Source organism: Mixophyes fleayi, chromosome 9 (assembly GCF_038048845.1).
Source record: "Mixophyes fleayi isolate aMixFle1 chromosome 9, aMixFle1.hap1, whole genome shotgun sequence".
Lineage (NCBI taxonomy): Eukaryota > Metazoa > Chordata > Amphibia > Anura > Limnodynastidae > Mixophyes > Mixophyes fleayi.
In genome coordinates this window covers 21,123,808-21,238,824 of record NC_134410.1, presented here as the reverse complement: position 1 = coordinate 21,238,824, position 115,017 = coordinate 21,123,808, and the positions used below count along the sequence as shown (strand labels likewise).

General features: G+C 42.4%; 3 protein-coding genes across 9 annotated transcripts; all 3 read left to right on the top strand.

The window, feature by feature from the left end:
* Positions 1-4,623: 4,623 nt before the first annotated feature.
* On the top strand, positions 4,624-64,375 carry CLIP3 (CAP-Gly domain containing linker protein 3). Of its 2 annotated transcripts, none has more exons than XR_012679222.1 (14): positions 4,624-4,867; positions 42,872-43,011; positions 43,150-43,289; positions 44,543-44,636; positions 46,435-46,596; positions 47,041-47,159; positions 47,457-47,693; positions 47,869-48,004; positions 51,182-51,310; positions 52,709-52,843; positions 54,173-54,296; positions 54,431-54,499; positions 55,275-55,347; positions 59,006-64,375. XR_012679222.1 is itself a non-coding variant. In XM_075186845.1 (14 exons), exons 2-14 carry the CDS (start codon positions 42,876-42,878, stop codon positions 59,058-59,060), a joined length of 1,605 nt encoding a protein of 534 aa, XP_075042946.1. In that variant the 5' UTR covers positions 4,624-4,867; positions 42,872-42,875; the 3' UTR covers positions 59,061-64,375. The 2 variants fall into 2 exon arrangements, 1 of the variants encoding a protein (XP_075042946.1); XM_075186845.1 differs by having other exon boundaries at positions 54,431-54,495.
* Positions 64,376-69,812: 5,437 nt separating this feature from the next.
* On the top strand, positions 69,813-79,187 carry ALKBH6 (alkB homolog 6). 3 transcript variants are annotated; one of them, XM_075186842.1, is made up of 7 exons: positions 69,813-69,863; positions 72,227-72,333; positions 75,018-75,086; positions 76,506-76,566; positions 77,132-77,283; positions 77,419-77,535; positions 78,506-79,187. In XM_075186842.1, the coding sequence occupies exons 2-7, from the start codon at positions 72,283-72,285 to the stop codon at positions 78,770-78,772; spliced, it is 717 nt and encodes a 238-aa protein (XP_075042943.1). In that variant the 5' UTR covers positions 69,813-69,863; positions 72,227-72,282; the 3' UTR covers positions 78,773-79,187. The 3 variants fall into 3 exon arrangements, with proteins under 3 accessions (XP_075042943.1, XP_075042945.1, XP_075042944.1); XM_075186844.1 differs by having other exon boundaries at positions 69,841-69,863; positions 72,211-72,333; XM_075186843.1 differs by lacking the exon at positions 69,813-69,863 and having other exon boundaries at positions 72,050-72,333.
* A 956-nt stretch (positions 79,188-80,143) lies between these two features.
* LOC142102168 (uncharacterized) lies at positions 80,144-114,125 on the top strand. Of its 4 annotated transcripts, none has more exons than XM_075186837.1 (12): positions 80,144-80,201; positions 102,489-104,288; positions 105,538-105,688; positions 105,779-105,964; positions 106,052-106,189; positions 106,608-106,802; positions 107,106-107,328; positions 107,474-107,679; positions 109,756-109,801; positions 110,315-110,511; positions 111,409-111,467; positions 111,940-114,125. In XM_075186837.1, exons 2-12 carry the CDS (start codon positions 102,628-102,630, stop codon positions 112,145-112,147), a joined length of 3,270 nt encoding a protein of 1,089 aa, XP_075042938.1. In that variant the 5' UTR covers positions 80,144-80,201; positions 102,489-102,627; the 3' UTR covers positions 112,148-114,125. The 4 variants fall into 4 exon arrangements, with proteins under 4 accessions (XP_075042938.1, XP_075042940.1, XP_075042939.1 ...); XM_075186839.1 differs by lacking the exon at positions 80,144-80,201 and adding an exon at positions 98,362-98,463 and having other exon boundaries at positions 102,493-104,288; XM_075186838.1 differs by lacking the exon at positions 80,144-80,201 and adding an exon at positions 98,377-98,463.
* The last annotated feature ends 892 nt before the right edge of the window (positions 114,126-115,017 follow it).

Below are 115,017 nucleotides of genomic sequence, written 5' to 3'. Positions count from 1 at the left end.
CAAAAAACAATGGCTCTCTTGCCAAGCTAAATCCTGCAGGTATATTTATAAAATTTAGAACAATTCCTGCAGCATAGATATTGTAATTTCTTCTATTAGTGTTTGCATTTTACAAACACAAAGTCAATATAACTACGGAATATGTTGGCGCTATATAAATAAATGATGATAATAACGAAATTGATTTGGCGTGTATTCAAAGTGTTTATCTGTTCTATTTAGTTTGACCAGAAAGATATTGTTGAGATGCAACAAGAAAATACATTGTATATATGTATTTTCAGAGCATACTGAGCATTTGTACATTGATGTTACTGTCTGAGCAGAACTTTCTGTACAGCAAATGCAATCGCATCACAGACAAAGTGAAGATTAAAAGGGCAACATGCCCAATCTAATCCTAGTATGTTGTTTTGGTTCTGTAAATGTTGAGTAGATTCCATATTGTATGGTGAATATACAGTAAAATTATCTATTACTCCTCTTCGTGAATGTATTAATCTGCGAGTTCTGCAACTCGATGATATTCGGGGACTTTGACATCTAAATATAAAGCGACACAGGGCGATGTTTCTCCCGCCAAACTCGGATGGCGAAACATCATTTCCGGCATCTTTTGATTATATAGTCCTACCTTGTTCTCTCAAGTGCCATTTTAGAACATACAGAATGTAGGGAGGAGGTTAGCTGCGGTGCTCTGCTCATAGAATAGGGTACTCTCTATACTAGTACTAGACAGTATATACAGACTGAGTTAAATATCATTCTAACTATTATATATATTTCTTAAAGAAATACAGTGTGCTTTTGCTGTCTGCCTATTCGCAGCAGAATCCAAAAAACAAACGGATTTCTTTTAAACTTGAGTTTTTCTTGTGAAAGTGATCTTGTGTGGGGCAGAGACAACTGAAATAATTTTGAAAAACGACTGAGTGTTTGCGTGTAAAATTCAACAGTCACACACACCCAAAAACGCTTTATAATATATTCTAATCTTTTCTATTTTTCAATACTTGTCTATTTTGGAAAGGTCATTCAGTGAAATCTATATGTAAAAAACAGTGTTTGTGTGTGTGTTTTTTCTGGGCATTTTCGACATTCAGTGACCGCATGTAGAACATTGCAGCGGCTGCCAAAAAAAATCGGCCATTCCACCAACTGAAGCAGACCCATTGGATAACTTAAACAACAAAAAATTAGTCTAAGGTGTAAGAGATAGAAATGTTGAAACGCTATGCACACACTAAATTTGAAACTATACAGCAGGCAATATGAAGAGTGAAGAGAGGCAGTAACTTTTCTATGTGATTAGATGGATAGAGGCATCAGATATTTAGACAAGTAGATACCCAATTATAGAGAGCTACCTAATTTGCTGTTATATAAATAAATAAGGATGCTTAGAAATAAAGGTGGCCTACACCCATACTACAAAAATTCAAAGATTAGGCATATAATACGTTGTCAGTGTTTGCCAAGAGCACTGTTTTCATTACCTTGTTTTACTTATATGCTCTGTGCCATAATGTTGTCCTTCTGAATCAAACTAGGGAACTTGTATATATTTAAGGGGAGGGAGGCTGAAAGATCATTCCCCCCTGGAGGAAACTTCATCCTACCCTGAGGTAAAGGGGACTGCCGAGACCCATGTTTTTAAATATGTAATGTATGTAAATAATATTTATATATTCTATTCGTGCAATGTAAGAAATATGCAAAAGAGATAGTTCAGATGGGACCATAGTTGTCCTTCCCACACATGTAAGTGTGTATAATACTTAAAGTGATGCAGATTTGGTTGACCAAAACATGACAATGCAATTGAAGTCTACATTCTGAGAAAAGAACAGCACAGTTTTTGTACCTGGCAAAGAATACAGGTGTAGATGGAGATATGATGGATGATGATTTATGCTATGTGATGAAGTTAGAGAACCGTAAAGTATGGTTAATTATTTTTGGATTGTGTTGGAGAAAGCAAATGTTCCTGTGGCAGATTTACAAAATCGTTCATTAAGACAACAGTGAACAACTACAGACAGCGGCATTAGTAAACATTTAAACAACGATGAGAGGGCACAATATTAAATGGCTTAATTTAAGATGGCAGTGTCTTTGGAGATAGTTAGTTCTGTGCCCTTATCCTGCACTTCTGAATCAAACCAGGGGACTTGTAAATATGTAGGAGGGAGAAAGAAAAAAAATCATTGCAGTTAAATAGAGGTCATTGGATGGACAGTGGTATGAATGAATAGAGTTACACATTTTGGAAAGTAAACAGAAGAAGGTGGCCTGCACCCATACTGCATAAATTAAAAGATTAGGCACACAATACATTTGTAATGTGACAGCATCCATCATTGACAGTGAAGCTGCAGTAGCATGCAGAGGTCATTGGATGGACAGTGGTAAGAATGAGTAGTTACACATTTTGGAAAGTAAATAGACAAAAGTGGCCTGCACCCACACTTCAAAAATGTAAAGATTAGGCCCACAAGAGCAGGACTTTCCTACCTTGTTTTCCTTGTATGCTGTGTGCGGTAATGCTGCACTTCTGAATCAAATCAGGGGACTCCTAAATATTTGTGTGGGAGAGAGGAAGGAAAAATCATTTGCCCCAGGATAATCTTCGTCCAACCGCGGGAAAACAGGGATTGCCCAAGACTTGCACCAGAAGTGGTCCCTAAGAAGGGTCCTAGCACTCTGATGCTAGGACAACCAGGATGTCTCACACTACTGCATCTTGGCTAGTGACAGGCAGCCAGGGTGTGAGGAGGAAGCAATAATTTAATTACAGCCTAAGTGCCCTGTGGGGTTGGGCTCTTGGCCCCGCTAGCAGTTTCTGCTCATAAGCTTTTACTTCTTTGAGTTAAGTGCTGGGGGCATCCGAGTACCTGTGAGTATGTATAAGAGAGGCGGCTGCTATAGGTGAAGACCTCTCCTGCTGGTTCTAAAAGCTTATGACATTTACGAGGAAGCCGTAACATTGTAAAGGATTATATCCTGGGACCAGTGGTGTAATAGCAATCTGACCTTCTTCCACTGTTTGGTTTTGCTATTAATTGTTAGAAAGTCGGGAGTCTCCCGAACACTCCGGTAGAGTAGGCAACTATGTTCTTGCCAAACTAGAAGTGTGTAACGTTGCATGGAACTCCACCCTCCTACCACTGTAGCTCCACCCCTGTCACTAAATAAAACCTTAGTTTCTCTCCTAAGATGCTGCATTTATGGCTTAATCATGAGAATGCAGGGCATTGGGACTGCAAATGTCACTTTTGTGTGTTTGAAGTTTTGTGTTACCATGGACAAAATGCATAAGAATGTGTTTCTCCACCACAGCGGAAATGAAAGGTACAAAATGCTGTCCGTTAAAAATGTAGAATGAGTCCTAATCCTCCCCCCCCCATCTGTTCAGAGTAGGTGCAAAAGTCCTTTCGTGGAGTAAAAATGGTCACATGATCAGGGAACTCCCCTAAAAATGCACATTCTCTACCCCTAAATTAAACCTCCTTACTGCCCTGCTTGTCAAAGCTAGACCTACTACTGAGTCTATTCTGTATTATTTTGGAATGCCCTAATCCGCCCATCCTGTCCCATCGGCCAATGCAAACTTCTGCACCTCTGCCAGCCTTGCCATTTTGCTTCACAAACCTAAGTGCTTTGATGGGCACAGATCTATACACGCCACCACTATAGAAGATTCTACACTGCTTCTTGGGCTTGTGTTGAAAACAATCTCATGTCAAGAGACTGCAAATACATTTTTTTGGTAACAATTATTTACATTATCATCATCATCAACATTTATTTATATAGCGCCAGCAAATTCCGTAGAGCTTAGATTAACCCTCTATAGACATATAGGTTTAGGTCATTTATAACATGCAAAATTACTACAGGGTATTGTAAAATCCTCTTTGTCACCACATGCCCAGATTAGCACTTCTGCACCTAGCTGTCCGCCTGTGGGCAGGGCATGGGATGATTTTGGTGGAGTGAAATAACGAGAAGGAGGATTTTTCTTTTTTTTTTTAGGAGTGCCAATTGCTTGAGGAAAATTGCAGGGCCAACTCCACTCTGCAAACCTGGTCACACCAATTAGAACAAGTTTAAATTGTAAAGCGCTACGGAATATGTTGACGCTATATAAATAAATATAAATAAATGATGATGATGATGTGTCCTAATCCGTGCAATTATTTTTCAGCAATTTGGTTGTAGATTTGCTGTGTGCTGAGGATCGCTGCCCTGTTGCATGATATAATATCTACAGAAAAAATAATGACAAAGTCAAATCTGTTATGTGTTATATGTCACGTGATGAATTAATTGTTAATTATGTCTTGATATGTACAAACACAGATGTGAGTGCTTTTTTTTTCCCACTCAGTATTTATGTCTATTGCTGGCTCTTATATCCCACGGTCTCTTTTGTCCTCTATTTTTATATGAAGTTTTATTGACCTCTCTCTTCATGTAAGAATATATTGCTTGGTATCTTATTCACACCTCTCTTTATGTAGGTCTTTGTAGTGCTTGCTGTCTCCTAGCTGTACACTCTCCTCTCTCTCTCCTCCTCCAATGTCTGCCTCCCTCCCTCCTTTCCATGGGTCTCTCCTCCTCCCTTCTCTCCTCCCTCTCATTATCTAGACAGTTCCTCAGCATCCCAGTGACGCAGGAATGAAAGGAAAAAACATCACATTAGCAGGACCAGCATCAGGACCGTAATCCGGCCACAAAGACCCAGAGAATTGAGGACACAGCATCAGGACAAGAATCCTATCTCATAAAGCAGATTCTAGGGATCGGACTCGGCATCAGGTGAATCAGGACCAAGGACAGCATCTTTTATCAGAACAAGGCCTGGGTGAGTCTGCCAGTACCTGCTGGAGTCTGTCCAGGATGTGACTAGGGTGCATGTAGACAGGTCTATAATGTTTAGTCACAGCTCTTTATTAGTAAGATCTATCCATGTATCCATGTATCCATCTCATTTCTATCTACCCATCTCATATCTATCTATCCATCTCATTCCTATCTATCTCATATCTCTATCCATCTATCTATCTATCTATCTATCTATCTATCTATCTATCTATCTATATATCTCATATCTCTATCCATTAATCCATATCATATCTATCTATCTACCCATCTCATATCTATCTATTCATCTCATTCCTATCTATCTCATATCTCTATCTATCTATCTATCTATCTATCTATCTATCTATCTATCTATCTATCTATCTATCTATATATCTATCTATATATCTCATATCTATCTATGTATCCATCTCATATCTATCTATCTATCTACCTATCTATCTCATATCTTTCTATCTCATATCTATCTATCTATCCATCTATCTACCTATCTATCTCATATCTTTCTATTGCATATCTTTCTATCTCATATCTATCTATCTATCTATCTATCTATCTATCTATCTATCTATCTCAAAGAGCTGAGTATGTTTATATACATATAGATGTATATACAAATATGCCCAAATATCCATATATCCAGGAAAAGGTGCAGGTAGTTATAAAAATTGACAATATGTACAGAGATGTCTAACCTTGTATCTATCTATCTACCTATCTCAAAGAGGTGGGTATGTTTATATACAGATAGATGTATATATGAATATGCCCAAATATCCATATATACAGGAAAGGGTGCAGGTAGTTATAAAGATAGACAATATGTACAGAGATGTATAGACCTGAATGTCTACAGAAAGAAATGCAGACAGGTATAGAGTAAGGTATACAGAGATCATGTATTGTAGTAACACAGATAGGAAGAAATACCCTGGGGTAGCTATGTATGCTGAGGGAAACATTTGTAGGTAGCTATACAGTGGGGATTACATACAGATTAATGCAGAGAAGTAGACTGAGAGATGGAAATACATATAGGTAAAGGGTGGGTAATACAGAGAGGTAGATATGCAGGGGGTAGTATATAGAGGGATATACAGATAGGTAGATGTGCAGGGGGTAGTATATAGAGGGATATACAGATAGGTGGACGTGCAGAGGGTAGTATATAGAGGGTTATACAGATAGGTGGACATGCAGGGGGTAGTATATAGAGGGATATACAGATAGGTAGATGTGCAGGGGGTAGTATGTGGAGGGATATACAGATAGGTAGATATGCAGAGGGTAGTATATAGAGGGATATGCAGGGGGTAGTATATAGAGGGATATACAGATAGGTAGATGTGCAGGGGATAGTATATAGAGGGATATACAGATAGGTATATGTGTAGGGGGTAGTATGTAGAGGGATATACAGATAGATAAATATGCAGGGGGTAGTATATAGAGGGATATACAGATAGGTAGATATGCAGGGGGTAGTATATAGAGGGTAATACAGATAGGTAGATATGCAGGGGGTAGTATATAGAGGGTAATACAGATAGGTAGATGTGCAGTGGTAGTATATAGAGGGATATACAGATAGGTAGATATGCAGGGGGTAATATATAGAGGGTAATATAGGTAGATATACAGGGGTGGCATATAGAGGGATATGCAGATAGGTAGATGTGCAGGGGGTAGTATATAGAGGGATATACAGATAGGTAGATGTGCAGGGGGTAGTATATAGAGGGATATACAGATAGGTAGATGTGCAGGGGGTAGTATATAGAGGGATATACAGATAGGTAGATATGCAGGCGGTAGTATATAGAGGGATATACAGATAGGTAGATGTGCAGGGGGTAGTATATCCAGATAGGTAGATGTGCAGGGGGTAGTATATAGAGGGATATACAGATAGGTAGATGTGCAGGGGGTAGTATATAGAGGGATATACAGATAGGTATATGTGTAGGGGGTTGTATATAGAGGGATATACAGATAGATAGATAGATAGATATGCAGGGGGTAGTATATAGAGGGATATACAGATAGGTAGATGTGCAGGGGATAGTATATAGAGGGATAAACAGATAGGTATATGTGTAGGGGGTAGTATATAGAGGGATATACAGATAGATAGATAGATATGCAGGGGATAGTATATAGAGGGATAAACAGATAGGTATATGTGTAGGTGGTAGTATGTAGAGGGATATACAGATAGATAAATATGCAGGGGGTAGTATATAGAGGGATATACAGATAGGCAGATGTGCAGGGGGTAGTATATAGAGGGTTATACAGATAGGTAGATATGCAGGGGGTAGTATATAGAGGGATATACAGCGGGGTAGTATAAAGAGGGTTATACAGATAGGTATGGAGACAAGTAGTATACAGAGTGAAGTAGACAGGTCTATGGATTAGTTAATATGTTGGTCTGATTTACAGACCACAAAATACGCCTTGATTTATTAACATGCACTTTCTAAATCACTTCCACTACAAACGGCCCCATCCATAATTCATATACAAAAGTTGTATTCATCCCTCCCTCTCCTGTGCATCTCCTTGAGACTCCTCTCTAATTCTCTCGTTCTCTCTCGTTCTCTCTCGTTCTCTCTCGTTCTCTCCCTTTCTCTCTAAACCTCACACTCCATCTCTCATTTGCTCTCTCTAATTCTTTCCCTCCCTCTCTCTCATTCTCTCTTGCTTGTAATGTAGTTCTCTCTCTCTGTCTCTCTCTAATTTTCACAATGCATTTCTCTCATTCTCTCTCTCTATAATTTTTACCCTCCCTTTCTGTCATTCTCTTTCTCTCTCTCCCTCTCTCTCATGCTTGTAATCTCCCTAATTCTCTCTCTCTCTCTGTAATTTTCACCCTGCATCTCTCTAATTTCCTCTCCCTCTTTCTTTCTCTCTCTAATTCTTTCCTTCCCTCTCTTTCATTCTCTTTTGCTCCTAATCTATCTAATTCTCTCTCAATCTTTTCTCTCTTACTATCTCCTCCTCCTCTCTCTGACATTACATCTCACCTTCTCCTTCATTCCCTATTGTCCGCGTATCTCTCTCTCTCTCTCTCTCCCCCATGAATCTCTTTCTGTCTCTCTCTCTGTCTCTCTTTCACTCGCTCTAATTCTCTCCCTCCCTCTCTCTCATTCTCTCTTGCTTGTAATCTCTCTTATTCTCTCTCTCTCTCTCTCTCCCCTCTCTCATTCTCTAGTTTACTCCTTCTCTTTATCCTTGTATTTCGCTTTCGACCTATTTCTGCCCCCTCTATACCTCCCCTATGGTTCCTACTATTACTGCTGTACAGATGACCCCTCTCTGCTTCTCTCTCCACATACCCCTCTCCATCTTCCACTCTCAGCTCTATCCTCTTTCCTCTGTGTACATCTCTGCCGTCTCTCTGTTGGCCTCTGTGTCTCTTGTCCTTCTTCTAATTCCCTCATTCTTATATCTCACAATGTTCCTCTTCTCTCTTATTCTGTATTCCCTCTTCCCTGAGTTTTATTTGTTTGTCTCAGTGTCTGCTCTAAGCTCTTCTATCCATTACCAAAGTGCCTGACTGCACTCGCACCTCACATCCCATACACCCATCCTGATCTTTCTATCTACAGAGCCCTTTCTGAGTCCCTGGCTTCCCCTACCAGCGCTGGCCGGCTGCCTGTGGACATTTCCAGACATGGCTCTCCCTGGAACAATCTAGCATTCTGAGAACAGAATAGAACGGCCCTGGCTGGTAGCCCAGCTCGGTCCCACCTCTCTCACTCTAGAGTACAGCTTTGTGTGGCTGATAAAATTAGCATTTTGAATTCACATTGATTGTGTTACCAGCTGCAGCCTGTATGTGGGTGAGAATGGATTCTTGTAATCATACTGGTCTACAGTAGGATGGTATTATAGGGTGTTTGTTTCTTGTCATAACGATATGAGCAGGACCATAGACTGTCATATTGTACTTATACTGGTCTGTACTGGGATCGTATGACTGACCCACAAAGTGCCTTATTGTATGATACTGGTCTGTACTGGGATCATATGTCTGACCCACAGAGTGCCTTATTGTATGATACTGGTCTGTACTGGGATCGTATGACTGACCCACAGAGTTACCTTATTGTATGATACTGGTCTGTACTGGGATCATATGACTGATCCACAGAGTTACCTTATTGTATGATACTGGTCTGTACTGGGATCTTATGTCTGACCCACAGAGTGCCTTATTGTATGATACTGGTCTGTACTGGGATCGTATGACTGACCCACAGAGTGCCTTATTGTATGATACTGGTCTGTACTGGGATCATATGACTGATCCACAGAGTGCCTTATTGTATGATACTGGTCTGTACTGGGATCATATGACTGATCCACAGAGTGCCTTATTGTATGATACTGGTCTGTACTGGGATCGTATGACTGACCCACAGAGTGCCTTATTGTATGATACTGGTCTGTACTGGGATCATATGACTGATCCACAGAGTGCCTTATTGTATGATACTGGTCTGTACTGGGATCATATGACTGATCCACAGAGTGCCTTATTGTATGATACTGGTCTGTACTGGGATCATATGACTGATCCACAGAGTGCCTTATTGTATGATACTGGTCTGTACTGGGATCATATGACTGATCCACAGAGTTACCTTATTGTATGATACTGGTCTGTACTGGGATCTTATGTCTGACCCACAGAGTGCCTTATTGTATGATACTGGTCTGTACTGGGATCATATGACTGATCCACAGAGTGCCTTATTGTATGATACTGGTCTGTACTAGGATCTTATGACTGACCCACAGAGTGCCTTATTGTATGATACTGGTCTGTACTGGGATCATATGACTGACCCACAGAGTGCCTTATTGTATGATACTGGTCTGTACTGGGATCATATGACTGATCCACAGAGTGCTTTATTGTACTATACTGGTCTGTACTGGGATCATATGACTGATCCACAGAGTTACCTTATTGTATGATACTGGTCTGTACTGGGATCGTATGACTGATCCACAGAGTGCCTTATTGTATGATACTGGTCTGTACTGGGATCGTATGACTGATCCACAGAGTTACCTTATTGTATGATACTGGTCTGTACTGGGATCTTATGTCTGACCCACAGAGTGCCTTATTGTATGATACTGGTCTGTACTGGGATCATATGACAGATCCACAGAGTGCCTTATTGTATGATACTGGTCTGTACTAGGATCTTATGACTGACCCACAGAGTGCCTTATTGTATGATACTGGTCTGAACTGGGAGCGTATGACTGATCCACAGAGTGCCTTATTGTATGATACTGGTCTGGACTGGGATCATATGACTGATCCACAGAGTTACCTTATTGTATGATACTGGTCTGTACTGGGATCGTATGACTGACCCACAGAGTGCCTTATTGTATGATACTGGTCTGTACTGGGATCGTATGACTGACCCACAGAGTGTCTTATTGTATGATACTGGTCTGTACTGGGATCGTATGACTGACCCACAGAGTGTCTTATTGTAATGATACTGGTCTGTACTGGGATCGTATGACTGACCCACAGAGTGCCTTATTGTATGATACTGGTCTGTACTGGGATCGTATGACTGACCCAAAGAGTACCTTATTGTAATGATACTGGTCTGTACTGGGATCGTATGACTGACCCACAGAGTGCCTTATTGTAATGATACTGGTCTGTACTGGGATCGTATGACTGATCCACAGAGTTACCTTATTGTATGATACTGGTCTGTACTGGGATCGTATGTCTGACCCACAGAGTGCCTTATTGTATGATACTGGTCTGTACTGGGATCATATGACTGATCCACAGAGTGCCTTATTGTATGATACTGGTCTGAACTGGGAGCGTATGACTGATCCACAGAGTGCCTTATTGTATGATACTGGTCTGGACTGGGATCATATGACTGATCCACAGAGTTACCTTATTGAATGATACTGGTCTGTACTGGGATCGTATGACTGACCCACAGAGTGCCTTATTGTATGATACTGGTCTGTACTAGGATCGTATGACTGACCCACAGAGTGTCTTATTGTATGATACTGGTCTGTACTGGGATCGTATGACTGACCCACAGAGTGCCTTATTGTAATGATACTGGTCTGTACTGGGATCGTATGACTGACCCACAGAGTGCCTTATTGTATGATACTGGTCTGTACTAGGATCGTATGACTGACCCACAGAGTGTCTTATTGTATGATACTGGTCTGTACTGGGATCGTATGACTGACCCACAGAGTGCCTTATTGTAATGATACTGGTCTGTACTGGGATCGTATGACTGACCCACAGAGTGCCTTATTGTATGATACTGGTCTGTACTGGGATCGTATGACTGACCCAAAGAGTACCTTATTGTATGATACTGGTATGTACTGGGATTGTATGACTGACCCACAAAGTGCCTTATTGTAATGATACTGGTCTATACTGGGATCGTATGACTGACCCACAGAGTGCCTTATTGTAATGATACTGGTCTATACTGGGATCGTATGACTGACCCACAGAGTGCCTAATTGTAATGATACTGGTCTGCACTGGTATCGTATGACTGACCCACAGAGTGCCTTATTGTATGATACTGGTATCTACTGGGATCGTATGACTGACCCACAGAGTGCCTAATTGTATGATACTGGTCTGTACTGGGATCGTATAACTGATCCACAGAGTGCCTTATTGTAATGATACTGGTCTGGACTGGGATCGTATGACTGACCCACAGAGTGCCTTATTGTATGATACTGGTCTGGACTGGGATCGTATGACTGACCCACAGAGTGCCTTATTCTACTTATACTGGTCTATACTGGGATCGTATGACTGACCAACAGAGTGCCTTATTGTAATGATACTGGTCTGTACTGGTATTGTATGTCTGACCCACAGAGTGCCTAATTGTATGATACTGGTCTGTACTGGGATCGTATGACTGACCCACAGAGTGCCTTATTGTATGATACTGGTCTGTACTGGGATCGTATGACTGACCCACAGAGTGCCTAATTGTATGATACTGGTCTGTACTGGGATTGTATGACTGACCAAGGGAGTGCCTTATTGTATGATACTGGTCTGTACTGGGAGCGTATGACTGACCCACAGAGTGCCTTATTGTATGATACTGGTCTGTACTGGGATTGTATGACTGACCTACAGAGTGCCTTATTGTATGATACTGGTCTGTACTGGGATCGTATGACTGACCCACAGAGTGCCTTATTGTAATAATACTAGTCTGTACTGGGATCGTATGTCTGACCCACAGAGTGCTTTATTGTATGATACTGGTCTGTACTGGGATTGTATGACTGACCTACAGAGTGCCTTATTGTATGATACTGGTCTGTACTGGGATCGTATGACTGACCCACAGAGTGCCTTATTGTAATAATACTGGTTTGTACTGGGATCGTATGTCTGACCCACAGAGTGCCTTATTGTATGATACTGGTATCTACTGGGATCGTATGACTGACCCACAGAGTGCCTTATTGTATGATACTGGTCTGTACTGGGATCGTATGACTGACCCACAGAGTGCCTAATTGTGCGATACTGGTCTGTACTGGGATCGTATGACTGACCCACAGAGTGCCTTATTGTATGATACTGGTCTGTACTGGGATCGTATGACTGACCCACAGAGTGCCTAATTGTATGATACTGGTCTGTACTGGGATTGTATGACTGACCTACAGAGTGCCATATTGTATGATACTGGTCTGTACTGGGATCGTATGTCTGACCCACAGAGTGCCTTATTGTATGATACTGGTCTGTACTGGGATCGTATGTCTGACCCACAGAGTGCCTTATTGTATGGTACTGGTCTGTACTGGGATCGTATGACTGACCCACAGAGTGCCTTATTGTATGATACTGGTCTGTACTGGGATCATATGACTGATCCAGGGAGTGCCTTATTGTATGATACTGGTCTGTACTGGGATCGTATGACTGACCCACAGAGTGCCTTATTGTAATAATACTGGTCTGTACTGGGATTGTATGACTGACCTACAGAGTGCCTTATTTTATGATACTGGTCTGTACTGGGATCACATGAATGACCCACAGAGTGCCTTATTGTAATAATACTGGCCTGTATTGGGATCGTATGTCTGACCCACAGAGTGCCTTATTGTATGGTACTGGTCTGTACTGGGATTGTAAGACTGACCTACAGAGTGCCTTATTTTATGATACTGGTCTGTACTGGGATCGTATTACTGACCCACAGAGTGCGCTATTGTATGATACTGGTCTGTTCTGGGATCGTATCACTGACCCACAGAGTGCCTTATTGTATGATACTGGTATCTACTGGGATCGTATGACTGACCCACAGAGTGCCTTATTGTATGATACTGGTCTGTACTGGGATCGTATGACTGACCCACAGAGTGCCTAATTGTGCGATACTGGTCTGTACTGGGATCGTATGACTGACCCACAGAGTGCCTTATTGTATGATACTGGTCTGTACTGGGATCGTATGACTGACCCACAGAGTGCCTAATTGTATGATACTGGTCTGTACTGGGATTGTATGACTGACCTACAGAGTGCCATATTGTATGATACTGGTCTGTACTGGGATCGTATGTCTGACCCACAGAGTGCCTTATTGTATGATACTGGTCTGTACTGGGATCGTATGTCTGACCCACAGAGTGCCTTATTGTATGGTACTGGTCTGTACTGGGATCGTATGACTGACCCACAGAGTGCCTTATTGTATGATACTGGTCTGTACTGGGATCATATGACTGACCCAGGGAGTGCCTTATTGTATGATACTGGTCTGTACTGGGATCGTATGACTGACCCACAGAGTGCCTTATTGTAATAATACTGGTCTGTATTGGGATTGTATGACTGACCTACAGAGTGCCTTATTTTATGATACTGGTCTGTACTGGGATCACATGACTGACCCACAGAGTGCCTTATTGTAATAATACTGGCCTGTATTGGGATCGTATGTCTGACCCACAGAGTGCCTTATTGTATGGTACTGGTCTGTACTGGGATTGTAAGACTGACCTACAGAGTGCCTTATTTTATGATACTGGTCTGTACTGGGATCGTATTACTGACCCACAGAGTGCGCTATTGTATGATACTGGTCTGTTCTGGGATCGTGTCACTGACCCACAGAGTGTCTTATTGTATGGTACTGGTCTGTACTGGGATCGTATGACTGACCCACAGAGTGCCTAATTGTATGATACTGGTCTGAACTGGGATCGTATCACTGACCCACAGAGTGCCTTATTGTATGATACTGGTCTGTACTGGGAGCGTATGACTGATCCACAGAGTTACCTTATTGTATGATACTGGTCTGTACTGGGATCGTATAACTGTCCCACAGAGTGCCTTATTCTACTTATACTGGTCTGTACTGGGATTGTATGACTGACCTACAGAGTGCCTTATTGTATGATACTGGTCTGTGCTGGGAACGTATGACTGACCCACAGAGTGCCTTATTGTAATGATATTGGTCTGTACTGGGATCGTATGTCTGACCCACAGAGTGCGCTATTGTATGATACTGGTCGGTTCTGGGATCGTATCACTGACCCACAGAGTGTCTTATTGTATGACACTGGTCTGTACTGGGAGCGTATAACTATCCCACAGAGTGCCTTTTTCTACTTATACTGGTCTGTACTGGGATTGTATGACTGACCCACAGAGTACCTTATTGTAATGATATTGGTCTGTACTGGGATCGTATCACTGACCCACAGAGTGCCTTATTCTACTTATACTGGTCTGTACTGGGATCGTATGACTGACCCACAGAGTGCCTTATTGTATGATACTGGTCTGTACTGGGATCGTATGCCTGACCCACAGAGTTCCTTATTGTATGATACTGGTCTGTACTGGGATCGTATGACTGACCCACAGAGTGCCTTATTGTAATGATACTGGTCTGTACTGGGATCGTATGTCTGACCCACAGAGTGCCTTATTGTATGATACTGGTCTGTACTGGGATCGTATGCCTGACCCACAGAGTTCCTTATTGTATGATAGTGGTCTGTACTGGGATCGTATGTCTGACCCACAGAGTGCCTTATTGTATGATACTGGTCTGTACTGGGATTGTATGACTGATCTACAGAGTGCCTTATTGTATAATACTGGTCTGTACTGGGATCGTATGACTGACCCACAGAGTGCCTTATTGTATGATACTGGTCTGTACTGGGATCGTATGACTGACCCACAGAGTGCCTAATTGTGCGATACTGGTCTGTACTGGGATCGTATGACTGACCCACAGAGTGCCTTATTGTATGATACTGGTCTGTACTGGGATCGTATGACTGACCCACAGAGTGCCTAATTGTATGATACTGGTCTGTACTGGGATTGTATGACTGACCTACAGAGTGCCATATTGTATGATACTGGTCTGTACTGGGATCGTATGTCTGACCCACAGAGTGCCTTATTGTATGATACTGGTCTGTACTGGGATCGTATGTCTGACCCACAGAGTGCCTTATTGTATGGTACTGGTCTGTACTGGGATCGTATGACTGACCCACAGAGTGCCTTATTGTATGATACTGGTCTGTACTGGGATCATATGACTGATCCAGGGAGTGCCTTATTGTATGATACTGGTCTGTACTGGGATCGTATGACTGACCCACAGAGTGCCTTATTGTAATAATACTGGTCTGTACTGGGATTGTATGACTGACCTACAGAGTGCCTTATTTTATGATACTGGTCTGTACTGGGATCACATGAATGACCCACAGAGTGCCTTATTGTAATAATACTGGCCTGTATTGGGATCGTATGTCTGACCCACAGAGTGCCTTATTGTATGGTACTGGTCTGTACTGGGATTGTAAGACTGACCTACAGAGTGCCTTATTTTATGATACTGGTCTGTACTGGGATCGTATTACTGACCCACAGAGTGCGCTATTGTATGATACTGGTCTGTTCTGGGATCGTATCACTGACCCACAGAGTGCCTTATTGTATGATACTGGTATCTACTGGGATCGTATGACTGACCCACAGAGTGCCTTATTGTATGATACTGGTCTGTACTGGGATCGTATGACTGACCCACAGAGTGCCTAATTGTGCGATACTGGTCTGTACTGGGATCGTATGACTGACCCACAGAGTGCCTTATTGTATGATACTGGTCTGTACTGGGATCGTATGACTGACCCACAGAGTGCCTAATTGTATGATACTGGTCTGTACTGGGATTGTATGACTGACCTACAGAGTGCCATATTGTATGATACTGGTCTGTACTGGGATCGTATGTCTGACCCACAGAGTGCCTTATTGTATGATACTGGTCTGTACTGGGATCGTATGTCTGACCCACAGAGTGCCTTATTGTATGGTACTGGTCTGTACTGGGATCGTGTGACTGACCCACAGAGTGCCTTATTGTATGATACTGGTCTGTACTGGGATCATATGACTGACCCAGGGAGTGCCTTATTGTATGATACTGGTCTGTACTGGGATCGTATGACTGACCCACAGAGTGCCTTATTGTAATAATACTGGTCTGTATTGGGATTGTATGACTGACCTACAGAGTGCCTTATTTTATGATACTGGTCTGTACTGGGATCACATGACTGACCCACAGAGTGCCTTATTGTAATAATACTGGCCTGTATTGGGATCGTATGTCTGACCCACAGAGTGCCTTATTGTATGGTACTGGTCTGTACTGGGATTGTAAGACTGACCTACAGAGTGCCTTATTTTATGATACTGGTCTGTACTGGGATCGTATTACTGACCCACAGAGTGCGCTATTGTATGATACTGGTCTGTTCTGGGATCGTGTCACTGACCCACAGAGTGTCTTATTGTATGGTACTGGTCTGTACTGGGATCGTATGACTGACCCACAGAGTGCCTAATTGTATGATACTGGTCTGAACTGGGATCGTATCACTGACCCACAGAGTGCCTTATTGTATGATACTGGTCTGTACTGGGAGCGTATGACTGATCCACAGAGTTACCTTATTGTATGATACTGGTCTGTACTGGGATCGTATAACTGTCCCACAGAGTGCCTTATTCTACTTATACTGGTCTGTACTGGGATTGTATGACTGACCTACAGAGTGCCTTATTGTATGATACTGGTCTGTGCTGGGAACGTATGACTGACCCACAGAGTGCCTTATTGTAATGATACTGGTCTGTACTGGGATCGTATGTCTGACCCACAGAGTGCGCTATTGTATGATACTGGTCGGTTCTGGGATCGTATCACTGACCCACAGAGTGTCTTATTGTATGACACTGGTCTGTACTGGGAGCGTATAACTATCCCACAGAGTGCCTTTTTCTACTTATACTGGTCTGTACTGGGATTGTATGACTGACCCACAGAGTACCTTATTGTAATGATATTGGTCTGTACTGGGATCGTATCACTGACCCACAGAGTGCCTTATTCTACTTATACTGGTCTGTACTGGGATCGTATGACTGACCCACAGAGTGCCTTATTGTATGATACTGGTCTGTACTGGGATCGTATGCCTGACCCACAGAGTTCCTTATTGTATGATACTGGTCTGTACTGGGATCGTATGACTGACCCACAGAGTGCCTTATTGTAATGATACTGGTCTGTACTGGGATCGTATGTCTGACCCACAGAGTGCCTTATTGTATGATACTGGTCTGTACTGGGATCGTATGCCTGACCCACAGAGTTCCTTATTGTATGATAGTGGTCTGTACTGGGATCGTATGTCTGACCCACAGAGTGCCTTATTGTATGATACTGGTCTGTACTGGGATTGTATGACTGATCTACAGAGTGCCTTATTGTATAATACTGGTCTGTACTGGGATCGTATGACTGACCCACAGAGTGCCTTATTGTAATGATACTGGTCTGTAGTGGGATCGTATGTCTGACCCACAGAGTGCCTTATTGTATGATACTGGTCTGTACTGGGATTGTATGACTGACCTACAGAGTGCCTTATTGTATGATACTGGTCTGTACTGGGATCGTATGACTGACCCACAGAGTGCCTTATTGTAATGATACTGGTCTGTACTGGGAGCGTATGTCTGACCCACAGAGTGCCTTATTGTATGATACTGGTCTGTACTGGGATCGTGTGACTGACCCACAGAGTGCCTAATTGTATGACACTGGTCTGTACTGGGAGCGTATAACTATCCCACAGAGTGCCTTTTTCTACTTATACTGGTCTGTACTGGGATTGTATGACTGACCCACAGAGTACCTTATTGTAATGATATTGGTCTGTACTGGGATCATATCACTGACCCACAGAGTGCCTTATTCTACTTATACTGGTCTGTACTGGGATCGTATGACTGACCCACAGAGTGCCTTATTGTATGATACTGGTCCATACTGGGATCGTATGCCTGACCCACACAGTTCCTTATTGTATGATACTGGTCTGTACTGGAATCGTATGACTGACCCACAGAGTGCCTTATTGTAATGATACTGGTCTGTACTGGGATCGTATGTCTGACCCACAGAGTGCCTTATTGTATGATACTGGTCTGTACTGGGATTGAATGCCTTACCCACAGAGTTCCTTATTGTATGATACTGGTCTGTACTGGGATCGTATGTCTGACCCACAGAGTGCCTTATTGTATCATACTGGTCTGTACTGGGATTGTATGACTGACCCACAGAGTGCCTTATTGTAATGATACTGGTCTGTACTGGGATCGTATGTCTGACCCACAGAGTGCCCGTTTGTATGATACTGGTCTGTACTGGGATCGTATGACTGACCCACAGAGTGCCTTATTGTAATGATACTGGTCTGTACTGGGATCGTATGTCTGACCCACAGAGTGCCTTATTGTATGATACTGGTCTGTACTGGGATTGTATGACTGACCTACAGAGTGCCTTATTTTATGATACTGGTCTGTACTGGGATCGTATGACTGACCCACAGAGTGCCTTATTGTAATGATACTGGTCTGTACTGCGATCGTATGTCTGACCCACAGAGTGCCTTATTGTATGATACTGGTCTGTAATGGGATCGTGTGACTGACCCACAGAGTGCCTAATTGTATGATACTGGTCTGTACTGGGATCGTATGACTGACCCAGGGAGTGCCTTATTGTATGATACTGGTCTGTACTGGGATCGTATGTCTGACCCACAAAGTGCCTTATTGTATGCTACTGGTCTGTACTGGGATCGTATGACTGAACCACAGAGTGCCTAATTGTATGATACTGGTCTGTACTGGGATCGTATGACTGAACCACAGAGTGCCTTATTGTATGATACTGGTCTGTACTGGGATCGTATGACTGACCCACAGAGTTACTTATTGTATGATACTGGTCTGTACTGGGATCGTATGTCTGACCCACAGAGTGCTTTATTGTATGATACTGGTCTGTACTGGGATTGTAAGACTGACCTACAGAGTGCCTTATTGTATGATACTGGTCTGTACTGGGATCGTATGACTGACCCACAGAGTTACATTATTTTAATGATACTGGTCTGTACTGGGATCGTGTGACTGACCCACAGAGTGCATAATTGTATGATACTGGTCTGTACTGGGATCGTATGACTGACCCACAGAGTGCCTTATTGTTTGATACTGGTCTGTACTGGGATCGTATGACTGACCCACAGAGTGCCTTATTGTTTGATACTGGTCTGTACTTGGATCGTATGACTGACCCACAGAGTGCATAATTGTATGATACTGGTCTGTACTGGGATCGTATGACTGACCCACAGAGTGCCTTATTGTTTGATACTGGTCTGTACTATGATCGTATGACTGACCCACAGAGTGCCTTATTGTTTGATACTGGTCTGTACTTGGAACGTATGACTGACCCACAGAGTGCATAATTGTATGATACTGGTCTGTACTGGGATCGTATGACTGACCACAGAGTGCCTTATTGTAATGATACTGGTCTGTACTGGGATCGTAAGTCTGACCCACAGAGTGCCTTATTGTATGATACTGGTCTGTACTGGGATCGTAGGACTGACCCACAGAGTTCCTTATTGTATGATACTGCTCTGTACTGGGATCGTATGTCTGACCCACAGAGTGCCTTATTGTATGATAGTGGTCTGTACTGGGATCGAATGACTGACCCACAGAGTGCATAATTGTATGATACTGGTCTGTACTGGGATCATATGACAAACCCACAGAGTGCCTTATTGTATGATACTGGTCTGTACTGGGATCATACGACTGACCCACAGAGTGCCTAATTGTACTTATAGTGGTCTGTACTGGTATTGTATGACTGACCACAGAGTGCCTAATTGTATGATACTGGTCTGTACTGGGATCATATGACTGACCCACAGAGTGCCTTATTGTATGATACTGGTCTGTACTGGGATCGTATGACTGACCCACAGAGTGCCTTATTGTAATGATACTGGTCTGTACTGGGATCGTATGTCTGACCCACAGAGTGCGCTATTGTATGATACTGGTCTGTTCTGGGATCGTATCACTGACCCACAGAGTGTCTTATTGTATGGTAGTGGTCTGTACTGGGATTGTATAACTGACCCACAGTGTACCTTATTGTATGATACTGGTCTGTACTGGGATCGTATGTCTGACCCACAGAGTGCCTTATTGTATGATACTGGTCTGTACTGGGATCGTATGACTGACCCACAGAGTGCCTTATTGTATGATACTGGTCTGTACTGGGATTGTATGACTGACCTACAGAGTGCCTTATTGTATGATACTGGTCTGTACTGGGATCGTATGACTGACCCACAGAGTGCCTTATTGTAATGATACTGGTCTGTACTGGGATCATATGTCTGACCCACAGAGTGCCTTATTGTATGATACTGGTCTGTACTGGGATCGTATGACTGACCCACAGAGTGCCTTATTGTATGATACTGGTCTGTACTGGGATTGTATGACTGACCTACAGAGTGCCTTATTGTATGATACTGGTCTGTACTGGGATCGTATGACTGACCCACAGAGTGCCTTATTGTAATGATACTGGTCTGTACTGGGATCATATGTCTGACCCACAGAGTGCCTTATTGTAATGATACTGGTCTGTACTGGGATCGTATGTCTGACCCACAGAGTGCCTTATTGTATGATACTGGTCTGTACTGGGATCGTATGACTGACCCACAGAGTTACCTTATTTTAATGATACTGGTCTGTACTGGGATCGTATGACTGACCCACAGAGTGCCTAACTGTATGATACTGGTCTGTACTGGGATCATATGACTGACCCACAGAGTGCCTTATTGTATGATACTGGTCTGTACTGGGATCATACGACTGACCCACAGAGTGCCTAATTGTACTTATAGTGGTCTGTACTGGGATCGTATGTCTGACCCACAGAGTGCCTTATTGTATGATACTGGTCTGTACTGGGATCGTATGACTGACCCACAGAGTGCCTTATTGTATGATACTGGTCTGTACTGGGATTGTATGACTGACCTACAGAGTGCCTTATTGTATGATACTGGTCTGTACTGGGATCGTATGACTGACCCACAGAGTGCCTTATTGTAATGATACTGGTCTGTACTGGGATCATATGTCTGACCCACAGAGTGCCTTATTGTATGATACTGGTCTGTACTGGGATCGTATGTCTGACCCACAGAGTGCCTTATTGTAATGATACTGGTCTGTACTGGGATCGTATGTCTGACCCACAGAGTGCCTTATTGTATGATACTGGTCTGTACTGGGATCGTATGACTGACCCACAGAGTTACCTTATTTTAATGATACTGGTCTGTACTGGGATCGTATGACTGACCCACAGAGTGCCTAACTGTATGATACTGCTCTGTACTGGGATCATATGACTGACCCACAGAGTGCCTTATTGTATGATACTGGTCTGTACTGGGATCATACGACTGACCCACAGAGTGCCTAATTGTACTTATAGTGGTCTGTACTGGTATTGTATGACTGACCACAGAGTGCCTAATTGTATTATACTGGTCTGTACTGGGATCATATGACTGACCCACAGAGTGCCTTATTGTATGATACTGGTCTGTACTGGGATTGTATGACTGACCCACAGAGTGCCTTATTGTATGATACTGGTCTGTACTGGGATCATATGACTGACCCACAGAGTGCCTTATTTTATGATACTGGTCTGTACTGGGATCGTATTACTGACCCACAGAGTGCGCTATTGTATGATACTGGTCTGTTCTGGGATCGTATCACTGACCCACAGAGTGTCTTATTGTACGGTACTGGTCTGTACTGGGATCGTATGACTGACCCACAGGGTGCCTAATTGTATGATACTGGTCTGAACTGGGATCGTATCACTGACCCACAGAGTGCCTTATTGTATGATACTGGTGTGTACTGGGAGCGTATGACTGATCCACAGAGTTACCTTATTGTATGATACTGGTCTGTACTGGGATCGTATAACTGTCCCACAGAGTGCCTTATTCTACTTATACTGGTCTGTACTGGGATTGTATGACTGACCTACAGAGTGCCTTATTGTATGATACTGGTCTGTGCTGGGAACGTATGACTGACCCACAGAGTGCCTTATTGTAATGATACTGGTCTGTACTGGGATCGTATGTATGACCCACAGAGTGCCTTATTGTATGATACTGGTCTGTACTGGGATCGTATGACTGACCCACAGAGTGCCTTATTGTATGATACTGGTCTGTACTGGGATCGTATGACTGACCCACAGAGTGCCTTATTGTAATGATACTGGTCTGTACTGGGATCGTATGTCTGACCCACAGAGTGCCTTATTGTATGATACTGGTCTGTACTGGGATCGTATGACTGACCCACAGAGTGCGCTATTGTATGATACTGGTCGGTTCTGGGATCGTATCACTGACCCACAGAGTGTCTTATTGTATGACACTGGTCTGTACTGGGAGCGTATAACTATCCCACAGAGTGCCTTTTTCTACTTATACTGGTCTGTACTGGGATTGTATGACTGACCCACAGAGTACCTTATTGTAATGATATTGGTCTGTACTGGGATCGTATCACTGACCCACAGAGTGCCTTATTCTACTTATACTGGTCTGTACTGGGATCGTATGACTGACCCACAGAGTGCCTTATTGTATGATACTGGTCTGTACTGGGATCGTATGCCTGACCCACAGAGTTCTTTATTGTATGATACTGGTCTGTACTGGGATCGTATGACTGACCCACAGAGTGCCTTATTGTAATGATACTGGTCTGTACTGGGATCGTATGTCTGACCCACAGAGTGCCTTATTGTATGATACTGGTCTGTACTGGGATCGTATGCCTGACCCACAGAGTTCCTTATTGTATGATAGTGGTCTGTACTGGGATCGTATGTCTGACCCACAGAGTGCCTTATTGTATGATACTGGTCTGTACTGGTATTGTATGACTGATCTACAGAGTGCCTTATTGTATAATACTGGTCTGTACTGGGATCGTATGACTGACCCACAGAGTGCCTTATTGTAATGATACTGGTCTGTAGTGGGATCGTATGTCTGACCCACAGAGTGCCTTATTGTATGATACTGGTCTGTACTGGGATTGTATGACTGACCTACAGAGTGCCTTATTGTATGATACTGGTCTGTACTGGGACCGTATGACTGACCCACAGAGTGCCTTATTGTAATGATACTGGTCTGTACTGGGATCGTATGTCTGACCCACAGAGTGCCTTATTGTATGATACTGGTCTGTACTGGGATCGTATGACTGACCCACAGAGTGCCTTATTGTATGATACTGGTCTGTACTGGGATCGTATGACTGACCCACAGAGTGCCTTATTGTAATGATACTGGTCTGTACTTGGACTGTATGTCTGACCCACAGAGTGCCTTATTGTATGATACTGGTCTGTACTGGGATCGTATGACTGACCCACAGAGTGTGCTATTGTATGATACTGGTCTGTTCTGGGATCGTATCACTGACCCCCAGAGTGTCTTATTGTATGACACTGGTCTGTAATGGGAGCGTATAACTATCCCACAGAGTGCCTTTTTCTACTTATACTGGTCTGTACTGGGATTGTATGACTGACCCACAGAGTACCTTATTGTAATGATATTGGTCTGTACTGGGATCGTATCACTGACCCACAGAGTGCCTTATTCTACTTATACTGGTCTGTACTGGGATCGTATGACTGACCCACAGAGTGCCTTATTGTATGATACTGGTCTATACTGGGATCGTATGCCTGACCCACACAGTTCCTTATTGTATGATACTGGTCTGTACTGGGATCGTATGACTGACCCACAGAGTGCCTTATTGTAATGATACTGGTCTGTTCTGGGATCGTATGTCTGACCCACAGAGTGCCTTATTGTATGATACTGGTCTGTACTGGGATCGAATGCCTGACCCACAGAGTTCCTTATTGTATGATACTGGTCTGTACTGGGATCGTATGTCTGACCCACAGAGTGCCTTATTGTATCATACTGGTCTGTACTGGAATTGTATGACTGACCCACAGAGTGCCTTATTGTATGATACTGGTCTGTACTGGGATCGTATGTCTGACCCACAGAGTGCCTTATTGTATGATACTGGTCTGTACTGGGATCGTATGACTGACCCACAGAGTGCCTTATTGTAATGATACTGGTCTGTACTGGGATCGTATGTCTGACTCACAGAGTGCCTTATTGTATGATACTGGTCTGTACTGGGATTGTATGACTGACCTACAGAGTGCCTTATTGTATGATACTGGTCTGTACTGGGATCGTATGACTGACCCACAGAGTGCCTTATTGTAATGATACTGGTCTGTACTGGGATCGTATGTCTGACCCACAGAGTGCCTTATTGTATGATACTGGTCTGTACTGGGATCGTGTGACTGACCCACAGAGTGCCTAATTGTATGATACTGGTCTGTACTGGGATCGTATGACTGACCCAGGGAGTGCCTTATTGTATGATACTGGTCTGTACTGGGATCGTATGACTGACCCACAGAGTGCCTTATTGTTTGATACTGGTCTGTACTGGGATCATACGACTGACCCACAGAGTGCCTAATTGTACTTATAGTGGTCTGTACTGGGATCATATGACTGACCCACAGAGTGCCTTATTGTATGATACTGGTCTGTACTGGGATCGTATGACTGACCCACAGAGTGCCTTATTGTAATGATACTGGTCTGTACTGGGATCGTATGTCTGACCCACAGAGTGCGCTATTGTATGATACTGGTCTGTTCTGGGATCGTATCACTGACCCACAGAGTGTCTTATTGTATGGTAGTGGTCTGTACTGGGATTGTATAACTGACCCACAGTGTACCTTATTGTATGATACTGGTCTGTACTGGGATCGTATGTCTGACCCACAGAGTGCCTTATTGTATGATACTGGTCTGTACTGGGATTGTATGACTGACCTACAGAGTGCCTAATTGTATGATACTGGTCTGTACTGGGATCGTATGACTGACCCAGGGAGTGCCTTATTGTATGATACTGGTCTGTACTGGGATCGTATGTCTGACCCACAGAGTGCCTTATTGTATGCTACTGGTCTGTACTGGGATCGTATGACTGACCCACAGAGTGCCTTATTGTATGATACTGGTCTGTACTGGGATCGTATGTCTGACCCACAGAGTGCCTTATTGTATGATACTGGTCTGTACTGGGATTGTATGACTGACCTACAGAGTGCCTTATTGTATGATACTGGTCTGTACTGGGATCGTATGACTGACCCACAGAGTGCCTTATTGTAATGATACTGGTCTGTACTGGGATCATATGTCTGACCCACAGAGTGCCTTATTGTAATGATACTGGTCTGTACTGGGATCGTATGTCTGACCCACAGAGTGCCTTATTGTATGATACTGGTCTGTACTGGGATCGTATGACTGACCCACAGAGTTACCTTATTTTAATGATACTGGTCTGTACTGGGATCGTATGACTGACCCACAGAGTGCCTAATTGTATGATACTGGTCTGTACTGGGATCATATGACTGACCCACAGAGTGCCTTATTGTATGATACTGGTCTGTACTGGGATCATACGACTGACCCACAGAGTGCCTAATTGTACTTATAGTGGTCTGTACTGGTATTGTATGACTGACCACAGAGTGCCTAATTGTATTATACTGGTCTGTACTGGGATCATATGACTGACCCACAGAGTGCCTTATTGTATGATACTGGTCTGTACTGGGATTGTATGACTGACCCACAGAGTGCCTTATTGTATGATACTGGTCTGTACTGGGATCATATGACTGACCCACAGAGTGCCTTATTGTATGTGACTGGTCTGTACTGGGATCATATGACTGACCCACAGAGTGCCTTATTGTATGATACTGGTCTGTACTGGGATCGTATGACTGACCACAGAGTGCCTAATTGTACTTATAGTGGTCTGTACTGGAATTGTATGACTGACCACAGAGTGCCTAATTGTATGATATTGGTCTGTACTGGGATCATACGACTGACCCACGGAGTGTCTTATTGTATGATACTGGTCTGTTCTGGGATCATATGACTGACCCACAGAGTGCCTTATTGTATGATACTGGTCTGTACTGGGATCGTATGACTGACCACAGAGTGCCTTATTGTAATGATACTGGTCTGTACTGGGATCGTATGACTGACCCACAGAGTGCCTAATTGTATGATACTGGTCTGTACTGGGATCATATGACTGACCCACAGAGTGCCTTATTGTATGATACTGGTCTGTACTGGGATCATACGACTGACCCACAGAGTGCCTAATTGTACTTATAGTGGTCTGTACTGGTATTGTATGACTGACCACAGAGTGCCTAATTGTATTATACTGGTCTGTACTGGGATCATATGACTGACCCACAGAGTGCCTTATTGTATGATACTGGTCTGTACTGGGATTGTATGACTGACCCACAGAGTGCCTTATTGTATGATACTGGTCTGTACTGGGATCATATGACTGACCCACAGAGTGCCTTATTGTATGATACTGGTCTGTACTGGGATCATACGACTGACCCACAGAGTGCCTAATTGTACTTATAGTGGTCTGTACTGGTATTGTATGACTGACCACAGAGTGCCTAATTGTATTATACTGGTCTGTACTGGGATCATATGACTGACCCACAGAGTGCCTTATTGTATGATACTGGTCTGTACTGGGATTGTATGACTGACCCACAGAGTGCCTTATTGTATGATATTGGTCTGTACTGGGATCATGTGACTGGTCTGTACTGGGATCATATGACTGACCCACAGAGTGCCTTATTGTATGATACTGGTCTGTACTGGGATCGTATGACTGACCACAGAGTGCCTTATTGTAATGATACTGGTCTGTACTGGGATCGTATGACTGACCCACAGAGTGTCTTATTGAATGATACTGGTCTGTACTGGGATCGTATGACTGACCACAGAGTGCCTTATTGTATGATACTGGTCTTTACTGGGATCATACGACTGACCCACAGAGTGCCTAATTGTACTTATAGTGGTCTGTACTGGTATTGTATGACTGACCACAGAGTGCCTAATTGTATGATACTGGTCTGTACTGGGATCATATGACTGACCCACAGAGTGCCTTATTGTATGATACTGGTCTGTACTGGGATCGTATGACTGACCACAGAGTGCCTAATTGTACTTATAGTGGTCTGTACTGGAATTGTATGACTGACCACAGAGTGCCTAATTGTATGATATTGGTCTGTACTGGGATCATACGACTGACCCACGGAGTGTCTTATTGTATGATACTGGTCTGTTCTGGGATCATATGACTGACCCACAGAGTGCCTTATTGTATGATACTGGTCTGTACTGGGATCGTATGACTGACCACAGAGTGCCTTATTGTAATGATACTGTTCTGTACTGGGATCGTATGACTGACCCACAGAGTGTCTTATTGTATGATACTGGTCTGCACTGGGATCGTATGACTGACCCACAGAGTGCGTAATTGTACTTATAGTGGTCTGTACTGGGATTGTATGACTGACCACAGAGTGCTTAATTGTATGATACTGGTCTGTACTGGGATCATATGACTGACCCACAGAGTGCCTAATTGTACTTATAGTGGTCTGTACTGGGATTGTATGACTGACCACAGAGTACCTAATTGTATGATACTGGTCTATACTGGGATCATACGACTGACCCATAGAGTGTCTTATTGTATGATACTGGTCTGTACTGGGATCGTAATGACTGACCCACAGAGTGCCATATTATAATAATACTGGTCTGAGCTGGGGTTGAATGACTGGTCTGCAAGTTGCCTTATTATAATAATACTGGTCTGATCTGGGGTTGAATGACTGGTCTGCAGAGTGCCTTATTATAATAATACTGGTCTGTATTGGGGTTGAATGACGGTCCGCAGAGTGCCGTATTATAATAATACTGATCTGAGCTGGGGTTGAATGACTGGTCTGCAAGTTGCCTTATTATAATAATACTGGTCTGTACTGTGATTGAATGACTGGTCTGCAGAGTGCAGTATTATAATAATACTGGTGTGAGCTGGGATTAAATGACTGGTCCTCAGAGTGCCTTATTATAATAATACTGGTCTGAACTGGGGTGTATTGACTGGTCTGCAGACTGCCTTATTATAATAATACTGGTCTGAGTTTGGGTTGAATGACTGGTCTGCAGAGTCCCTTATTATAATAATACTGGTCTGAACTGGGATTGAATGACTGGTCCACAGAGTGCCTTATTATAATAATACTGGTCTGAACTGGGGTTGAATGACGGGTCCGCAGAGTGCCTTATTATATTAATACTGGTCTGAACTGGGGTTGAATGACGGGTCCGCAGAGTGCCTTATTATAATAATACTGGTCTGAACTGGGGTTGAATGATGGGTCCGCAGAGTGCCTTATTATATTAATACTGGTCTGAACTGGGGTTGAATGACGGGTCCGCAGAGTGCCTTATTATAATAATACTGGTCTGAGCTGGGGTTGAATGACTGGTCTGCAGAGTGCAATATTATAATAATACTGGTGTGAGCTGGGATTAAATGACTGGTCCGCAGAGTGCCTTATTATAATAATACTGGTCTGAACTGGGGTGTATTGACTGGTCTGCAGAGTGCCTTATTATAATAATACTGGTCTGAACTGGGATTGAATGCCTGGTCTGCAGAGTGCCTTATTATAATAATACTGGTCTGAACTGAGATTGAATGACTGGTCCAAAGAGTGCCTTATTGTATGATACTGGTCTGTTCTGGGATCATATGACTGACCCACAGAGTGCCTAATTGTACTTATAGTGGTCTGTACTGGGATTGTATGACTGACCACAGAGTGTCTAATTGTATGATATTGGTCTGTACTGGGATCATACGACTGACCCACGGAGTGTCTTATTGTATGATACTGGTCTGTTCTGGGATCATATGACTGACCCACAGAGTGCCTTATTGTATGCTACTGGTCTGTACTGGTATTGTATGACTGACCACAGAGTGCCTAATTGTATGATACTGGTCTGTACTGGGATCGTATGACTGACCCACAAAGTGCCTTATTATAATAATACTGGTCTGTATTGGGGTTGAATGACGGGTTCGCAGAGTTCCGTATTATAATAATATTGTTTTGAACTGGGGTTGAATGACTGGTCTGCAGAGTGCCTTATTATAATAATACTGGTCTGAGCTTGGGTTGAATGACTGGTCTGCAGAGTGCCTTATTATAATAATACTGGTCTGAACTGGGATTGAATGACTGGTCTGCAGAGTGCCTTATTATAATAATACTGGTCTGAACTAGGATTGAATGACTGGTCCAAAGAGTGCCTTATTATAATAATACTGGTCTGAACTGGGGTTGAATGACTGGTCCGCAGAGTGCCTGATTGTAATAATACTGGTCTGAACTGGGGTTGAATGACGGGTCCGTAGAGTGCCTTATTATATTAATACTGGTCTGAACTGGGGTTGAATGACGGGTCCACAGAGTGCCTTATTATAATAATACTGGTCTGAGCTGGGGTTGAATGACTGGTCTGCAAGTTGCCTTATTATAATATTACTGGTCTGTACTGGGATTGAATGACTGGTCTGCAGAGTGCAATATTATAATAATACTGGTGTGAGCTGGGATTAAATGACTGGTCCGCAGAGTGCCTTATTATAATAATACTGGTCTGAACTGGGGTGTATTGACTGGTCTGCAGAGTGCCTTATTATGATAATACTGGTCTGAACTAGGATTGAATGACTGGTCCACAGAGTGCCTTATTATAATAATACTGGTCTGAACTAGGATTGAATAACTGGTCCGCAGAGTGCCTGATTATAATAATACTGGTCTGAACTTAGGTTGAATGACGGGTCCGCAGAGTGCCTTATTATAATAATACTGGTCTGAACTTGGGTTGAATGACGGGTCCGCAGAGTGCCTTATTATATTAATAGTGGTCTGAACTGGGGTTGAATGACGGGTCCGCAGAGTGCCTTATTATATTAATACTGGTCAGAACAGGGATTGAGTGACTGGTCCGCCGACTGCCTTATTATGATATGTTTGGTCATCCGAGACTGGTATGCAGAGTGCCTTATTATAATAATACTGGTCAGAACAGTGGTTGAATGACTGGTCCGAAGAGTGCCTTAATTGAATAATATTGATCTGAAATGGGATTGAATGACTAGTCCGCAGAGTGCCTTATTGTAATAATACTGGTCTGAACTGGGTTTGAATGTCTGGTCCGCAGAGTGCCTTATTATAATAATACTGGTCTGAACTGAGGTTAAATGACTGGTCCGCAGAGTGCCTTATTATAATAATACTGGTCTGAACTGAGGTTAAATGACTGGTCCGCAGAGTGCCTTATCATAATAATACTGGTCTTAGCTGTGGTTGAATGACTGGTCCGCAGAGCGCCTTATTATAATAATACTGGTCTGTACTGGGATTGTATGACTGACCCACAGAGTGTCTTATTGTATGATACTGGTCTGTATTTTGATCGTATGACTGACCCACAGAGTGCCTAATTGTATAATACTGGTCTGTACTGGGATCGTATGTCTGACCCACAGAGTGCCTTATTGTATGATACTGGTCTGTACTGGGATCGTATGACTGACCCAGGGAGTGCCTTATTGTATGATACTGGTCTGTACTGGGATCGTATGTCTGACCCACAGAGTGCCTTATTGTATGCTACTGGTCTGTACTGGGATCGTATGACTGATCCACAGAGTGCCTTATTGTATGATACTGGTCTGTACTGGGATCGTATGACTGACCCGCAGAGTGTCTTATTGTATGATACTGGTCTGTACTGGGATCATATGAATGACCCACAAAGTGCCTTATTATAATAATACTGGTCTGTATTGGGGTTGAATGACTGGTCTGCAGAGTGCCTTATTATAATAATACTGGACTGAACTGGGGTTGAATGACTGGTCCGCAGGGTGCCTTATTATAATAATACTGGTCTGACCTGGGGTTGAGTGACTGGTCTGCAGAGTGCCTTATTATAATAATACTGGTCTGAACTGGGGTTGAGTGACTGGTCCGCAGAGTGCCTTATTATAATAATACTGGTGTGAACTGGGGTTGAATGACTGGTCCGCAGAGTGCCTTATTATAATAATACTGGACTGAACTGGGATTGAATGACTGGTCTGCAGAGTGCCTTATTATAATAATACTGGTCTGACCTGGGGTTGAATGACTGGTCTGCAGAGTGCTTTATTATAATAATACTGCTCTGACCTGGGGTTGAATGACTGATCCGCAGAGTGCCTTATTATAATAATACTGGTCTGAACTGGGGTTGAATGACTGGTCTGCAGAGTGCCTTATTATAATAATACTGCTCTGACCTGGGGTTGAATGACTGGTCTGCAGAGTGCCTTATTATAATAATACTGGTCTGACCTGGGGTTGAATGACTGGTCCGCAGAGTGCCTTATTATAATAATACTGGTCTGACCTGGGGTTGAATGACTGGTCCGCAGAGTGCCTTATTATAATAATACTGGACTGAACTGGGATTGAATGACTGGTCTGCAGAGTGCCTTATTATAATAATACTGGACTGAACTGGGATTGAATGTCTGGTCCACAGAGTGCCTTATTATAATAATACTGGTGTGAACTGGGGTTGAATGACTGGTCTGCAGAGTGCCATATTATAATAATACTGGTCTGAACTGGGGTTGAATGACGGGTCCGCAGAGTGCCTTATTATAATAATACTGGTCTGAACTTGGGTTGAATGACGGGTCCGCAGAGTGCCTTATTATATTAATAGTGGTCTGAACTGGGGTTGAATGACGGGTCCGCAGAGTGCCTTATTATAATAATACTGGTCTCATCTGGGGTTGAATGACTGGTCTGCAGAGTGCCTTATTATATTAATACTGGACTGAACTGGGGTTGAATGACTGGCCTGCAGAGTGCCTTATTATATTAATACTGGTCAGAACAGGGATTGAGTGACTGGTCCGCCGACTGCCTTATTATGATATGTTTGGTCATCCGAGACTGGTATGCAGAGTGCCTTATTATAATAATACTGGTCAGAACAGTGGTTGAATGACTGGTCCGAAGAGTGCCTTAATTGAATAATATTGATCTGAAATGGGATTGAATGACTAGTCCGCAGAGTGCCTTATTGTAATAATACTGGTCTGAGCTGGGTTTGAATGTCTGGTCCGCAGAGTGCCTTATTATAATAATACTGGTCTGAACTGAGGTTAAATGACTGGTCCGCAGAGTGCCTTATTATAATAATACTGGTCTGAACTGAGGTTAAATGACTGGTCCGCAGAGTGCCTTATCATAATAATACTGGTCTTAGCTGTGGTTGAATGACTGGTCCGCAGAGCGCCTTATTATAATAATACTGGTCTGTACTGGGATTGTATGACTGACCCACAGAGTGTCTTATTGTATGATACTGGTCTGTATTTTGATCGTATGACTGACCCACAGAGTGCCTTATTGTATGATACTGGTCTGTACTGGGATCGTATGACTGACCCAGGGAGTGCCTTATTGTATGATACTGGTCTGTACTGGGATCGTATGTCTGACCCACAGAGTGCCTTATTGTATGCTACTGGTCTGTACTGGGATCGTATGACTGATCCACAGAGTGCCTTATTGTATGATACTGGTCTGTACTGGGATCGTATGACTGACCCGCAGAGTGTCTTATTGTATGATACTGGTCTGTACTGGGATCGTATGAATGACCCACAAAGTGCCTTATTATAATAATACTGGTCTGTATTGGGGTTGAATGACTGGTCTGCAGAGTGCCTTATTATAATAATACTGGACTGAACTGGGGTTGAATGACTGGTCCGCAGGGTGCCTTATTATAATAATACTGGTCTGACCTGGGGTTGAGTGACTGGTCTGCAGAGTGCCTTATTATAATAATACTGGTCTGAACTGGGGTTGAGTGACTGGTCCGCAGAGTGCCTTATTATAATAATACTGGTGTGAACTGGGGTTGAATGACTGGTCCGCAGAGTGCCTTATTATAATAATACTGGACTGAACTGGGATTGAATGACTGGTCTGCAGAGTGCCTTATTATAATAATACTGGTCTGACCTGGGGTTGAATGACTGGTCTGCAGAGTGCTTTATTATAATAATACTGCTCTGACCTGGGGTTGAATGACTGATCCGCAGAGTGCCTTATTATAATAATACTGGTCTGAACTGGGGTTGAATGACTGGTCTGCAGAGTGCCTTATTATAATAATACTGCTCTGACCTGGGGTTGAATGACTGGTCTGCAGAGTGCCTTATTATAATAATACTGGTCTGGCCTGGGGTTGAATGACTGGTCCGCAGAGTGCCTTATTATAATAATACTGGTCTGACCTGGGGTTGAATGACTGGTCCGCAGAGTGCCTTATTATAATAATACTGGTCTGACCTGGGGTTGAATGACTGGTCCGCAGAGTGCCTTATTATAATAATACTGGTCTGACCTGGGGTTGAATGACTGGTCCGCAGAGTGCCTTATTATAATAATACTGGTCTGACCTGGGGTTGAATGACTGGTCCGCAGAGTGCCTTATTATAATAATACTGGACTGAACTGGGATTGAATGACTGGTCTGCAGAGTGCCTTATTATAATAATACTGGACTGAACTGGGATTGAATGTCTGGTCCACAGAGTGCCTTATTATAATAATACTGGTGTGAACTGGGGTTGAATGACTGGTCTGCAGAGTGCCATATTATAATAATACTGGTCTGAACTGGGGTTGAATGACTGGTCCGCAGAGTGCTATCCCCACTATCCGCCTACCTTCTTCACTCTACCCGAAAACTTACCATCCACCTCATACTTCCAATCTCCTCAACTTTGTCCACATCTCCTTGTAAAGCACTACAGAATTTGCTGGCGCTATATAAATAAATGTTGATGATGATGTTGATGATCTCCACACTACCCTTCCCTTTTCCCCTGCACTCACATCCATCCATGATATATTACTTTCAAAATCCCTCAATCCCCTTTCCATTACAGAAAGCTGGTTTACCTCCTCTAAAACTGTATTCCCTGCAATTCTCTCCTACAGAGGGCTCTTCCTCAGCCACACTCACAGACCTGGAAACAGACAGGAAGGCAGAGAAGGTTTCCTTCTTTCTCCATGCTACACCTTCAGGGTCATACCAATGGAACCCTCCCTCTCCTCCTCTTCCTTTGAAGCCCACACTATCCGTCTATTATCTTCACCTTTGTCTTGCTGTCATTAATCACTGCCAAGGTCCAGTTTCCAAATTCCTTTGATCTACATACTCTCATACTAGGAGATTCCAAAATTCCCATTGAAAAAACACACAGTCTCTGCTGGTAGAAAACTTAATTCACTTACTTTCTCCTTTAGTCTTTTCAAGTGGCCTAGTCTCTCTAGTATCTACTACTGTCCAACTACATCCTCTTTTCCTTTAGTGAAACCTTACCTCATGCACACCACCTGCACCTAAACCTTACCTCATGCACGCTACCTTCACCTAAACCTTACCTCATGCGCGCCACCTGCACCTAAACCTTACCTCATGCACGCCACCGCCACCTAAACCTTACCTCATGCACGCCACCTGCACCTAAACCTTACCTCATGCACACCACCTGCACCTAAACCTTACCTCATGCACACCACCTGCACCTAAACCTTACCTCATGCAAACCACCTGCACCTAAACCTCACCTCACCTGCACCTTAACCTCACCTCATGCACGCCACCTGCACCTAAACCTTACCTCATGCGCACCACCTGCACCTAAACCTCACGCACACCACCTGCACCTAAACCTCACCTCATGCACACCACCTGCACCTAAACCTTACCTCATGCACACCACCTGCACCTAAACCTCACCTCATGCACACCACCTGCACCTAAACCTCACCTCATGTACACCACCTGCACCTAAACCTTACCTCATGCACACCACCTGCACCTAAACCTCACCTCATGCACACCACCTGCACCTAAACCTCACCTCACCTGCACCTTAACCTCACCTCATGCACGCCACCTGCACCTAAACCTTACCTCATGCACACCACCTGCACCTAAACCTTACCTCATGCACACTACCTGCACCTAAACCTCACCTCATGCACACCACCTGCACCTAAACCTCACCTCACCTGCACCTTAACCTCACCTCATGCACGCCACCTGCACCTAAACCTTACCTCATGCACACCACCTGCACCTAAACCTTACCTCATGCACACCACCTGCACCTAAACCTTACCTCATGCACACCACCTGCACCTAAACCTTACCTCATGCACACCACCTGCACCTAAACCTTACCTCATGCACACCACCTGCACCTAAACCTTACCTCATGCACACCACCTGCACCTAAACCTTACCTCATGCACACCACCTGCACCTAAACCTTACCTCATGCACACCACCTGCACCTAAACCTTACCTCATGCACACCACCTGCACCTAAACCTTACCTCATGCGCACCACCTGCACCTAAACCTTACCTCATGCGCACCACCTGCACCTAAACCTTACCTCATGCGCACCACCTGCACCTAAACCTTACCTCATGCGCACCACCTGCACCTAAACCTCACCTCATGCACACCACCTGCACCTAAACCTTACCTCATGCGCACCACCTGCACCTAAACCTTACCTCATGCGCACCACCTGCACCTAAACCTCACCTCATGCACACCACCTGCACCTAAACCTTACCTCATGCGCACCACCTGCACCTAAACCTTACCTCATGCGCACCACCTGCACCTAAACCTTACCTCATGCGCACCACCTGCACCTAAACCTTACCTCATGCGCGCCACCTGCACCTAAACCTTACCTCATGCGCGCCACCTGCACCTAAACCTTACCTCATGCGCGCCACCTGCACCTAAACCTTACCTCATGCGCGCCACCTGCACCTAAACCTTACCTCATGCGCGCCACCTGCACCTAAACCTTACCTCATGCGCGCCACCTGCACCTAAACCTTACCTCATGCATGCCACCTGCACCTAAACCTTACCTCATGCACGCCACCTGCACCTAAACCTCACCTCATGCACGCCACCTGCACCTAAACCTTACCTCATGCACAAAGCAACACCTAAATACTCTCAACCCTATCCACTTCTCATCTTCAATACAACACATTCTCTCTCCTACCACTACCCTGCTCTGGCTGCCTCTCTCTACAGCAACACATTAACTTTTGTCCTAACAATGCAGCTATGGACGTCACATTTAGTCTATGATGATATAAAACTCACACATGGAATTTCAGACCCACCACATGCAAATGTAATCCTGCACTGCTCAATGTTACTAAACAAAATCTTGAACCATAGTCGTCTTCCTCCGCTATAAATTATTCCTTTCATCTTATAACACTGCCCTTTCTCTTATTAAACAAACATACTTCACTTCTCTAATATCCACCCAGTCATCTAACCCCTGATGCTTCTTTGTCATCTTTAATTACAGCTTTGCCCACCTACAGCATCTCCCCTTTCCTCACAGACCATGATTTTGACACTTACTTTAAAGACAAAATCAACACCATTCAACAAGACATTTACTCATGTCAGAACTTACACATCACACCCACCTTCTAACACACTCACCAACCCACCCTCAGATTATTCTACCCATAACCGTGGATGAAATCTGCACTCATTTCATCATCTCGCCCTGCAACCTGTTCCCTCAATCCTCTTCCCACCTAACATTTCTGCTCTCTCTCCCCTGCTGTTTGTCCACCTGTAGCTCATATCACCAATGTATCCATCCTCTTTTAAGCATGCTCTCATCACACCAATAGAAATACAATGATAGAAACCATCTCTCCACCCAGCCTCTCTTTCTCCAACTAGCTCCTTATTTCTCTCCTTCCCTTTGCCTCCAAACTCCTCGAGGGACTTGTGTTCAGCCTATCTTACTTTATTTTCTCTCACTCCCTTCTCAGTTCTCTGCAATTGGGCTTTCACCCCCAAAAGTCCACTGAGACTTCCCTCAGAATAGTGATCAATAATTGACTTACAGTAAAGTCTATGGGTCACTTCTCCATTCTGATCCTTCTGGACCTCTCTGCTGTTTTCGACACTGTTGATCACCATCTTCTCCTGCCCATTCTTGACTCCATTGGACTTCCCTCCTCCCGGAGACTTCCCCTCATATCTCCCTTATCGTCAGTAACCACAGTTTCCCAAGCCTGCACACTGATCTTCCTCTCTTGTCGCTTCACATCCACAGCACCACTTTTTAAATCCCTTCAATGGCTCCCAGTGCCCTTCAGAAACCAATTCAGATTACTCAGACTCACCTATAATGACCCCTACATCACCACTCATTCTTGCATTTCAACTACCAACATGGAATACTCTATCTGATGGCCTTGTAGATCTACCTAGTACCTTCATCTCGCCTTGTCTGTGATAAGTGATAACCATCTCTCACTCCCACCTGACCAGTACTGGGATCGTATGACTGGTCCCCATAGTGCCTTATCGCTAAAATACTGGTCTGTACTGGGATTGTATGAGTGATTTACAGAGTGTCCTATTGTAATTATACCGGTCTGTACAGAGATTGTATGTCTGGTCTACAGAGTGCTTTATTGTAATAATACTGATCTGTACTGGGATTGTTTGTTCCACAGAGTGCCTTATTGTAAAGATACTGGTCTGTACTGGGATCTATGAATGGTTTATCTGAGAGTACATACTGCTTTGTAGTGGAATTGTATGTCTAAATATATTGACCACAAAGTGCCTTATTTGATAATATTGGTCTGTACTGGGAATGTATGACTGATCCACAGAGTGCCTTATTTTAATGATTCTATTCTGCCCTTTTTGCTTGAATGTGCTTGACTGATGCCCCTGAGTGATGTATGATGAATGGAACCACCTGCAGGGCGGGGCAGTATTATGGAACTACCTGCAGGGCAGGGCAGTATTGTAGTGGTGAAACTGGAACATTTAAATGTCCCCTCTGGCACTTGGGAAAAAATCTTTAATTTCTGCTTCTACCGTATTTTGTTTCTCCAGGGGGTAAATGTGTCAAGCTGAGCGTTTTCCGGCGGGGTTGAAAAACTAATCAGATTCTAGTTATCATTTATTTAGTACATTCTACAAAATGATAGCTAGAATCTGATTGGTTGCTATAGGCAACTTCTCCACTTTTCAAACCCGCTGGAAAACTCTCAGCTTGATACATTTACCCCTAGGTGTTTCTTCAATTCAAGTCTTAACCCTTACATTTTGGGCTTAAGCTCTCCATTTGGTCATGAGATTTTAAGACTTCTTTGTATCCCAGTGACCTGGGGATGCAGCACGGCTAGAAATAGTGGTAGCTGAAACGTGGCATAATATCTGCGAGAAAGACTCTGAAACGTAATTGTAGAGAGTGATGAACTTAAGTTTCAGAAAGAGGAGCCTGAGTTCCGAGAGGGAGTCTCCAGGTAGAGCCAAGTCACTGTCATTCTGATCTGTCAGTGAGCCAAAAGGCAGAATGTGTGAGTAAAGTCTTTCCACCCATGAGTACTGAGTTTGGCAAGATACAGAAGCTGAAGGGAAATATATAGCATTTAGTGAGGTTAGATTGTTGCAAGAAATAGCTTCTTGTGGTAGTGACAGAGCAACAATCCCAATTAGAGAGAGTGTCAACTGTGCAGGAGGAAGCATGCAATAAAAATAATTCTTATTTAATCATAGAGATGGACTGGCGCTCATTCATTTGTCAACTATAAATGTTCTGTGTTGCTATGCTGCCAGTACCATGCTAATTGTACTGTGTGCCATCTCAGCACATTTATGATTGTGGATCGTCTGACCCACATAGCGCATTGCTGTAATAATACTGGTCTGTACTGGGATTGTCTGCAAAAACAGAATGACTGGTGGTAACAATACTGGAATTGTGTGACTGATCCACAAAGTGCCTCATGGCAATAACACTGGTTGTGGATCATTTATATAATCCCAGTGCGAGAATGTCTTATTGTAATGATAGTGGTCTGTACTGGGTTTGCACGCTAAGAAAAAGGCCCCCATTTGCCAACATATTTCCCCAGTTCCAGCTAAATGTGTATTCAGAGACTGTCTATAGCACCCATGTAAATAAATGAAAACTAAACTGATGACTATTCCACAGAGTGCCTTATTTTAATGATATGAGTCTCTACTTTAATTGGATATTTATACAAAGAATGCATTATGGTAAGTACTTGGCATTTCTGACTGATCCATAGAGTGCCTTATCAAGATACTGGTCCATTTTGGGATGGTATGACTGATTCACAGAGTGTCCTGTTATAGTGATATAGGTCTGTATTGGGAAAGTGTGACTGATTGTCCCTTGTTATGACACTGGGATTATACTGGGATTGTATGACTAATCCATAGAGTGCCTTATTGTAATGACATTGATCTTTATTGGATTTTTGTGATTGATCCACAGAGTGCTTTTTAGTAATGACACTGATCTGTATTATGTGACTGATTCACAAAGTGCATTATCGTAATGATACTGGTCTGTACTGGGATCGTATGACTGACACACAGAGTGCCTTATTGTATGATACTGGTCTGTACTGGGATCGTAAGACTGACCCACAGAGTGCCTTATTGTATGATACTGGTCTGTACTGGGATCGTATGACTGACCCATAGAGTGCCTTATTGTATGATACTGGTCTGTACTGGGATCGTATGACTGACCCACAGAGTGCCTTATTGTATGATACTGGTCTGTACTGGGATCGTATGACTGACCCACAGAGTGCCTTATTGTATGATACTGGTCTGTACTGGGATCATATGACTGACCCACAGAGTGCCTTATTGTATGATACTGGTCTGTACTGGGATCGTATGACTGACCCACAGAGTGCCTTATTGTATGATACTGGTCTGTACTGGGATCGTATGACTGACCCACAGAGTGCCTTATTGTAATGATACTGGTCTGTACTGGGATCGTATGACTGACCCACAGAGTACCTTATAGTAATGATACTGGTCTGTACTGGAATCGTATGACTAACCCACAGAGTGACTTATTGTAATGATACTGGTCTGTACTGGGATCGTATGACTGACCCACAGAGTGCCTTATTGTATGATACTGGTCTGTACTGGGATCATATGACTGACCCACAGAGTGCCTTATTGTATGATACTGGTCTGTACTGGGATCGTATGACTGACCCACAGAGTGCCTTATTGTATGATACTGGTCTGTACTGGGATCGTATGACTGACCTACAGAGTGCCTTATTGTATGATACTGGTCTGTACTGGTATCGTATGACTGACCCACAGAGTGCCTTATTGTATGATACTGGTCTGTACTGGGATCATATGACTGACCCACAGAGTGCCTTATTGTATGATACTGGTCTGTACTGGGATCGTATGACTGACCCACAGAGTGCCTTATTGTAATGATACTGGTCTGTACTGGGATCGTATGACTGACCCACAGAGTGACTTATTGTGATGATACTGGTCTGTACTGGGATCGTATGACTGACCTACCTTATAGTAATGATACTGGTCTGTACTGGGATTTTGTGACTATTCCACAAGGCGCCTTATTTTGATACTGGTTTGTACTGAGATTGTATAACTGGTGCACAGAATGTAGGATTATTTCACAGACTGCCTGTGCTGGTGTTTATGGGGATTGTATGACTGTTCCACAGGGCACTTGAGATTGTATAACTAGTCCATAGATTGTCTTACTGTAATGATATTGATCTGCACTGGAATAGCATGACTGATCCATAGATTGCCTTGTTGTGATAATACTGGTTTGTTCTAGAATTGTAATACTGATCCACAGAGTGGTTTAATGTAATACCAGTGTGTTGTGGGACTCTGTCTCCGTTCCACAGAGTACCTTTTGTAATCAAACTGGTCTGTATTCGGATTGTGTGATTGACCCTGTGAGGATACCACCCTTAACTGGGATCCCAGTTACCCTCTGCGGGATTCAACTCACTCGGGTAGACCAGAATATATCCAAAATAAGACTTTATTACGACAGCACAACACCACAAGACGTTCACAAGATACAGGGTAAATGGTAGCATGTACCCTCCAGCAGCCTCTTGCAGTCAGCACTCCAAAGTAATAATCTCTGTCTCTTTCAGAGTCTTATCCTCCCGCAATATTACCACTACAGATTAGCAAAACAGTTATAGTGTTGCCCAGCTTTGGTTACTGGCTCACACCGACCCTGTCCTGGTAGGGTTCCCTCCAGCGGTACTACGATGCCTGGCCCAGAGTCCTTTTCACTGGTGTCTTGTACACCAGGATCCTCCAAGATAGAATAGCCCCCTTGACATTCCCTATATTCTTCCCTGTATACACAGGAAGTAGGGTCAAATGTCTCAAACCTCCCCATTACAGCAGGGGACGACTTTATCTGCTAGACATACGTCCCTGTTACCTTGATTATACAATAGAATGGCTTAACTCAATTAGCTATTTTGGCTGGATACACTAAACATGGGGTTACAATATTACAGCACGCTTACATGAAACAATAAGACTTTTAACACATTGTATCAGCAGTGTTACACCATCTGAATCTGTGATGCATTTTGATACAATAACATTTATATTGATACATATTGATACATTTCCCAATGCTATTTCACCCAATATTTTAATGTGGAGGCACATTGCATATCATTTAGAAGTTCTAATCTCATTACCTCTCAGATTACCTGTTGACCTAGCTAATTAACATGGGCTGCCAGCTAGTTAACTCAGACATTGTTCCGATTACAAACCAAATCGAAACTGCCCTTCATAACAATGGACATTTGAGACAAATGGTAATTACCTTAGCTAGCACAAGCAAAATGACTGCTGCTGTCCTGTTATTTTCACACAGTATGGCAATATTCTTTATATTTATACTACATATAATGTTGCAGGTAATAGCAAGGGCAAAATGTACCTAATAAAATGAACTACTAATTCACATAATACACTGATGCTCTGGTGTATATACTTAGACTGGGCAAAGGATTAAAAGGTACATTAAACCGTGAGAAACGGGTGATGAATACAAAGTTCTCAGTCCAGTAGCACCCTGTTTCCTCACAGACCCGTACAGAGCATTAGTGTGATACTGGTCTGTACTGGGGTTATATGACTGATCCACAGAGTGCCTTATTGTAATGATATTGGCATTTACTGGTAAGTGCTTGGCGCACGGGTGATGATGTCAATGATCTCCATGGTGTCTTATTATTATTTTTTTCCATCCTATTGGTTAACACAGAATAATGACCAGGGAAGATCCTCCAGATTGTGCCCCGGAGGAGAAACAGCACCCCCTTGAGTTCCAAAGTCCCATCCTAGAGAAACGGAAGAGACCAGTGGTTCACCCCTCGGCTCCGGCTCCCCTTCCTAAGGATTATGGTAAAACCATGGGAAACACACACACCAGCAATGACATTCAGCCTGCTGTGACAGGAAGAGCTTATTTCTTTTTGTTCGTGACAAAATATAGCTATCAATAACTTTTTCTTTCTTTCCAACCCTCCTATCCCACCACAGCATTCACATTCTTTGACCCCAATGACCCCGCGTGCCAGGAAATCTTATTTGATCCCCAAACTAGTGTCCCTGAACTGTTTGCTATTATCCGACAATGGGTCCCACAGGTCCAGCACAAGATTGATGTTATTGGCAGTGAGGTAAGTTCTATGTGATTGTGGGATTGGGTGTGGATATAGCCCTACCTTATTTAGCAATAGATAAGACATCGAGCAGTGGCTGAGCGAAATATCAAATGTTCAGATACGTTATTTAGTAAGTCCAAAGACAACTAAGATATACCCGTTGTGAGGATGAACTCTCATGAATATTGATTCAGGTCACAAAATTCATGGGGGTAAATGTATCAAGCTGAGAGTATTCCGGCGGGTTTGATCAGATTCTAGCTATCATTTATTTAGTACATTCTACAAAATGATAGCTATAATCTGATTGGTTGCTATAGGCAACATCTCCACTTGTCAAACCCGCCGGAAAACTCTCAGCTTAAAACATTTGCCCCTTGGTCTCCAGTGTCCCTCAGTGAAGGTTTTTCTGATTGAACTGGTAGCTGCATTCTCTTTAATATTGATTCATCCCAAAAGAATGGGTTTATCCATTGTATGCACAATTACCGTCTGGTCCAAAGAACGTATTACCGTCTGGTCCAAAGAGTGCTCCTCATTAAGCTTACAGGAGGAGGTGCATTGTGATTGGTCAGTGTATTTTGCATCAATATCTTCAGGAGCTCTGCGCTGACAGCGAGAGGCTCTACGGCAGATGGAGAGTTATGCCGGCAGACAGCAGGGAGAGACCTAACTCTTCTCCATCCTCAAACATATTATTTCTATAGGTCATTTTGGGAACACATGCTATAGATCAGTTGGGTACTAGCTGTATTACATGGTATTAGATGAAAAATATGTTCACCAGCTGAGATTGTTTACTATGGAGCGTATAATATAGTAATGTTCCATGGATTTGGGATGTAAGTAGATATTAACATGGGTGTGCATTTTTGGTCTAGGGAGGTCGTTTGGGGTTTACATAAATTTAAACTAATGTGAGCTTTGTTTTATTCACTGGGCAACAAGCCAAACCAGTTTAGCAACCCTACAAGGTCTGCAGATTTTGGGGTTGAAGTAGACATACCATAATGTTGATATGGCTTGTTTATTGAGTTTTAGAAAGCTATACATTAATGTTGACACAGCTGTAGATTGTGATTCAGACAGACAGCAACATATGGTGGTACTTTGGATGACATGAACTGTTTTTTGGGGTGCAGGTAAAATTAGACTTGCATTGATGTGGGATATATGAGGGATAAGCTAAACATATGCTTAGTGGACATTGTATTTTGGAGAGCAAGTAACTGTAAATATTATAATAATGACATCCATTTCTCTGATAGATCTTGACAAGGGGTTGTCATGTGAATGACAGAGATGGGCTAACAGACATGACCTTATTACACTACGCGTGCAAAGCTGGAGCTCATGGTGTGGGTAATGTATCATTCATCTGTGTACTATGTACTGTACATTGGGAACACAGGGCCTGATTCATTATGGAAAGTAAAGCAAAAAAAATTAGTAACTTTGAACCTTGGCAAAACCATGTTGCATTGGTGGGGGGGGGGGGGTAAAATGTGATGGCAGATTTATAGTTGGGGTAGAGCATGTCCTAGATCAACTTTTAATGTCAGTGTAGAAATAAAGCTATCAAGTATTTGAGTCCTACATAAAAAAAACAGCCAGTATTTTCCTTATGTGCAAAATAATAAACTCATTTGCACCCCTTACATTGCTACAAGGTTTTGCCAAGGTTCAAAGTTACTCATTTCTTTGCTTTACTTTCCTTAATGAATCAGGCCCACAGTGTGTAATGCACAAGTATATTACTATTCTCTTTTCTTTATAGGACGCCACAAGGCTCCCACACGCGCCACATAGGGTGTTAGAACATACAACAAAACCAAATAGATACATACATAACCCCCATCTCCTCCCTTTGCTTGTCCTCCCTTCTCTCCTCTTGCCTCAACTGGCTCCTCTTGTGCCTGGTCTGTTTACCCTCCCTTAGGATGTAAGCTCGTATGAGCAGGGCCCCCTCCCCTCCTGTCTCCATACCTGTTCTTCCGCTCCATCTTTACTGCATATGACTAGCCGAAGTATTGGTACTTTTTGTTCATTGTTCTGTATGGTTTTACCCTGTATAGTCTACTGTTAGTACTGTGTGCTGCGCTGCGGATACCTTGTGGCGCCTAACAAATAAATAATAATAATAATAATAATAATAATAATAATAATAATAATATAAGAGCAACGGGATATGGGAAGAGGACCCTGCCAGTGTGAGCTTACATTCTAAAGGGAGGGGGTGATAAGAAACAATAGGAAATGGGAACAAAAGGCATAGTGGGGTTCATTATAGTGCAGAGGTCTGCAAGATACTGAGTCCGTGATGAAACGAGGCCTAGATGATCCCATGATGGTCCCATGATGGGCAACGTCCAGAAGGGTGCAGGGTCCTAGAATGTGCAGGAGCTGTGATTGTGTCTGGGCTTAGAAAGTGGAAGTGACCATGGAGGTATGACAGTGGCAATGTAATCAGCAATGCAATACGTGGTGAAACAACAGCAACACAGCACTATGGCAACGCATTGTTATGGTAACTGTAGAACCGTACAATAATAGTAACGTAAAGAGTGAGACAGGGAAATAACGAGAGAAAAGAAAGATATAATTACCAAGTAACAATGTCCAGGACAGTGACATAAGAAGTGTAGGGACAGGATGCAGGATGGTGAAATTAGTATCAGAGATTGTATCTTGCTAGTTCATCTGTGTTGTGTAACTGTGTATTTCCATACACTTTGTGCGAAAACCCACTAAGTGTAGGAAACCCCAACATGTCACACTCCAACACATTTCCCCTTAGAGTGACTGCTACGATATAGTTGGGATCAGTGGAAATTTAGACGTGGCGGTACGAATGTAACCGGAATGTAAGGGATGGGAATGTGACCACTGGTCGGGATGAATACAAACTAGTTACATCTTTGTTAATCAGTCAGCTGGGATAAAAACCCTATTGGTCTTAGATCACTTGGGTAGAAGAGTGCCAGGCCAGTGTCACAAACTATGCTTCACTGATCAGCAGCCCTGCACGGGTTATACCAATAGATGACAATTTACTGTTACATACTTTAAAAAAAATATCACACAAGTCTATGGAGTCTATGCATCAAGCTTAAACAAGTGATGTTACTATACATATATAAACTATAATTTGTACATTCAGGAGACCCCGCCGCCGCTGTACGTCTGACCAACCAGCTTCTCCTGCTGAGGGCAGATGTCACCCTGCGCAGCCGCTGGACTAACATGAACGCCCTGCACTACGCTGCCTACTTTGATGTTCCGGAACTTTTGCGCATCTTACTGAAAGCATCAAAATCCAAAGGTGAGAAAATGGTGCAAGTTATGGGGGCTATCCAAAGGATTATAATGAGAGGTTGCTCATAGTTATAGGAGAGCTATTGGGAGTAAGAGGAGGAGTCATTGGGAGCGACATCGTCAGAAGAAGAGAGTGGGTATTATAGGAATTCTAAGGAGATGTTATTGCAAGGGTTAATACTCTGAGCTATGATGAGAATGAGTAAGGGGATTTTCTGTGTGTGTATGTATGTATGTATATATATATATATATATATATATATAGATGTGTGTGTATATATATATATATATATATAGATGTGTGTGTATATATAGATATATATAGATGTGTGTGTATATATAGATATATATAGATATATAGATCTATATATAGATAGATAGAGATATAGATAGATATAGATATATAGATATATAAAATAATTACAATACTTACCCTTATCTTCCCTGTTAGTGCTAAATTCCACCTGCAGTGATTTCAACCATGGTACCGCACTGCACATTGCTGCATCTAACCTGTGTTTGGGATCCGTCAAGTGTCTGCTGGAACATGGAGCCAACCCCTCGGTCAGGGTGAGAAACCTTTGAGGAATGTCCCCTTTTCTCTGTCTGTCTGCTGCACAAGGATTAGCTGAAATATGAGAAACAGTCCCATAGTAGCAAGTGACATTACTTAGGATAGCCCATGGTTGATATATGGTGTTAATATTGTATTTCAGTCTTGCGTATGGACTGGTCATCTCAGGAGTTCCCAGAAGCAATCATGGAAAGTGGATCATGCCCCTTCCTGGGGATAGAGACGTTCTAAGTGTGACTGATGTTAATCAGAATGATGAAGACTTGACTTTACCCATTGTTTTCCCTTTACAGAACAATAAGGGCCAGGTCCCAGCGGACGTGGTTCCTGACCCCATGGATATGGGTCTAGATAAAGCCGAGTCTGCCATGATTGCCAAGGAACTGATGCAGCTGCTGCAGGATGCCGTGCCCTTGACTTGCAACCTGCCCAAGGTCACACTACCAAACTATGACAACATCCCCGGCAACCTGATGCTGGCATCGCTGGGGATGCGGCTGGGCGATCGTGTACTGTTGGACTCAGAAAAGGTACTAAGTGAAGCCGTTAATGTTTATCTTCTCCCGCCTGGTTGTCTACAACATGCTACAAATCGTATAATACAGGAGCTTATCTTTCTTAGACATCCTTGGGTGAAGTAAGAGTTCAGCAATGGAACGACATGGTAATAATCAGCTCACCTCTGCATCCTGTGTTTTTTGGCAGGCTGGCACAGTACGCTTCTGTGGCACCACTGAATTTGCCAGTGGACAGTGGGTGGGAGTGGAGTTGGATGAGCCAGAAGGGAAGAATGATGGCGGTGTTGGAGGCATCCACTACTTCATCTGCCCCCCCAAACACGGTGAGTGATCCCTATAACAAATCCAGTATGTGTGACTACCACTGGGGTCTTATTGTACCTTTAAATATTAGTAGAACGTGTACAGAGGGGTCCAGAGGGGAATGAACCTGTGAATGAAAAAGCTGTGATTCAAGGTACCTGATACAAGAAGGTTCTGTTCTGAAAAGCAGACACTTTGAGAAATGTAAGATTTAATTGATACATTTGTGCCCAAGAACATTTGCACAAATCTAATTAGGCTCTCCACATTGTGTAACGCTAGGTACACACTGAAGAATTGTTCGATCAACGTGTTATCTCAAACGATTGTACCTACGACTGAAGGTCCAATCAGTCTGGCGATTCATCCATACACACTGACATGATTTACCTTCAGATCTGTGCTCTTCATCTGGTCCTCTAGTCTTCAGAGAATGACAGCACAATATTCATTCATTCTTGTCACACTGATTAAAACCACCTTGTTATAGCTATCCACATGTCCTAACGAATTTCGTTAGCTTTTATGACTCTGAAACGAAACATTATGTCTCAGAACAAACAAATTAATTATTCCTTCTACAGCACTCTCTACATTTATTCACTGAGACATTCATCGATAGCATTGGCTGAAAAGAGCCCGACTCTGTAAACTCTATGGGGATCATGAGCATGAGTGCATATACACTACAGGATCAATCGGAAAATATTAAACAGTACGACCAACCAAATGAGCCGATGATCGGCACTTTGGGACGATTTTCGACCATCGTGTCACTATACACACTAACCCAACTTCCGACCGAACGGTCATATGTCGGCTGATTTGCCCGATTATTGAACGAAAATGCTCCAGTGTGTACCAGGCCTTAGTCCTCACCGCTCTCAGAGGTCAGTTGAAACTACTATTAATGAAGAAGGCGACTAGTAACCAACAACAAAAATTTTGACATAAAATAAACCTGACACCCTGTTTACTTGCAAGTTAAAACCCAATCAAAGGGCTGCATTTACCAGAGACATTCGGAACCCAATTGGACAATACCTGCACAAACCTCTTGAAATCTTAGATTCCTTTGCTTCCTATTAGAAACACCTTTACTTTAATTTTCAAAAATGAATAGCTACACCTAGGTGGATATGCTATTGCTCCTCCCTAACCATAGACCAGTTTCTGGTTTTAAATGTTCTTGAACAAAAAAAACAAAAAACAATCTTTGTAATACACAATCTGGGTGTACGTGTCACTATTCCACAACCAAATATCCTGTATGGATCTAGATCAGTGTTTCCCAAACCCAGTCCTCAGGACTCCCTAGCAGTACATGTTTTCCATATCTCCTTGCTGGAGCACAGGTGTATTCATTACTGACTGACACAGTGTAGCAGGTGGTATAATTATTTCACTGGTCACCTGGAAATCCTGCACTGTTAGTGGGTCCTGAGGACCGGAATTGAGAAACACTGTTCTAGATGGTAGCGTACAATTCCTTCCACCTTCACTTCATTTATTTATTTTTCTCCTTTACCTACTATCTTTCCTTCACGACCAAATGTCTTGTTAGGATGTTAAATGTTGATTACGTTTTATGTAATCTATAAAATAAAAAAAGAGAAAGCCGTGTTAGGATTTTTCTGCTTGCGGTGCTGTTTATCTGATTGCTTTTCCTGCACAACGAAAATTGGCAAATAAAACACATTAAATTATATATTTCTATTGATTATAGGATATATTTTAAAGCAATAAAGTCGAAAATGAATTGTTGATGATAGAGACCGACTGGCCTACCTAGGCAGGTCATTTTTCTTATTTATAGTTTATCCTTAGGCCTAGACCAGCCTTTTTCATGACTATCCAGCAGTTTCACTGTAACTCATCTTACTATATAACTCCAACGGGTGCTCTTTAAGGGCACTCTCCGCAGCACACTAATCAATATCTCTAATAACATTGAAACAGCTGTCTGCAAGTTTAATTTATGTCTCTGCATTCCTGTAATTACTAATCAAGTAAGTAAGTAAGTGGTCCTGAAAGCATGAGAGGCCAATAACGAGCGAGTATGGAGGGAGGAAAGGTTACACGAGGAAGAACATTTCTACAGAAAGAGGGAGAGATCCATGGAATAGTCTCCCAGCAGTTGTGGTAGGGACTCAGACAGTAAAGAATTAAAGAGTACACGGGCCAAACGTATTGCTCTTGTTAAGACTTAGGGCTAGTTTTACTAATACTGCGGGTTTGAAAAAGTGGAGATGTTGCCTATAGCAACCAATCAGATTCTAGCTGTCGTTTATTTAGTGCACTCTACATAATGACAGCTAGAATCTGATTGGTTGCTGTAGGCAACATCTCCACTTTTTCAAACCCGCAGTTTAGTAATTCTACCCCTTAGATAGTAAATATTAAAAAAAAACCTCCCACCATCTGACTCAACCCACCCCCAAGAAAGGGGTGACTAGATATATGTGTATGTTCCTTTCTGCTGTCACAGTCTATGTTCCTGTGTCCCTATGTATGGAAGTATTTGGAATTCTCTATGAACAGTTCATGGAGTCACATACAGTTCTTCATTGTTTAGTCCTGTGGGATTATGCGGGTTGTTCTAAATAAATTGTGAACATGTGAATACCTTTTATAATAAGGTTCTTACTGCATTATTTATATTTTAGGGGATCTCATGGACCTCATTATGACCCGAAAGTGTGCTCTCACTAAAACTAATTAGAGTACGAGACTGTGGATCCATCTATATGTACATGTGCCATGGAGTGAGACCGCTCTATTATGTACTGAACACAATAATTAACCCATATTTGCCAACTTTCTGAAATTGGCTTCCGGGAGCCTGCCCTGGGGAGGTGGGCGTGAGGGGGGCAGGGCGCCAAAATCTCGTCATTTTGGACCCGCCCCCGGTGACGTAATGACACAAACGTCATTTTACATAATGACGCAAACGTCTTTTTACACCGGAGGTGGGGCTAAATGCCGCGATTCCCGGGAGACTGCCATACTCTCCCGGGAGTCTGTGAAACTCACCCAAAATGCGGGAGTCTCCCGGACATTCCAGGAGAGTTGGCAAGTATGAATTAACCTTCTTAAACAAAGGAACGTGCATGATTCGGGACTGTGTAATTCCAATCCACTGTATTACAATGACTGTCTCATGTCCACTCAATATCTTTACATGCTTTGATTTCTAGGAATTTTTGCTTCAGTGTCTAAGATCAGTAAAGCCCCAGGTGAGACCCCATCCTCTGTTACGTCCACACCAAAGACCCCACGTATGGACTTCTCCAGAGTCACCGGCAAGGGGAGGAAGGAGAGAAAAGGTGTGCCTGCGTTTTACTACAGCCCTGCCAATTCAAATCCAGTCCTGTGTGATCAACCCCCTTAAACAGCTATTATAATAACAATAATTTTATTTTCAGAATCATTTATTTACTTCTTGCTAAGTAAAGCCAACCTGATGTTCTGATCACGCTATTACTCTCACGTAGTCCATAAATATATATTAAAATAAGGTTCTTTCTTAAGACTGGCCCTGTTTTCTTAAGCTTCGGCTTACTTCTCTGATTTCCACCATCCCTTTCACTCTCTGGCCTAGAAATAATCTGATTTGCTTTACCTTGTTACCGTGTTTGTATATATTTTTGTTCTTTCTGTATCATGTTGTTTCTCGGATCTTTGTTTCCGGTATATGTAATGTACAGCGCTGCGGACCCTTTGTGGCGCCTTATAAGTTAAAGATAATAATAATAATAATAATTGTATCAAGTCAATATGTTTTGCTGAATGTTTGCAGAAACATCACTATTAATAAATAGGGTATATTTACAATGTATACATGGTTTACATAGTATGTAACAGGCTGACTACACTAGCTGTACTACAGAGATACACTGTACAAGTGGCTGTCATAGTATGTAACAGGATGACTACACTAGCTGTACAACAGAGATACAATGTACAAGTGGCTGTCATAGTATGTAACAGGCTGACTACACTAGCTGCACTACAGAGATATATATATATATATATATATATATATATATATATATACAAGTTAACCCGTGCATTTGGGCCTAGCCCAGGGCTCCTCAGGGGAAGAGCGTTACTTCCCGACGCAAGCGCCCTTTTTTAACGTGGTTTTGTCCACATGTCACCACCTCATCATTTTTCTCCATCACCTCATCCTTCATCTTCATCGCCACATCCTTCATCAAGCTACTTAAGGTGTTAAAAACTCCCTACTGTCATCCCCGGCAACCACCAACCACTCCCAACTGTCACTTCTCCTTCAAGAAATATATAGGTCAGTGTATAACTCTGCCCAGCAGGTGGCGCTGCAGCTTGTTTTTTTTTTTTCACACACGCCACTAGGCATTTATATAGTAGAATATATATATATATATATATATATATATATATATATATATATAGTAGGAAACAGTCTGGCATCATTATTTATTACAGATAGAAATTATCTAGCGGTTGACATGGTAGCGGTTGGCATGGTAGTGGGTGACATAGTAAGAACACATTGGCAGCAATATCAGTACTGTTGTGGTATAATCGCTGTGCCGATAAGGAACAGGCTGGCAGCACTGACATTACTATGTAGGCACAATGAACCAGTGGATGTTAGACTAAGCGTTTGGATGGCAGCAGTTACTGTACTGTTGGTGGTCGACAACTCAGTCTTTCTTTTTTTATGTGCTCACTCCCAGCAACGCAAAAGAAGTCCATCAGTGTGGGAAGCCTGGACACAGAGGGGCTGAATATCAACCTGGGGGACCAAGTGCTCGTGGCTGGACAGAAGCAGGGGGTGGTACGGTTCTATGGCAAGACAGATTTTGCTCCAGGTAATTCCCATATTGCAAGAGAATAGGATGGGAATAACAGAGTATTAAAATAAAATCTGAACAGGGGATAATAGGAGCAATTTTAGGGAGATGTTAGATGGAATAATAGAAAATTTTTTCAAGAGGAGTTATAGGCAAATGATACAGTATGCACAGTAATAGGGTATGCTATAGGGCAGGATATATATAGTGTAGTAACCAGGGTCACATGGGGTGGTAGGCGGAGTTATATGAAGTAATATAAGTTATAGGGAGCAGATATGTACAGTAATAGGGTACGTTATAAGGAAGGATATATATAGTGTAGTAACCAGGGTCACATGGGGTGGTAGGCAGAGTTATATGAAGTAATATAAGTTATAGGGAGCAGATATGTACATTAATGGGGTACGTTATAAGGAAGGATATATATAGTGTAGTAACCAGGGTCACATGGGGTGGTAGGCAGAGTTATATGAAGTAATATAAGTTATAGGGAGCAGATATGTACAGTAATAGGGTGTTATAAGGAAGGATATATATAGTGTAGTAACCGAGGTTACATGGGGTGGTAGGCGGAGTTATATGAAGTAATATAAGTAATAGGGAGCAGATATGTACAGTAATAGGGTGTTATAAGGAAAGACATATATAGTGTAGTAACCGGGGTCACATGGGGTGGTAGGCGGAGTTATATGAAGTAATATAAGTTATAGGGAGCAGATATGTACAGTAATAGGGTGTTATAAGGAAAGACATATATAGTGTAGTAACCGGGGTCACATGGGGTGGTAGGCGGAGTTATATGAAGTAATATAAGTTATAGGGAGCAGATATGTACAGTAATAGGGTGTTATAGGGAAGGATATATATATAGTGTAGTAACCGGGGTCACATGGGGTGGTAGGCAGAGTTATATGAAGTAATATAAGTTATAGGGATCTGATATGTACAGTAATAGGGTGTTATAGCGAAGGATATATATAGTGTAGTAACCGGGGTCACATGGGGTGGTAGGCGGAGTTATATGAAGTAATATAAGTTATAGGGATCTGATATGTACAGTAATAGGTTACGTTATAAGGAAGGATATATATAGTGTAGTAACGGTGTGGTAGGAGGCGTTATAAGGAGTAATAGGAGAAATTATAAGGAGGAACTCTGTGGACTAATAAGAGAAGTTATGAGGTGTTATATTGAGTAGTGTTAGGGGTCATAAAGGGCAACATGAATGCTTGAATTTTAGACAAGGAAGAAAGTTTTCACATGGTGTAACTGGTGTAATAACACTGAGTATGTGTATGTAATTTCTGCTTTCTTTATATTCGATAATGTCTTTCTGTTGGTCAGGATACTTTTTTGGAATTGAGCTGGAGAAACCCACAGGAAAACACGACGGCTCTGTGTTCGGCGTCCGGTATTTCACCTGCCCCCCAAAATATGGAGTATTTGCTCCGCCCTCCAGGGTTCAGAGGTGAGATTTGGCTCAGGGTACATGTCTCTAGAGCACATGACAGTGATTGGTAATAATTTGGTTGAATAGTAACCAAGTTAGGATTATAGTGTGATAAGAACATCGTTCTCTTAACGTCTGTCCTTCTATCCCAGGCTCGGCGGTCCGAAAGACCCACAAGTGGACAGCACTGGTGTGAAAAAGGTGCATCAAGTTACTAGTAGGTATACAGTCTTTGAATCTCTAATAGTGTTGTTTGTAGAACAAGTGCATGTGAGTATATAGGAAGCAGAGGTGGGGGTATAAAAGACGACTGAGGGATATATTTACTAAACTGCGGGTTTGAAAAAGTAGAGATGTTGACTATAGCAACCAATCAGATTCTAGCTGTCATTTTGTAGAATGTACTAAATAAATGATAACTAGAATCTGATTGGTTGCTATAGGCAACATCTTCACTTTTTCAAACCCGCAGTTTAGTAAATATACCCCTGTGGATTAGGAAGGAACATAGCAGAAATGGGGATAGATGAAGGATGGCAAAGATGGGACAGGTGGACAGGATAAAGGATAGAAGTGGAGTGGGATAAGAATAAGATAGAACAGGAAGGATGATGGTAGAATAGAGGTAGGAAGGAAGATAATAAAGATTGGACATAAAGTATGAGTATGAGAGTCCCTTTGCATTGCATTGTTAAATTGTATAGAATGTTAATGTGTTTATAGATTGAATTTATCCAGTGAAGGATAAAGTAGTATTCTATATGAAAATACACAGAAAGGTTTAATCAATCCCATTCAATAAAATTAATTTACAAATGGCCCGGCGAGAGTGTGACTATGGGCCGGAGAATCCAGGTGGTGCGGTGGATGTTAACAGATCGAATCACTGATTATTCACAGCTTGCGTGGAAGCCATAATGTACTTTATATGTGTATGTATAAGACACTAAAGTGTGTGCTGCATTTAATCTCAAAAATCCCTTTTTTTATACCTAGTGACACAACCAAAGCGTAACTTCAACACGGTGCGGACACCGAAAGAGATGGCGTCAGAAAATTCTATCTCCAGGTATCACTGCTGGCAATAATAAGGTCCAACATGAAATGATATCCTCTTCCTCGACCAACATCCAACTCAATTCCTCCCCTGCACCCTCTGGCTCCTTCTCTTCATTTGATCCCACAAATGAAGATGAAGTATCTACTCCCTTCTTATTTTCCTACTCTACCTCCTGTCCTCTTGACTCTATACTCTCACAACTCAGTACATCCTGTCTGCCGTGCTCATCCCAACCTTAACTCTAATCTGTAATCTCTCTCTTCACTGGTATCTTCCCGTCATTATACAAGCACTTCTGTAAGCCCCAATTGGGCAGGGACTGATGTGAATGAGTTCTCTGTACAGCGCTGCGTAATTAGTGGCACTATATAAATAAATGGTGGTGATGATGATGATAGCCAAATGTGTCTATCTTCCCTGGATCTCTCACCATCTATGTTGGCCCGTATTACTGACCGTCTTTCTGCCATTTCACCTTGGATGTCCTTTTATACCTCAAACTCAATCTTTCAAAAAACAATCTAATAATATCCCCACCGGTCAATAGAAGCTACACTACTACCTGACATCACTATTTCTGTTGACAAAACAACAGTAAACCCTACCACTCGCTGCCTAGGTGTTATCCTTGACTCTGTCCTCTGTTCCACACATCCAATTTGTATCCAAATCACGTTACATACATCTAAGAAACATTTCTATAATGTGCATGTATCTCACACTAGACACTGCAAAAACTTTAATTCCTGAACTCATAATCTCCCACATTGACTATTACAATTTTCTCCTTACTGGTCTTCCCCTAACCAAACCTTTCCCCCTGAAATCTATTTTGAATGCAGCTACTAGATTAATTTTCTTTGCAAAATATTCTTTTACTGCTGCTTCGCTCTGTCAGTCCTTATATTGGTTGCCTACATTTTAACAAATCCAATATAAAATAGCTCTACTAACGTACAAGGTCATAAATAAAACTACATCAACATACATCTCTTCACTTCTCTCAAAATATCTCCCAATTCGACCCCTCCGGTCTGCACAAGATCTGTGTCTCTCATCCACAATCATTACCTGCTCCCATTCCCGGTTACAGGACTTTTTTCTGCCTGCACTCACTCTGTGGAATTATGTCCTCGCACAAGACTCTCCTCTATCCTCCAAAGCTTTTCCTGAAAACCAGTGGCGGATCCAGGGGGGGGGGGGGGGGGGGCGATCGGGGCATTTGTTCCCCCTAGCAGCAGAAAGCCTACCTTAAAAATAGGTCCCAGCCGCCGACCAAAACGAGAGGGAACGGGGCCAATCACGAGCTGAAGGTGGGGCTAAACGCGGGCCAGCCAATCAGTGGTCCCAGTCGTCAATCAAAATGGGAGGGGGCGGGACCAATTGCAAGCAGAAGGCGGGGCTACACGCGGGCCAAAGTCAGAGTAAAGGAGGGGCGTGATTTTGCAAAATCGCCCCCCCTAAACATAAAGTCTAGGTCCGCCTCTGCTGAAAACTCACCTCTTCAGGCAAACTTATCAAATTCCCAAACTAGCCTCCTAACCACACTAGGCTTCTCTACCCAATTACCAACCCTCTATGCAGTTCACACCAACCTTATATGTGATCTCTCTCTAAACTCAAACAATCCTCTGAACCCCAGCCCATCATTGCTGTGTGACTGCCATATAGCCCCAATAAGCACTATTTACCTTTGCAATCTGGCTGGAACAATATGTAATAAGTGGAACTTATCCCCATGTATTAAAATCTGTTGTCCAATAGATTGTAAGCTTCTGAGCAGGGTCCTCTTACCTCTTTGTCTGTGTGTTAATACTCAGTCTTGTTTTCTTACTGTGTTTGTTCCGAATTTTAAAGCACTACAGAAAATGCTGGCGCTATATAAGTAAATGTTAATAATATTAATAATATACAGCTACACTCATATAGTGTCATGACATACAGCATAGCTGTGTTTTTCAATAATTAATTTTAGTTTAATTCTATACCGATCTCCACTATAGAGATGAAGGGCAGCCAAAAAGAATCTTGAAAAATTTAACATCTTTGAAATGATAATTAGATGATTTGAGAATCATTGTTATTAGTTTGTATGATGCCTTGTGGATAAAATACTGCATTTTAATTTATACAGTTCTATGTACATTAAGCATTTATCATGATCCAGAGAGATTCATAGTCAGGACAGCTCTGCATGATTATGTATTGCTGCTTGCCAGTAAATACTAAATGAATCATAGATGGCTTGTGCAAACTTTGATTAGTTTATTTGCAAATAAATTTGTTCATGATTGTCTGGATCCTGCTTCTGACAAACATATTTTTGTAAAAAAACAAACAAACAGCATTTGCAAGTGTTGTATTTCATCCATAAGGTAGTTGATAAAGATGATGATAAAGATTTCCAAATGCTTTAATTATCAAGTGTTAGGCATGATTTTATATATAAAATCAGTACAAATCAATTGCTGTAACCTTCCTTGGTTTAACAGTCCAAGTCCCCATTTCTGCTTCCTGACGATATAAATTACAAATTCAGGTGGTTGTGGAAACCAAAAATAGAAATGCCACATTCTGTTTCCTAATTATACTATATAGGAATGACTAATAAAAATAAATGTCATATCATATAAAAGTAGCAATTTTAATTTGAAGTTGTTGACTACATAATGACCACATGTCTAAGATACGCACAAATTTAGATAAGGTTGTCTTGTTGTACGGAAATGGGTTTACGTTAAACTCTAAGTCAAGCCTACACTAGTTTTACTTTCACTGTATTGTTCACTATATCACTGTGCACAACAATGCCCTAGTTTTGTATAGTGTGTGCACTCTCTCCTTACTACTTCACTGTCCTGTCTCTCTATACTGTGTTCTCTGTCTGTACTACACTCATTATCCTGCCTCTGTACTGTGTTCTCTGTCTGTACTTCACTCATTATCCTGCCTCTCAGTACTGTGTTCTCTGCCTGTACTACACTCATTATCCGGTGGCTAAGTGGTTAGCACTTCTGCCTCACAGCGCTGGGGTCTTGAGTTCAATTCCTGACTATGGCCTTATCTGTGTGGAGTTTGTATATTCTCCCCGTGTTTGCGTGGGTTTCCTCCGGGTGCTCCGGTTTCCTCCCACACTCCAAAAATATACTAGTAGGTTAATTGGCTGCTAACAAAATTGACCCTAGTCTCTGTCTGTCGGTCTGTGTGTGTGTGTGTGTGTGTTAGGGAATTTAGACTGTAAGCTCCAAAGAGGCAGGGACTGATGTGAGTGAGTTCTCTGTACAGCGCTGCGGAATCAGTGGCGCTATATAAATAAATGGTGATGATGACGATGATGATCCTGCCTCTGTACTGCGTTCTCTATCTGTACTACACTCATTATCCTGCCTCTGTACTGTGTTCTCTGTTTGTATTACACTCATTATCCTGCCTCTGTACTGTGTTCTCTGTCTGTACTTCACTCATTATCCTGCCTCTGTACTGTGTTCTCTGTTTGTATTACACTCATTATCCTGCCTCTGTACTGTGTTCTCTGTCTGTACTACACTCATTATCCTGCCTCTCTGTACTGTGTTCTCTGTCTGTACTACACTCATTATCCTGCCTCTGTGCTGTGTTCTCTGTCTGTACTACACTCGCTGATCTGTCATCTCTATTTTACCCTCAGGATGCTGTTTTGCTGTTGGTTTCCCTGGCTGCTCCGGGCTGAGATGCAATCTTAACCCCCTCTTCCACAAGCCCTGCAACTTCTAAACCCTGTCATTTGGAGCCACAGACTGCCTCCTCCTTCTGTCTGTGTCTGCATCCCGACTCCCCAGTGCCTTGTCCAATGTTCCTCTGATACAGAGGCCCCTCTGTGTGTCACTGTCCCATTCAGGGCAAAATAAATACGGGAGGAGGGGGTGAGGACATTCCTGCTTCATTCTGGTGACGGTTCTTGCTTCCTTCTCTGTCAGAACCTTGTACTGGGCAGCCGAGGCAGGAACCACCGACACCACCTGAGCTTTCTCCAGCTGCCATTTATCCTTTGTTTAACTTTAGATGGAACTACACCCATGAAATCCTGGGCCATTGTTTGTTTTAAAACACTCCAAAGCACCGATCACATCCCTATTGATAAACACTTCCACTGACACATCCTCATTAATCCATCTAGTCCCAACTAGATCATACAAGGCTTGGCCAAACCTCCCGCTCTAGTTTGTTATATTGCCGGACACATTCCAGATTTTATATAAATAATATGCTACAAACCGTACACTTATGTGGAACATGTTGTGACAATTCCTAGTTTTAAGGGTATAGTTCATTATTCAATTAGAACAGAGATTAATAACAGATATTTGACATAGGGTTGAAAACGAATGATAGGAAAACAACACATATTTGTATTACTCATACCTTTATAGTCGGTCCATCCACTACAAACATTGGAGACAGCCGTTATGTGAGCTGAACCAACATACATGAGAATGCAGCCAATCGAATCAATAAGAACGAGCGACATCACAGAGGCAAGGAATATTTATCATTATTGTCATTTATTTATGTTGCACCAATAAAATTAGGCAGAGCTGTACAGATAATATGTAGTCATCCACATCAGTCATTGCCCTATTGGAACTTACAATCTATATTCCCTACCACAGACATAAACAGACAATGGTCAATTTTGTCAGAAGCCAATTAACCTGCCTGTATGTTAATTCCACACAGATAGGGCCTTGGTCGGTATCTAACTCATGACCCCAGCTCTGAATAGTCCACTTTATCTGTACAAACTATTACTAGAAAATGCAATAGTCCATTCCCTATATTTAATCACTGAACAGTCCTGAGCATGACCTCTTGTATGATATTCCTGTGGCAGTTGTGAAAAATCACAAAAGTATTTATAGATAAACCTGCAAGTTCAGACTTTGCCTCTCTATAATATGCCCAATCCCCACAATCTGTATTTACAGTCTTTTCTTCCCACATCCTTCAAGAACTCCCTTAGCGTGCAGGCATTGACATTTCACGGACCATAAAACCAAACCAAGTCAGCATGTGATTTTACTGAGGCATGAATGGAATTCCTAATGGTTGATGTCAGAATATAAGTCACAAAATCACAAGACAATTGAACATTACTTTCTCAGCAATCTGTTGTCTCAATCTATCTCTATCATATTGTCTCTAGTTTGTGATGTCTCATTCTGTCTTTATCATCCCACCTAAATCTGTAAAGTCTCAATCTATCTCGATCATCTTGCCTCTGATGTGTGATGTCTCAATCAATCTCTATCATCCTTTCTGTCGTCTGTGATGTCTCAATATATTTCTGTTATCGTGTCTTTGGTCTGCAACTTTTCAATCTGTCCCCATTATACCATCTCTAGTAATCTGAGATCTTAATATATTTCTCTGTTTTTCCCTCCTGTCTCTATTTTGTGATGTCTTGATATCTTTCTATCATCTTGTCTCTAGTCTTGGATATCACAATCTATTTAGATTATTCTGTTTCTAGTCAATGTTGTCTCAATCTCTTGACTGTTGTGCTGTTTGTATTCTGCTATGTCTTGATAGCTATCATCCCATCTCTATTTTATAATGTCTGACTCTTTTCCTGCAATTCTGTCTCTAGTCTGTGATGTCTCAGTATCTCTATCACTCTCTATACAATGTTATGTGTCCATCTCTAGTCTGTGATGTCTCAGTATCTCTATCACTCTCTATACAATGTTATGTGTCCATCTCTAGTCTGTGATGTCTCAGTATCTCTATCACTCTCTATACAGTGTTATGTTTCCATCTCTAGTCTGTGATGTCTCTGTATCTCTATCACTCTCTACAATGTTATGTGTCCATCTCTAGTCTATGATGTCTCAGTATCTCTATCACTCTCTATACAATGTTATGTGTCCATCTCTAGTCTGTGATGTCTCTGTATCTCTATCACTCTCTATACAATGTTATGTGTCCATCTCTAGTATGTGATGTCTCAGTATCTCTATCACTCTCTATACAATGTTATGTGTCCGTCTCTAGTCTGTGATGTCTCAGTATCTCTATCACTGTCTCCATCATCCTTTCTCTAGTCTGTGATATCTCTCAATTATTCTGTTTATACTCTGTGATGTCCCAATCCCTTTTAATCACATTCTCTCTATATGCGATACCTCAACTTCCCTCTTTGAGTTCTGCGCCTAATTTTTAATGTCTTGATCTCTCGCTTTCCACATATTTCCCATCTGTGATGTCTCAATCTCTTCCTATCACCCTGCCTCTAGTCTGTGATGTCTAAATCTCTTCCTAACATCCTGTTTCTAGTCTATGATGTTTCTGTCTCATCCTATCATCCTGTGTCTACTCTGTGTTGTTCCTAATGTATTGTCTCTAGTCTTCCTATCATCCTGCCTCTAATCTGTGATGGCTCAGCCTCCATCTATCACCCTGTCTCTAGTCTGTGATGGCTCAGCCTCTTCCTATCACCCTGTTTCTAGTCTATGATGTTTCTGTCTCATCCTATCATCCTGTGTCTACTCTGTGTTGTTCTTAATGTATTGTCTCTAGTCTGTGTTGTCTCAATCCAATCCTATCATCCTGTGCCTAGTCTGTGATGATGTGGTCTCAACCTATCTTCCATTGTCTAGTCTATGATGTTCCTAATATCTTGTCTCTAGTCTGTGATGTCTCAATCTCTTCTTATCATTCTTTGTCTACTCTGTGATGGCTCAGTATCTTCCTATCATCCTTTGTATAGTCTATGATGTCAATCTATTCCTATAATTCCAGTCTGTAATGTTCCAAATCCTATCTCTAGTCTGTGATGTCAAAGTCTCTTCCTATCACCCTGCCTCTAGTCTGTCAGTAGTCTTCCTATCATCCTTTGTCTTGTATGTGATGTCTCTATTTTCTTATCATCCTTTTTCTAGTCTGTGATAGCTCAATATCTTCCTATCATCTTATCTCATCCTGTCTCTAGTCTGTGATACCTCAACCTCCTCCTATCACCCTGCCTCTAGTCTGTGATGGCTCAGTCTCCTTCCATCACCCTGTCTCTAGTCTGTGATGGCTCAGCCTCTTCCCATCATCCTATCTCTAATCTGTGATGGCTCAGTCTCTTCCTATCATCCTGCCTCTAGTCTGTGATGGCTCAGTCTCCTTCCATCACCCTGTCTCTAGTCTGTGATGGCTCAGCCTCTTCCCATCATCCTATCTCTAATCTGTGATGGCTCAGTCTCTTCCTATCACCTTGTCTCTAGTCTGTGATGGCTCAGCCTCTTCCTATCATCCTGTCTCTAGTCTGTGATGGATCAGTCTCTTCCTATCATCCTGCCTCTAGTCTGTGATGGCTCAGCCTCTTCCTATCATCCTGCCTCTAGTCTGTGATGGCTCAGCCTCTTCCTATCATCCTGCCTCTAATCTGTGATGGCTCAGCCTCCATCTATCACCCTGTCTCTAGTTTGTGATGGCTCAGCCTCCTTCCTATCATCCTGCCTCTAGTCTGTGATGGCTCAGTCTCTTCCTATCATCCTGCTTCTAATCTGTGATGGCTCAGCCTCCATCTATCACCCTGTCTCTAGTCTGTGATGGCTCAGTCTCTTCCTATCACCCTGTCTCTAGTCTGTGATGGCTCAGCCTCTTCCTATCACCCTGTCTCTAGTCTGTGATGGCTCAGTCTCTTACTAACATCCTGTCTCTAGTCTGTGATGGCTCAGTCTCTTCCTATCACCCTGTCTCTAGTCTGTGATGGCTCAGTCTCTTCCTATCATCCTGTCTCTAGTCTGTGATGGCTCAGTCTCTTCCTATCACCCTGTCTCTAGTCTGTGATGGCTCAGCCTCCATCTATCACCCTGTCTCTAGTCTGTGGTGGCTCGGTCTCTTCCCATCATCCTGTCTCTAGTCTGTGATGGCTCAGTCTCTTCCTATCACCCTGTCTCTAGTCTGTGATGGCTCGGTCTCTTCCCATCATCCTGTCTCTAGTCTGTGATGGCTCAGTCTCTTCCTATCATTCTGTCTCTAGTCTGTGATGGCTCAGCCTCTTCCTATCATCCTGCCTCTAATCTGTGATGGCTCAGTCTCCTTCTATCATCCTGCCTCTAATCTGTGATGGCTCAGTCTCTTCCTATCATCCTGTCTCTAGTCTGTGATGGCTCAGCCTCTTCCTATCATCCTGCCTCTAATCTGTGATGGCTCAGCCTCCTTCTATCATCCTGCCTCTAATCTGTGATGGCTCATTCTCTTCCTATCATCCTGCCTCTAATCTGTGATGGCTCAGTATTTTCCCATCAAGTTGTCTCATCCTGCCTCTAGTCTTCCTATCATCCTTTTTCCAGTCTCTAGTTTTGTGTCTGAGTTGCAATAACTCTGTCACCTTCTTGGGTGAGTTGGGGCAGTGCCCTCAATCCTGTGCATTGTGTGTTGTTCAGAAGACACTGCCCACTGGATTTGTCTAAAAGACCCTGCCAGCCCTTGTATAACTAACTGGTAACTGCATGTATCCTCTGTACATAGCTTGGGGTATTCTGTGTGCTGTGAGTAACGAGTATCTCTGTACATTGTGCTAAAGAAAGCACACCCCACATCCCAGGGTCAGTTCAATGGGCCATTCAGAATGCAGAGAGGATCATATACAGTCTATGGATCATATATACAGATGGCAACATATATAGACACACAGAACATAGTTACATATGGAATATAAGGAGCTACATAGAGTGCACCGTACACACAGTAGTAGTGATCTGTATAGTCATATATATTCATACAGTTAGAGTGACTACCTGTGTACAGATATCCAATCAGTCACATATATATGTGGAGATATATAGGACACCTTTGTGAGGATGTGTTTTATTATAAGACCGCAAGGGCGGATGTCACTAATTCTCTCATTTAGCGGATCACACCTATTTCCCTTGAAACCTGTTCTGGGGCCCGTCCCTGTAACCCTTTGTAAAATTTTGTGGTCTGCCTGTAACTCGTGGTCTTACTAACCCTGTATATGGGACACGTGGATGTATGTCAGATAATAAACTGATTTAAATACTGATCTCTGTGACAAGTCTTTATTTTACTTACAACTGGTTAATGTTTTATTTTTTTCACTCTGTTAAATTCTCTTAGATTCAGTGAAACATAAAATTAGACCAGGGGTGCCGAAACGTTTGCATTTAACTATAGTTAACCAGATTCCTCTGCAGATTTGTCAAAAGTAAAATTCAATAAAATATGACCTCCCGTTTAAAACAGTTAAACTTAGCTCCGATATCTTCAGGGTGTGTGCCAATAGGGTCTGGTAGGGGTAAAAATGTGAGACTGCAGTCATTTGAGCTGGTGTGAAATCACTGGTTCTGTCTCTATGTGTGAATCTCTCAGTCCACATGGTCATTTCTGTATAGAAAGCATCAGTCACACTCTGCCTGCTCAGTTACAGAAGCACACCTGCTAACATGACAACCTTCTGCAAATGGGTGAAAGAAAGCCTAATGGACATATTTATTTAAGTATGAACGCTGTTAGGAACCCCTCCAGCCGGCACAACACAACCCGGAGTCTACTCTGGCAGTCAGGTGTTCACTGGAGCCCCTGATGGTGGGGACAGGCTGGGCTGCAGACTGACAGAGGGTCGTGAAGTGTGTACCGGCTGGGGAGAACCCAGGCAAGCGGAGTGAGGTCCAAGCAGAGGTCAAGGGCCGGCAGCAGATAGCAGATCCGATAAACAAGCCGAGGTCAGGGGTCACGAGCAGACAGGGAGGTCGGTATTCAAGCCAGAGGTCAAGGTCACGAGTAACACAGGCAGGGTCCAAATCCAGGCAAGGGGTCATACACGGGTAATCAGTAGAGTTTCCAACAAACAGGAACAAGGCACAGAGCAGGTCAGCCTACTAGCAAACAGAAGCTATAACCGGCAATGAGGCAGCAGACCTCATTGCCTTAAATATACAGTGTGACCAATCAGAGCCTGGCTCTGAAACTGCCCCCAGATTGTGCCTACTACATTAATCAAGAAGATTAATTAGCCCACAGGCTATTCGCAGAATAGCACACGCGCCCGACTGCCCACAGTGCCGGGACGCGGCGCTGAACTATTCAGCATCCGGCCGTTGCTCATGTAATAAATATACTGAAATGCACAAACGTTAGGTGTGTAATAGCGACAGTTCTAATGTCTCCTCACTGTTATGATTAATACATACACAAGGATGGAACAAACAGTATTATAGGAGAAAAATGTAAAAGTTTAATTTAAGGAAGTGGGTAGTCCTAAAATGTTAGTAGACAGGACTTTTTATATTTTATTGTTACCACCATATACATTTGCAGCTGGACACAATCCTGTAAAATAGGCAGGGAGGATAGTTCCAAAAGCTGGAATGTGGGCAAAGAACAGAAATAAATTTTGAGGGGACACTTTTGTACTTTTGTAAATGACCTTACCTGGCATTATAACTAAGACTTGTTGAAGACTCAAATTTAAATCCCAGAGTCAGGTCCTTGGAAGTTTGGCCAAGTTTCTATGCCTCTTTGTTTCCATTGCACCAAACTTAGACTGTAGGTTTGACTGAACTCTGCATGAACAGTTATGTGTACAGAACTGTGTGAAGCTGTAAGTGGTAAAAAAAAATATGATAATAATAAAGAAAATTGCAAAAAATGCATTACTAAACATTAAAGCAAAGGTGGTAAAATAGTACAGACCAAAGCTTAACAGTCATGAAGGTGGTCAACAGACCGCCCAAGCAATACGAGCCATCTTCCCAGTCTTCAATGACCGCCAGGTAAGTTGTCAGCAAAGTGATGAATTGTGGGTGGAGGGCAGCGGGCATGGCATAAGGTGTGATTAGAAATACATGAGATGTCTTCGTTTCACTGACAACACATCTCCAAAATGTTAATGACAGAATATCTTAGAGTGTCTTGTAATGATCGTACAACAATGAATACCAATGGTATGACATGTTGACATGTTCTGCTTGTCATCTTTAATATGTCCACTAGATGGAGCTCAAATATCCATATGGAAAAAGTATTATTATTATTATTATTATTATCTTTGACTTATAAGGCGCCACAAAGGGTCCGCAGCGCCGTACATTACATATACAGAAAACAAAACCAAGACACAACATGATACAAAAATATATACAAACACAGGTGACAGGGTAAAGCAAATCAGATTATATCTGACAGATAGTGAAAGGAATAGTAGAAATCAGCGAGAAGAAGGCCGAAGCTTAAGAAGACAGGGGAAACAGGGCTAGTGAAGCAGGCCAAGAGGTACAGCGGGTGAAGGAACAGTAGAAGGAGCACATAAGGAAAGAGGGCCCTGCTCATGAGAGCTTACATCCTAAAGGGAAGGGGGAGACATATAAAGGGTGGTACTAATTGGGGGAGAGAGCCAGGAAAAGGAAGTTAGGAGGAGGACTGATAGACTTGAATAAAGAGATGAGTCTTAAGAGCGCGCTTGAAGCCTTTGAGAGTAGATACTAACCTGATGGAACGTGGAAGATCGTTCCACAGCAGGGGAGCAGCCCGGGCAAAGTCCTGAAGACGAGAGTGAGAGGAGGTGATCAGGCAAGTAGTGAGGCGGCGGTCACGGGCAGAGCGGAGGGGGCAGGTAGGAGTGTAGGTAGAGATGAGATTGGAGATGTAGGGAGGGGAAGATTGACCAAGAGCATTAAAGGTGAGGGTGAGCAGTTTAAATTTAATTCTGTAGGGTATGGGGAGCCAATGTAGTGACTGTTGGAGGGAGACCGCAGAGATAGAGCGGCAGGAGAGAAAAATGATGCGAGCAGCAGCATTGAGGATAGACTTAAGAGGGTCAAGGTGAGAATCAGGTAGGTCAGAGAGAAGGAGGTTACAGTAGTCAAGGTGAGAGATAATAAGCGAGTGAACAAGGGTTTTCGTGGCTTCCGTGGTGAGAAAGGGACATATCTTAGATATATTCCGAAGGTGGAAGTAGCAGGATTTTGAGAGGGACAGAATGTGAGGCTTAAAATGAGAGTAGTAAATGAATCTCATACACAGATAACAAAAATTAAGATCAATGTCATTGATAGTGATTTTGATACTTCCAGATAAACCATTTCTCTAATCCCCAACTAATGGCTCCTCATCTCCACTAAGATAAAGATTTAGGGTTCTGTGAGGACTCTCCTTGGGTGAGTGGAGCTACTTAGAACCTATTGTCCCATATGCTTGACATAGCACAACCTTCCTTTGCTGGATCATGGGAAGAGGACATGAGCGTTTACCTCCACAGACAATAAAATATCTGCGGTTACAAGAAAGCTTCTTAAAATGTGCTGCATACGTTTTTAAAATGCTTTCCAGAGATACTGAGCTTGTGCATGGAGGCACGTTATGTGTGATACTCTGTCTGTGGACTTGGAACACAACAATACCCATCATATCATGTTCATTTAACTTCTTTATATATTTATTTGCACACTTTTTTATACAGTTTGAATGCTGGGATGCAAAACAAATAATGTACAAAATCAGTATGGTGTCTCCATGAAAATGGCCACCTCCATAGGCATCAACACATGGACATAGGACACAATTTCTGAACTGTGTCATCATGCAACAGATGGCGAATCCAACCACGTCTTGTACTGGCTCAGCATCAGGGAGAATGCCAGACTCTTCAGGGAGTGAGGGAGATCACCTCTATTTCAGGGAGTCTCCCTGACATTCAGGCAAATATGGTCTAACTCTCATCATACCCACAGAACACCAGTTCTATTCATTCCCAAACACTTTCCACCTTTCTGCAGCAATTTAGCTCCCTACTGTGTTATAATCTCCTGCCCTGATCTGGCAGATCTCTAACACCCTCTGCCTTTTAGTAAAGAATATAAAAGATAACTTGGTACCTATCTACCTGCCCTCAACACAGTGTTAGTAAGTGGTCAATTTGCCATAGTTGTAACGTGGTAATTTGGTGCAGTATATGGGATGTTTTTCATCATCCAGTAATAATATTTGTCAGAGCAGTGAGAATATCTCCTGATCATCTACTTATGTGATACATATCCTCTTTTGCCCACTTGGCATGCACTATGTGGGTGGAACGCTCAGGACACTGAAATAAAGAATTTATGAGCACCAAACACATATTAAATTGAAAGTTAACAGTTAAACAATATATAGACACTTCACAGAATGCTGGTCCTTTGTACTTATTTTATTTTTTTTTGCTGTTGACACAGGTTGTCCTGGCTGCAGCGAGGGTGGTGGGGGGGGGGACAATTAGCTCTGCTCTGAAAAAGAGCAGAGCAAATTGGATTTTCACATCTTCTCTACATAGGCCCAATGATTCTATTGCCTTCAACACATTTTTTGAATAAAGGTTATTTTGATGCTTTTTATGTTTTTTTTTGTTTTTTTTAATGAAATCTCTTTTATTTGGGAACAATACAATACCTGGCTGCAGTCACACCAATATAAAATAGCAGATACAAAGCTTCATATACATCAGCAAGTTTATTTTGGTGACAGAAACTCTAGCCAACTTTTTATAAATATTGTGACTCAAGGGTGAGGAGGGAGACGGCTGAACTGTCAAAAGGGATTGGAATCTTCACCAAAAGTGGGTGGTTTTACATAAATGGAATATTTGTGGGTGGGACTTAGGCATACATGCCAACTCTCCCGAAATGTCCAGGAGACTCCCGGATTCCGGGTAGGTCTCCCGGGAGAGTATGGCAGCCTCCCGCATCTGCCCAGTGAAGTGGGCAGAATTACAGTCAAAATGCCATCACGGCATTTGGCCTCTCCTCCCGCTGTAAAATGACATTTGCATCATTACGTTGCAGGGGGGGGGGGGGGGGCAAAATTTGAATAGCCCTGCTCCTGAAACACCCACCTCCCCCAGGCAGCTCCCGGGCACCGTCTTCTTAAAGTCGTCAAGTATGGGATTATGCTGTCCCAATTTTCTGATTCTAAATGTTGGAAGCTATAGTCACATGACCTCTGCACATGGTCACAATATACTTTTATATTAAATACAATATACCCCCCATAGGACAGCACATGGGGGATATAAGGTTCCCAGAAACCACCTGTATGACATAGATATACTTTGTTTAAAATATGAATAAAAGCTGATTCTACCTCTGCAAGATCACTTGCACTGAACCCCTGCTGCAGGGCAATGTGATTTGCAGATGTACTATGTAATATTTGTAGACAATATACACATTTGGGAGAAAAGCAAAGTTTGAAAATTCCCCTGCCAGAATCCTGCCCCATCCTTCAATAAGTGTAATTAATTACCATTGTGTGACGGTCAAGAAGAACTCAGTCACAACATTATTATATATAATGAGCCCTCATTGCTGTAAGATAGAGCTCAGCATTGTGACAATGGATGGAAACTTCAGACCTAGAGCACAGTGATGTAATGATCCCGCCCCCTCTGCTAACCGTACTCTCATTGGTTCAGCATGAATTCTATTTTCAGCACTGATTGGTAGGATCCCCTGTCACTCATTGAGGTTCCTATCCCGGAAGTATTAGTCCATGTGAGATAGGTAATGTAATGTGTTGTTGTGATTGTATGTGACATTATCTGCTTATAATAACGTGTTCATTATAGCTGTGAATCTGCTATATACTGTTTATATATATATATATATATATATATATATATATATATATATTTTGCTGTGTACTGTTATAGAGGACAGTCATTGTATAATGTTAATATTATCCAGGAACATTTTGTTTATGTAAAATATTGCATTTATCTGGACAAATTCTCTTTGTTGAGATTGGGACCACTTTGTTTAGACTTGTTATATAGGAATATAAAAACATAACCTTAAAAATGCCTTGAGAAATTATTTTATTTGGAATGAATAGTTCTGGATAATTAGGATTAGGTGGGAATCGGGAATCTAGATGTTATCATTACATCTAGGATTATCTATGTTTCTAAGATTATCTGATTATCCATATTATAAATTCTCAATGCAGAGCAGAGTGCACAGGGGTGTTATGGTAATTAATAAGTGTACTGATTGAGACACAGGTGGGACTTACATTGATATCACTATTGTTTTGTCCCGATTCTTATATCTTCTGGTTTTATGACTGCCACTGAACTATGACGCTGGCCACATACAGGCATATCCACTCCCTATATAAATAAATAAACAAAGAAGATGGATCACAAGGCGCTAGATATACGTCACACAGGGTAATCAAACAGTCCGAATAGATGTCATCTTAATTCTCTTTCTTTTCTCTTCACCGTATCACACTCTTCAATTTTAGACCAACAAAAATAAAAATAAAATATATAGTGAAGTACATCAAAGAAAGAGTTCTCTATGTCAACCAATAGGATCCCTCACCAAGTAGGGATCCTAGTAGGGATTTCACCAGAACCCAACTCCCAGTGCAATAAATCACTGTGGGTTCCTTTGGCCCCCAATGATATTGTGCTTACATCAATCTTGAACAATATGAGCCTAGTAACATCACTCTTAAGCAGGTTCCCACAACAATTCTTCTTTTACTTTTCAATCTCCCTCTTGCCGGAACAGGTCACACTCAAAAAACAAAAGCTCGATCTAGAAGCATTACCTTAAAATCAATTTATTAAAACCAAAATATGGGAGAACAGTTGTAATAAAGTCCAAAACTCCAACATGTGCAGCTCTCGCAACAGTCCAATGTCAGGAACACAGTGCATCTTTTTAGCAGCTAGAACCCAACGCATTTCAATCCCTTCACTTGGATCTTTCTCAAGGTGTATCCATGTCTCTTCCAGAGGGAGATTGGTGAGGGATCCTTTTGGTTGAAATAGAGAACCCTTTTTTTGATGGACTTCACTATATATTTTATTTTTATTTGTGTCGGTCTAAAATTGACAAGTGTGATACGGTGAAGAGAAAAGAAAGATAATTAAGAAGACACGTATTTGGACTGTTTGATTACATTGTGTGACGTATATCTAGCGCCTTGTAATCCATCTTTTTGTTTATGTATTTATTCAGGATGGTGGTGCCTGGCTACTGTGATTTGGGCTGCTGTGATATATTGAAGCGCTCTGGGAAATATTATTTATTTAAATCCAGTCCCTATGCCGGGTTAACAAATGACCACATCTATGGCATATTGGGCCATACACAGATCATAGGCCTGCATGCATTGCGGTCAGATGATGTCTACACACGTGTGGTAATGTGGTCGTCTGTGTGTCTTATCAGACTTAAATGCTAGCCTGCAATCAATTCAGGTGCTTACCTTGAGATTTTTAATTAGGGGGGGGAGCAGTAATTCTGGACACACATGTACTAATTTGAGTCCAAATTGGTCTAAAATGGCTAATTTGGCATAGAACATTATTGCCGGTCTGGCCAACATGGCTCATGGCATAATCTCCCACTTCATAGGCAAACTGAGGGGGAGGGGGGTCCCTAGTCCCTGGAAACTACCCTTCAAGCCTGGGGCACTGTATAATTGAGGTGGCTGGACCCTGCTTCTGCTTCACACGGCTTTGCTTGATAAGGGAGAGCTGCGTACACCTAACAGTAGTGCACGCAGCATTGCCCATGTATATTATGGGGATAGGAAGAGTTGGAGAGCAGCCAAGCACTGTCTAATATTATAGCCACGCCCCCATGCATGCTGGTCACACCCACTGGTGGCGTGGTGTGGAAACCCCCCTCTACAAATCCTGCGTTTGCCCCTGCACTTAGCAGGATAACATGCTGAGAGTTACAATTCCCACCCCAGTGTTTGGGTGCTGATTGCTAGTGACCTGACATAAAGCTGCATGGTTCCTTACATTGCCAGATTAATCAGCGACTCCTCTGTACATATAGCTTTTCTCAGTGTACTATTTAACAGACATCTTTTTTTTTTTTTTAGGCTATTTATATTTCAGGTGCAGCTATATCAATAGTGAATCCTTGTCTGTAAATCTTTCCAGAGATTAGGGAGATGCAGAGCGGCATCACTGCACCTGACCTGGAGACCTTCCTTGTAAATAAGGTACAACTTCATCTCCTCTCCACCAGCAAATAGGAACTGGTAATAAAAAGCCCTATCTCAATGTCATTTTTGCACCAGTCTGAGCGATGCATCGGTAGCTTCAACCTGAGTCCTCAACTTGCCCCAGCGTCAGCCAGCCTGGGCAACCTGTCCTAGTGCAAAGATGCCCCATACCGCTCTATAGCGGTTTGGGTCAGCATATAACAGCTCCTTCCCCCAACGCCCTCTACCCTGGAGTGTCATCCTTGCCACCTCAGGGGTCCCAGTATAATAATGGTCCAGGATCCCCAAGACCTCGGCCCATCATACTAAATCAGTTTCTAAAAGATAAATATAGAGACACAATTTTCAAATAAAGTTTACTTGAATAAAACAGGACCCTTGTTTACCACTTCTTCTTTTTTTTCTTTTTCTTTTAAAAATAAACCTGCTACAGCCGTAGCATATTTGGGGCGTTTTCTGTAGTCAGTTTTAAATATTTAACTTTCCATTAGTTTGTTACTTGAGACCAGAATTTGGGCGTGATGCCATTATAAAATGCAGAGTACGGACATTTTTGCAGTTGTGGAATTTTCACAGCGCTGCATCAAAGAGACAGGACAGGTGGTATAAGTGGATGTGTTGCCCATAGCAACCAATCAGATTCTAGCTATCATGTTCTAGAATCTAGAACATGATAGCTAGAATCTGATTGGTTGCTTTGGGCCAACTCTGTCTTCTTGTAGGGCCGCCTGTTGTCCACCACTGGATTAGTAAATCTAAAAAAAAAGGTTTTATTTTTACAATGCATCATTAAGGGGGAGGAGCTGGCTTTCCAATCCAGATACCAGGGGGTAAATGTATTAATCTCCGGATTCTGACGCTGAACTCGTGGGAGTTCAAGAATCCGGAGATTAATACATTTACCCCCAGGTGTCCGTTTTTGGAAAAGATCCCCCTATATTTTCTGTATGTGGGGCACACGATTGATTAAAAAGAGTTTGTCAACTTTATACACTTTAAAAATTCAGGCGTTTTGTATCCACATTTACAGTTCCCGATCTACTAAGAGGAATTGTTCGGTTCAGATTTTCCCATTGTGGGTGTAACTACTTAATAAATGACAAGACAGACTGTGTAGGAATACGGCATTATTTTATGTACCTCATTGTTCCCTCTTTACCTGGCTGTTTGATGTATCTATCTAACATAAGGTGTAACCTGGTTATTACTGTCCATAGACACACCTCTGGTAATTATAACAATTATACTAGCCACGTGTGTGCAGTGATCTTTGTCTCTTGTCAATGTCAAGACAGGGGAATGTGGAGAGACAATGGCGGGTGGTACTGTAATATGTAACAATGAGTGTGTTTACAGATACTAGTGGCTGTGTTTACAGGTGTGAAAGGCTATGTAGGGGATACTAACCCTTTATAGGTATAAGAGGGGATTTGTGGTGTTTGGTAAACATATACAGACATAATGTGCTACACGGCAATTGTTCATAGACATAAGGCTGAAACGTTCTTTCTCTGCCTTTTGGCTAAGATTAAGGGCTAGATTTACTAAGCTGTGGGTTAGAAAAAGTGGGGATGTTGCCTATAGCAACCAATCAGATTCTAGCTGTCATTTTGTAGAAAGTACTAAATAAATGAAAGCTAGAATCTGATTGGTTGCTATAGGCAACATCCACAGTTTTTCAAACCCGCAGCTTAGTAAATCTAGCCCTAAGGGTAGTGTCTTTCCCATGTGGACTTGGGATCCCCTCCAATCATGGACCTCTGACTAAGAAGCCGGCAGCAGGAAATCCTAGGGTACTACCCCAGGGGCAGGCTAGGTAGGGGGGCATCTGCCCACCCTACCTAGCCCCCAGGACTAAAATTTGCCAGCCCTCCCCTGCACTACCAGAGACTGCCTGAAACACACATGGGAATGGTGACCCTGCGTGTTTTAGTAGCTTCTCCTGTCCTTATCTGTATGGTCCACCCCCCACCCCCTCTATTGGATTGATGTGTGTAGTTGATCCATCCCACAGAGTTAGAGGAGGTGGCGTGGCCCCGAGGCTCTATATCCCCTGCCCTCTCGGTGACTACTCTTTATGGGGGTGCTGACCATCCTGGATCCCTGGGTGAGGCTGTGGCAGTCTCAGGGTAATGGAGCTGTGCTGGCTTTATAGTACATGGGCATCTGACGATGGTCCTGGCAGTCAGCAATAAACGGGCTATTGCTCTTTACATGGTCCTGAATGACAGCATACTTTGGACTTCTTGGGGTAAATGGATCAAGCTGTGAGTTTCCGGCGGGTTTGAAAAGTGGAGATGTTGCCTATACCAACCAATCAGATTCTAGCTGTCATTTTGTAGAATCTACTAAATAAATGATAGTTAGAATCTGGTTGGTTGCTATAGGCAACATCTCCACTTTTCAAACCCGCCGCAAACTCGCAGCTTGATACATTGTGTTTTGGGTTTGTATAAACACTTTTTTTTTTTGGCACGTGATTTGATAGCATGTACCCCAGGCTTTCTAAAAAAAATAACATAAAAAAGCAGTACTTAGTAACACTGACATGCATACGAGTGTACTTGATAGCATTTAAACACTTTATGGGATTCTGGGTATACTTTTACAAGAATAAGTGGTTTCTTGTCTTCCGCCCATGGATTGTGTTTTTCATTGCAGTGTCGCCCCTTTCTTCCCAGGCTCCTCGTGCCGCTTACTACATCCCTAACTACATAACAGTGGCTGAGGAAGAGTACTTGCTGCGCCAGGTATGAGTTGACCAGCGTAGGCGTTGGTCCGCATGCCAACAGATGAATAAAGCTGTGGCTGTGTTATTACTGTGTGTATCTTTAACAAAAAAAAAGAACAGATTTTTATATAAGTCTTTTATAGCTTTTAAATTTTATTCGTAACTTTCGGTTTATACCCCAGGGGCTTTGCTAGACAAGCGTCGTGCTCCGGCACTCGTCCAATGAACATAATATATTATGTGAGTGCGGTACGGCTAGAGGCGGTCATACCTTCGCATCTCTTGTCTGAGCCTGCTTCATCAGAATATTAATTATTCTTTAATAAAAGCTGGTCAAACTGAAAATAGGCTTTAAACCCATTTTAAACACACTTTGGGGGGATATTTGTGGTAACTGATGCCCAAGAGAAGAGTAATGTTGCCCATAGCAGCCAATTGTTTTTCTTGTAGTGTTTTAGAAAATCAAAGCAAACATTGGTTGCTATGGGCAACAGCATATTGTTCTTCTGTGTGCAATGGCTTTCATACATTCCTAATAAATACAGCTCTTGCTAGAAATCAGGCAGAAGTAATTTCACGAAGAACCAGTGCTTAAATATAAGTTCAGGCCACAAAACGGGTGTGATCTTGCAAGATATGACCACATTAAAATGGACTTTTCACCTACACCCAGTGGAAGCGTCTGTTTTGTTGTCTGAACCAATGTCCATGAGCATGTAATCTATCAAATCATTAGGATCCAGTAATATGCTGATATAAGTCTGGCCTCATGAATAATAGGCAGTGGTTCCTAGCGTAGGCGTCATACTGAGTCAGCCCAAAAACATGGCTGCTTCCCTTGTGTAGGTGACAAGTCCACTTGTAGATGGGTTTGGATTTGTTCCTTTTAACCATTTTGTGAATGTGGGGTCACCTTTATGAAATTGGTTCATTCTGCAAACAGAAAGCCTGTTGGAGCCTAATGCCTATACATCTGGTTATGAAGATATAGGAACCTCTTCTTATGATATGTGCAGTGCATTCATTTATGACTGTTCCATATACATTTAAAGCACTTTGATGAATATTTATTCTTTATGTACAGCCAGCATAGTCTGCACTGTACAATCAGAGAACGTGTGTTCGTTCATTGTGGAGCTTACAATCTAACCTTACTATCACAGACACTCAACATACACACTAGGACCCTGTCATCGGAAGCCATTTGTCATGCCAGAATGTTTTTAGACAGTAAGGAGACCCACGGGATCATGGGGAGAACAATTCCCCTCAGATAACACCATGGTCACAGTCAAACTCTGGTCCCAGCACTATAGGGCGTCAATGCTAACCACTGTGCTACAATAGCACATTTTGCTCAGATAAAATAGCTGCCTATTTAAGTGAATGGGAGCAGGGATTATAAACTCACTGATAGCTCTCCTGTCCTCTCCCCCAGGTGTACAATGCGCCAAAGCCCAAATGGACTCAGCTCTCTGGGAGGAAGTTGCAGAACTGGGGTTAGTAATATTTCTTCCTGATCGTCATACTGACAAATCTCATCTTGGTGCCTCTCTGCGTTCTAAAATTGGTATTATGCATTTACAAATGGTTGCATATATTTCATCAATCCAGTATATGATTGTCTTCTAATAGAGAAATTAGACGGCACCCCAAAAATGTATATTATAGTAAAAATGTATTTATTGTGTGACAGGTAATTGCATTGCAAACGCCTAGATCACTGCAGTTCTAGCATTGAGCCTCCGCTGTTGTTAGGTGGGTGCACATTACAGTGCACAGTACAGTACTAAGCAGCACAACCTACAAGATGTCCATCAGCTACAAGCCAGTCCCGCTTCTTCATATGTTTTAAAAGTCCATTTTCATCAGTAATCATTTGTTTGATTGATTCTCCCGTATAAAAGCTCAGATACCTCTGCAATATATCCTCTCATCCTATGTCTTCCTCTGTACCCGTATCTCCTTTTTCTTGCACACCTATCGCAGGTACATTTACTCAAGGTATTAAAGAGCAGATACTGCCCCTTCCACCCACTAAATCTCCTTGTCTCCCTCCTACAGGGGGACTCCCGCACCCCCGGGGCATGGTGCCGGAGAGGCTTCCATCCTGGCTAACGACATACACAAACAAGATTTCCTCGTTGGGCGTGTTTGGAGGGAACTGTGCAAACCACGTGCTGGTGAACGAGTACAAGTCTGGTGAGGGGATAATGGTGAGTATATATAGCTTGTATAGTGACAATGTATTGAGATGTACAGAGAGTGTTTTAGTAAACATACGACAGTAAAGAGACAATACCTTCCTTTGTATCTCTGTCTTTGCTCATTGTTCACCACCTGTCTTACAGCCTCACGAAGATGGGCCCCTGTACTATCCTACTGTCACCACCATCAGCTTGGGGTCACACACAGTGCTAGACTTCTATCTACCTCTCAGTCGAGAAACTTCCCAAGAGGACGACCAGGTAAATGTCTTAATGGTTTCAGGGCATCAAAGCCTTTCTGTTCTAGGACTCTATTCACCTGGAGGGAGAAACCTCCCTTATGGTTCCAGAAGAACCTACCATTAATGTTGTCAGCCTTGGTGAGTGACTTGTGAGCCAGTCAAGTCATAAGCAGTTGTGGCAATTCCCCATAAGGAATTGTCCAGTGGATCAATCGCTCGCTGTTTTGTGACCAGTTGTCCAAGGAGAGCAATTCCCTCATGCAAAATTGTTCACATAGGGTGTGTCTAATTATAGACCATTGTGTGCTACCATAGATGCATTGTGCTGTAGTGGGCCACTATATTTTTGTTTTTGAAGTGGGCTAATCATCATCATCACCACCATTTATTTATATAGCGCCACTAATTCTGCAGCGCTGTACAGAGAACTCACTCACATCAATCCCTGCCCCATTGGGACTTACAGTTCTAATTCCCTAACACACACACATAGACAGACACACAGACTAGGATGAATTTGTTAGCAGCCAATTAACCTACCAGTATGTTTTTGGAGTGTGGGAGGAAACCGGAGCACCCGGCGGAAACCCACGCAAACACGGGGAGAATATACAAACTCCTCACAGATAAGGCCATGGTCGGGAATTGAACTCATGACCCCAGTGCTGTGAGGCAGAAGTGCTAATCACTAAGCCACCGTGTTGCCCTCAATTTAGAAACTTCCCTCAGCCCCATCCTGTAGGACAGGAGGTGATGTAAGATGTCCAGGATTGATGGATGTGCTCTTTTATGATGGCCATTAACACTGCAATTCTGCTGCTCATCCCAACGTCCGAGTGTCAGGATCAGAGTGTAGTGTTGGATCAGTACTGTCATGGCTGTCATCTTGTAACCAGATTTCTGTGCTTGGCTACAACGATCTCATATGAAGCAGAGTGTTTAGGCACCGATAGAAATGTTCCTTCTGCAGTGTCTGTTCTGTGTTCTAGGTCCCTAAGACAGAAGAACAGCGCCATGTACTGTCTCTATTGCTGGAGCCGCGGAGTCTTCTTGTTCTGCGTGAGGACTTGTATGTAAATTACCTGCACGGAATTCATCCACTGACGCAGGACACGATAAGCCACGGAGTGGCCAATCTGGAACAGTGCACGGCACACGCAGAGGATTCTCTGCCCAGGAGGACACGCGTCTCACTGACCATCAGATTTGTTCCCAAAGTGCTGAAAACGGCATTGTTACTGGGGAAGAGCAAATAAGAGGTGTGTGTGTGTGTGTCTATTGTGTGCCGAGGGGTGAAATTAATTATCTTCCCTTTTCCTGAATGTCAGATCAGCTCAGTTTACTCAGAAAATAAGATGTTGCTAATTTTATATTGCCATATTTCTACGAAACTCCATCTCTCATTCTAAGTTACTGAATTATATGCACTTGTGTGCAGTTACTGCTGATCTTTACCTGTCTACATACCATGTTATCAGACCGTAAGAGCAAAACTCCACTTTGTTCCCCGGACATAAGGCATAGTAAAGCACAGCACTCCGTGATATAATCATTGTCAGCAAAGCTGTGATGGTAGATGTTTTGTAAATCTGTGTCATGTTCCCATTTATCTCTTTACATATGTGCAATAAATTGTATTATTGTATCTATTAAAAGTTCATACTTCACTGATCACAGACCTGCCACGTCTCTCTCTCTGTGAGATAAGACAATGAAATATGATAAACGCTACAGCTGTGAAATCAATAGGCCCCATTGTTGACACCTTATGAGGCCAAGGGTTAAATGTATCAAGCTGAGAGTTTTCCGGCAGGTTTGACCAATCAGATTCTAGCTATCATTTATTTAGTACATTCTATAAAATGAAAGCTAGAATCTGATTGGTTGCTATAGGCAACATCTCTACTTTTCAAACCCGACGGAAAACTCTCAGCTTGATACATTTACTCCCAGATGTTCACAGATAAAATCCTCCACTACTCTCTATACCACTATGCATTATAACTAGTATAGTCCCGGTACAGGTGGTCAAACTCAGCTACGAGCTATAGGTCATTCATACTCTGCTTGTAAGCTGGGGAAATGGCCCTATATGGAGAAGGGGGAACAGATACGGGAAATCAGACAAGCTTCTTAGGAACATTAACGTATTGTATTACTATGTATGTTATGCAGCCGCAATGCACTTCCTCATTTAGGATTATTTTACAAACCTGTTTGCTGTGTTATGTATTTATTCACCCCTTGTTTTGCCTGAAACATTATTTGTGTGAATCATCGCTCTGTGTAGCGCTGACCGTTCCTTTCTCACTGATCCCTAGATACACTATCAGGGTACAGAGACGTGCTGCACACAGCGCGGGTCCTTAGCTCAGTAGCAAGTGATGTGCTGTGTTACAATAACACTGATTGAGGCTCCAGCGGATGGTGCATGTATAAGCCTGCACCTCCTGATGTGACAATGGGGCACACAAGGGGTTAAGTTGTGTGTTTGTATGAGCTGCGGTCTGAGTAGCGTGTGAGAGACTGAGGCTTCCTCTTACCTGGGGTCAGGTAACCTGATGCTGTACCTGTGGGTGTGGCCCTATCTGTCCCCTCCCTATGGGTGAGCCGGCACTTGTCAACAAGACCGTCCCATGGAAGCATCTCATGCCGAGGATCCCCCACAGCACGCTGGCTTTTAAGGTAGGGTTAACTGATGGGACTGTGAAACTGCTGCAATACCTGTTACAGAGGAAAGGGACCTGGATGCATTTTGATAAACGTAGCATGATTAGTGTAATGATATCATTTTATATATCATCTACTGCACCATTCAGTTTTATACACCTGATCTTCAGGAGGACTTACAAAGGTAATGATATCACTTTATACATCACTGGTAATATCTCACCTAGATTATAGTGATCAGTTCTATACACCAGATCTCCAGGACACAGATAGTGATATCACTTTATACATCACTGGTAATATCTCACCTAGAGTATAGTGATCAGTTCTATACACCAGATCTCCAGGACACAGATAGTGATATCACTTTATACATCACTGGTAATATCTCACCTAGAATATAGTGATCAGTTCTATACACCAGATCTCCAGGACACAGATAGTGATATCACTGTATACATCACTGGTAATATCTCACCTAGAATATAGTGATCAGTTCTATACACCAGATCTCCAGGACACAGATAGTGATATCACTGTATACATCACTGGTAATATCTCACTTAGATTATAGTGATCAGTTCTATATACCAGATCTCCAGGACACAGATAGTGATATCACTTTATACATCACTGGTAATATCTCACCTAGAGTATAGTGATCAGTTCTATATATCAGATCTCCAGGACATAGAGAGGTGGTGATATCACAATATACATCACTGGTAACATCTCACGTAGAATATAGTGATCAGTTCTATACACTAAATCTTCAGGACATAGAGAGGGAGTAATATCACTGGTAATATCTCACCTAGAGTATAGTGATCAGTTCTATACACCAGATCTCCAGGACACAGATAGTGATATCACTGTATACATCACTGGTAATATCTCACCTAGAATATAGTGATCAGTTCTATACACTAAATCTCCAGGACATAGAGAGGTGTAAGATCACTTTATACATCACTGGTAATATCTCACCTAGAGTATAGTGATCAGTTCTATATATCAGATCTCCAGGACATAGAGAGGTGGTGATATCACAATATACATCACTGGTAACATCTCACGTAGAATATAGTGATCAGTTCTATACACTAAATCTTCAGGACATTACCAGTGATATTACACCCACTCTATAGCTCACCAAGAGTATAGTGATCAGTTCTATATATCAGATCTCCAGGACACAGGTAATGATATCACTGTATACATCACTGGTAATATCTCTCCTAGAGTATAGTGATCAGTTCTATGTATCAGATCTCAAGGACCTAGAGAGAAGTGATATCACTGTATACATCACTGGTAACTCATCTATTGTATTGTTAGGACACTGAGAAGTTGTGATATCATTACTACTAGGATATCTAGAGGGCTGACAACCTTTGAAAATATTTTTTTTATTGACTCATTAAAGGTCATCTAATAACCAGAGACATGCTGATCTCAGCGCAGGTACCAGTGTGTAGCGTCGGGCACCTAATTTTGCCACTATTACCCATTTATACATAGTATAGTGGACTAGTGGGCCAGATGCAGACTACTGCAGGGGTGCAAAAGATTTTGTGGGAAGAGATATGAGATTCATGGGGTGTAGACAGCGTGTTTACTGGGACATTCCCTGGTTAGCGAGCGACGAGAGCATTTTTATATTTACTAAAATTCTTAATTATCACATGTCCTAAGCAGTATTTTATAAGTAACAGGGAAACATTTAAATGCATAAACAGGTCCTAAAGTGCCTACAAGCTTTTCCACAATGCACATTATAATTTTTTGTCAATATAAGCACATCAATGTTCAGTTGACAAGGTAATCATTTATAACGACTTGTATAATCATTTATAAACAGATGCTTATTTGTCTGGTGACTGATTGTAGCACTAATTGTTTTAAGTGCAAATGATACCTGTCATTACATCACCATAATGTCCCTTTATCTGCCTTTAAAGATCTTGCTGATAGAGCTGACACAAGCCTTGATGTATGTGCGCATTATAAGGGATCAGTGTGTACATCCTGCAGGCTCTCACTTCCCCCGTCTACAGCAGCTGACAGGGAGTGCAAATATTTACCTCTGATATCAAACAGCGATAGGAGCCTTGGCCAAGTGTGAGTCATTTATTTAGCAGGGGTGCTGTATATCTGAGATCTGCATCTCTCATAACCATTTGCTGAAAAGATCGTGACCCTGTACACGTTCTACAGGTGTACAGAGGAACTATCAAAAGAAGCGTTGGACAGACGCCGTGAGTGCGTACACACTTCCAAATTTGCCCAACATTGTTGATCGTGATTTTTAGGAAGCTTATAAAACAGAATCAACAGATGAGATATGTTTTAGTTAGATAAAACACGATCGCAGGAGCGTATACACTCTTGCAATATCTGACCAAACGGTCGTTTATTGTATGATCTGCACAATAATTATGTAGGTGTGTAGCCAGCTCAACCCTGGGGTCCAGAGACATTGTTTATCCAACAATCGGATATGTCTGACAAAATACAGGACATGTGGTTATAACATTGGCCTACAGGACATTCACTGTACATAATCAAGACATGGGTGCGTCTGTATAGATACATATAAAAGCAGATTAGCTTAGTCCCTTACTCGTGGTAAATAAACATGAAGCATTATTTGGCAGAACTTATTGTTTGTATTTGGATTAAGCCATATTTTGTTTGGTAAATGTTCTTCATCATCATCATCACCATTTATTTATATAGCGCCACTGATTCTGCAGCGCTGTACAGAGAACTCATTCAAATCAGTCCCTACCCCATTGGAGCTTACAGTCTAAATTCCCTAACACACACACACACAGAGAGAGAGACTAGGATCAATTTTGATACCAGCCAATTAACCAGCTAGTATGTTTTTGAAGTGTGGGAGGAAACCGGAGCACCCGGAGGAAACCCACGCAAACACAGGGAGAACATACAAACTCCACACAGATAAGGCCATGGTCGAGAATTGAACTCATGATCCCAGTGAGGCAGAAGTGCTAACCACTTAGCCAACCGTGGTATTACTAGTGTAATGGCCCACTAATCCCGAAATACAATTGGTCTTCTATAAGAGGTACCCATCACAAATATATATACAGTATATATGTAAAGGTTACCATACATGGACAAAACTCTAGGGGTATATTTACCAAACTGCGGGTTTCAAAAAGTGGAGATGTTGCCTATAGCAACCAATCAGATTCTAGTTTTCATTTATGTAGTGCATTCTACAAAATGACAGCTAGAATCTGATTGGTTGCTATAGACAACATCTCCACTTTTTCAAACCCGCAGTTTAGTAAATATACCCACTAGGTGTTTCTAGACATTCTATTTATATTTGCTGTGGAACTGAGTGCAGCCTATTTTTATCTTACAGTAATGTTTTGTTAATGGTGATTGACTTGTGTTGACTATGGGATTACTGACAGGAAATGTGCTGTGTGTATTAAAATATACCCAACCTCACAATTGCTCTCTTGAACCTTTTTACATATGTAGCAATTAATCTTATTAGCAGATATTTCCTATAAAGCAGCTGGTATTTTAGGTTGTGAGTGCAGATTAAAACATTTAGAACAACCCTTGCAGATAAAAGCCTATTGCTGTGTTTTCTACAGTGGAGCCGGTACATAGGAACAAATACAGAGAGAGATCCCAGCACACTGCTGTGAAGCAGTAACGTAGATCAGCAGAATGTTCCAGGGAGAGTACATCTACCTGGATGTGAGCCAGTGATATGATGCATTATTCTCAGGCTCACATCCAATCACATGCAGGCTGGAACTCCCAGTTGTTTTAAATTTCCCGGACTGTGCAGATAAAATAGTGATTGGCTTGTCTTCTGCAGAGGGGGGTCCAGCCCCTCTAAGGGTAAGTTAGTTCTCTTCCAATGAGCTTTTGTGGCACAGATTCGCTTGAGTACAGTCATTGTCTAGCTCCTGCCTATCCCTAACTCAAGGATGGAAGTTACACGGCTTCGCCTCTGGTTAGAGGTTTCTGGGAACAAGATATATGCTTTGTAAATGATGATATAGAACCAGTGCTTATTGTGCATAATCTTTACTCCCATCCGACTGCTACAATTGTATGTGAGGAGTTTCTCAGTGCGTATAAAGCAGAGATAGGCAACCTGATCCACATCAGGGGTTGCGCGGGTCCCCTCTAACCTTCACCAGGGCCGCAAAGTACCCGTACTCTTAGTAATCAAACAATACATTTATTTAGAGAAAGAGACCGGTAGCTATAATAGCAAATCAGCAGGTCTTTTAAACGTGTTACTATAACAAACACATCTGACAGTAAAGCAGGAAAGAGCTGGGGGTCGCAGGCGGAGGGCCGTATGCTGCCTGTCGCCCATCAGTCATGCAAAGTCGTATCTCAGAACGAGGCTGAAGTTAGCTTCTTATTCGTTTCTTATTTACTTCTTATTCATGCTCCAGCTTCTTATTCAGAAAATCTTATTTTTAAAGGATTAAATCAATTTGGATCACACCAAATTAACACGAAAGGGGGTCCATTATACAAAATGCATTAGTATTTCGCCTGACCCAACAAGGTTATGGACATGAAATCAGGGGGCAAAGTCACCAAATTTTATCATTTTGAATAAATAGCTGCAGTTTTTCAAGGGTTAAATGCCGTTGGGTCAGCTATTTAACAGTGGGAATCAACACAGGGTGGTCAGTTACATATAAAGCATCTGTCTAAAGCTGGGTACACACTACAGAATTTTCCTCCAGCTTTTTATGCCGATTGATTTTACATGCGATAGATGTCCCGATCGCTCGGTCCATGGACTGCATACACACTAGTCTTGTTTAGGACGATAAAGGGAAGAGCGGACGTCCCTGTAGCGACTTTTTACAGCCATGTTGTTGTGAGCAATGATTGCAGTTTTTTGTACACACTGAAGCAACACTTGCGTCTTGTGGATCGGTAGGAAGTTTATACACACTACACAACGGAAACGAGAGTGGAACGAAAATATTTAACGGTATGACCAACCAAATGAGGCGACAATCGTCAATTTGAGTAGACTTTCGACCATCGTGTCACTGCACACACTGACCCGACTTTTGAACGAGCGGTCGTATGTTGGCTGGTTGAGCCGATTATTGGACGAAAAACCCTGTAGTGTGTACCCAGATTAAGAAGTTAACTTCAGCCTCGTTATATCAGAGGACTGGATCATGAATGTAAATTATGTCCTTTCCTGTAATAAAAAACCCTAATCTGTGTGAATAGGTGTTACCCTGGAAAATGTGTGAAATCCGCTCTGATCTCCCACTACAAGGAAATCCCCCCCTCCATCACCTTTCTGTAATGTCTCTAAAAAATCAATTCATGTTACAATAACTGATAATAGTCCTTGGCTGTAGGTCCCATCTACAATTCCCCGCTGGTAGTTTTGATGTAGTACCAGGCAGGAGCTGGCTGGGCAAGGGGGGATCTTCCCCCCTGGGCTGGTCCCATAATGGGCTATCTTCGGATGGGTCACTGGGCTACTGCATTTTTTTCCCCTTTAAAACATTCCTAATAGGCTGCTGAGTCGAGCCTTACCTCCCGGGCTAAAATTTGCCAGCCCTCCCCTGGTGCCACGTGAGTGTGCACCTGAGCTGTTTGTTTGAGTTAATGTTTCAGTTATGACGTTATTAAATTTTTTTTGCTTCCTTTGTTACTTTTATGTTTGCAATCCAACGTATAACTGTTAGTTAGCCGGTTGTCATTGTACTATTTCACACATCTAAAACCTTTGTGTCTGTAGCAGCTTTCACCCGACCCACCTGGCACAACGTGCGTGCGTGGCTTCTGTTCAGTGTCTTGTTTTATTAAATGATGATGAGTTAAAAAAAACAAGTTTGAAATTTGTTCTACTCGTTTCACCAGGAATCTTGTTTAGTAGGCGACTTGTGTCAGACAAGGGGACACCTGTCACTTAATTCTTTGGCGTTGTGCGTGTCCAGGTGTAGCAAGCACTGTGTTTTCTCATAGGACAAAGCAGCAACCTGCCTCTGGACTAGTTGCAAAAAACAAAATATGCAGTTGTCCTTTATGCAAGTCTTGTTTCTTTATGTGCGGCAGAGGTATGCTTCATGTGCGGCAGAGGTATGCTTCATGTGCGGCAGAGGTATGCTTCATGTGCGCCAGAGGTATGCTTCATGTGCGCCAGAGGTATGCTTCATGTGCGCCAGAGGTATGCTTCATGTGCGGCAGAGGTATGCTTCATGTGTGCAGAGGTATGCTTCATGTGTGCAGAGGTATGCTTCATGTGCGCCAGAGGTATGCTTCATGTGCGCCAGAGGTATGCTTCATGTGTACGCCGTCTCACTGCTTTCACTACTCCACCCAGAAGTAAAATTATACTGCAACGAACCCTTCCCTCTAGCAGAATTGCTGGGTTGACTGCCCTTCACCCGATCATTGGTCAGTTCTCCTGCAGAAGGCGTATATAGTATACATTTAGTTCAGGGTAAAGGTTATACAAGACAGACACTTTTACAGTATCCCATTTAGATATTTGCTATTTGTCATGTGCAGTGACCACCCTAAAACAGTCATTGTACATCCTTCTGTGCTGCCACAACTGCTCATTGTGTGTACAATACATGCTATCTTTGCTGCACACTATGCTATCTGCTGACAGTCAGTCTTACGGCTGTGCTGCCCTAGGTAAATAACCCTACACATGTGAAAAATGTATTTATAGTAAGGTTAACGTGGTTATATTTGATGATTAGGATACCCTACAGCCATGGTTTATATGCACACTTCAAGATTACTAAAACGTTTAGCGAAATGGCTGCGAGCTACAGCATGAGCCTCACTCTCAGGGCCAGTTGACGGGAAGGGGGGGGGGGGGGGGGGAGTTCCTGGTTGGGGGCATCACCCTAAGTTTAGCTGGGTACACACTACAGACATTTTCTCCCAGTGTGCTAGCTATCATCATTTATTTATATATATAGCGCCAACATATTCCGTAGCGCTTTACAATTGGGATAGCTATAACAATTTTACCAACCACTTTTTTAAAAAAAGTCCCGATCAGCAGCTGATTCATGTGCACGCACTATACAAGTTTTACAAGATTTACCTTCAGATCTGTGCTCTTCATCTGTCATACCCATCTGCTTTAAAGATTGTGACTCTGTAAACTCTACCGAGATCCTGATCGTGAGTGCGTACACACTGCAGGATTGGAACCACATCGTTCCATCGTTGAACAAGATTTTTAGTTCAGTTTAAAAATCAAATGAAGCAATGCGACGAGCTGTGGAGCGATAATCGCTCATCGTTGCAGTGTACACAGTAATGCGATATCGGGCCGAACAGTCGTTTATCGGATGATTGGCCCGATAATCGTCTGAAAGCCCTGTAGTGTGTACCCAGTCTTACTCTACATACTGGACAGATTTAATTAAGAGGGGATGTCTTAATGTGGACAACTCTTCATCATCATTAACTCTTACGTGTTGTTGTGCAGCCTGGAAGCTCTGAAGAGATTTATCCAGTTGAGAAGAAGCATCATAAGCTGTACCTGGACATGTCTATACTGTCCATCCCACGACAACTTCAGATCATTTCCAGAGAACACTGCTGTGTAGGTGGTTCTGAGACCACCAGGAAAGGTGCTGTCTAAGTTGTCCTTCATACTATAATACTCATGTGTGCTAAAGCTGGCTTCAGTGCAGTTGTATAATACATTTTAAGGGGAAATTTCAATTACCGATGAAGTGGCGCGCGGACATCACTGCTATGTCCAGCTATTCACATTGCCGGCCGTTACGGTAGGAATCTCTTTGGGGCGCGAGGAAAAAACGAGCAGAGATTCCCGTCATAACATCGGTGCAAGGTGTCTGCGCGGACGTTCCGGAGACACCTTGCGCTGAATTGAATCTCCCCCTAAGTGTACCTCTTAAATGTATGTTAACTTACAAAGCTTAGTAAGTAGGAATAGAAAGTGTTAATCTGCTGAATGAGAGGAGTGGTATTATGCAGTTGGACATTGCCAAGGACAAGTAACTTGGGACTGTTCCTCTGAATTAGGAACTCATCAGAATATGTCTTATGAAATGCTGAGCCTTGGTGTAGCTGACTTTATGTACTTATGTACTTATACGGCTGTGGGGTCTAAACCATGTGGAGACGGCTCTTTACATATGGTTTAGGCATTTTTAAGTACAATTGTTATTTAAGAAAAGCCTAACGCAGGAGATATCTCCTGCATTAGGCAAAGTACTGCATTAAACCGCAGTCCCCATAAAACTCAGTGGGGACTGCAGTGTGGGCAATTTTATTAAGCTTTGGTTTTTGAAGCTTGACCCCGATGGCTAACGCCATTCAGTGCTATGGGGAGGGCATCACAAGAGCGGGATCTTGCTGCTCCCTCTATACACTGTTTTACGCAAATGGCATCTGCGCGACCGGAGTCTTCATGGAAAAAAAGAAAAGTCATCGACGGGACAGCCTCCTATTGGCTGCGCTGTCCTGACATAACTTCTGTAGTAAATTGCCCCAAAAAGTCGTCTGTCATCGTTGCAATAACAGATGATACTTAATGGGGCAAAATGCCGGTAATTCTTACATAGGCCCCTGTGTGAGAGATAGCAGTGTTGTCTTATAAGTCAACTCTTTGTTATGTTTGACAGAAAATATAAAGTAGAAATGAACACAGGGGCTAGTCCACCTGTGATAAGTCACAGTTTGAGGTGCCCGTTTCTCTCTTAGACTGAAACTCCTCGAAACCTTACACAGACATATTTACACAGACATATTTACACAGAATGTTCCCATGTACTGTATGTATGTAACAGACAAACAGATGCGATTTTCTCATAGAAACTGGCCGCGCTTTATCATGTGTTCTGGTTTATGAATGACGGAACAATGTTCAAATATTGAAATACTTAGTTTAAAATTTACGTTTTGTTGAAGTCAACCATTTTTTTTACGATAATTTGGCAAAATAGGGCACTGTTCTTCTGAAATGTATAAATGGTATTTTGTTATATTGCAACAGAGACAGCTCCCAATTGTTAAAGTCTACTCATCAACTATATATTGTGAGAGAGGAGATATTTTGGGCTGAAATATATTCATGAGAATGTAACCTATCACTAGTAGGTGGTGTCACTTGTAAAAATGCATGTTGGTTCAGCCTATAAAATGGCTGCCTCCACTGGGTTTAGAGTTACACTTGTTTGCAAGCAAATTAGAGTCTCTGGTCAGAATAACACAAGCCATGGGGGTAGATTGACTAAAACTTCTAAAAAGGAAATCGGCAGGTGTTGCCCATAGCAACCAATCAGATTCTAGCTATCATGTTCTAGAATGTAGATAAAGAACAACTGGAATCTGTTTTGTTGCTATGGGCAACACCTCAACTTTTCCTTTTTAGAAGTTGTAGTAAATCTACGTCCATGTTGTTTTACTGTATATCTGAAGGGCACAGTCAAGTATATTTATAGATGATAATGTACTTTTTGCATTTCAAAGAAACCTCCTTAATAAAGATTACAGATTGATAAGCATCTGCCACTTGTAAATATAAGTAGCTGTTGCCAGTTCCCCATAAATCCAGCCACATGAAAGGAGGCGAAAGTGTCACCTCGTCCATAAAGAGAGGAATGTTCAACCTTCCACTCCCAGAGCCAGCTCTTAAATACAATATTTATTGCCAGAGTGAATGCAGCAAAAAAAAGTGGGACCTGACAAACAGTTCTTCTAATGTTCTGGATCAGGGTCCACTGTGCCTCCCAAGCTGCTGATAGACTACAACTCCCAGCAGGCTCTGCTCTGTAGTGTGCTCCACTGAGAGCATTCATTTATATAGCTTGTCCAAACACCAGCTCTGATTCAGAAATGCATAAATGATTTTAACCTTGTTTAATAAAGTTTTGTTTATTATTCTTGACTGTTGTCTACATTTACAATCTACCTTGCACTGATTTCTTATTAGTTTATAACAGGAAGAGAAACTTCTTTTTAAAATACTGTGTTCAAAAGTCTTATTCATATCTGTGTATTTAGCCTTGGTGTATTGATGCAGGTATATTATTATGCAGTTGATTATAAGGGACTGTCCCTATAGATGTCTCAGTCTCTGACTTTGCACTTTTTATTCCTTGCCATTACTACTTCTCTTGTGCTGGATGTAGTTGTTAGTAGCTATCTCGGTTCTCTGTGCACGATGAACTGCAAGTGGGATCACCATAGTGATGAAAAGGACAATCGGCCTCTAAGGAAACCAAGGTCTAATACTAGGGTGAGGTCCAGCAGGTTTGGGATGTGTGGGTTTGCTTCCATAGCACTTGAGCATTTCATATCTGTCCTTTTTGCTATAATATTAACACCTGAACTATAGGTCAAATTTAATTACATTGAATTTCGATGCAAAACCACAGCAACCAATCAGATACTTGATCTTACTGTCTTGCTTGCACTAAGCAGGTAAAAGCTAATCGCCAATTAGTTGCTGTGGTTCAGTGCAAATTCAATGTATAGTTAGTAATAAACTATCCCTTATTGGGCAGCATGGTGGCTAAGTGCTTAGCACTTCTGCCTTACAGCACTGGGGTCATGAGTTCAATTCCCAACCATGGCCTTATCTGTGTGGAGTTTGTATGTTCTCCCTGTGTTTGTGTGGGTTTCCTCCGGGTGCTCCGCTTTCCTCCCACACTCCAAAAACATATTAGTAGGTTAATTGGCTGCTAACAAATTGACCCTAGTCTGTGTGTGTGTGTGTGTGTGTGTGTGTGTGTCTATATTAGGGAACTTAGACTGTAAGCTCCAATGGGGGCAGGGACTGATGTGAGTGAGTTCTCTGTACAGCGCTGCGGAATTAGTGGCGCTATATAAATAAATGGTGATGATGATGATGATGATTATGGAACTGCTGGGATTTTTCAACTTACTTTGGCCACTTGGGGGCGCTGTGTCATTGCAGTATGTGACTTGAGACTTCTGCGGCTCCCTTGTAATGCAAGTGAGCACAAACGAGCTTCTCTCTGCAAGATAACAAATGTCCATATGTTTTACTGAGCATGTTAACGTGAAGTTAACGATGAATGTCATGGACTCTGACAATAATAATAGCTTTTATATAGTGCTGCCCTATCCAGATCTGTTTGGGAGGGGTGGTGTGATTTCAAGGGTGGGTTCCTCCGCCCCCTTTGTCTATATGATTACACTAGCTATAATTAGTAATGAGAATGACAGGTAATTATTTGCGGTTTACAGCAAAGTTCTGACTCACTGGGTAAGTAGGCCCTCCTTATATAACAATCTGCAGTGTATTGCTGGCAGTCCAGAAGCTCATGTCTTTATCAGAATGTGCTAAAAATACATCTCACCATTTATTCTTACTGTTATCATTTATTTATAAGGCTCCACAGATATCTGCAGAGCGTGCATTGGGGAAGTAAAGCAGATTACAGAGACACAGAGGACAAACAGGCAAAGTACTAGATATTCAGGAAGCATAAAACTGTTCATAAGATGTAATCGGTAATGTATAGAACAAAAAGAACATTGAGGAAGCACAACACAAGAGCACAGGTGGACGAGGCGGGAGTGGTAAGAAGACAGTAGGAGAGAAGGCCTTGCTTATGAAAGAATACATAGTCCATACTTGCTTATTCTCCCGGAATGTTTGGGAGACTCCAGAATTCCGAGTATGTCTCCGGGACTCCCGGGAGAGCAGGCAAGTCTCCCACATCCTGTGTCCGGCAGGCCTCAATGACATGATTAATGGCGAAATGTGTCATTTTGTCCCCGTCAAATGCCGTGAATCATGACATTGAGGCCCCCGTCCTACCCACTTCACTAGAAAGTTGACTGGACACGGGAGGGTGACCTGCTCTCCCAGGAGTTCGAGAGAATTACCCTGAAAATCGGGAGTCTCCCACACATTCCGGAAGAGTAGACAAGTCAAGCTCCACCCACACGCGGGCACCCATAATCTAGATGAGCTATGCAGGCACCATCATGACATGTTTGTTAATTATTTTTTTGCCGATTTTATACTCCTTTATTATAAAATGATAAAGCCTAGAGAATAATAATTACCAGCACGTTGAGTGTAATGTTTACATAGACCATCCTAGTAATCACTAAATCAATCTCCAATTTTGGGCAGTTTCAGAGGAATTGAACGGTGGAAGGAGATTTTGAAGAACAGGCTTTGATCACTGGAGGACGGTTTCTTGAGTAACGCTATGATGTAATATTAGTAGATGATTCTTGGAGAGTGTTAGAAAACTCAGTATAGAGGATCTGTTGAGTAATAATTGGTAAACAAAGGCCCAACAGAGAGACGTCACCTGTTACTATCAGATATAATAACCTGTATGGTAACATTAAGAAGATTTTCAATCAACATGGGCATAACCTAAAGGATGATGTGATTTTAAAAGAATTATTACTGAGGTAACTTAAATCTTCAGCCCCAATACTGAAGAGCATTGGACAATATAAACAAGGGAAGAGATCAGAATAATGTGTGGTCAATCCCTAGGCTAGGGGGATTCTATAAATGTAGATATTCTGGATCAGACCTGGCCAACATGTGGCTCTCCAGCTGTTGTTGTGAAACTACATGTCCCAGCATGCCCTGCTAGCTATCGGCTGACTACTGGCAAAGCATGCTGGGACTTGTAGTTTCACAACACCTGGAGAGCCACAGGTTGGCCAGGCTTGTTCTGGATGCCTACCTGTGACCATATAAATGTCCGGGATGCAAATATATATCATATAGTAAAGAAATTATTTCATTAAGGAATAGATCAAGAACAATATTTATTATTTATTCTTATCTCTATATTATTTATATAATATATTATCTTTATATTTTTATTATTGTATTTTTTTTCACAATAGTAGTAGATTTCACATGCATGCTATCTTTTACAGATAACCCGTTAGTCCGTAGCTGAAAAAACAATGTACGAAGAGTGTAATCCTCTTTAGCAAAGTAACAATGAGGGTAATGGAGTTCTTCTTAAGTATATATTGCAATGTTAGCTTGTTCCAATCTAAATCTGCTCGGGTGCTCTTGACAGCATCTGCAATCTGCATTCAATGCCATAATTACCGGCGTTTACTTACTCATTTATATATTACTGTTGTTATATATACTTCATCATCATCATCATTTATTTATATAGCGCCAACATATTCCGTAGCGCTTTACAATTGGGGACAAACATAATAAACTAATAAACAAACTGGGTAAAACAGACAAAGAGGTGAGAAGGCCCCTGCTCGCAAGCTTACAATCTATGGGACAATGGGAGATAGATACATGAGGTTAAGTCTACATTATGCATTTTGGCCCAGCCAGACTGCAAAGGTAAAAGTGACTCATAAGCTAAATGATCCCGTCACACAACAATGTTGGTCAGGGGGTAGTTGTCTTGTGTGAAATTGTGTAACAGGCTAAACGTAGCGAGGTTAAGAGGGTGGCTGAGGAATATTATAAGCTTGTCTGAAGAGGTAGGTTTTCAGAGAACGCTTGAAAGTTTGTAGACCAGAGGAGAGTCTTACTGTGCGAGGGAGAGCATTCCATAGAGTGGGTGCAGCCCGAAAAAAGTCCTGTAACCGGGAATTGGAGGATGTAATGAGGGTGGATGAGAGACGCAGATCTTGTGTAGAACGGAGTTGCCGAGTTGGGAGATATTTTGAGACAAGAGAGGAGATGTATGTTGGTGCAGCTTTGTTGCTGGCCTTGTAGGTTAGTAAAAGTATTTTATATTGGATTCGGTACAAAACAGGCAGCCAGTGTAGAGACATACAGAGTGATTCAACAGAGGAAGAACGATTTGCAAGAAAAATCAGTCTTGCCGCAGCGTGCAAAATAGATTGTAGAGGTTTGAGTCTGTTCTTGGGAAGACCAGTAAGGAGGGAATTGCAATAGTCAATGCGGGAGATGATGAGTGCATGAATTAAGGTTTTTGCAGTGTCTTGCGTGAGATATGTGCGAATTCTGGAAATGTTCTTTAGATGTAAGTAGCAGGATTTGTATATAGATTCAATGTGGGGAACAAAGGATAGGTGTGAGTCAAGAATTACACCTAGGCAGCGAGCTTGTGGGGTGGGATTTATGGTCATGTTATCAACAGAGATAGAAATGTCAGGTATGCTCTTGTTGGTGGGTGGGAATGTTATTAACTCTGTTTTAGAAAGATTAAGTTTGAGTTGGCGAGAGGACATCCAAGATGAAATGGCAGAAAGACAGTCAGTTACACGGGACAACACAGATGTCGAGAGATCAGGAGAGGATAGATAGATTTGGGTATCATCCGCATAGAGATGATACTGAAAGCCAAAGGAACTTATTACATTTCCAAGAGAGGCGGTATAGATAGAGAACAGCAGAGGACCTAGCACCGAGCCTTGTGGTACTCCAACTGATAGGGGAAGCGGAGCAGAGGTGGCTCCAGAGAAATTAACAGTGAAAGAGCGATTAGAAAGGTAGGATGAGAACCAGGATAGAACATTGTCTTGAAGACCTAGGGATGGCAGCGTTTGTAGGAGAAGAGAGTGGTCAACGGTGTCAAATGCAGCCGAGAGATCCAGGAGAATTAGGAGAGAGTAATGGCGTTCAGTTTTAGCAGTGATCAGATCATTGACAACCTTGGTCAACGCAGTTTCTGTGGAGTGTTGAGAACGAAAGCCAGACTGAAGAGGATCCAACAGGTTGTTAGCGGAAAGGAAGCGTGTGAGGCGAGTGTAGGCAAGTCTCTCTAGAAGCTTGGAGGGACACGGCAGCTGAGAGATGGGACGGTAATTTGATAGAGAGTTTGGGTCGGAATCTTGTTTTTTTAGAATAGGAGTAATCACTGCATGCTTGTATAGTGATGGAAAGATGCCAGTAGAGAGCGAGAGATTACAGATTTGAGTTAGAGTTGAAATAAGCACAGAAGACAGGGATCTACCAATTTGCGAGGGAATAGGATCAAGAGGACAGGAGGTAGAGTAGGAAGATAAGAAGAGCGTAGAAATTTCCTCTTCATTTGTGGGGTCAAATGAAGAGAGGGTGTCAGAGGGTAGTGGGAAGGAATTGATCTGATTGCTTGTCGAGGAAGAGAATATCATTTCTAGTCTGATCTTGTCAATCTTGTCCTTGAAGTAGGAAGCAAGATCCTGAGCACTGATAGTAGATGGAGGGTTCGGGGTGGGAGGATTGAGAAGATATTCAAATGTATTGAAAAGGCATTTCAGGTTAGAAGCCTGAGCATAGATAAGAGATTGGAAGTATGTTTGTTTTGCACTGTCCAGAGCATTTCGATAGGAGCGGTAGACAGAAGTATATGTGAAGAAGTCATTAGAGGTGCGAGATTTACGCCAGTGACGTTCTGCTTTACGGGACAGTTTTTGAAGATTTTGTGTTGCTTTAGTGTGCCACGGATGACATCGAAGTCGACGTGTAGTATGTAGTGTAGCTGGAGACACTTTATCAAGGGCCGTTGCTAAGGTTTGGTGAAAATGGGGTACTGCCATCTCAGGGGATGAGAATGTAGAGATAGGGGATAGAAAGTGTTGGAGAGAGGTGAAAAATTGTTGAAGATCAATAGAATTCAGATTTCTGCGGGTATGAGGAGGCTTGGTAGAGTTAGACAGTAGAGAGGTTAGAGCAGTGGGGGTGAGTGAGTAGCTGATATGGTGATGATCCGAAAGGGGGAAGGGTATGTTAAGAAAATTAGAAACTGAGCATAGTCTAGAGAAAACAAGATCAAGGCAGTGGCCATCCTTATGAGTAGCAGATTCAATCCACTGGGAGAGGTCAAGTGAGGAGGTTAGAGAGAGTAGTTTGGAAGCAGCTTTGGAAGGTGGGTTATCAATGGGGATGTTGAAATCACCCATGATGATGGTGGGGATGTCTGAAGATAAGAAGTGAGGGAGCCATGCAGAGAAATCCTCAATAAATTGTTGGTGTGCTCCAGGGGGACGATAGATCATCGCAACACGTAGAGAGAGTGGATTAAAGATGCGAATAGCATGTACTTCAAAAGATGTGAACGTGAGTGATGGGACATTTGGTAGAACTGTAAACGTGCACTGTGGGGAGAGAAGTAGTCCAACCCCACCTCTTTGTCTGCCTTCAGTTCTGGAGGTGTGGGTGAGATGGAGGCCGCCATGTGAAAGTGCTGCAGGTGAGGCAGTGTCTGATTGCATGAGCCATGTTTCTGTTATTGCCAGAAGGTTGAGGTTTTTTTATGTTTAGTTAGGTTTTTAATCAATATGAATGATTCCTGGTGAGTATTATTGTTTGGATCCTGCCATAGGTAGACTGTTGTATTTGGTTATCATTCTTATTGTACACTCTCCAAGTTGCATTTCAGCCCTGTATATTTTCTTCTGTGTATATTTGTTTTTGGTGGGATTCAGCAATATAAGGATGTATCAGTGAACTTGGCGAGTGTGCGCTAAGCGTTACAGTAAGCATTATTATATACCATTCATCTGGACCAGCTTGTGTCCTGGTTTGCCCCTCTGACCACCATCAGTTGGCTTCATATTGAGATATCTAATGCTGGTGTAGTCACCCTTGTATCATTATTAGCTGCTCTTAAACCCACTACAGCAGAATTATTATGGACTTTGAAGATCCACTTTGACCCCCGTCCCCCACCTCTTTGGGCAGGACATGTTGCCTAAAATCAGGAGTAGGGTTGCTAAGGTTTCTATTCCCACTTTAATAAAGGAAAATTCATACCGGGTTTATAGTAGATGGCACCTGGTGCCCACAAGACTTCATAAAATATTTCCCTATTCTTCACCTTTATGATGGCACGCCTGTGGTAATTCACATATGATGGACAGTTACTAAATTGTCATTGATTTTGGGAGGAGGTCCAAATTATGCTTGAAGGTCATTTTTGGAATTGAAAAAGAAGTTGACGTTGGTCAGCTCTTTCATGCTCACCGATCACTGGCTTTGATGCCCACAATCACCTCACATTTGCAGGACAAAGTAGTCAAGTTTAACTTTATTCTGGGACCCCCAGTTCTCTTGTGCCCCCTCATCTAGTTTGATTTGCTAAGATCCTTTTTCTGCTTGTCTCTTTGTGACATCATGACGTCTATTTATCAAGTGCCACCCGAATTAAGCGTTAACAACCACTCTTTATTGCCATTTATTTCAGAGATAGATAATGTTGTAACGCTGCTGTTTATGAAATGAGTCCTCATTCATGTGTGAATTCATTAAGCATACAAGCACAGAATGTTATTAAACTGAGCTTAATATGACAAAGAAAGTCACAATGCTTATTGTATATAAAGGGCAACAAATTGATATACAGAAATATGAATGAAGGGGCCACATTTTTCTGCCAAGATCGTCTTTGCCGCAGCGGCATCTCTTATTGTTATTTCCTCAAGCTATTTATTTGGCAGAGGGTTTATTATACTATCACCCCAGTGTTATAACAAATAAGCTGAGCACTATGATTTATGTTGAAGTATTGGTAGAAAAAAAATTACAATAATCTTCCTATGCATGCATGCCAACATGCATGTCCATGGCAGCTGGACAGGGGGCATGGCCATGCCACAAAGGGTGAGTGGCCACACCCCACAAAGGGCTGCCTAGCACTGTAAAGCTCATTACATACCTCCAAAATTCCCAACAAACATGTCCCAGGCAGAACAGCAGTTAATCACTGTTATGGCACCTTAGTATCTGGAAAATTGCGTGTTCGGACATCGCGATGATGACCGCTGTGAATTTAATCGGCCCCTCTAAGTCTAAAGATTTGATTAATGTTTGTAAAACACTTTCTAATTACATTTGGAGAGTGCATGTCTTGTTTTTTACTCCTTCTTCTTTCTCTACACTGATTTTTCCCCTTCCTCTCTACTATATTTATTTGTTTTTCAATAGCTACATCATTTGAAAAAGAAATTGTATTAACATGATGTATAGACATATTTTTATATCATGATACTTGGATTCTCATATCTGTTTATTGAGTACCCTTTTACATTCATTCTGTTCCTGTATAATGACATTTTTAAATAAAAAGTATTATTTTAAAAAAAAATCAGTGTCTGCTCGCTGTGGACAGTGCTGTGAGTATGGTTATAGTGTTGTTTGTTTTGGCGCGGTGTCAGGGAGACGTTACTGCGGACTTTGAACACTCTGTAACTGAAACAACACATCACAGTTGTGTCCATGTGGAGTTTCGGGAGATGCTGCATGGATGACAGACACCACTCTGGGTGGGTTACCCCTGCACACTGAGAGTCAAGGCAGGTATGTTTTAGGTGGGCACATATATCAGTATTGACATTAAGGGGGCTGGTAGCAGCAGAATAGTAATATAACTGCAGAGCATGGTTCGTGCTGCGTGTGCAACGCTGTAAAAAAGCTTCACATATAAAATAAGTGTCACATGTGCCCTTACTATCATGATCAATTTAGGGGGTGGAGATTACCACCGAATTTAGGCGATAAATGAGGCTAAATGGAGCGGTATTTTAGTAATGATAAGTTTATGTAAAGAAAGGGTTTGTACTAAAGGGCTTTGGTCCTGAATTATCTTATACCCTCTGCTCTCTTCTCTAACGTAAATTTACGTATTTGTTTCAATACAACGCAATTCTTTGGGATGCCCTTTGACCGTGTGCTGTCTTGTATATTGTTGTTGGTGGTAAAGTGGTCAGAGGGTGGACATTAGGGGGCATATTCAATTACGATCCGATCCGCGGTAACGCGCGAAAATGCGCAGTACGGCCGTTAATATGGTACCGCATTAACGCGGATTTTCGTACGCAGCCCTATGGGCTGCGATCGAAAATCCACGTTAATGCGGTACCACGGATTAGACTCGCGGCCGTTCCGGCGCGATCCCGCGGATCGGGATCGTAATTGAATATGCCCCTAGATGTGATGTTTACATGTTTGCAGCAGTGCACGTCTTCAGATCTTCCTCCTCTCCGCACAACTAGAGTCGCTGGACAACCGAGGCGCCTGTGGCGTGCCTGCAGTCCATTTCATAAATGAAGCCCAAAGTATGTTTCTCTTGCTTATTAAGGGTCATTTGCAAAGCTACAAAAAACGATGCCCAGCAGTTACAAGTTACTTTGCGACATCGAGCACCTATATTCCAGTTGCCCATTTAAACCGGTCTATACACGGTTTCGTACGTCAAGATGATGCATAATGATCTACTTTTCATTCCTGTTGTCTGGGTGATGCGGAAGGAAGAGAGGAAGATGGGCAGCATGGTGGCTCAGTGGTTAGCACTTCTGCCTCACAGCACTGGGGTCATGAGTTCAATTCCCGACCATGGCCTTATCTGTGTGGAGTTTGTATGTTCTCCCTGTGTTTGCGTGGGTTTCCTCCAGGTGCTCCGGTTTCCTCCCACACTCAAAAAAACATATTGGTAGGTTAATTGGCTGCTAGCAAAATTGACCCTTGTCTCTCTTTCTGCCATGTCTTCAGCCCCCTAGTTTCATGAGGGGGCTGAAGACATGGCAGAAACACTAACCTCTTCCTCCTGACATTCCTGTAACCCATTCATCCTAACTGCTACCTCAAGTAGAGCATCTTTCCCTTTAGTCATCCGTTGGTCATCCAGCAGAATCCGGTGCATTGAGTCTGCATAAACAGCTGCCTAAAGAATGTTCTTTTCTTGTAGTATTTCTAATAATAGGGCCTCTCTAAGTTTCATGGAAGCAACAAAGCCATCTGCAGTTGACCCTCCTCTTTGGGATTTTTGATACATCAGGTTCCTCCACTCCTTCAAGAAAACGCCTGGAGCCAAGTCCTCAGCTTTGTAATATTTAGTCCCTGTGGGTGATGGAGCAACTCTTCCAATTCCGTCACCTGTGTCCACCGACCTGCGCTTAGTGTCACTTGAGGGCTGGTCATGTCCACAAGACACGGCTTCAGGTCAAACAAGCGCTGAATCATTAAGTAGGTATTGCCCCAGCGTGTGGCTTGATCGATATAGATATATAGAATTATTTCTAAAATAGAACCCTTGTAATTACGATACAAATTTCAGGTGTGCTCACTTTATTCTGCTGTGTACAGTATAAGGAGCCAACTGCAAGAAGGTTTTGTAAACTTACATAATTTTTAGTTATTTTGTATGTAATAGAAATGGTATATGATAACCTGGTAGGTTACTTGGCTGCTATCAAAATTGACGTGTGTGTGTGTGTGTGTGTGTGTGTCTGTGTATTTAGACTGTAAGCTCCAATGGGGACTGAAGTGAATGAGTTCTCTGTACAGCGCTGCGGAATCAGTGGCGCTGTATAAATAAATGATGATGAAGACAAGAGGTGGGTGTGACTGTGTGATACCAGTGATGTGGGCAGACCATAAAGCTAATGGCATCATCACTTCCCTGACAGTCAGTGTTTACTGAGGTGGACATGGTTTGATGATGGAATTGGCCAATTTGCAGGCAAGCTAGGGAGAATCGCCTGCTCTGGTTGGAGTCTGGAAGGTCTCCCCTCAATTCAGGAGTCTTCTGGATGCGTATAGTAGACAAGGGACAGTTGTGTCCCTTCTTCTTCTTTTTTTTAAATAACTTTTTATTGGGTTTTAATAACACAAACAGGTTATAAATGCAAATCCAACAAAATGGCATGATAGGCTATTGACATTGGAAGAGTGGAATCATGGCACCAGGCCTATAAGGAATCTAGTACATAGAAAAGGTATATACCAAACCAGACACACAGCTGCTAATAACCTCATAACATAAAACACGCAGACAAAGACAAAGGGGGAAAAGGTGACCACATTGGGGCAGGTGGGAAAGTCTAGAAAAATCCTCACTCAAGCCCTCAGTTTAGAGCACCGCTAACCCAGCAAATTATGTATATGCCAGATACAAGACAAACCCATATGGTCCGCCCTAAAAAGCCAACATTCAAATTCAAAATAGGAGCATTGCCAATCAATTAGTCAGATCTAAAATCAGAGACTCTGGGGAGTCTATGAGGTCTAACCATGGGCCCCAAATGGCATAATAAGTTTCGAATTAGTCCGTATCTGAAAGGTATATCTCATCCATAACCTTATAATGTTCCAATCAGTTGTGTCCCTTCTGATTGGTGGAGCTTAGCAGATCAGAGCGTTTGCCCAATGGGGGATAAGCATGGTCTGTCACTACATTCAAAAACAGCTTATTAACACACTGGTGTATGTTCAGGATAGAGAAAACAGAAGCTTATGTCGGCATATATGTTACAGTGCCATCTAGTGAGAAGAGATGTGTAAAAGTTGTAATTAATTTAGATGATGGTTCTAAAGAGATAGTAGGTAGGACTTTGCCTGCTATGTGCTCTGCGCATCTTCAAGTTTTGCTGTTTGTAATGTTTGGTTACCACCATCTAAACCAGTGGCAGGCTGGGTAAGGAGGCAGATGCTCCCCGGGCATGTCCCAATAGTGGGCTACCTTGGGCTGGTCACAGGGCCACCTGCATTTTTATCTATCCCTTTAAAATGTTCCTAATAGGCTGCTGAGTCGAGTCTTGCACCCCAGGCTAAAATTTGCCAGCCCTCCCCTGATCTTAACACAACCTTTCTACTATAGTTCACCATATTTTGACCACTATTGTAGTGTTCCAAGAATAACATTTCAGACCTTCGACCATGAACGTTTCCAATTGCTGTAAAATGCTCTACTACTGAGCTCAGGGCAACACTACCATCAGGGCAATCTAAATCATTGAGTGACATAATGTCGCTCATCCAAAGTTCTTAACGCCCCTGTTGCGCCCCCTTACGTGTGAAGCTCGGCTGCAGCTTGGCCATGTCAGTGTTACTTTGTGAGTGCGGCACTAGGCTATGATGTCACAGCCAAGCGCCACCTTTCCAGAAACTTCAAGTGAGGCAGGCAAATCTTAGCCTTTATGGTGGTTTGGGCTGGTAGGCTTACACAGGTACTTCAACAGATGAATTGAGTTTTGTATGCAGTTATAACTGAGTCTAACACCTTTTCCCACTGGTGGAGGTGGTACAAGTGCACAACTGGGCATCAGCACCAGTCTGGATTAGTGCACCTACCTTCCCCTCACGGCACCTTTGGTTTACTCAGACCCTCTTCATCCTTGGGCTCCATGGGCGGAAGTCTGAAAAGGGGTCCTTGCAAGTTTAAAAACAGGTGGATAGTGGAACATTGTGATCACATCATAACAGTCAGGAGTTAATTTGCTCTGTAACACACAGAAACACACTTATTTTAGCCTAGTCTTTAATGTTTCAATATATATATATAGCGTATGAAGGCTTAATCTGATTGTCTCACTTTCATTACACAGGAAGATCACACCATGGTGTCATCAGAAATGAGGATATTATCTTCATGAGTTGCTCCTCTTGCCCCCATCCCAAATGCCTCTTAGCTTCCTCTGCTGACTGCTCCTCTTTCCCTTCATTCCATAGCACCTCTTTCTTCTCATGAACATGCAAACTATATCCCCACCTTGCTGCTCCTCTATGTCACCTCTGAACAGCTCCTCCATATCCACACCTGCCTGCTCCTCTATATCACCACAGAACGGTTCTCCTGTAAGTCAATCTAGCAACTTCTCTACATCACCTAGGAACTACACCTCCATATCCCAAATTGAAAATTCCTCTATATCACCTCTAAACTGCTCCTCAATATCCCAAACTGATAACTCTTCTATATCACCTATAAACTGCTTCCCTATATCTCAAACTGAATATTCCTCTATATCACCTCTGAACTTCTCCAATTCTCAATCTCCCTGCTCCTCTATATCACCTCAGAACTGCTCATTTATGTCCCAACCTGAGTGCGCTTCTATATCATCGTTGAACTATCCTTCCATATCCCAAACTGACTACTCCTTTTCGTCATCTCAGAAATACTCCTTCATATCCCAAACTGACTACTTTTCTTCGTCACCTCAAAACTCTATATCGCAAACTCACTATGCCTCTATATCACCTCTGAACTGCACCTCCATTTCTCAGCCTAATTGCGATAAATCTCCTCTGACCTCTTCCTCCATAGGTCAGCCTAACTATTGCTCTGTACCAACCACAAAATATCCAACTGACGGCTCATCTACACCACCATTTCAAAGTTCCACACTATCTCTCACTGACTGTTCCTCTATACCCCAACCTAACTACTCTACTGAATGCCAACTCAACCAGTACACCACACCTGCTCAAAAATGCTCCACTACATCCCCATCAGACAGCTGTTCCCTATCTCCACCTGACCATTCTTCAATTTCACCTCTTAACATTCCCAGTTTCCAAGCTTGTGACTTGACCACTGACTGCTTACCAGACATCTCCATATCACACAAGGATTCTCATTTACAATGTTCCTCTCTGATCCAAAATAATACAATTTCTTCTTCCACTGTTGAATATTCATCTCTTCTCCCTTCTGAATTCAACAATGTTCCACCTGGTGACTTCTGCTATGGATCCCACATTTGCCCCACTGGAAACTCATGTACTTGTCAAGCTCAAAATAATTCACATTTTACTCCTTCGGGATTCTCCCCAGACTGCTTCTCTCTTTTTGCATCTCCTAAACCTCCATCTGGTAGGGCTTCCCTTGATCTACCAAACAACATCACTCCCACTAATAGTGACATCACTTACACTCAAACTATGGCCACTGGTTTCTCTTCCTCTCACACTGTCACACCAGGTTCCGCTCAGGACCTTCCATCTAAAGCAGATGTTGAGTGTGATATTGTCTCCTACAGTACTAATACATCTGATGCCCCTTTTAATGACCACTCATATATCAGCAAACATTCCTCTCATTTGTCTACCAAACTCTGCACCTGTCCATCTTTCTGTAACTGCTCCCTTACAAGGTCCACTCATCACTCACCAATTAGTAAAGTCCTAGGTTCATGTTCTGACAGTCCTCCTGCCCCGCACTCTACCTGTCTCACCTCTCCAGACCACACTGCATTCACCCACATAGCTAGCAACACCTCTGAAATCCTTCCTTGCTGCCCTTATGCTTACTGTTCTGGGCTCCTGTATATTTCACCACCTGAAGAACAGAAGGAAACAAAGAAATGTGAAATCTGTAAGGCATCGGTGGAAAATAAGGTCCGGTGAGTATTATGTCAATTTTATTATGTGTCTGGTTGAATATGGTTGAGAAACAGTTTGTAGGCAACAGGTATAATATTATATCAGAAAGTTGTTTTTTTTCCTTCAGTAGAGTTATGAACATCAGAAACCCTGTTTTCTCTACCTAGTAGCAAACTTAATCCAAAAATTGATTTCCATGGATGAGACATGAAGGCAGAATCCATACTCTAGTTTTACCCTTCACTTTCCTCTGTACATTTTATTAATTTGTTAGCAAAACGGAACAAAAAAGACAAAGGTCCAACAAGTTCAACCTCAATAAATTCTAATTGTGTTCTATTTTTAAAAGTAAAGTAGAAGTTAAAAGTATTCCTGAATCCTGCATCACAAACTGTTATATCCACCCTAACAACTGTTTGCGAATGTCTAAAGTTGTGCTGCTATAGGACAAAAACCTCTTATGACAAAGCTTAACATGTCAGTTATAACGTCACTGGTCATGCCCTTGTTTATGACTTAACCAATCAGCAGTCTCTACATAACATTTCTGTTATTTGGATACTAGAAAGTCAATTGTACAATCTCCGGCTTCTGAATTGCCCCAGAGTGATGCAAGATAGAATAGTGTGAATATTTATTAACTTCCCTACGGTAATACAATTTATGATCACTGCTCCATTTAAAACAAAAAAAAAACCACAGCAAATATTCTTTATTTTAATAATAAAGCTTTTTTTCCTATGAACACCCCCTGGCTAACAATTGTCCTTAGCAATCGGAGGGCATTGGTGGTACTTGTACCTTCGCTTTCCTTGATAAATAGACTTGCGGATGCTTTGTGTGAGGAAGCATTACAGGAGGGGGGCTTTGGTAATTAGGGAGAACTCCCGTATTTGCAGGATTTAAGGTTTATCTCCCTTTGTATTCACTGTTAAAGTTCAACAGTAGCTTAACTGTCTCTTGAAATGTGTCAATATGTACTGCCTAAATTTTTATATTGCTCTCAATATATCAAATATATGAAGTAATATAGTGTAAAGTTCTCTCTGAAGAGCCCAACAGGAGGTTCTAATTCAGCCGCATTATCTCTCTACACATGATTGTTCTCCATCCTTAATCCTCATCTACTTACTCCTTCTTGATAGCCTCCAATTATGCAACATCCTTTCTCTCTCGCTTCCTATAACCAACATTTATCTACCTCTCCTTCCACGTCTAATCAGGTTTTTTCATTTATCTTTCCCTGACCCGTTGTACTTTTCTCCACAGTATGGAACAGGACAGACAATTGTGTGAACTGTTCCTGAACTCCCTTTCACGATTTGAGGATTGGCTACAGATTGCCAAGATAACAGCGTCCCTCCGGAACCCATTCCAGACCCTTCATAAAGAAGCTAAGCTGGCCCTGAGAAAGTATGAGGTAATAAGAAAATGATTCAATCATTCCACCATTTTACGTACAATCCTTTTCCAACCCTCCTTTACTTCCCATCCTCCTTGTGACATACAGGTTCTCCTGAGAGAAATGCAGGAGAAGTTGTTGGACCTGGAATCTCTGAACAGACAGTACTGGCGACTCACCCAGACTCGTCACCAGGCATTGCTTCCCAGTGTCCTGCGGAGTAGGATGCAGGAGGTTAACATGTTTTGGTATCATCTGCAGAGGGAGACTGAGACGGTCCACCAGACTTTGAAGGTATCTCATCAGTTTCCTACTGGAATAAGCCAAACTATAAAAATAATTTAAAAATATAGTTGAAGACTTTTGTTCATCTTCTTACAGTCCAGGGTCCAGCAGAGAGAAGAGTTTGATACTGACCAGGAGGACATGAAGCTCTGCCTGACCGAGATGGACCTAGAACTATCCAGTGTAGAGTATATCTATGGTGGCAACTCAACTGAGAAAATACAGCAACTAAAGGTGCAAATCAAGAGTCTCATAAGGTCATAGTTACCTATCTAATGGCTAATGTCGTCATCTCTATTCATTCTTAATCCCTTGGTAGTAGTACAATTATCCGTCACGCGTTTGCATATCGTGAGACCACATTTGACCCCATAGCAGTTTCTTGAAGCCAAGAGTAAAAACAAACTTGGAGTATGCAGTAATTATTATTGATGGCTACAATGCCAAATCCAATATCAGATCCTTTAGAAATTCTAGTTATTTAATATTAGGACTAGTATATTACAATTTCAATATCTAGTACTGTTACTGTTCACTGTGTATTTTATTCATCATAACAGCTGGGTATCGTAATTATAATACTAATAATTTGTTACATCTATCAAGTGTCAGCAATAATACAGCTGTAGTAATGTCGATGGTTCATTATCAGGCCTTCCAGGAGGATGTGTGGAGCAACATTAAGCGGGTGGAGTGTCTCCTAGAGCGAGGAGGTCTGCTGATAGATAACAGTGACCCTCAAGATGCTGAGACCTTGGAGGAGGAGATGACAGAGCTAGGTTCATACTGCCAGGAGATATTCATCCGTCTCTCTCGCTTACAGAAACGACTTGTGAGCACCAAGCTGGTATGTAAAGACCCTGTAGTGGGAGCTCACTATAGTTAGGGCAGCATGAACTGTAAATACAGTTTGGGAAACCACAATGGAATGCATTTAATTAATTTGCTCTCAATTTTGCCATTGATCTTGCTTTAGAATGTAACTTATTTCAATAAAATTGCATTTCATTTTCTATTAATTGCCACCATAAGTTCTGTTCTCTTCCTTTTTGACCAAAGTTCTTGATTAGCCATCCGTAAGCAATTTCAGTATGACATTTTGTGATTATAAGAAGCATAAATGACCACAATCTCTATATTTTCCTTGAAGGTGTTTGAGGACAACTTTCTAGATAGCGGTTTTGAACATGCGTCCTCTGGATCTTCAGATGTATTCCTAGACCTTGACATTGAACAGGACGAAGTACCAAGTCCACTTAACATCCCTGCTGCCAATGTAGTGTTGGCTGTTGACCTGGAATGGGACCCGTTGGGTGATGTTGGAAGATCTAGCTCTCACGATGGCCAAGAGTCATTCTACACGGCCACTTCAGGTGTGTAAGGTTTTTGTCTGTTCTTTTACTACCACCTTCCAAAACCTTCCCTACACAGCACATTTTCACATATATACTCAATTAAATGTGACTAAAATGTTTAAATTTATTGAAGTAGAACAATTTATCTATCATTCCCCAACAGCCCCCTGGAAGATTTTTCAGAGGAGTGAGGGATCACAGAGCAGCTTTAGCTCAGACTTTGGGGCCAGTTCTTCAAAACTCAGAACCCAAGAGGACCAGGAACCTCTAATAGATGTTGTGACCAGCCATACTGCACCTTGGGACACTTGTAGCTTAAAGGGGACCCAAGAACAGATGGACAGTCCAGGACAGATTGAAGATACAGCAGTAAATATTCACTGGTTTCTCTTCTTATCTAATTGTTTGTGTTCCTTGCAGTGCCTATCTTTTTCTTATCAATCAGTAGCTGTATCTTTGTGGTAGTGTTTGTCTGTCATTTATTGTAAGCCTTTTTTATCCAGCTACCAGCAAAGCCAAACAGTACAGGAACTTTCCTGCATTCATGGGTAATAACATGCAGGTAACCAAATTGTTCTATATTCTGGATGGGGTTCATGAAAGATGAGTGTAGATAAAATGTGAAATGTGGGATTTTATGTGAAGTCCAAAGACATTGTCTTTATATTTTCTTATCTGTAGTTTTCTCTGGATATACCAGTGTCCATGTGACTCTTATGTCCTCAACTCAGTCTCTATTATACCACTGGAAAACAGCGCTGTCAGAAGCTTTAACCTTATTACCTCAATTACAGCCCTTAAAATTAATGTTCCTTTGCTGGTTTCTGTATGACTCAGTCTGTTAGTAATGATAATTACCTGTAGGAAACCCCTGGGAATTCCCCTGTTTAATTACCCATAGGAAACCCCTGTGTATACCCCCATTATTCCTTAACATTTTTTCCTGTGTTATTTGCATAAGGTTTCAGACGCATGATAGGACTTGTACTTCCACAATAGCTCTAAACCTACTATGTGCCTAACTCTTAGGCCTCATATCCACTGGCCTTTTTTAAACATGTTTTGAATGTATATACAATGCATGTAAACAGGTCTGGTATTAGAAACCATTGTTTTAGAGCTACCATACCTATTGGTTTTACTTGCATTCCATTCCATATCTGTTGCTTTTTGCAGAATGCTACTTGTTCAGTTTTGGTGGGTTTTTTGCTGTTAAAAATGCAGAGCAAACACGTTTGCATCTGATATGCATTCTTACTGGCATTTTAAATGCAAAAATCACTCTGATAGGTATGAGGCATTAAATAGTCAAATTATATGTACTCTGTGTGCTTAGAGTCTACCCAAGAGATGGTGTATAATATGATCCAATAACATAACTTTAACACTTTTGTATAATGCTCACAAAACCAAAATACTGGATAGGCAACCACAGTTATATCTGCCCAATCTCTCTCTCCCTCTCTCTGACCCCCAATATCTCTCTCTCTCTCTCTTATTCCCTCTTCCATGTGCCCCCAATCTCTTTCCCTCTCCCATGTCCCCCACAATCTCTCTTGCTCTCTCTCTCTTCCTCTCTTATGTCCTCCCAATCTTTCTCTTTCCCTCTCCTATGTCCCTCCCAATCTCTCCCCCTCTCTCATGTCCCCCCAATCTCTCTTGCTCTCTCTCTCTTCCTCTCTTATGTCCTCCCAATCTTTCTTTTTCCTTCTCCTATGTCCCTCCCAATCTCTCCCCCTCTCTCATGTCCCCCCAATCTCTCCCCCTCTCTCATGTCCCCCCAATCTCTCTCTCCCTCTCTCTCACTTTCACTCTCCCATGTCCTCCCAATCTATCTCTCTCCCACTCCAATGTCCCCTCCTAATCTCTTTTTTTCTCCCCCAATCTCTCTCTCCCATGCCCCCTCTAATCTCTCTCTCCCGGTCCCATGCCCTCCCAATTTTTCTCTCTCTCACAAGTCCCCGCCAATCTCTCTCTTTCCCCCCTCCCCCAATCGCTCTCTCCCATGTTCCACCCATCTCACTCTCTCCCGCTCTCTCCCGCTCTCTCCCATGTCCATCCAATCTCTCTCTCTCCCATGTCCACCTGCCCCCAATCTCTCTACCTCTCCCTCGTCCCCCAATCTCTCTCTTTCTCTCTCTCTCTCTCTCTCTCCCTCCCACTTGTCCCCCCCAGTCACTCTCTCTCCGATGTTCCCCCCCCTCTCTCTCTCTCCCCCTCTCTCCCATGTCCACCCAATCTCTCTCTCTCTCTCTCTGTCTCTCTCTCTTTTCCCCTCTCCCGCACCCCCCGCCCTCCCCTTATCGGGCCTCAGTAACATTGCCTATCTATTTTTATCCCCTTTATTCTTCATTCTGTGTATGTGTCTTTGTTTGTACTCCACGTGTGCTTTATGTTGTGCATCTGTTTATCTGTTGTATAATGACGGTTCTCTACTCCTTGTAGACTCTACATAGCTCTTTGCCAGGAATGGAGACAGACTCATGTTCTGGTGAGTGTCCTGCACTGTCACTCTAAGCACAATATCCAGCGACTACATCATATAATGTTATACCATGATAGAACAGGGTGGTTTTAGAGACAATGTAAAACCATAAACTGGTAATATTATTTATTTATTAACGGTTATTTCTATAGACCTTATATATTACACAGTGCTCTGCTGAGAATATTTAGTCATTCACATCAGTCCTTGCCACAGTGGAGCTTACAATCTGTTTACCACATGGACACACAAACACACAAGGGTTAATGTAATCAGAAGCCAATTAACCTACCAGTACGTCATTGGCGTGTGGGAGGAAACTGGAGCACCCGGAGGAAACCCATGCAAGCACGGGGAACATACAAACTTCACATACAGAAGGTCCTGGTCAGAATCTAACCCATGATCCCCTGCTCGTTGAGGCAGCAATGCTAATCACTCAGCCACACTGCAACATGTTTGTTTCGTTCAGAGTTTTTGGTTGATGACTCGATACTCAGACATCTCCGTTGGTTTTAGTTTCCATCTCTACAGAAGAGTTGAATTCAGCGCTCAGGATGGATAATCCCCTCCCTGCACCTGGGCATTGCTGGAATAACCCTGATCAGGTGGCACCAGTGACTTTTGATGCCCTGGTAACTGATAGCAAGTCACACCATATCGGTCCTGGGCATAGAAGACGGCAGGGAAAGAAGAAGCGGGCGGTGTTGACACAGGTAAGTGACACATTCACGGAGATAATGGTGTTGTATAGAAAGTAACCCCTTACAAGCCATAACCTATATTGCCATTATATATATACAATTAACAATCTACCCGAACTACTAGGCAGAACAGGAGTACAAGCGACAGATTACACTATTGAACTAGTGAATAGTTTGAGTAGTCAGCTAATGATTTGACCTATTTGGGGGCTACTGTTCTGCACTGTGAGTGCTACGATCCTAGAGATCATCTGACTGGTTGATTATTATAGCCAAATTTATGTTGAAAGAAAAGATCGCTATTGATTTTACATGGCTTGAAGATGTAAGTTCTGAGCGGCCAGTAACCAAGCGATCCTGCTATAAAGCTCACCACATAGTGGATTTTATTCCCTAAACTAGTATTCACGAAAATGTAGCCTGCCAGTGCCCTAGGAGTGACATCACTGTGAGAACATGGAGTGCCTCAATGATGTCACTGTACTTAGTGAACCAATCAGCTGCGTTTGCAAAATAGCCGCCACCAGTCAGTCTCCCCTATGAAATGCGTTGGTCACGTGCAGCAAATCGCACCCTGGTGCAAAACCGAAACAGAAATACGTTGTGCTCAGCGCACATCAAAGGTAATCACCCCCCTGCTCCCCAACTCAGCCCAGCCAGCTCCTCATTCCCATCGACCGGTGCACATTGCTGCTCCTCTACAAATGCCGTCACCGTGCTCCACAGAAACAAGCGCTTTCGTGGAAATCTAGGAGCATCGGCACAATCAGGAGCATGTGACATCACCACAGAGGGTTTGTTGTGTCCTGGCCATTATACACTTTATAAATGACCCCCACTGAGTGCAGATGACACGTAACTTTACTACTGGAAGATGTACTGTTGTTACAAGTGTCCTTTCTCTTGCAGGACGTGAAGCGGAAACTCCAGCCTGCAAAGCAAGAGGTCTCAATTCTCATGGAGAATAGGTAAACATCTCCCTTTCTTGTAGTATCATCATATGGTGGTTATAAAACAGGGCTGAAAAGTAAAAAGTTTTACAAAATCAACATAATTTAAGAAGTTAGATCATAGTGGGGGAGATGGAACAGATTTCCTATTGGTAACCTCATTGCCCAATATTGCAATGTAAACATTTAAACCGATACCATACCCCTTGACCCTCCTTGCCCTTCCCTTTTGCAGCTTTCAATAATCTGCTTCATCGCGGAAGATGTGGCCAAGTCTTAGGGAAATTGTCCCATGAAGGGAACAGGTTATACAAAGAGTTAGGTGGGGCTGGGATCCATCACTCGTTTAAATTATGGGAGTTATTTGAATAAAGGCATTGTCCTGAGAAAACAGAGACCAATAGGAACCCTCTGTACATCACCTAATGAAGAGGCCGGTGCCATCTGTGTATTCAGACAGTAATCCCCCGGTCTCTTTCTCTCTTGGCAGGGATGACTTGTCCAACCGGAGGCCTCACAAAACCTCCTACAGCTCTCCAGGATTCCTGAGGATCGGGATCAAGCGTTTGGCCTCTTTCTTAGTCCTGTTATTAGTTTTTGGTAGCTCGCTTCTCATCTTTTCACGACCCAGCTGCTCTTCACATCGATTTTCCTGGTCTTTGAGGCTCACCTATGTCAACGGACCTCCACCAACGTAAAACATAGAACTTATGTGGCAAACTAAAGACTTCTAGGACTGACACACCGTAGTGAAAATAGTGACGTGACTCCTGCTCACAAACCAGCAGTTTCTGTCCCAGCAGGGAATGGTGAACACTTACCCTGATGGTCCACAAGAAATAACAATAATGTTATTTGATCAGTTTATGTATAGTAAAGTGCAGGTGTGTATTTAATGTATGATCTGCAGAAATGCCAACAAGTGAGGAAATGAACCAAGTGAATCTATTACTGAAGAATCAGTCAACAAAGGAAGGAATTTAGTGAGCAATTGTGTAAAACACTTGTTAATTAATTATACCCCATCCATACTGCATCAAAATCCCGGGTTTTTGCTGGGGCGAGCTCAAACGACCCGGGTCTTGGTGCAGTATGAATGGTACAAGTCAAAAATCCCGGGTCTAAAAACCCGGGTCTTCAACCCGGGATTTATCGAGGGGTAATTCCTGGGTTGGACCAGGGTTGCCTGCACTATGAATGGTGCAACCCAGGTTGCACAGAAAACAAGCTGAGTGGCTGTCTGCCTGTCTCTGGAGGATGATGTCATCGGTGGGAGCCCGTGGAAGATTCGAGAAGGAGTTTAGGAGAAATGGTGGATGGTGGAGTGCAGATCAAGCTGAAGCAGAATCGGAGTTTGTTGGAGAAAATTGCTTTTATTTCATCATTTATTATGCATCATCTTTATGCGTCAAAAAACCAGTCACCTTTCAATGACATCACCATTTTTCAGCCAATGAAAACTGCTCTGGTGATGACTCCCACAAATTGCCAGGGCACAGACTTGTGCAGTATGAATGGGGTCAACCCGGGAAATTCCCGGGTCCGAGGTGCAGTATGAATGGTGTTTCTGAGCTGGGACGCTCCGAGCCCTGGCAAAAACCCGGCTTGAAAAACCCGGGATATTGCCGGGGCGGCAGTATGAACGCGGTATAAGTGAATGATTCAACAAACATGGCTGTGAACCAACAGGACAGCGAACCTAAGAGACCTGAAGTAAATCTGTGAGTGAAAAAGTAGGAGACGGCCTGGGAGTAGTGCGAACTGAGAGCAAGCTTGTCACAAATGAAGTGAGTCAGTCAATATGTCTGCAGAAGAATGAAACTGTGAGAGGTGGAGTGAACCAGTGATTGTCAGCAGAGTCTGTGAATAGCAGAGTGAATCAGTGAGTGAGTTAGCAAGTGAGTAAATACCAGTATGTGACAAATCAATATGGAAACACCTGGTCAGGGATGTATAAAAATACTGGACTGTCCCAGTTGACTAACATAGATGCAAGAGGAAGCCTTAGTGACTTTTAAAGAGGGGTGATTGTTGGGGCACGTTGGGGAAGACATTCAGTGACCAAGGCAGCTAATCGCTTGAATGTTTGACCAGCAATGGTGTCTGAAGTGATGTCGGCATGAAACTCTGAAGTAATCCACAACAAACGGCCCTGAATGCTTTTATTCCAACAGTGAAGGGTTCTGGGAAATCCGTAAGGTTGTGTGGTGCATTTTCCTGGCATGGTTTCGGTTCAATTATTTTTCTTAGATGCTAATCGCTGCTTAATGGTGATTAATTATCTTCACACCACGTTGCAGCATTTTGTTTTCTTGACGGGAGAGGCGTCTTCCAGGATGACAATGCCCCCCCCATCCACTGAGCACATATGGTTGCCCGTTGGTTTACTGAGCATGACACGATGCTGCCTGGCCCACCAGTCACCAGATCTGAAACCAGCGTTTCCACAGCCATCAACCAGGCGTCGGATGAATGAGATTTGTGTGGAAGAATCCCAGACATTGGAAGACTCTATGCCAAGGTGCCTACAGGCCGTAGTTAGCCGCAAATTGTGGCCTAATGGCCTTTAAAGTGACTCTATTTTGGCATTTCCATTTGTGTGTCCATTACCTGTAGCTGTACAAATCAGCACACATATTGTATAAAGTATATTTATTAAACTGACAGTTGATATTATTGAAAGTCTGTTATTGAAATGTCCAGTTATGTGATTTGATGTCTGTGTCACTGACTTCAGCCACTCAGTGGGAGATCTCAAAACAGCCATTCAAAGGAGGAAGCGGCAAGGTCCTGGAGAACAACAGTGGTGTCCAAGTAATTAACAAGTAAATTTATTTTTTTTCTTAATGTAGCATCTCCTTTCCAGTAGATCAGCTGGGTCTCTATGTAAAGTGTATTGTGACCTGTGGTGTTTCCTTTACTTCTATTCTCAGTTAGCGCAGTGTCTCCACCTTGGTCTGAGTTCCTTAGGCTCTTCGTTGGGTAGTGTTCTTGACATGCAACACCAGAGAGAGACCAAGGAACCCTCCGCCCCCTACTAACAAAACCACAGGCACACACAGAAAGAGACGGCAATAGGCACATTGGTATCTAAAAGCCACGCCGGCACTTTTATTGATTGGGCGTGTGCTCTCAAAGAATTTTCATGTCTGATTATATATATATATATATATATATATATATATACATATATATATATATTAGAGTATCTCTTATATAAACCGTATTTTAAAAGTATCCTTTTAAACCATGTGAAATATAGTAAATGTACAAGAATACAATGCAATACCTTAACCTTTTCTTGCTCTAGCTAAGAGGTATCTCTACCTTAAATGCTTACTTGCAATTATTCTGCAACTGTAATAATGTCTTGCAATAGCACATTCTAAACTCAACACATATGCATCCACTAACTTAAAATGTTATACATCACCATAGGCATATTTAGCAATAAAATGCGATTAAGTGGTCTTATGAGGAAATTAATGACAACCAAATGTCTCTCCACCTCACTATCCCAGAAACAGTAGACTATGGTAGAAAAGGCTCCAGAGTAAAGTCGCTGGTG

Excerpts from the sequence above, each read along its gene's own strand:
- LOC142102168 (XM_075186837.1), top strand. The coding sequence starts at position 102,628 with ATGAACATGCAAACTATATCCCCACCTTGCTGCTCCTCTATGTCACCT. Across the intron at positions 104,289-105,537 it reads TCGGTGGAAAATAAGGTCCG|TATGGAACAGGACAGACAAT; the intron begins GTGAGTATTATG and ends TTTTCTCCACAG. Across the intron at positions 111,468-111,939 it reads TCAATTCTCATGGAGAATAG|GGATGACTTGTCCAACCGGA; the intron begins GTAAACATCTCC and ends CTCTCTTGGCAG.
- CLIP3 (XM_075186845.1), top strand. The coding sequence starts at position 42,876 with ATGACCAGGGAAGATCCTCCAGATTGTGCCCCGGAGGAGAAACAGCAC. Across the intron at positions 43,290-44,542 it reads TTGATGTTATTGGCAGTGAG|ATCTTGACAAGGGGTTGTCA; the intron begins GTAAGTTCTATG and ends TTTCTCTGATAG. Across the intron at positions 52,844-54,172 it reads CAAGACAGATTTTGCTCCAG|GATACTTTTTTGGAATTGAG; the intron begins GTAATTCCCATA and ends TCTGTTGGTCAG.
- ALKBH6 (XM_075186842.1), top strand. The coding sequence starts at position 72,283 with ATGCAGAGCGGCATCACTGCACCTGACCTGGAGACCTTCCTTGTAAAT. Across the intron at positions 76,567-77,131 it reads GAGGAAGTTGCAGAACTGGG|GGGGACTCCCGCACCCCCGG; the intron begins GTTAGTAATATT and ends TCCCTCCTACAG. Across the intron at positions 77,284-77,418 it reads AGTCTGGTGAGGGGATAATG|CCTCACGAAGATGGGCCCCT; the intron begins GTGAGTATATAT and ends CCTGTCTTACAG.